At 37.0% G+C, this 144,179-nt stretch overlaps 2 long non-coding RNA genes across 4 annotated transcripts; both read right to left on the bottom strand.

The window, feature by feature from the left end:
• Nucleotides 1–83,747: 83,747 nt before the first annotated feature.
• Nucleotides 83,748–92,267, bottom strand: LOC137850203 (uncharacterized). Of its 2 annotated transcripts, XR_011092354.1 has the most exons (6): nucleotides 92,157–92,267; nucleotides 90,254–90,318; nucleotides 90,042–90,156; nucleotides 86,580–86,753; nucleotides 85,377–85,444; nucleotides 83,748–83,950 (listed from the first exon to the last, which is right to left on the bottom strand). It is a non-coding gene; the product is annotated as an uncharacterized lncRNA (long non-coding RNA). The 2 variants fall into 2 exon arrangements; XR_011092353.1 differs by lacking the exon at nucleotides 83,748–83,950 and having other exon boundaries at nucleotides 84,294–85,814.
• An 11,667-nt stretch (nucleotides 92,268–103,934) lies between these two features.
• On the bottom strand, nucleotides 103,935–128,379 carry LOC137850202 (uncharacterized). Of its 2 annotated transcripts, XR_011092351.1 has the most exons (5): nucleotides 128,280–128,372; nucleotides 109,910–109,948; nucleotides 107,296–107,364; nucleotides 107,112–107,217; nucleotides 103,935–106,333 (listed from the first exon to the last, which is right to left on the bottom strand). It is a non-coding gene; the product is annotated as an uncharacterized lncRNA (long non-coding RNA). The 2 variants fall into 2 exon arrangements; XR_011092352.1 differs by lacking the exon at nucleotides 107,296–107,364 and having other exon boundaries at nucleotides 128,280–128,379.
• Between the last annotated feature and the right edge of the window lie 15,800 nt (nucleotides 128,380–144,179).

Here is a 144,179-nt window from a genome sequence, read left to right as displayed (position 1 = left end):
TGATCTCTTCCTTACCTACATTGCAACCCCTCCCCCTTGCCCGCCTTGCCTGTCCCTCCTGAGCTGCTGACAGCTCTCCATCCTAGTACTAAAGCCATGGGGCTTGTCCCACCAAGTCTCACTAATACTAGTAATATTATAGCTCTGGGAAAGGTCCAAACCTTTCACTTCATCCTTTTCGTTCCTCATGCTGCATGTGTTGTCCAGATGTTCTCCTGAATCCACAGCTCTCCCTGGAGTGGCATAGGTGCTCCCATTAGCCTTGCCGTCCTCAAACAGTGCCACACCATCCCTTGGCACAACCTCACTGTTCCTAATGATACGCTACAACTGTTTCCAATGCCACAAGCATCAGAACTAGTGCATGAGTTCTTGAGACCTGAATTTTCCATGTTCATACAAAGAGTTACACAGTGCATAGGTATTTCTGTGTACAAAATAAATAGGCATTGAACACACTGAGAGCTTACTTATAGCTACAACTTCAAAAATTATTCAGAAGAGGTGTTTTGTCAAAATTATAATCAAAGCATAGGAACTACCTAGGAAAACCATCAGTCAAAACAACAGTAAAAAGAAAAACTTATAGCAGTGAAGGTTATCATTGTACTGATTATTGTAGCTTGTGCAGGTACTGAACATCCAGTGAGCTTTCCGACCTTGGAAACCTGATGAAATACAGGATATAATCAATGAGTGGTGCTTTTATCAAAACATCTGATGATGGAAAGTGATTTCATACAGTTACGGATGAAATATCCCATGTACCATCAACACTGAACTGCTAGCAGGTAGGCAGTATTAGGGGATTTTACTCTCAAGAGGCAGGATTCTTTCCTACCTCTTTATTCTAAGAGATTGCTAACCCATCTTTAAACAGCATCATCTTTTTCTTATTCGTTTTGAAGAGAATCAGATATACTGCTTTCCACTGACATTGAGAAGCAGGCAAGGAGAAAGAGAGTAAAATTCTCTTTTACCTTCATCAAAAAGGAACAGTTCAGTTGCAAGTTACCTAAAACGTTGTAAAGTCCCTTTACAGGCTCAGGAAAGCCCCAGATTGAAATAAAGTCACCAGGGGAGGAAAGATCAAACACGGAAGTAGTTTAATATCCACTATGTCCTCTGCTGCGTGAATGTATGCTGCCCTGGCAAGAGAATGGAATTTTATGATCTAGTAATGGGTCTTTTCCATCTCTAATTACCACCACACAGGGGCACTGTGAAGATTATTTAGTTAATGTTTGCACAGTTTCTGACCATGTAAAGTACTGTTAAAGTGTTAAGCATTACTATTATCATCCAATTATATAATCAATCCAAATTTGAGTAGCACTAAAGTAAGTTCCAGTTCCAATTATGCTAATGAAACTGAAAAGGGACTGTACATCCAGGAGTTCATAAAATATCCAATGCTGTTGTCATACCTTTGAGACCCCTCACTACAGTGACTTTTCCCTGCATCCATTAAATAAGCATTTACTTGAGGCCAGACTACAAACGTCAGGTGTGTGCTTATAGAGGGCAGTGCAGACCTATATAGCCCTGAAAGACAGATGGTGAATACAGAAACACCAGACATAAATTTACTTCCGGGTCCACAGTGCCAAAGCATACACTCGTAACAAATATTAAGTCCAGGTCAACTAACCTCTTGTTTAGACTGGTAAGCCCCTCACCCAAGACTCAGGAGAGCTTTGGGACAGAGTTCAGGTGGTGGGGCTGGCTTGCTTTTATTTTGCAATTTAAACAGTATTCAGTTCACAGACAAAGAGTTTTGAAGCTTTCCCACCTGCTTTTCACTGTTACGTGTGTAAGTTCAACAGAAAAAAAACTAGAGGGAGAAGTCAAATCTCTACTCTACAGTACAGGACTGACTCCAGCATCACCTTGAATGACAAAACTCTGAAAACAGACAAATAGAGGGGTGTACTGTTTCTAGTCCTTCATTTCTGGGCTCCAGCTTTACTCTAGGATCACCTCCTGTGCAACTGATAGCTCCTGTGTCAAGGAGTGTAAAGCACTAAAATGACTCTGCAAATACTATTTGTGAAGCTAGATCCCACTGTCTGACTGTGAAAGTAACCAGGGGTCAGGCAGGCTTGACTGCTTGTACTTGCACTCAAGCTTTGGTCTCAGAATCCACCAGAAATGATCTAACATGGGCTCTATGGAGTTGGTCCAAAGAAGTCCAGAGCAGGTACTGAAAACACTTAATGTCACTACGGCTAATGATGAACATACATATCTTCATATATCCCAAGAAAACAAAACAAAAAAGCCCCACTCACAGTATCAGTAGAAGTTTCTCTCTTCAACATGGGAGCAACAGCTTTAGGAAAAAGGAGATTTTCTACTCTCTGACATCTTTCACAGCATGGAAACCTGAGATCTTTCAAACCCCTTTCTAACTTCACTAGTGTTCATATGCTCATATAAATCATCTGCCTCATAAAGGATCAGCATAGCATACGTTAGTTTTCTACACGTTAGTTTGGAAGAGAATGATGGTGGGTGTTCACTGGATTGTTATTGCTACCCAAAAGATTACTCAACTCTACAGGGATTTGATCCATTGGATACTGAGTATTGATTTCTCCTGATGTTTTCTTTTGGTGTGTACAGTTGAAGGTTATATCCTTAACTAAGGAGTTCACATTTGCTGCAGAGTCTTCAGAAGATAAAATGCAGTAGATATTTTAGAAACTCTTCACAGGTAAGGGCCTTCTACATGATTGTGTGCAGAACAACAATTCAGGCCGGGTTGTTTTGTCCTGTGTTTGCAGTATCACTGTTAATAAGCAAGCAAACAAACTAGTGAGCTGTCTCTTCCCTCTAGCTGCTATTAACTTAACTCCTTCAGCAATCCCTTTCCATGTACAGATTCTGCTTTTCAAAACTTTTTAAGTCTTCTCCCATAACAGATACAAAAAGAAGATGGGGGAAATTATATATTCAAACCATTGCAAACTGCTTAAGTCATGAAGTGCACAATCTTCTATATACACTGTTCTGCTCTTTGGAGCTTTTAAGCACAACCCCAAATTCAGTAGCAAACTTAAATACAACAGTTCTACTTACACTCTCCCTTACAGGCAAGAGAGAAGACAAGACATGGCTGGAGCTATGATCAATAGCCTCAAAAGGGAACAGAGAATCATTCTGAAACGCAGTATTCATCCAAGGATGTACATATCTTTTTAAGGTATTTAGCTTATCCTTATAATAAAAACAGGTTCTTTGTTTATTTGTTTTTACTTCTTTCTAGTATTTTTGAATCTTTCAGAGATTTTAAAGCCTTATCTATATCTAAAGGAGTCTTAGACTGCTTAGTTCTGCAATTATCAGTATTTTTAATACACTAAAATCTCAATTTATTAAACTCATACAAGTCAAAACTGCTTTTCAAATACATAATCCAGCCATTGACAGAAGGCAGTGGAAATAAAATAGGAAAACAAATGGAAATTAAAAGGCAAAAATATAGAAAGGGGTTATTTTTTTATCATTAAAAAAAAAAAAAAAAAAAAAACAAAGAAAAACAAACAAACAAACAAACAACAACAACAACAAACTATCCAAAACAGAACCAGTTAAGAGTACAAAATACTACAACTTTTTATATAATGGCTCCAAAAAAGCAATATCTGAATCTGAACATTATCTTCAGAAATCTGTGTACAGATGTGAATATACATATATCTGGAAAATATAATAGCATATAAGGAAAGTGTTATCTTCACAAATGGGGTGCCAATCATGAGATTGCAAAACCACTGGGGCAGCTTGTCAGTGGAGTGAAACAGAGAAACCTCTAGGTACTGATCTATGTATTACATTTCTATAAATGCATTCAAAATCTCCCATAAATTTCTAGCAACCAATGTGCAGCATGGATTTTCAGAGCAAGAAGTATTATGTATAAATAACACCTCTTATTTTATTTTTGTATATATTTATTTTACAACAAAGTAAGCTTCATTTTTGCTACCAAAATACCTTTTTCAAAATTCCCTTTCCTTAACTGGAAAACAAGTTTAACCTTATGTAGCTGTTTCAAAGAAAGGCTAGTGCTCAGTGTAGTTGAAGAAGCTAGTAGAAAGTTAGCAATTATTAGAAAAGGAAAATAACAAATCCTAAAGTATTCACTGTGGTACAGTATAGATTGTATAAAAAAGAACTGGCAAAAAGAACTGCCAGTTCTACAGACCCAAAATTTACTACCTCTCAAAGGGCATGGTACAACCAGAAATGGTCCAAAAAAAGATTTAGGAGATGCTTCTATACAATAAAGAACAAAATACACTGAGATTCTGAAGTTCACAAAAGGGATGAGAAAACGTATTATGAAAACAAAATCCTGATTTGTACAGAAAAGGTAAAAAGGGAGCAATTATTCACTATTTCTTATAACACAGAGCAAGTTTAAAATTTCTTGTGGTGCAAATATGGTGCAAGCATGGTTATAGAATTATTATTACTGTTATTGTCTACACATGATAAATGCTTCTAAAAGCAAGGTTTCAACACACTGATGTGATTATCTGTCAGTACTCTGAAACACTGCTTTCAGGAGTGAAAACTGAAACATTTAGCTTTTTTTTTTTTTTAATCACTCTTACTTTTCTGATAATTACAGAATATGGAAAAACACATTTCAGTGTTTTGTAAGACATTAAAATTATTGATATATTTCAGTACATACACTTCACAAAACTTTGGTTTCAGATGTTATCTGAAACAAAAAAAATGAACATGCTTACAGAAAAAAAATCAAAATACATCATTTTAACAACTTCAAGCACAATTTCAATTAAGAAAGTAATTTAGGCAGGAACTTTCCTGTCCATAATTTCAGTTGAGATGATCTAGCTTTCTCCAGCAAGATGTATTTAATCAGATTTCTGGTAGCATGCTTGCCAATACTGTCACTTCTTTGTAAAATATTTATAACACTAAAATATTTATAGCACTAACTAGAAGGTTTGTTGAAAACATGCCTTTTCATGTAGAGGAAAAAAATATCTTTTTTGTCTCTTAAAAATCTTATCAAGTACACATTAAAAATGGGGTAATAAACTATATCCACCCTATAGTCACCCTGGTCATTTGGGATTAGAATCTAAGGTTCCAAAGTTTTATTTAAACAAGATAATTTCTCTAAGATTTCTGATTAACTGCTTTTCAAATAATCTTGTTCACCGACTGTGTGCTCCTTGATTTTTGAAAATATGTTCTACTTCCCTCTCATCACATAAAGGCATCTGGGCCTTTACTAGAAAGGTCTTATTTTTTACTTTCCACTTTCTCATCTGATCCTTCCTCTCAAAATATCCCAGTGATCCCTTCCCATGTCTGTCCTAGGTGCTCTCTTATACTTCCTCCACTGAAAGTCCCAGGGTACAGATCCTCTACCACAGACATCTATGACACCTGCACTATTTCCTTGACCTCTGACAGGACAAGCCAGGCAGTTCTCAGAAACAGCTTTTGTAAAGGACCATTGTCTTCTCACCATTTCTGGCCACTGATGATGGATTTGTAGAGGTGAAGTCTTTGCACTGAGCCATCTCAGTTATGGTTAGTCAGATGAGATACCGTAGGGATGACACGGTGAGCTGGATCTATGCTACTGAGTCTGTGTTTGACTAAGGGGAGTCTTATGTTCCCTGACATAACAAATCCAATGTCCAGCCAACACTAATGCAATTTCAACTCTTTCTTGCTCTTACAGACCCAAAACCTCAAAATAAACATTCAGAAAAGTAGAGAAATATACCCAACAGGCTCCTAAATCTCCTTCTGTGTGGTTTTGAGAGCCTGCATAAGAGAACCTTCTCAATACCCAGATTTTGTGTGTGTGAGAACAAAAACACAGTTCAGGCCAAAGTTTCTGACAAACTGCTCTTTGTCTTCCATCTCTATTTTCTTTTCCTACTTCCTGACATTACAACTATGGTTCATGGCAGGAAGCATCAGCTTGCAGTACTGGCATGCAGAGTGCTCTGAGGAAATGAAAATCATCAGAAATCCAGCTTTGCCCTGGGGCAGATGTTAGAAATAAACTGGAATGTCTGGACATGCAACAGAAAAGAGAAAAGAACATTGAAAAATTTACCATCTCTAGTATTTTAGGCCCAGGGCCATGTTTTTTGCTGTAATTTACTGTCCTCAGCTCTGTCAAATTCTGATGAAATATAATGATTTAGGGAGTGACATTTTGTCAGTTATTTCCTTTCTGAATTTAACAAAATTTTGCCTTCTGGTTTACAAATGCCTGTGATGTTTTTTAAAATCCACTAGAAAAAATATTTCTGACAAATTTTATAGATTGTTCTGCTGAAAAATGGGGCCAATTCCAAATTTGACGTTTGATCTCTTTCAAACAAATTTAAAAAGAATGGTGCTTATTAACTGAAAAGATTTCTCCATAGTCAAGTCCCAAATAATTCACACAATTTTGCCAAGACTTCCTGTTGTCATCTGGTTTTACTGTTCACAAACCTATCTTATCCTTAGATGGTCTGTCCTCTAATAAATTTTGAGACAACACAGTTTTCCCTACTCAGATAATGTCAGAACTTATTGATCATAGTAAAGTCACAAAGAATGGATTAATGGGTCTGAATAAATTCTTGTAAACAAAATGACACAGTTACTGCTTTTCACAGATTCTTTGATATATGTTTGTACATTATGGTCAATACATGAAGTTGTAAGACACCGTGTATTTAGGCTGACTGGTCTAGAGATTCAAACACCAAAGTACAAAATGGACTTTACATTTGCTGACCTTTGAGAGATCACTGGAGGCAGGATAGTGAGATTTCTTTTCAAAAGAACAAAATTAACCTTCAGGTATATACTTGAGGAGTTCTAGACAAATTCACAATTGCTATGTAGTTTTCAAACCATCTAACACTATATCTATGCAGCTTTTATATAAAACATATATATATATATATATATATGATTGCAAAACTACTGGGGCAGCTTGTCAATGGACAATTTTTATATAGTCTTTGCATAAGACTATATAAAAATTGCAATGTACGTTAAAGAGATTCATGATGGAGCCAACTATATTGACAGCAAGAACTGCAAGTTTAGACTGCAAGTTTAGATGCATGACTTCATGAAATTCTCTCTCACAGAAATCAACCAAACTGCTTTGCACAAATAGTTCAAAATCAAGTTGCATTTTGTCTATTCTGAAGTTTACCCTGCACTAGCAGTAAACCTAACTCATTTTCTTTCTGAAATAAAATTGTTTTGAATATTTTGTTTGTATGTATCTCAAAAAGCAAGAGTGTCTTTCAGTTTCCAAGCTATTACTGACCAAGGTCAAAAGCCTTTTAAAGCTTAACTGTATTTCCAGTAATGCTTGAGAGAAATCACGCAATCAGAATTTCTCAGACTATGTATTAAGTCAATAGATGGCACAAAATAGTGCCATCCATACACTTTGAGAACAAAGTGGAGCTCCTTAGCTGTTGTGGGGTACTTTTTTTTTTTTTTTTTATAATCTTCTAAGACATTACAGGTATTACTTACTTTTTTTTTTTTTTCTTAAATTTCAGAGATCTTTTGCCCCAAAACACACAAGCAAAACAAGTCTCCTCCCTAAAACTCCAACAGTTTATGTCACAAGAAATGGTGAAAAATTCTGACTTTTCTCTTTTGATACAGTTCTGAGTTGTCTATTTAAGGTGAAATGAGAAAAACTTGAAAAAAAGAAACTGAAGAAGAAAAATACTGTGTGAAGATGTGCTGCTTTTTAAGCACCTCCAATTCAGGACAGGAAGTTCTACATGCTAACACAATTCACGTTTCTGCTATACAGCCAGGAGGCCACAACCACAGTGGTGTGGTGTCAAAGCATACACTGCTTCAGGCAGTGCTTATGAGGTGGCTAATCCCTGGGCAGCATTATGCATCCAAACGGCACAACAAAATCTATGAGTCAGAGCTAGAAACTGGTTTTAGTAACTAGAAACAGAGAAGTTCACCCCATAAAAAATCTGCAAGACAGGGTGAGAAAGAGTGGTAAGAGGGTGAAAGCAGAAAACTCTTCATCTGGCATTCTGACATGAGCTTTGTTCTGACATCTCCAGCCTAGCAAAACAATAGATCTATTAAAAACATACGTAAATTTAATAGTTTCTCCTTTTTGTGAAGGACTATGGAAATACATAAGTACACAGAAATTCACAACAGTAAAGTAATGGTGATAAAAAACATTAAACCTAAGGGATTATACCGAAATTAATAAATCCTGCCTATTCATTGCAAAAAAATGAATCTAAAAAAAAATGATGGTTGCCATTTTTGCTAGAGGAAACTCCTAAGGCTTCTGTCTTCAGATGGGCTGAAGCAAAAAATACATAAACACATTGAGGTTCATTAATCTCAAAAAAAATCAATACATCATCATCTTTAAATGAATGAGTTTCAATTAAGTACTAATGATGGATTAAATTGAATATGTATTTATTTAAAGGAAGTGATTCTAAAGTGAATCTGAAAACACTACCAAATTACTGCTTTCTCCCAACTATTTTCCCTACAAAACAAAAACAAAAAACAAACAAACAAACAAAAAACATTTTGGTTATTTCTGTGCTAAAAGCTATGTATATTCCTTTTCTATTTCCATAGTCACAATTTTAAGGTGCAGATGGTGAAATCATTTATAAGAGTAGCTTACTACTCATGCCCTCTCTAGAGTTTTAAGTTCAAATTGCACCTATAAAAAGGGGTAATTAGTCCTTCCAGTTTTATTGCCGTTAGGGGAAAGGAAGCAGTTTCAGTTAACTACCAACTAGACACCACTCCAGATTAAATATCCTATATTTGGTACCTTATACTGGCTTTCAAATACCAAACTGAGAGTTCAAAGAAAGTAGGAAATGTCACCTTCCCAAACATTATGGACTATTAATTATGTCTTTGCAGTGAACTTTCTCGGTGCTATTAGTCTACATACATGAAGATCATTCTTTATAAAAGACTATGGGCTGGAACAAGGTTAATTCCAATTTAAATTGTGTTAATAAGAAGTGTGACTGTGTTCAGACAGTTGAACAATTATCTGCTAAGCAAAATACATGTAATGAAGCAGATAAAATGGACTAATTTTAAAACAAGCATGGGTATGCAACAATGTATATGTTTTTCTTTTCTACCATATGCTCTATGTTCTATGCTGCCCTTTAACTATCTAGTTCTGTATGTAGAAAGGATTCATGAACAGTCAATCATATCTGGATATAAGTAACATGAAAACTGATTTATCAGTTCACTGGCTGAGGCAGAGGGGAAAAACATTTCATTTTCAAAATAAAAACCAAATATCTGTAATTTCTAAGATCATATGTGTTCCATTTTAAGAAACAAACAAAACCAAACTAAATACAATGACTTTTTTTTTTCCAGAAAAATATACACCTGCCTTTGACACAAATCTTACAGCACCTTTGGAGTGTACACCCCTTGAAGTTACTTAATGAAACAAAGCTCCACACAAGATACCCATCCCTTCTTCTGACACCACACTACTTAATTATCAACAAACTGACTACTCTCAGAGTCAATGGGAACTCTGGGTACACATGGGAAATGTTGGCTGAAATTTCTTGTGAGTGTTTCTCTGGTGGCAAATTTTATTTAAAAGACTTCTAACTTTTTTTTTCTTTTTTTTTTTTTTTTTTCCCCAGATACCGTGTTTTCCCAGTTAGTTTGATCTACACTAGATAATACACGATAAAACTAATGCTAAGTTCTTTTGTAAAAAGTGCCACAGGGAGAACTGCACTGATTTAGCAGGAAAGGGAAGGCTGTAAAGTGAAATGCTTTTAAGCTGGTCTTGCTAGAGGTGAAAGCACACCTTACAACAGTAACGTTAAGAATAATCTAGAAGGACCCAGCCCACAATTTAATGTATTATGGAAATGTAGGACTGGGCCATTATCTTTCAGCATTTTTTAGAGAAATAAAAATGAGACTCAGTGAAATACTCAGAATTTGCTACTTTGCAAGAAACTGTACATAGTACTACTATTTATGAAGTGGAAAAAACTAGACTGTGATTTCTTTTGTTTTTATTTAAATAAAAACTTTTTTTTTTTTAATTTTAATTCCTCTTTGAATTCCTTTCCAAAGAAGCAAAAAACATACTCCCTATCCACTCTGGGATTAAAATGTGATTTCTGATAGGAATTCCAATAACCACCCTAAACTTATTGTCCACCCTCCCCTGCCAATATACATGTAAATATAATAAATATAAACATACATGTAAAAAGGAATAAATATTAAATATAATAAATATAAATATAATAATATGACTTATGACTTTACATTCCACCTTTTTGTTCCCTTTTCACCAAATTTTAACATTCCATGGGATTTTTCTTATTACAGAACTTTTAAGCTTGCCATCTTTACCTTTGAAAGCCTCTCCAAAATTCCAGCCTCTTTGCTTTCTAAACTTCAATTTCTTACCAGTTTATCTCTTCTACACAGTACAGCATAATGCTCCTTACCCAACAACTGTTATACTCTTTGCATACAAATGGCTTTTCTGATCAAAGTCAGTCAGAGGCCATAGTTAAATGAGAACTCTCCCTTTAAATATTTCTTCCAGGTTCACTATTTCCCTCCTCTCAGGAAACTAGGTGGCTGACATACTGCTAGGTAATAAAAATGAAAAATACTACTTAAACAGTCCGTAGAGTTGAACTTTTAAAATAGTGTTCACACTGACCTCTTCTAAACATTTCCCTCAGAGTGAATCACATTTTAGAGTGACTGTAGCTAAAGCTAGCTATTTTGTCTAGTGATTTCCATCCTATGTTTAATCTCATAAGGCTCATCTACTCCAGGTTTTGCTCATTTGGAATTTCAGTATTTAAAATATTCTATTTGCTTCATTTAATTTCCAGAGACAGTATGGCAATTATGGGCATGTTACTAGTAAATCTGTGAAGTAAACTGTACAGTGTAGTCACAATTAATTTGTTTCATGCAACTGAATTGAGAAATGAGCTAAACTTAAAACTGACTCAATGGCCTGAACCACAGAGATAAAGAGACTAGCATCTGTAAGTGTGCATAAAAAAATATTATTTACATGATGAAAATCAAAGGAATTTTCCTTTTTCTTGTTTCTTTTTTTTTTTTTTTTTTTTTTTTTTTTTTTTTTTTTAAGGAAAAAAAGGGAAATGCATAGCCACATTTCACAAAAAATACTGCACTTGCTTGGTGTATTTTGATCCATTTCACACATCTCAGTAAGTAGCAATCTTGTTGATTAGTCTTCCTATACATGGTTTCACTTCTAGTGAAACCCAGGCAGGAGCAACCATCAGTCTCTGCTGGCACTGATGTCTCAGTTGGCTCAAACTTTCCATCAGGTACCAGGGATTGGTGTGGTTTTCCCCCTGAAGACTGCATATGCTGCTCTCTGTGATACTTCTACTGTAATTGTTTACTCCTCTGCAGCTCCAGAGCCTCACACAAATTTTCTCACTTCCTAACTATCAGCCTTAAAAATGATTGCCTGACTACCATGGAACTACAGAAATAAACTACAGAAATGGTAAGAAATTTTGGTTTATAAATCTTATTAATGAATCTGTGAATTTCACATTCATATTAAATGATGTGTTCCTAATCCTTAATATTAATCCAATATTTTGTATAGAAGGGGAATGCTGATGCTTATAGCAAAATTTATAAGACATTCTTGTAAGACAGTCTTTTCTGGTGACTGGAAAAAGGGAAACATTACTCCCATTTTTAAAAAGGGTAGAAAAGAAGATCTGGGGAGCTACAGACTAGGAAGCCTCACCTCTGTGTCTGGGAACATCACAGAACAAATCCTCCTGGAGGCAATTTTAATGCACATGCAGGACAAGGAAGTGGTACAGTACAGACAGTGTAGCTTAACCAAGTGTAAATCATTCCTGACCAGTCTGGTGGCCTTCTCTGATGGAGTGACTGCATCAGTCAACACAGAAAGACCAACTGATGTCATCTACTTGGATTTCTACAAGGCCTTTGACACAGTCCTAAATGACATCCTGATCTCTAAAGTGGAAAGTGATGGATTTGATCTGTCTGCATCCAGAGAGTAGTGGTCAATGGTTCTATGTCCAGGTGGAGGCCAGTAATGAGTCATGTCCCTCAGGGGTCTCTCTTGGGAATGGTGCTTTTCAATATCTTCATCAATGATATAGACAATGGCACTGAGTGTACCCTCAGCAAGTTTGCAGATTACATCAAGCTGAGTGTTGCAGTTGATACAACAGAAGGAAGAGATGCCATTCAAAGGGACCCGTACAGGCTGGAGAAGTGGCCCCATGTGAACCGCATGAGGTTCAACAAGTCCAAGTGCATGGTGCTGCACCTGGGTCAAGGCAATCCCAGACATCAGTACAAGCTGGGAGAAGAACTCATTGAGAGCAGCCCTGCAGAGGGACTTGGGGGTTCTGGCAGACAAAAGGCTTGACATGAGCCAGCAGTGTGCATTTGCAGCCCAGAAGGCCAACTGCATCCTGGGCTGCATCAAGAGGTGTGACCTCTTGGTCAAGGGAGATCATTGTCCACCTCTGCTCTGCCCTTGTGAGGTCCCATCTGGAGTACTATGTACAGGTTTGGGGCCCCCAGCACAAGAAGAATAATGATCTATTAGAGCAGGTCCAGAGGAGGGACACAAAGGTGATCAGGAGGCTGTAGCACCTCTTGTATGAAGAAAGGCTGAGAGAGCTGGGGCTGTTCAGCCTGGAAAAGAGAAGGCTCCAGGAAGACCTCATTGTGACCTTTCAATACTTAAAGAGGTCTTATATAAAAGAAGGAGAAGGACTATTTATGCATGTAGATAATGACAGGACAAGGGGGAATAGTCTTAAACTAAAAGAGATTTAGACTAGACATTATAAAGAAATTCTTCACTGTATGGGTAGTGAGGCACTGGAACAGGTTGCCCAGAGAAGCTGTGGATGCCCCTCCCTGGAGACGTTCAAGACCAGGTTGGATGGGGCTTTGAACAACCTGGTCTAGTGGGAGGTGTCCCTGCCTATGGCAGGGGTGTTGGAGTTAGATGATCTTTAAGGTCTCTTCCAATACAAGTCATTCTATAATTCTATGAATGTAAAGGCATATCACAGTGGATTAATTTCCTTGTTTGATTCACACTGTCAAGGAGTAGTTTTGCTCTCTGTCAGCTAATTATTTACGAGCATAATGTCTAATTTTCAGCATGATTGACCTCCTCATTCTTCAATAGTGAGGTGGGTTAGAGAAAATTGGTAGTATTTTTATCTGTAGCAGAAATAAAGGAAAGGAACCAACAGAGTTTACACAAACAAAACACTACATTAAATGAGTATTAAACCTGAACAGCCAAACATCCCATAACAAGAGTTAGATTATTGTATTCATATCAACCTTAAATGAACTCCATCATGCATATGCAAAATAACAATTTGGTTCACTACACAATCTCTTCACTGCCTTTTCTTTGCTTTACATAATGAAGGCTTGTAAGAATTTCCCTTGCCTCCAACCCTCCTCTCCTCGAACACTGTTTGAAGCCTCAGGACAGGTGCACACTGGTCAGATCCTGCTTCAATCACTTCCCTTGTGGCACTGGACAAGTACATGCTTGTCCTGCACGAACTTTCTTTGAATCCACTCAGCAAGGCTGCAGCAGAGCTACAAATTACATTCTTGGGCACCCAGGTCTCTGCCTTTGCTCACAAGGGCAGCTCCCTGAAGAAGGTAAGTATGGCCTTTCTCATGAGGCCCTGAAAGTGTTAAGTGACAAAATTCCTCTCTTGACTGTCTTGTAACAACATTACAACAGGTAAGTGCTCCTTTTGAGGAGCTGATCTCTGTAGTCAGATTGTGTGCAGAGCACTTCTATCAGCCAGCTAAAAAGAATTTCACTGTTTTCCCTCCTGAAGTGTTTCTACTCCAGCTGAGCAAGCCAAATTGCTTTGTGTGGTCTGATTTCTATCTTCTGCACTCACAGTTGGCTTGTTTCCTCTACTGTTGCTCCAGCACCTAATGACATTCTTTTTGATATAAGTTTTGAATCCCTTTGATAAAAATTGAGCCTCATTATCACTCACTGAACACTTATAGAAGTTTCTCCGTTGTAAATAAGTGTTTAGGGCAGCTGCGACTGCTGTAGCCCTGGCAGTCAGCAGTGCATCTGCAGTATTTTGTTGTGGTGTTTACAGCACGATATGAATTCTGAACTGACCTTGTTAAAATTTATTTTTTCTGCTGCATGCCTCTAAGCAGTTACTTACTTTTCCTTGCTTCCTGTCAGTTTGTAGGAAGCTTTTATTTTCTGCACTATAATGAAAATATTTTGTCCCTGTAAAGGTAGAATTACTTGTTATTTGCAGCATTAAGAGGTGGCATTTCTGTCATTTTCAAAAAGCTTGTTAATAAATCTAGTAGGACAGTGCTTCTGTAGGTGCTGACTATCTGATAGACTCTTCTGCTTTTTGAAGTTATCATGCCCTCTCATGTTTCCCTTCTTCATGAGGTGACACTTAATTCAAGTCTCATACGTTAGCTTAGAGCTTATGTCACAGCTGATGCTCTGAAAGTATATATAGTTAGTGTCTGAGTTTCAAACTACTTCTGACATTTTATATCTTCTAAATACTCACATTTCAATAAAATTATTCTACATCACAAAAATGCGGATTTTCAGTTTTCATGTTGCACAAGAACTTGTGCTAAAACTCTATAAAATAGGATGCAAATTACACAACATCACATTATAGTCATCTTTATATTTACAAAATACATATTCTATGTCTGTTAAGAACAAACTGAAAATGGAACATATTTTTCTTCAAAAAAAAGCACAAGCTTTCTCTTCAAACCATTGGAGACACCCCCATGTATCACTTTTATATTGCTGTTGCTGCATCACTGACAGATACTCAGAAAGCAGATGGCTAACATTCTCAATGACATTATTCATGTTTTCATAATAGCATTCTAAAGATTATAATGCTGCACCTGTTCTAAGTTCTTTATTTATTATTTTTTTAAAGGGCAAAGTGCTGTCAACTTTCAAATGTGCAGCTTTATAAACATGCAGGACCCTAACTATGATTTTAATGGAACAGAAGCATTTGAGCCTGTACTAACACATTTATTTTTTAAAATGCAATTGTCAGGTCTGGAAATAGTCACTTATTGCAGCTAAAGAGTAAATTTTCTGTTTCTTCTTCTCCCAAAAACTTGTGTGGTTGTGGAACATCCTCTGACCAGCCTGAAGACTTGAGTTATTTTTCCATAGAGTAGGCCCGTGGAGCTGTTCTGTAATGTTTCTGCAATCTAAGCATGCAAAAAGACACTTATTGTTGCCCTGTAGTAACCTCATTAATTATATAGGATGGTTTCAGACCAGGATATAATCTACAAGAGAGACTGACTCACTTTAAGGGTCACAGTGAGCCACCTTGACTCCTTAGGGAAGAGTTAGGAATATGTAATTGTTGTACTGCATCAAAGTCAGGGTTCATTGAACCCTGTACCCTGTATATGATGCTGACAGTAGCTCAAGTGCTTCAGAAGTCTGTATATGACCCCCATGGGAACTATGGATTAATCTTCCATCTTAAATCTTGAAGTGCAACGATGGCCTGAAAACTGATATAAATTTCCACTTCGTTTTAGAACCTTGTAAAATTATTGGCTTCAAAACTTTAGCCTGCAACATGAGGATTCATGTTCTGCCCTCTCAGGTGATAGGTCTTGCACAGCCAAAACCAGAGGTCAAGCCACAGCTGTAGCTCCCTTGCTGTCAGGGAGAGAAGGATAAATTGGATTCAGTGGGAACAAACTGCACCCAGCTTTCTGTACAAACAACCACCAGAGGATGCCCAGCAGAGTCCATGACTCCCTCAGCTACAATGGTGTTCAAACATTTTGCTTTAAGAAAAGGCCTGACCACTTCTTAAATTTTATTTACTCTTATTTTACTCTGCAGAACATGCTTTAATTTCCAATTATTTTATTTTGTATTTTCCCCTGCTGCTGTGAAGCACTGTGGACCCAACCCACGTGGAATAACACGGAAGATTTCCTCTGCAATCTGCTTTTGGTATCCCCTGAAATATTTTTTCTCTCATTGTTTGCATGCGTGGATTCAGTCATTCAGTTCTTTCGACTCTGCCCTATAACAGTGGCAGAACAGTGGGCCTGAGGCTAAACTTAACCTTTCTACCTTAGTGAGATGTGAGTTGAAAGTTTTGATAGACTTATCTGGATGGCCTCAAAGATACTAGTAAATTTAATATTTTGCTTGGGTAGGTAAAAGAAAGATTAATCAAGGCAGATTGTAGAGATGTAGGGAAAATCGATAAAGATCAATGTCCATCGGCTACTCCAGTATTTACTATAAAATTATCTACTTTCTGTAACTTTCATGTCAACTTCTATAGGTAAAAGTCATATACTTCAAAAAAAAAAAAAAAAAAACAACAACGAAAAAAAACAGTGTATAGAAAATATAACTTATATAAGGATGAAAATAAACAAGGCAGAATGCATCTCTGAGGCTTCATAAACTGTTTGATGAGATGTTTTCCAATGACTTTTTGCTGTTAGTAATTACTGTGATAAGCACTGAAAAATCAATCTAACCAGACCATGTTTAGCAAATTCAGCCCACCTTAGAACATGTTGTGCATGATATGTTTTATATATGTATTTTATATATAATTGGAATTAGATGAACTTTAAGGTCCCTTCCAACCCAATCATTCTATAATCTGCCTATCAGGAATATGAGGCTCAGCTTTGCTACTGGAGAGACCAGGGAACTGAACTGGAGTAGGAGGAAGCTGGGCCCTAGAGACCACCACCACAGAAGTACCAGAGACAGAGGAGGAAACTTCTAGGTTCCCAAATTCATCTGATTGGGTCATTTCAACAAGCACAATGGAAAGGATGATGAGAATAACAAAACAAAACAAAAAACATGAAAACAAACAAACAAACAAACAAAAAAACAACACAGGGCATTCACTACAGGTATCTTCTCTAGACTGTAATGCATCTTACAACCTCAGCATCATATGAGATACAAAAGAGGGCATGACTAGGCCACAATGCCTACAAACAACAATTTAATCAGCAAGCTTTGTATCTATATCTAATCAACCATTGTCCATTGTCTCAATTAACTTAAAGCATGAAGTTTGAAATTAGTTTTTCTGGTTTTACTCTATACTCTATGGAGGAAACAAACCAACAAAACAAACAAACCAACCAACAAACAAACAAAAAACTATCAACAAAACAAATATCTCTAGAGACTGATTCAGCTGATCCAAAAAAAAAATAATTTTTTTTTCCTCCCTCTGAGAGTAAAATGACAAAGCAAGATGTATTTATGTAAGTTACGTCTGGGTCACAGCTCTAATAGGCCTAGTCTCTTTAAATAGTTAAAACCCTAAATTACTTTCATAATGGAATAGGTAGGGGGCAGGCTTTGGGACTACAGGGAGAACTACACTTGTAACTTTAACATAGTCTAAAAATAGCGTAAGTGTGTGGTTCTTCGTATCTCCCTGCTTGTGCCAACTGTTTTGTCCAACCTTATGGGTAGCTGCATGTGCAAACATTTGCTCTGTGACCAAAACATACAGAGTTGTAGAGTCATACTCTACTTTTCAAAGGTACATTCTCTACTGTCAAAGGACAGAGATCAAGACAGTCTCTGTCTCTACAATCTATGTTGTTCCAGTGGTAACATGAAGCACTCCTTTCAAAGGTTAGAGCATGAATCTTTGCCAACATTCCTCTTAGTAAACGAAATTCTAAAGTACATAGCTGAGCATAAGACACAGATGAGTGCACAACTGCTGATACATTTACTTACACATTTAGTGCAGTATTAGTATTTAATTTACAGCTTTATGAAGTGCTTTGTAATACTTTAAACATAAAAAGTGAGGTATCAAGGTAAAATATTCCTTATTCAATTCAAGTGATCAATTACATCTGAAGTAGGAAGGTCAGAGAATATGAATTTCAAAACTGTAAAATGAATTTTCCAGGTCCTTTGGTATCTTTGGGATCAGGATTTTTATTATTATTATTATTTTTTAATCCTGGATAAAGAGATCTTCAAAAATACCTTGTTAGTCACTTTTCTCTGTAGACACCTCTGCAATTCATCACCATGGTTCCATACCTCTCAAGGGTCACAGCATAACAGCATAAAGATATCTTTATTGATAAAATCCTAAATCACAACAGACTGCCTTGTAAAAAATAATAAAAATAAAATAAAATAAAAACACTGATCAGTTGTTCTTAAGCGCTGAACCATTGTTCTGCCCATAAAATGGCAGAATATTTAAGATTGTCTTAAAATTTAAGAGAATTAGGTCAATATCTGCAATATCCAAAGAACAAAATGAACAAACATCACATAATAGAATACAACTCATTCTAGATACTTAGCCTTGTGTTTTTAGGAAGCCAGTCAGTAAAGAACCAACAAAAACATTATTTTCATCTGATTTGAGTGAGGAAAAATACATTAATGCAACAGTCAACTTGCCACAGGAAACTACTGTAGGATTTTGTACATTTTTAAAAGAACATAATTGCAGAATCATTTAGGTTAGCAGGGAGCTCAGTTGGACCTCTATTCCAAATTTCTGTTCAAGGGAGAGCATGTAGTTGGATGGGGAGCAAAGCAAAACTGGGCTCATTAATATCGTTATGGACTAACAAGAATTCACTACGGGGAATGATTGTTTCCCTCAATCTAGCAGCCATGCTCCTGTTGATACAGCCCAGAGTCAGAGTGCACTACTAATTCCTATTCAGTTGACCATCCATTGGGACCTCCAGGTTTCAACTTTTAGATAAAGCAGCTTCTCAGAAAGTCAAGTTCTCACCTTATCCTACCCTAGCTGCAGAAATTTGCATTTGCCATGTATAGAACATACCAAGTGGAAAATATCATAATGATTATCTGTTTTATATACTGAAAAGTTGAAGAAGGACAGCTTTAAACGGTAAACCGAAGAGTTGAAAAGTTGCTAACCTAGTATACTGTGCACAGTGTTCTTGGGCAGTAGACCACAACACATCCCACTTTCTAAACTGAACATTTTTTTCCCCTTACTTTACCAGTTACAGGCTTCTGTAACTCTGATATTATGTAGACACAAAAGGAAAAACATTTTTGCTGATACATGCAACTGTCTGCAGATTGCAAGTGACATTTGACCTACAACAAAAGCAATCTTAAGAAAAAACGTTTTCTGAAACTAAGTATGTAGCTTAATAAAAGTAATAACAGATTGATAGAGTACTAATGTATGTGTATAAATAAATCTCTAATAATTTAATAACTTACATCATTGATAAAGTAAAACTCAAACTAGATTATTTAAAAACTAAAGTACTACTTGTATCGCAAACCTTTCCCAAAAGATCTAAGTAAAAACATAGGCCCATATAGAAGCTTAAGGTTAAAATACATGAAATCTAAGAGTTGACATAGTTCATATCATTCAGGTAAATTGGAAAAAAAAAATCAACTACTTTTTTTTTTGTTGTTGCAACTGACTTTCTCAGTCTTGTAGTTTTAAAGCAAATGCAAATTTCAGATGGAAGGGGAAGAGGAAGGGGAAGATGCAGAAGGAACACAGACTCCTGACTATAATGTCAAGATGCACCGATACTGGTTTTAGCTGGGCTTAGCTGACACTTCTCATTCAAGGCCTGCTATTAGGACATCTGGTACTTACTATTCTATAGCTAAACAGTCACTTGAGAGAAAAAGACAAACTCGGAAGAACTAGACTAGTCATTCTACTACAGATTGAGCATAATTTACAATAATAGCATTACAACAATTTATGCTTCAAAACCATGATAATTTGATCAAAATACACTGCTTCTGAGAAGAAAAAGAAAAAAAGAAAAAATAAACAAAGTGCTTAAAATTAACTAGGTAAATTATAACTTCTGTTAATTGCCATTTTGCCAGTTCTACACAAATGACATATCATCAGGTTTAATCAAACCGCCCCTAGATTTATACTGTGCTGAACTCTGAATCAAGCCTATCAAGACCATATACATGTCTATTTTGGCCAGTTGCTAAGACTGTATAGACAATATTCAAGGCAGAAATATTTAATAAAAATCTTTATGAAGCAGCTCATGTCTTACAGTAGTAGCTGACAAAATAAAAAATATAGATTTTTTAATTCCCTTTGGTATTAAGTTCTTGAATATCTCTAATTCGCATTAACTCTGTTGGAGAAAAAAAGAATATAACAGTAGAGTCCCTCAGTATCTCAGAACAGTTGGTTTTCTGGAATGAAGTCAGAATGATAAAATGTGTTCGCAATCAGTTTACAGAGTCTGAAAAAAATTTTCACAATCATTGCTGTGTCTGATCAGCTTTCAGTTGTATGAGATATTCTGAATGCTGTAAGCCACTCTAGAGGTAAACTCTTTTCCAACACAAGTGAGTTCTGAGCCAACTGGAATTGCTAGGGAGATATACAGAAATAAAAGCTAAAAAGATGCCTTTGGTTGAACTAGAGCTCAGTGTAACACTCTGAAGTATCTGATGCTTAGAATCAAAAAGCAAAGTTGTCATAGGGCTGTATATGGTTCATTTTAATACTTGATATAATGTAATAACTTGATGCAGGGATTTAAGGTTTCCTAGATCTGGTTTCTGTTTGCCATGCTTTGTACGGGTCAGTTATCCTTGTCTGCTTTGTGACATGACTGATTCTTATGGGGATGTGATCAGTGTTAATTACACCTGAGCCAATAAGCCAATGCTAGGTATATTTACTTTGGTTCTATGCCATGTGTTTTCACCAGCTTGAAGCATGAAAAAAGTAGTCTTGTGCTCTGCTAGCAAAGTCTATGTAAATATTTTCTAATAAAATCTTAAATGATATGTCTTAGCCTAGAAAGGAAATTTAAAATTTCACTAGGTACATGTGGACTTTTTATAGCAATTTTAAGTATAAATATATCAATCACCAAAATGTATTGCACACCTGACTAAAGTAAACTTCATACTTATTGAAATTAGAGTAATCTCAGATTCATTGTTTTAAGTTTAGAGCAAATCAATATTTAAATTTCTGTTAACCTCAGGTAATTGCATCAACTCAAGTAGAATCATTCCAGATTTATAAAGCTTCTTGAAATATCATAACCTGTCCTAAATTTTATTATTGCTATGACAGAGTGATGCACTTGCTGGCAAAAAAATAAAATAAAATATATATACATGCACACTCACATATATTTTAATGTTTAAGAAAAAAATAATACACCACCACCAAAACTAATATGCATTACAATATACTGTAGTGAATACTATTATACAATTACAATAAATCCTTGTAATGTAAACACCATGGCAAATCAGTTTTGTATAGCCCATCAAATTTCACTGATTCCTAAAGTGAGACTTTAAGAGGGAACTTTATCTGAAGAAAAAAATATTAAACATACACCCCATCATTACTATACAACTGTTTACAATTTCAATTAACCTATACAAATCAATTGTAATTCCACTGAAGTCAGATGTTATACTAGTTTTACAGAGGGCTGAAGAAACAATCACACTTACGCTGTCTAGAGAATGTGGAACGACTTACAGAGGTTTTCAATGTGTGAACTCAGCAGCTTTTGGAGATGGACTGTACGTATTTTTTTTAACCCAAAATATATATGATGTTTTCTTCCAATCTGTAGTTACTGAAGCAGAGGATACACCCTTTTCAAATTCATTCTTTAAAAGATAATAAAAGATTTTCTCACATTACAGGTCATCTCTAATGAGTAAATAAATGGGTATGGACACAATGGTCTTTTCTGTAACATTGCTGCTTGCCAATAACAATGACGAAAACATCACGACACCTTATGAGAAAAGACCTTAAAATAACCCTTGCCATTTATCTGAGCCATTTATCTGAAGAGAATAAAATTTTTTCAAGGAAATGCATTCTTATATTTCAAATTCTTTCTTGATTTCAGATATTAGAAATAAAAAAGGGGGCCACCATCCTCAGCCCAACCCCACTCACCTCTCTGGGGCTGCAGTACAGGGCTGCCTGTGGAGGGAGGTGCCATACTGCCCTGATGGCCCCAGGCCTTCTCCCCATGGCATGCTGGCAGATATTAAGGGGACATTCCTGGTGTGGTCCTTCCTGCAGTACAGTCTCTACCCTGCAAGACAGACCCCACACCCACATCCCTCACTATTAGGAAACTGCCAGGCATTTCCTCTGAATCCAGGTTACTAGTTTTGATGTGAGAGAATCCATTTAGCCCAAGCCCGGTCACTCAAGATTAGACACACTGTAGGAGTGCTGTGATGGCAGCAGAGATTTGCCATGCCTGAAACATGAAAGATTCCCTGACTTCAAACTGGGCATGAGGCATTTCTACAAAGTACTCGAATACTTTCATTTTTTTCACTCTTGTATTTTCAGCAGAAACTGTTGGTCTCTGAGGTAAACAGAAAAGTCTTATCCTGTGTACTCTGTATTGTCACAAGAGTACATCTAAACAAGATAAGACATAATTTGCAAGCCCATCATGTTTCCTACATGGCCCTGGTACCTGCTGATAGCTTATCTAAGAAGACTTTGAATAAAAGTGATGTGAGATGATAGCAGAAGGGAAAAGAGTGAAAAAATCTGCAAACCAAGGCAAGCTGCAGCTACTGTTGCCAAGTAGTAGAGCTTCAGACTATACTAGTACTTATGGAAGCAGTAGGACTAAATCATCTTGAACATGTACCAAATGACACCTGAACATAATTTTTGAAGATAAATTGCTTTCCAGTGCTGAATGAAATATCCCTTTATAGAAAGGTATTAGGTGACCTGGCATCCAGCAGTCCCTCTTTGCATTTCTATGTTATTTCTCAAACCTGGGAAAAGGACATACATGGCCAAATACATTTATCTGATGGGAAGGGTCTTGGAAAGTCACCCAGCTTTTTCCAGCAGACTATTAAGCCCATCAAGTGACCAAGCTTTGGTGGCACAAGGAGCCATTAATACCCATTTAGTGATAAATCTTGGAAAACAAATCTTGCTGTGACTCAGAAGAGCTGAAATACTTGGCTGGCTTGAACACACTTCAAATGATTCTAATTAGCTCCCCTGATGTAAGATTTCCAACCATCCCTGCTTATAGGGAAGCTACACCAATAATTCCAGTTGTATCTAGTCCAGAAAACTGAGAGGGAAGAGATGGATTCCAAGGACAAAACCAAACAAGTCACAGAGACTTGGAAAAAAAAGCGGGGGGGGGTGGGGGGGTGGGGAGAGAAGAATGTTAAGAAACATCAAACTGATAAATAGAATGCACCTAGACCCTAGATAGACTGTAACTGAGATGTATCTTTGGATTTAAATGTGCCATCTCAGCCCTTTTCAACAATACAAGACAGTATCAATATTGATATCAGCATTTTAAAGAAATTCATCAACAGTTGAAGACTTTGAAAGCACAATACACTAAACATATACACTGCTGGTTTCTGAATTGGTATTAAAGTAACAGTCAACTTGAAACACTGATGCACACACATCACTGCACAGGTGGAGTGTAAGTGCCAGACAAGCTAGAAATTCCTAGACTGAAATGGCTCGTCATGATCTTCAGCTTAGTCTCCTGTCTGGAAGTCTCAGGCAGGAAACTGAAGTCTCAGCCAGAAACTTTGGCAGCAGAGGAAAAATCATCTCTGAATTACATACAAGCGAATCTTTTCTGAAAATTTGCTTTTGAGTTTTGAGGGAAAACGTGCATGTACATAGACATATACAATTTGTTACTGCACACTTGAATAAAAAGAAATATACCCCAGTTATCGTAGTTTTAGTTGGTAACAGAAAATGTTCGAAAGTTACCGTTTCTTTCATATGATTTCTCTTCACAGAGAATGCCTTGGTTATGGTTAGCTTGTTATTAGCTCAGGTGGGAGAAATAAAATTTCAAGGACTGGCTCTAATACCAGCTCTACGTTATCAAGAATATTCTTCAGTAGACTGGAATCACATCTGAATAAAGTAAGATCAGATACTGCAGCAAACTGAATTCTTTTACCACCCCAAACATAAAATTTTACTGCTCCCTAATAAATGTTCCCAGACTACAAGCTTACACAGCAGACTTTTTCTAGACTGTTTAACATGAGTAATCCCTGGCCATACGGAACTCATCTCATAAGACACACAGGGCAACAGACCATGACAGAGGCAGAAAAGCTACTATGTGCTGAATGGGAACTCAGATTTGCATATGAGCATAGGTTTAAAACATCTACTTTTAGGATAAAATTCAGAGCTAGAAAATTCCAGATGCATCTGGGCACCTCTGCTTGCAGCATGATCAGAGAGCATATTTGTGCGTAAGTCAGATTTTAGCAAACAGCTAAAGCAACTAATTTTGCTAGGTTTTGCTTCATTTGCATAAGACTGTTATTTTTCAATGCTGAAGCTGTAAAAGATTCATGAAATGTAAAGGCAAAGTTTTGTCCTTGCTTGACAGTTTATATATAGAGTGAAAAGTATTAGACATGCAAAACATGTATGCAGCTTTGTACTACCAGTCATCCTGTGTTTCTGAACAACACAGGACTAGCCGGAGTCCCTTATCCCTGAGCTTCATATAAATTCAAGCAAAACCTTCCATTGTCTGGAAAAAGTCACAAAAAGCAAGCTCCAAACTCCTACATGAGGGAGGAGCTCCCCAAGTGGGAACTCTAGGACAGTGGGCAGCCAAGGTTGCAGCACTCAGGCATGGCAAAATCGGACCAAGCTCAGGCTTAGGACAGCCTAGCAAGGTCATCTGTAAGAGTTCAAATATATTTGTGTAATAACTGAGAATTGAGACTGCCCAGGAAACATTCTGACACTGCAGTTCCATAGCTGGTGATGTGCAGGAATCCCAGTTTAAAATTGCATTCAATACCTTCAGCCAGTGATTGCAGAACCAAACAGACTGACTTAATCAGAGTAACAGCAGCCCAAAAGTGAGAAAACTAATAGTTTAGATGTTTCTTGTAATGCTGTTAGACTTGTATTCTGATCATTATGCTGGTTAGATTTTAATGGAAACTTTGAGACCATACTCATAAACATAGTTTGTCAGAAAAAGATATGTGACTACATCAGTGACACCATTAACAGCAACTAATATATACACATGAATACAGCCAGCTATTCAGACCTTCTCTAGAAAAATGGCTTTCAAAACAATAAATAACTCAATGTAATGTAACTTGTAAGATTTTTATCTGTGGAATGCATACTTGCTGCTGTAGTACTTTAAAGTTCTCTTCACAACATTACTATTCTGATGCTGAGTTTCAACCCAACAAATAGGAGAAAAGTCAAAGTTCTAGGAAATCAGTTTTCATCTTTTGGATTTTGATTAAAGGTGTTTTAGAACAGGCTTTTCCAAAGCTGTTTCTGATCATCCATACCTGGGTCAAAGAGGAGAGCTTTTCAGCTATGCATACTTATTTCCTACTGAAGATCAATGTTACTTAATCCATATGCCAAGTCCTAACATACAAGTAATTCCTTTGGAAAATCCTGGCTGCAATGTTTTCAAAAACTCCTGTGCCTTGGATTGAGAACCACCTCCTCTGGGAATGTCTCCTGGTCTCAGGTTTGCTTCAATCATGAATCAGGACAGAAACTGAATCAGCAAGTTTTGTATAATGAAACCCCATAGTATTTCTTATCAAAAACAAATGTTTCTGTATTTGATGATCGAAGTACTACTGGCTTAGTTTCACGTCAATCCTTGTTCATCTAAACTGCCACCATCTCCCTCACAAATGGCAGTTCATGTACCTCCTCAGGCAGGTGCACTGCAGCCTGTGTTGGTTTACCTGAGCTCAACTGTGTCTGAGGCATGTCCATCAGGAACTGCTTATGATCTGATTATGAGACATAATATTAGAATAGAATTCAAATGGATTACATGATCCTGGATATGTCTTATTTATAGAGGACAACAAAGATGGTAAAGGGTCTAGGGGGGAAGACATATGAAGAGCATCTGAAGTCACTTGGGTTGTTCTGCCTGGCAAAGAGGAGACATCATCACAGTGCACAACTTCCTCATGAAGGGAGCCAAAAGGCAGGCGCTGAGCTCTGCTCTCTGGGGACAGCGACAGGGCACAAGGGAATGGCATGGAGCTGAGACAGGGTCAGGCTGGGTATCAGGAAAAGGTTCTTCCCCGAGAGGCAATGGAACAGGCTCCCCAGGGAAGCAGTCACAGCACCAAGCCTGCTGGAGATCAAAAAGTGTTTCGACAATGCTTTCAGACACATGGTCTGCTTTTGGTTTTTGGGTGGTCCCTTCAGGACCCAGGAGTTGGACTCAGTGATTCTTGTGTCTCCCTTCTAACTCAGAGATTCTATGATATAACTTTCACAATGTACCACACAGACTGAAATGGCTGGAAAAAACAGAAGAGACTCCATCCACCAATCATGAAAACAGAAATGTAATGCATTCTCTTTCTCTTTAGACAACAGAGGTGGCCTTAGAGAACTAAAATACAGAGAGAAGCCATAATACATGATTTCATTACAGACTTGTATTATTTTATTCAGAAGGTTCAGAAGAAGATATTTGCATACACTGACAAGATGTACAGTGTCTTTCTTCTCCTTCTTATGTTTCTTTCACCAGGCTGTTGTGTTTTTTTGTTTGTTTGTTTGTTTGTTTTAGTAGACCTGTTAGGCTATTACTCTCCATTTACTTGTGTTTCCATGTAACTACTAGGTTTACCCCAGAAATTTCTGAATCAAAGCTTTAATTTGAATATTGCAATTGTTTTACAACACCCCAGCATCACTTTTTTTTTTCCTCAAATAAACATCAGACCAGTGCGCCTATACTGATTGCATCAGCTGAACAAAGTAAAGCAAATATTAGAACTAACTATGGAAAGTACTCAGTAAATATCAAAAAGCATCCATATTTTATCATGTGACCAAGTAATAGTTTAAAAAAAAAAAAAGTTTCTCATGGACAGAAGTCTAGAGCAAGCATACAAAACTTGCACAGTTTTCGGCTAACTGCATGGTGCTAAAGGACTGCAGATAACTATTTATATTACGAGAGCTTATGGCCATAATGATATATTATGTTTACAACTTGTTCAGTAATAAGAAATTACTTGCTCTTCTGGTCCATATTTAACAAAAATAATTTGATTGCTTTTTTAATAACCTAACTATTACAGAAAACATGACCTAGAGACTGTTCTTAACCGTTTGAATGACGATGCATTCCCTAATGAAAAAAGAAAAATAAGCAGGTGCATTCCATCTCTGAATATTACCGACAAGCCTCTTGGAGCACTCTTTTGATTCATGAATTTCTGAATACTTCAATCAGGCATGATTCTCTTCCACTACAGAGATTTTTCCCATTCGTTTGTCCTACCCATTACCAGTATCTATTTTCTGTAGTTTTATTCCCAAAGTTCTCTATATAGACCAGGTGCTGTATTAACAATTTAAGGTAAAGATTTTCAGGTGAATGTTCTGAATATTTTAAAATAAATACTTTATTTGTTGGTATTTGTAAGAATAGATATAAAAGATTTAAGCTATTTTCTCTTAATATTCTCATTTCCCTTAAAAAACATTTGTCAGGTTGAAAAAGAGAACTAAAATTAAGGTAAAAATAGTCGTTCAGAACACAGTGGCACTTTCCCATGAAGCAATAACCAACACGAGAGTTAGGAGTTTAATTATTCTTGAATCAGTATAAATACATTTACAGGGACATGTTACAGCAAGGGAATGCCAACATTACACTACAAAGAATATTTGCCTCCAATAATTTCCTCTGGAAAGTTGAAGGATTAACAACTGAAAAGACTTTTTTTTTTTTTAAACTAGTAACTACGATTACATAATGCCTTGCTAAAGACTGCATCCCATTCTGCATAATCTTTTCTGAAGGCTCAACTTTACCGAAATATAATTCAGGTACAGACTATTGTTTGTGCCCCACATTACAAGCAGTTATGGCAAAAACACCAACTCAACTGAGGCAGGAAAACCAAAACATGCCCTTCTTCTCACTTTATGGGATATTTCACCAAATTCTATCATTCTATTCCCACTTGCCTCCTCCCTCCCTCCTCCCCCCAGGTCTATTCTGGTACTCATTTCCTCACTTGAAGACTTCAAAGTACATACACTTTCTAAGAAGACCTGTACTTTCTGCCAAAACAAGTTACTAAAAGAAACAACACTGTCCCGTAAAGATGTTTTTGAGTATCTTGTGTTTTCAAACTAGACTGAGTTCTACCTGAAATCTTCTACCACTTCATTTATACTGAAAAATAATAAATTCTAAGACTCAAGACTATGAATTCCTGAAATAAAAGCACAATTATGCAACATAAATCAGTGGACAATAACATCTTCCTCTTAAGATAAAAGTTCACAAAACTAGAGGAGGCTACTTACTGCTGTACTCATGCAAATGGAGGAGAACTAAGATGCCTTACAAGTGGGTCAAGGCTTCATTCTGAGTAGCTCACTCTTCACTGTGGAGAAGGTGAACAGCAGTGTTCCTTATTCGTTGAGTTCAAGCTTCAGAAATGGGGGGAAAATTAATAATAATAATAATAATAATAGTAATAATAAAAGGTGTTTGCAATCAAAGCTTCAAGTCTGATCCTTAAACAGGTTTCCAGTGAAGCAAAATTTAAAGCTTACTGTGCCTTTGACTTCACACAGGAATCAAAACTGTGGACCAAATGGCAATTCAGTATCAGCTTTAAACAGTCCTGGCCTTCTAAGAGCATTCTTCTGCCTTTAGTGTATGGATTTTCATAACCATTCTGGATTTTAGCAGATCTCATAAGCTATGTTTCCCCCAGAAGTTCTGCAAAACACTCAAACAATATCACAACTAGAAGAAAGAGAGGTCCTAATTCACATCCACCAGGAAGGTACTGCATACTAGATTTACACTGGTGTTCTGGCCAGCTCTTCTCTCTTACCAGGTAAAGGAGTTATCGTCCTGATGGATACTTTGAGCACAAATGTCCCCACCTGGCTTCAAATCAGAGAGGTAATTGGCTATGAGTTTCATGGGAGAAAATTATTTTATCTTTGTTCCAATTCCAGTGCCAGATAAATTCAAAGTCACTCTTACATCTGCAAGTGCACAAAAAGGAGCTTTATTTGACAAACAACACAGGTGTTTTAATTCCCTAGCTACTTACTTTTTGGAGTCTTTCCTGTTGTGTATCCTAACGAAGTTTTTATTTTTTTTAATTTTTTTTGACAATGGGTATTTTGAGAATACAGATAAAATTTTCATTGTTAAAACAAATGCCAATGTAATAGCCTATCTTTTAATTTTTCAAATTAAGGGCAGCTTGCTTAACTTGTGAAAATTTTCAGAAGTAATTATTTTGTGCTCATAACAACAGTATAAATTATTCAGCAGTTCTTGAATACCCCTATTTCATAATTATTTCTACTTTATTGCTATAATACACTTCTCACAGCTCAAACAATTGCAAGGTAGCTTCCTTCCTTGTCTCAGGAGTCAGAACACTCAGTAGAGCTGCTGTTCCCTCACACATACTCCTCATTTCTGCCAATATTTAGGTAACCTGCTCGTATTTTTGACTCCACACAACCCTTCATGAACATGTAATTAAGAACATAAACTCACCATCTGAGAGCTACAAGTGAAGCTGCATTGTACTGCTGCTCTAGTCAGCTCAGCAGAGATATTACATCTTCTCATGGCTAGAGTGAGAATAGTTAAAACACAAGTTAACCTGCAGGGCACAGGTGCCCAGGTGGTGGCATGGGTCTGGGGGTCACTGCATGAGGCGATGCCAGGGCTGCCCCATGCAGGCCCCAAAAGCCCCACTGCAGGGCACAACTGGGACCCACAGCCAAGATGGAGACGCCTCAGGGAAAATGTATATATTTCTTTTCCCCCAAGGCCATTCCCCTCACTGCCCCCTGCTGTGCTCTGTGTGTATATATACATACAGATATATTACACAGCAATGTGTACACACACATATACAAGTGTACATATAGATATGTATACACACATATATATACACACATACGTGTGTGTGTGTGTATGTGTGTATATATATGTATACACACATATATATATACACACACACACGCATATATATATATATACACACAGACACGGCAGGGGAATGGACCTACAGAGAGAATGAAGGAGTTTGAGCCATGGCAAAAAATAAACAAATAATAAAATAATAAAATCTGGTTTTGCTAGATTCAGATGGAGTAGAGCTCACAAGCATCCTGTAACATCTTTATGCCCCTTTACTAGGTGTTGGCAGGAAGTTGTCCTTAAATCTTCACAAAGCTCTGTTTCTAAAAATCACACAATTTCTATGTGAGGCGTCTTAAACAATATATATACCCACATAGCTATGTGATCTACTCCTTAAACCAGGAATACTCGAAGATACCTGTATAAATACATTCTACAATTGAATAAGAGACTTCCTCTTTCCCACTTTTTTTTTTTTTTTAATATTATTTATAAATGAAGTTTCATAAAAAAAAAAAAAAAAAGAAACACAAAAGTAAGGATTTTAACAGTTTCACCTTCTTCTTTCATGTTTGCTCAGATTTCATTTTGTTAGTACTTCTAATATGCAATTCTAGCTGTTGTTTATCTGGTCAGAAAGTTTTCAGGTATATATTGCCTCTATTTCCTGACCAAAACTTTTCTCCTCTTCCTACTAAATTGACCTGTATATTCTGCTTTTCAAACATCCTTTAAATATCACAAGAAAAAAGCAGCATGTGTTCAGTTTTCTGTTTTTCCCCATTGCTGGTCTTTACAGTTACATAGCATTTTCCTATGCTGTTTGAAATGTCAGAAGAGAATTAAAAATAATAAAAAAAATTGCAATTGAAAAAAAAAAATTGATTTAACAGAATGAAACAGATGATAAACTTTCAAAATAGACAGTCAAATAATTAAATTCCAGAAGAAAATCACAGAATTGCCACTTCTATAAATATTCAGAGGCTACACAGACTGGATATTAACATCCATCATGGATGATTTAGAAATAAGAAAACAGCTATAGACAGAAGATAATCTATGAAACAAACGTGAATATTCTCTAGTCCTTTAGTAATTTTTGTGTCATTCTCTGGAAAATAAGCAACCCATTGTAGCCTGTAGAAAATATGACCTACAAAGGTCTACTATAAACACTAAAATTAATTGTGGCACAACTAACTTGGATATTATCCTTATTAGTTTTGTCAGCAGATCCCTTTTAGACTGACTACATAATCTTTGATATACTCTTCTCTAACTCTGACATTAGAAAGGGAATAGAAGAGCCTGTGTCAACTACCATCAACATATCAAAACAATATCTCCAAATTTTATATGCAATTTTATAAACAGGTGAAAACTACATTTACAGTAGATGCATGATTTTCAGATTAAATTTCTTAGTTGTTTTTTTTTTTTTTTTTTCCAGTGTATACTGTTTTCAGCTGAGGAGAATTGGAAACTAATTTAAAACTTAATAGCACACACATTCAGCCACCATTGATTAATGTTAGGATTTAGCAAGGAAGAAATATAATCCTTTGCAAAACAAGATATCAAGACATTTCTGCAAACATAATTTAATTTTAAATTTGATCATCATTCACTCTTCATTGCAATTAGAGTTTAACTTATTAAATACCATCTGTTTTCTGAATACCAAGGAGTAGTCCGAAAAGATTTCTCTAAAGGAAGAAAAAAAAAAACACAAGAGTTTGTGTCAGCTTTTTCATCATTGCTTTCCATGTTGTTTTTTTAAACCTTTTAACAAGAAAAAAAATAGTTGACCAATAAAATAATAAGTGCATGTGCTAAAAGGATAAGAATGTGGTAATTATAAACTTTTCAGAAACACATGAGTTTCAGTATATTTGCCCCTTAAACACACTTACCTCTAAGGAAATTACAGAAAAATGCAATTTAAAATATTTTTTTAATCTTTTTTTTTTTTTTTTTTCCAATAGGTCTATTAAAAGTATTATAAAATTCTTCTTGCTGGAGTGAAGCCAAAAGCCTTATGCTGCCATTAAGTCCCAGAATAGTCAGCAGTCACAAGTGTTACTCAAGCTAAACTGATTGCATTGCCGGCACCCAGGAGAGTATAGCAGTTCATGGCAGAAGCAGATGGAGAAGTTCCCATTAAAGAAACACACACCATTTCCACATAACATTAATGGAATTTAAGGTCAGATGTGACCAGTAGGATCATACCGTCTGATATCCAGTTTATTATCACATTATGGAATCACATCTGTAGTGAACCTAATAATTTACAGTTAATTAATTAATACGTTGTGTCTGTTGAAAACTTTGCCTTCTGGAAAAGCACCCTGTTGTGATCTGGAAGTGCTGAAGAGGTGGAAAACTCACTATTTATCTTGAAAGTTTTTTTCTAAAGTTAGCTGTTGTCAATAATTTGTGTATAGGAAACTGATAACATTCTATCTCTTATGCTATAAGTCTTGTTAATGGCAGAAATTAATAATCTTATACACAACCATTAATTTCCTGTCAGTGTAATTGTGATCTTAATCTAGTCACAGAATACATCCATATTTACTGTGCAATTAGGATTACATGGAAAAAAAAGAGTAACGACCTGACATTCTGATTCTTACATGTATATATCATGACCTAAGTTGTAGCCTAGCTTGCTAAAACTGTACTGAAGCACTGAGCATATACTGATATTAGATGAAACTTCTCAACCAGAAAACTGATATACTTTTTAAATTAATTTGTCTGGAGAGTCAGATTTTCTCTACTTGCCATAGAGGTCTTAAAAGTCATATATAGACCTTAGTTTTCTCCTCTGTTCTTCTCTCATATATAACTGTAAGACACTTTCAGAACAACCTGTCTTGCACCTGGATTCACTACACCCTGTTTTCAGGCTATAGTTTTCCCCCATTTTCACTGTGTATCAAATGGAGAACATGCTCTTTTTTCCTTTTTAATTGTTTAAAAAAAAATAAAAATGAATTAATAATAGATTCATGCCATCTGATATCGAGTAAAGAAAGAAAAAAAGAAAACACATAAAAATCAGAATTAATTGGTTTCATATCAAACTGAAGTTTTTCAAATGACACTGATAAAATAACATGCATAAGAGAAACATGTAACAAAGTGGCAATTCAATAATACAAAAAAAAATCAGGTAAATAACTGATATCTTAAAGTATTTGTTATACTTCAAGTCTGTGATTTGCATAATGTCAAAGTTATAAGCAATGCTGACTTTAAAGAATTGAGTCTGAGTCATTAAATAGATGGTTGTTTGTTTTAATCAAACACCAGCCATATTATTTATTTAGCTTGTCCTATTCCCTCTTCTCTTCATTAGGTGTTTTTGGCATGAAATTCAGCAATTCTACTGGAAAAAGAGTTTTGTAAATATTTTCCATTGATGAGTTAGTGTGTAATAACCAAAAGCCACAGCTGTCAACCTGTTCTTTGCCTCCAGCATTAAAACTAGCTCAAAAGTTCTATTAATAAGAAGCAAAGTTGCTAATTTTCCAATTATTTTAGAATAGTACTGACCATATTAACAGAGAATACAATTTATACTGTATAAAATTCAGGGGAATTGCCCTGTATTTAATATCACACATTTATTTGGAATTTCCCCAACACACTCAATGAAATGATAAAATATATAATTTACCCAAACAATTAATGTATTATGTACAGAAACTCAGCATCATACCTGTATATCAGTTTAGTTATAAATTCAGATAAAAAATTGCTTTTTCTTGATATTTTCTTGTTTGTTTTCAGACAGTTACTCTTTTTAAGAGCATTCTCAACGTTCTTTCAGCAAAACAAAAGCTAAAAAATTGAAGAGTTTTTTTTTGTTTTGTGATGAAAAATATATGGAGACTACAGTGAACTTTTCTTCCCTACATTTTGTGAGCTTCCCCCCAACTCCATCTCCCTGTTTCAGTTGTTTCTAGCAGTATACAAACAGTGAAAAAATATTTACCATTTATTTTAATATCTGCAGCTAACCCTCAGTACATATGGCACTGCCGCAGATCCAGTTCTTCTGACCAGAGTCAAACAAGTAACGGAAGATTTGCTTAACAGTTTTGCTGCATGAAAAAAAAAGAAACAACACCACTTTTAATTCACTTTTTTTTTTTTTTTTTTCCTCCCTAGTTCTTCAAGATCTTTGCAGTCTTAGGAGACTAAGAAAATGATCAAGATCAAGAAAACGATAAATCTGTTTTTAAAAGGAATAACACCTTTTTGTTTGTTTGTTTGTTTGTTTGTTTGTTTTTAATCATGGGAGAATTGACTCCAATTGAACTGTATATTTAAATTAATCTTAAGAAGTACAATAGTGAAATCTTTAAATGGCTGAAACATGCAGGAAATGTGAAGATAAATCTTCTTGATTGATATCATTTGGAATATCTGTTCATATATGGCTTAAAAGCATTCAAGTATTTTGTTAGATACTCATTTGTGTTAGTATTTGTTAAATCAATAATAAAAATATAAACAATGGAGATAAAGGAGAAATAATAATAAATTTTAATGTCTTGTGGTAATTTGAGGACAAATTTTATTTTAGTCTGTCTTTATGGCTTTCAGTTATAGCCAAGTTGCAAAATGGTGTTAACATACATATTTTGTTAAGTCTGTAAGAGAGCATTCAGTGACTAATAAAGCTTTACCTTTCTTTGAGATGATGTAGATGAAATTAACGCAGACCTTCCTTGGGTCAATCCTGTATAGGTAGGTTTTACTATCGGTATCACATTGAGGACAGTTACTGAAGTATGTCACCTTGTTCTGGTGGACACAATACAAAATACATCAATAGGGTGATCATGCTTGAAAAGCAACTGTGCAAGTGCTACTTGAATTTAAAAAAACTGCCCATAGATATGTTAGCTCAGCCTATATTTAAAATACATGAGAAGTTTAATATGACTTGATCTTAGTATACAATTATTTATACTGTATTGGGTTTAAGCGAGAAGGTTTTGGTAGTGGGGGGGCTGCAAAGGTGTCCTCTGTGAGCAGAGCCCAGCAGCTGCCCCATGTCACCTCAGAGCCAGCTGCCAACACCTACAAACCTGCAGCTGGCCAGAGCTGAGCCAGGGAGCAATGCTGGTTAGGCCTCTGGGAGAACAGATTGAAGAAAGAAGAAAAAACTGCTGCACCATAGCAGCTAAGATAGATGAGTGACAAACAGCCATGCAGACACCAAGGTCAGTGAAGAATGAGGGGGAAGAGGTGCACCAGGCACTGAAGCAGAAGTTCTTCTGCAGCCTGTGGAGAGGCCCCTGATGGAGCAGGCTGTCCCTCTGCAGCCCATGGGTCCCATAGTGGAGGAGCCCACACAGGAGCATGGGATCTAGGGGGACCTGGTGCCAATGTTGGGGCAGTTTGCTCCTGATGGATAGACCAAGGAATAGATATTTTTCCTGTTAAGTTTCAAAGCCTTCTGACTTTCATGAGACTCCATAGAACAGGTTCCTGAAAAGGAGCAGGAGTTCAGGGTGGCCAGGTAACATCTCTGCTATGTAGAGCCCAGCTGGAACCCACCTCCAGTCTCAGGGCCCACACACTGCAATAATAAAAGGTGAATGTTATAGAGTGCTAGAGAAAATGGTTTGAACCTTAATTTTACCCCAAGCCCGATGTCTGATTTCCAGCAACCTTTCCCAAAGGCAGGTGGGGGGTGAATGCCCACCCCTGCAAATCCTAAAGGCCAGAGGTACCTTCCTCACCACATGCCCGCCCTATCTTTCCCCACTCACCCTCACACACTCTGCCGAAGCTGGTGCTACCCTATGTACCAGGACAGCCTTTCTCCTTGGAAGCTGGCATCCTTTAAACTCCAACAAGCTGCTGCCCTCCACCACAGCAAGGGATATGACATCTGAGAACAAATAAGAGTCTATTAAAAGTGACATCTTGCAACCTTTCATCTTCTCTGGCGCCTGTGGCCCAAGATACAAAACAGGACAGATAAGTGGGGGCAGATGAGGTAGCCAGCCCCGTCCTCAGCCACCAGCAGAAGATGTAGCTGCCTGGGAGTAGGATGCCAGACCTGGGTATGTGATATGACATGAAGTCAAGGAGGAAATGGGGGAAAATTGGCTCTGAGGTGTCCACAGAATCAAGGAAAAGCAGACCATTCCATCAGTCCTTTTGGTAAAGACTTTGTTATGCTTGTTTGAGAAAGAATAAAGGAATGAAAGAACCTCTATGCCCTAACTCCACAGCCATAGTACAAATTTAATCTTGATTAACCCTGTTTAATCTTTACTCCTTTTCTGTTTTTCCTTTTCATCTTACTCAGTTTCAAAAAGCTGTACATCGCCCTTATCCTCCCACAAGATAAACAATAAAATGGACAAAAGATAAACGACTAAAAAGAACAAATCATGCAGTGCCGGCAAAATGTTGTCCTCAGGATAAAAATCCCACTGATTGCAAGAGACGAGAGATTTAAATAAGAGCTTTGCCCGAAGAAATAACAGAGAATTAAACCCAAATAAAATAATCATATGAGTTATCACAAATGTGAGAAATAGGATTCTGCGTTAATTCTCACATGCACAGCAAAGTCTTTGTCCCACTGATGGTAACAGAAATTTTGCCATTGATTTTCAACATAGTCAAGATTTCACCTTATGGTATTTTCTCTCAAATCTTATATTTTTACTACAATATATCTCAAAATTATCTTCTAATACTTACAGCTTAATGAATAGTCATGTATTCCAAGACCAGATATCATCATCCATTGAAGGCTTGTATAAACAATAAAGTGTTATTTCCAGAGGCATTATGAGGTTTTGAGGAGAAAAAACAACATAAAATAATAAAAATAATAATAATGAATTTTGGCACTGAAATTAAAGGGAACAAAATCTGACTATCAAATCCCTTCTAAGAAAAGTAATCACTGTATATGACAAAGTTGCTGACTTTGTCATTTCCTAAGTTTTCCATTGTACTGACTTTTGAGAGACAGTAAGTGTGGTAAGAGCTAAATTCATTCTAAATAGTTTAATGCAGTATGGTATCCATCTTATGCAAGTGAAAATTATGGAGTTTTGCAATTCATCAAGTGTGCAATATTTCTGATTTTAAAAGAAACCATCACAGACTTTGAAGTTTATTATGGTTGTAACAAGGCTGTACTTCACTGCTGCATTTAAGAATACATGTTAAAAATGCTTCTATTCAGAAAGTTTAAGGTAGTAAAACAGTAAAACAATGTTTGGGGGAAAATACTGCTGGACTCTCAGAGGAAAGCAATTCCTGAATAGTTTGCACTGTATTTTGCTATACCATAGATGGCTGAAAAGCTGTTAGTAAGTTCTTATACTGTAAGTAGATAGCAACTGCAAACTTCTAGCAACAAGATAGTATGAAATATTTTAAGATCTCCAGATGTGGTCTGGGAAAGTCAGTTTCCATAACAACAATTTATGGTGCCATGATTATGAGGCTGTTTGCACCTCTTTATTTCTGTAGCCATCCTGTCTTTGTTGACAGTACAATGCTGCTACATGTATTTCGGTCTAGCACTAAATTCTTTGCTTGTACTCATACATTTGCATAGACAGAGTATTACCAGCAATTTTAAAAGAGAAAATGAAGTCACTAATGTGCACTAAAGCTTTTGTATCGTTATACCAGAAGAAGAATCCTTCTTTAATACCTCACTAGTTAATAAAGCTGGAACACTCCTGTGCACCTGAGATATTATAGCCGAATAAATATGTAGGTGCTCAAAATAACAAGCAACCACAAGTGAAATACGGAATTCAGAAAACAAAAGGTTTTCTTTTAGTGTTGTTACTCAAACTAAGCCTAAGAACTCAGCTATTGGAGGAACAACCTTGAAATACAGGAGATATATGAGGTAATATAAAACTGTAAATTGTTCTGAGCACAAAGGAAAAACCAACTCAGACCCACAGCTTTCTCTTAGCAAGACAGCTCCCAGGCAGTGCCTGTGCACATTTTCTTCACATTTTCTTTTTAAATGCCAACTCCAGCAGGCACAGACCTTGTAATCTTTAAAGCAGAAAAATCAAGGTCTTTATAACTGCTTTTTTTTTTTTTTTTTTTTTTTTTTTTTTTTTAATAGCAATACACGACCCCATATGTGTGTGATATCAGTCTTGCAGTATTGCTACTGGAACACAGTGATCCCCTTACAGCACTTCTGAAGGCAAACTATGCACTGCCTGAAGCTGATGATGTTACTTTGATTTGTAGGAGTTAATATAGTCCATCCACTCCCTTTGCCAGGCTTCTTGTTAAATTTTTTCTGGTGAAGCTACCTGACTGTCTCTCCAACTAGTTTCTCCCATTTTTCTTACATGGACTTCATGTATTATTGTTTTTTTCTTTCCTATTTTCTTATTGTTGCTCCATATTTTGGTTATGTTCCTGCTTCCCCTCTTATCAGGTCATTTTGCAAATATTTATTTCTCTGTTATTATTTCTTTTCCACTTTCATCTTAGTCATTAACCAGTTTGGCCACTTTGTCATCTTATGTTGTCTTATCCCTTTTCCTAGATCCTTGCACTCTTTAATATCTCTCTCGCTTATCAGGATAAATAAGTGAGTAAATAGCATAAATAAAAATAATAATAATTATAATAAATTTACACTAAAGACCACAGCAGAAGATTATTATTTAGGATGCATTTCCTGCAAATAGGTCTATGAGACTGAGCTGAAACATGGAACTGATCCCTGGTAGCAAAAGCTGGAGAACTGCTTGGACAGAGCTCACATTTGAAGATCCTCTGCTCAGAGGTGAATGAAATACAATCAGTTTTCGGGTCACTTGGCTGTCTGGACAAACTTAATAGTCTCAAATATTATTTTATATATATATATATATATATATATATATATATATATATTATTTTTTTTTCAAAAAGGAGCTCCCCTTGCTTTCTCCCATCTGTTAGATTAACTTCAGACTAGAACAACATACAGATATAAGTTTATATACTCGATAAAGTTGCTAGCAAGCTAAATCTCTTTTTGGGAAATACCTATTAAAATCAACCAATCAGAATTACAAAAAAAAAAAAAAAATATAGGATTTTATTAGAAAACGGCTTTTAGCAATGTTAGTCACATCATTTAATTCACTGTTGGGGGCATGTAGACACTAACATAGTGCATTTGATGCAAGACTAGAAACAAAACATGACAGAACTGAACAGAGAAAACAATTTTGCCAGCTGCAGTCTGAGTGTAATGGAAAGGAAATGAGTGCAGTAGAATAGGGAGCAGTAATGGGTGTGAAAGAGAGGTCAATTCTTCATGAAATTGTTCCATTTCTAACATGCTACTACTCTAGCAAATATTGTGCTTCTTCTTTGAGTCCACATTGAAGAGAAGATATGAACATCGGTAAATAATTAGCAAATTTCAAATAAACATCAATAGAAGCAGGTCATACAGTATTTCACATGGAAGATCATATCACACCAAGATCATCTCCTTCTGATTCTACATCCTGGGAAATATAATCTGATATATCACTGAGGTCAAAGTTATGTTTCTGAAAGGAATGAGAGGCTACTGGGCTTTATACATATTTCCTTGGCTTTGGGAGACCTGTTTTGTGTTTACATAAAAGAAGTCAAAGGTAGATAGATAGATACATATATGTATATTAAGTAAAGGTATTAGCTGAAAAAAAAATCTCATTTTATTCAAAGTTGGAAAAACATTTTAAATTCTGTGTGTTTCAACAGTTGTGAATTCAAGGCCTGACCACAGAGATATGAATGGGTGAAACAGAATAGACTTGAACAGTGTTGGTGTTCTCCAGAGCACTGTTTCCACACTTGAGGAGGTGAACCCTCTTTACATTCTCCAAAACTGGAAGAAAAAGCTTTTTAGCATTTCCAGGGATAATATCATAGAACCATTACAATTATATATATATATTTATATATATATATTTCTAATTTGTGCAGCTACATAACAACTAGATTTAAGCCAAAATTACTCTTCTTGCCTGTTTGCAGCTGGTGATCCAGAGGTAAAAGTATTACCCTTGTCAATATTTGGACGCAATAGTTCCCATTCAGATTCAATTTTAACAGACAAAAAAGCAATGAGTAATCTTTCATCGCTCATAACTCTTTATCTTAACTCTATAATCATAGCTCTTTTTTTTTTATTATTATTATTAGAAATAATTTTAAGGAACTATCACTATATAAGATGCCTTCTTATTTCTGTCCCCTATAATTGACTACAATGTGACAGGATATTATTTTAAAAATCCTTCCAAAAGTAAAACCTGCAGAAAGTACAAATTCTTTTCTACAGTGGCTCCAAAATGATGACTGTTTTTAGAAGTCCTAACTAGCAGTTTGCAAATATGCAATTAAAATTCTGGCTCTTCTCTAATTATGGAACACTTAAGTTAAATGGTTGTAATAGACATATAATGACGGCTTTATAAACCTACAGTTACTTACAATCTGAAGTAATTTTACTTCATTTTAAAAAGCATCCATTAAATGGCTAATATGATTTTTTGTGGAATTTAGCAAGACATTTACTGAATGCTTTATAAACCTAAATAACAATTATTACCAAAGACAAGTGTTCACCATATAGATTAACATTCTATTAATATGAATCATCTTTTTTTTTTTTTTTAAGATTAAATAGCGAAACTATTGGTTTATTGGTCTAAATGTAGATTAAAATTTTACATATTTGAAAGGGAAACTTCAGAGGTTCCTAAAAAGAGAAAAATGTGCTTAAAGCAATTTTTCATTAAGGTATCTATTTATTAAAACCTGATCAAATTGCATACAACTAAGAAAGCTAACTTGAATAAAAATAGTTGTCATGTTTATGAACTGTCGTCCTCAGCTCTATGAATCTTCTGGACATTCCCAGATGATTAAAGAATTGCTATGATTTCATTGCATTATATTATAATTTCTAACATTTTCAAGACTGTGTACCTAGTTCAAAGTTAGTGCAAGTGTTTGGGTAATGATCACTTTTACTATTACATATGAATCAATAGTAATTACATCAATGACCAAAGATCACAGAAATTAAAACATAGAATGGGGTACCAAGAGTTCAGTCTGGACATAGTTTCAGTGCCTAATGTTGGAGGAAAAACATCAAATCCATGTTTAAAGGACTACATTTCCATTTTCATGGAACACATGTTGAAATAGAATATTTAGACAGAAGTTTTGTTTAGGTGGTTTCACTGCATTTTGACCATTTAGTTTTTGTCTGTTTTATCTTACAGATTTTTAAAAATAATTTTAAAATAAAGATTTTGATGTTTGTTTTGATATTATACAGAAGTTGCATTCCTTCTAAAAGTTCTGAAAAATGCAACTATCTTCATTCATAACAAATTTGAAAGTGTTGAAATTTACCATGAGATGGAAATTTTATTTAACTTTGTCCTACCTCTAACACTTCTTTGTAATAATACAGTATGAGAAAAATCTGAAGCCACATAATCTTTGCTTGTACCAACAAGAACTTCTGCTTAACTAAAAACTTCAGCTTTACTAAAAAACCTGAAACTCTGAATTCTATTTCGTCCTGTGTCTTTTATTTTAAAGAAAATACTTTCTTTAGAGAAAGACCGTGATTTGTGAGCATGTAATTCATATAACACGAAGAAAGAAATATTATATGGCTGTATAATAGCCATATTACAGCTACTACTATATGGCTATATAATAGCCACATTATAGGAATTATTATAGCTATATTATATCAGCATATTATACCCAAAAGAGATGGATGATAGGATTATATTATCATAGAATTATGTAATCATTAAGGTTGGAAAAGAACTCCAAGAACATCTGGTCCAACTGTCAAACATTATCTCATGTGTTATCAGATCAAATACTATGAATCAAAATTTGTTTGATGTCACCAAAGTTATGAAAGGACTGGATCTGATGCCCTAACTTAATAAGGTTTACTTGCATTTATTTTGGAGAAACTGTGAAAACCAAGATGAAAAACAAATTATAGAGAGATTGGAGAACATGAAAGAAAAACAGAGATAGAGAAACAGGGAATGAAAAATAAAAATAATGAATGCTGAACATAAATAATGGCTTCTATAGTGGTACACTTTCTGCCTATCGGGCTTCTCTGCTAAGGAAGATTCTGACCATGATTTTTGATAGAATATAATAGAAGTGTCACAGAATCACAGAATTTCTAGGTTGGAAGAGACCTCAAGATCATCGAGTACAACCTCTGACCTAACACTAACAGTCCCCACTAAACTGTATCCCTAAGCTCTACATCTAAACGTCTTTTAAAGACTTCCAGGGATGGTGACTCCACCACCTCCCTGGGCAGCCTGTGCAAATGTCTAACAACCCTTTCGGTAAAGAAGTTCTTCCTAAGATCCAACCTAAAACTCCCCTGGTGCAACTTAAGCCCATTCCCCCTCGTCCTGTCACCAGGCTCGTGGGAGAACAGACCAACCCCCACCTCACTACAGCCTCCTTTAAGGTACCTGTAGAGAGAGATAAGGTTGCCCCTGAGCCTCCTTTTCTCCAGGCTGAACAAGCCCAGCTCCCTCAGCCGCTCCTTGTAGGACTTGTTCTCCAGGCCCCTCACCAGCTTGGTTGCCCTTCTCTGGACCCACTCAAGCACCTCGATGTCCTTCTTGTAGCGAGGGGCCCAAAACTGAACACAGTACTCGAGGTGCGGCCTCACCAGAGCCGAGTACAGGGGGACGATCACCTCCCTAGCCCTGCTGGCCACACTGTTTCTGATACAAGCCAGGATGCCGTTGGCCTTCTTGGCCACCTGAGCACACTGCTGGCTCATATTCAGCTGACTGTCCACCATCACTCCCAGGTCCTTCTCTGCCTGGCAGCTCTCCAACCACTCATCTCCCAGCCTGTAGCTCTGCTTGGGGTTATTGCACCCCAGGTGCAGGACCCGGCACTTGGCCTTGTTGAACTTCATGCAGTTGACCTCAGCCCATTGGTGCAGCCTGTCCAGATCCTCCTGCAGAGTCTTCCTACCCTCGAGCAGATCGACACATGCACCTAACTTGGTGTCATCTGCGAACTTACTGAGGGTGCACTCAATGCCCTCATCCAGATCATTGATGAAGATATTAAAGAGGACCGGCCCCAGCACCAAGCCCTGGGGGACGCCACTAGCGACTGGCCTCAAACTGGATTTGACTCCATTTACCACGACTCTTTGGGCCCGGCTATCCAGCCAGACACCCTTGGCACTAAAACACTACATCATGCTACAAGCAATGATCCCAATTAAACTGTATTATACCAGTCAACAGCATTCATATCATCATTAAACAAATAAGACTACAGAAAAAAACTGCTTCACTTAAGAAAGCATTTTTTGTATGGAGAATAAGAAAGACCAGATCATATCTGTAAAACACAGTAAGATTTCTCTCTGGTTAAGACTACATATTTGCTTATATTTTTGACTGAACGTTAAAAAAGGAATAATCATTAATTGTTTCAAGCAACCGCAGATATTATTTTGTGAACCTTCTTACTCCAGCAAAATAGCTTAGTCATAACTTAAATGAAGCTGCATCCTCTCTGACTGTTCTATTCCAACAATTAATTTGATTTTTACAACATTTTTAGCCAACATTACTATGGAGTAAATAATATATTAATATGGAGTAATTATAATATGGAGTAATTATATTAATGGAGTAATAATAAATAAATATATATATTTATTTATTTATTTAATGCTAAAACATTGAAAATGGAGGAGAAAATAATTGTCCCAGAATAAAAATTAAAAGTGCAAAAAGTCAATTGCTAAAAATCCTGCAGCCACTATAATGTTATATTATTTAGTGACTTGTTCCCTGGGTGTGAAAATATTTACATGTATAATATAGAGCTGAATAACAGTTTGCTACCTCTTATATTACAGCAATCATGAGCACAATGAGAAGTAAAAAAGTGACATAGACAGCATTCTAAGAAGCAACAGAGATTTTATCAACCTGTTTAACTTCAGATGTAAGACAAAATTTTACTTGTTCAGCCCACAAAGAAATTATTTCTTATAAGGTTCATGTCAAAACTCAAAAATAAATAAATAAAATAAATAAATAAACCAAGAAATTTTCCTTCCCAAAGCAAGAGTTCAAAAAGACTGGGACACCAGATCCAGACCAAAGAAATATCATCCCAAAGAAATGGGGGAATAAAAGAGTAAAAATGTATTCTTCAGGTAGAACTTCCCTGAAGTACTTTCTTCATCAGAAAATGCTTATACCTTATAGTGAAAAGGGCTGGTTTCAAATAAGTTAGGTTCTCTCAGTGACTCAAATCTTTACTCTCAAATTTTTTTGTCTCTCTCAAATTTTTACTCAGATCATGAGAGTTTCCCTTCCTCCACATACTCTCAGCATTGGTAGAGAAAATGAAGACAAAAACTTCTGCAGTTCTGACCTGTCTTCTGGATCACAAATTCTTCCTTTTCAACCTGTGACTAAAACATCACTGACAATGAGACTTCAGTGAAGATACCTTGCTTGGTTTAGAGGTTTTTAATGTTCTTCTACAAGGAAGTATACCATGGTTCCTTGTTTACAATTTCTCTGATAAGTAGATTATGTTTTCACATTCACGGAATCTCTCCAATTTCATCTCCTTGACACTAATGTAAGAAGTGCATCCTTTTTTAAATGAGCTAATTAAACAGACTTGATTAATGCAGAGCAATTCTTCTTGCTTTCTGGATAAATAAACGTGCCTACAGAGGTGCCTTTTTGTGAGGTAAGTGCTTTTAGTCATTTGCACTATATATTTTACAGAATCTTGAAACTGATTGGCTGCAGTATCTAAACATGAAACAATGCAAATCTTATTTTATGATGAAGTATGCCCAACAAACCCTATTAAGAAGACATTTTGTATCTTTTTACAGGAGAGAATCAACAATCTCATTTACTGCAGTTTAAAAACATAATCACCAGTTACATCTCCAGAATGGTTGACCAATGAAAAACTCTAAGCTACTTTCAAGTGAAATTGAACAGTGCCCCCAAAATAATAAACTGAATAACTATCGCTCATTTATAAATCAACATTTCTGAAGCAGCTGGCCACACCTATTAAACATTTTGATGATCAATTTCTGCTGTGACTGGGCTTCATTTAATTTCGTTACCTATAGTGTTTTGATTTTACCAGTGCCTTTTTACTACTAATGGCCCTATTTTACTATACTACCCTGTAAAAACTAGATTTTGTTGTAATCTGGTATATACTGAGAATGCCCATTGTATTTTTGAACTAAAGTACAACACAAAACTACTGAAGGAGAGATCAAGACCTCTACATCATTGATTTTAGCTAACCCAGTCTGCTAATGGCCAAACAGAAACTGCCATGACTGTTCTCTCATGGACACCTGGAGCACTTTTGCTGCCTTATCTTTGAAAGAATGTTTCTCACTCAAAAACTGGGAGGTGTTAGCAACTCTGGTAGCAAGATAAAGGGCAAAATACCAGTCCAGAATGCACCATCCTTTTATCTAGGCTTCATAACAAGGTGTAAAGGAGATTGAACATAATTCCCCATAATCTACTAGTTCTGTTGATTTTCTACTGCAAGATTTTAGACTACAGTTAAAAGTTTTGAATATTTCCACAGAAAAATTAAGATCTTTCCCACACATAATTCAAAAGAAAGTTAAGGTTTCAGTTTATTTTAAGTTAGGCTGTCTCTGCAGCACATGAAAAATGAAAAACAATAGCATTGAATTTTGAAAGTTAAGAACAACAATGGTATTCACCCAAGAGGTCTTCAATATATTGCATTGTCATCTACTAAATGTTTCAGGAACACAGACACTACTATATTGTGAGAAGAGACGTCTAAATGGAATGAATCACCATCTTCACTAGAACACAAAGGAATTTCAAACTCCTCTTCTGTGGAAAGTAACATTTCTAAAAATGTATGAATACTAAAAATTGCACTTATATAAATACATACATTGCAAGAATGCATAAAAAAAAGTCTTATGACACTGGAAAAAGTATTGACCTCAGTGAAAAAAAATAAAAATAATCTCTGTATTAAGGAGAAAAAAATAACAAAGGTCTATTTCATATCCAGGTGTTCTAGAGAGATAATTTATAGCTAAAGGAGTCGAGTACATTATATAGCAATCCTTTTGTTTTAGGTAAACAAGATAGAATTGGTTAGATCTATTGGTAGTATGATGAGTAATTAAAGATATGCTTTCTCATTTACTTTCTCTGTTTAGCTTGAGAAAGATATGTGTCTCAATTTATGTCTCAAATGCACGCATTTTATCTTTTTCATCTAGTTAAATTTGACTTGCTTCATGGAGACCATAACTAAACTACAGTTTAGATGATAGAGAAAGAGTTGTAGAATTGCAGATTTGTTCAATGAGAAATGGTAAGCTGGCACAAACAAATGCTTGTAGTATGCAAAACTACCAAGCTGTCTTAGTGATAGGAGAAAAAGAACTCCCAGTCAGTGCAATAGAAAAGAAAGTGTGGGCACCAAAACAACAACAACAACAACCAAAAAAAAAAAAAAAAAAAACCACAACCTTATGGAGTAAATTAATTGTACTCCACTATCATTTGCACGATGGTGTATTTGCACGATGGTGTAGAAACAATCAGTTTTCAAACTTTCTCTGACATCAGAATAGATTTACACTACTTACAATATCAATATTAATTAAATTATGTTTAGCATTTTTAAGCATGCCAATTTGAAAAAACCCACAAACAGTATGTTTCTGGGTCAAGAGTGACAAGATTAATTTAAAAGCATTCAAGTAACTTCTTTCATGTCAAAAGTTATAATTATGGTGGCACAGAATAATATAATTTATTACTTGAGATACACTAAATGATTCTGATCTGCATAATTTAAATATAACAGTATACAATATCTCATGCTGATAATATTATGTGATTGTAGCTGGTATTACCTATTCATATATTTTCATTAAAATCTTATCCGTAATTTATAGTTCTGTTGGCTTGGGAAAATGTTTACTGAAAGAAAAGCATATTGTGGCCCCATAGTTAACAGACTGATGACATTAGGAGACTTCAGTGGTGACTTAATAAGTATTTGTCTTAAATTACAGACTTACTAAAATGAAAGAGTGTATTTATTTATTTATTGAGTTTAGTGCACCATTATTTGTTTGTCCTCAGGAAAGTCAGCAGCAATACCGGAGCTTCAGCATTAGTCAGAAGAAAGCATGTCATTCAATTCTGCAAATCTGTGGTATTGAAAGCAAAGCCTGAAGGGAAAGAAAATAAAAGAAAAAAAAAAAAAACAGCTTCCTGAAGGAGGGGAATGTAGTACTCTTTTCACCTCTTAAGCATTCTGCTATTCCTGTCCATATAAAACAGAGGAAATGTACTGAGGACAGAACCACAACCCATATAGCAATTCAAACATTATATGAATTTTTCACAATACAGATTCTTAAAAAGCATCTTTAAAAAGCCCACATAGACATTTAATAAAGAATAGGGTTTGAACATGTTTTCCAGGACTAGTGCATGTTCCAGGTTGGCTTTCAAATACACCAATTCCAAGCAAACTGATGCTCACTTAATTTCCAGCAGCAATTAGGCTTTCCTTATTATGACAAATGACTATCCTTACATGAGAAATATAGAACAAGATATCTTCTTTGAAGACACTCATAGGCAATCATTTAACTTATTTTGAACAATAATGTTATTATTTTGAACAATAATAGCAAAACAACACGTGGATATGGTTAAGCTTTTTATTGGCAAGTTTCAAGTCTTCTCATTAAACATAAATCATTGTATTGCAAATGTCACCCCCTCAATCACTTTTTCAAATCAATATCTTTTACACCCTGCTATCCTGTCTGATAAGATGCAGTCTGCATGTGCAGTATTGACTCCAATTCTCTTAGAAGATGGTATTGCATGCCACTGAGATCCTTCAGATCTCTCCAGCACAACGAAAAATCTCAGTGTGAATGAACCACAAGGTTATTATGACAAATCAAATTGTGTGGAAAGCATATCTATACTATTTTGTGATTTCTAATTACAGTAATCACATTAAGGTAACAAAGGGAGATTTCTTCCTACTTATCCATTCCTCTGTGTAAAAGGATACTTTTGCATATATGTGAAGTACAAAAAAGTTCTTTTCAATATCTCATCTGACACTTTTAAAGCACAATTTTATTAGAGACTATATAGAGGAAATAAAGACTCAAGAGTGTTTGCCATTAAGCTTAGCAAAATACCACTTTGAGCAAGCTATTAAAAATAAACTATCACCTAGGTGCTTTATTTTCTTCTTTAAGCCTTCTAATAACAATCTAATTGCTTTCAAGAAGAGGTTTCCAGCATGAATTACCTACTATACTGAGAAAATGGTAACCATTCAATATTTGTTTTAAACATATGCAGATCACTTGTATATAATGATAAATAAAACATTTTTCCCTTTAATCATAGCTTAGTAGAATAAATAAAAACAAACAAACAAAAAACAACAGTTTAAAAACCAAGAGATCTAATCTAAGTTCATATATAGGTTTTGCTTCCATTTAGATGTTTTTAAAGCTATTAAAGTGAATGCATTTCAGTAATGAGTTGGAATTCAGTTTAGACTCAGAATTTCTTAAAAGACAAGTGTACTGAGTCTGGCTAGTACACAGTTAACTTTCCCTGCAGTGGCCCATGTTGTGGCCTGCACTTGTAGCTAGAACAGTCCTGGTATACCACCAATGTTTTGTCTATCACTGAGCAATGTTGGCACAGCACCCAGACTCTCCAACCCCCACCAAAGCCACTGGCTGAGGGTGGGCAAGAGTTATACAGAGTACAGGGTGTGAATCATCACCTTTGACCTGCTGGCCATGCTGTGCTGGGTCTGGCTGGGATGGAGTTAACTTTCTCTGCAGCAGCCCATACAGTGCTGTGCTCTGCACTTGTAGCTAGAACAGCAAAGGTATCACCTCAATGTTGTGTCTATTGCTGCAAAATACTGGCACAGCATTAGGACTCCCTTCAACCCCCCTACCCTCCCCCCACCCCCCAAAGCCAGCAGGCTGGGGGTGGGCAAGTGATGGGAAGGGGACATCACCAGGGCTGCTGACCTAAACTGACCAAAGGGATATTACACAGCATGCGGAGTCACAATCAGCAATAAAAGGTGGGAAAGAAAGGAGAGGGGAGGGGTAGGCTCTCATGAAAACATCTGTCCTTCCAAAGAAATGCTATGCTTACTGAGGTCCTGCTTCCCACGATGGAGCCAAACTTGGCTTGTTGATGGGAAGTAGAGAATAATTCCACACACACACACACCCCGCCCACTTTACTTCCACACAGCTTTTTTTTTTCCTTCCTTTTCCCCTTAATTAAATGATCCTTATCTAAACCTGTGAGACACACTTTCTTGTCTCCCCTCATCATTTAAGGAGGGGGAATGAGAGAGCAGTTGTGGTGTTTAGCTGCCCAGCAGGATAAAAAACACCACACTAAGAAAGTTCTATAGATATTTGAGAAAAAGAACTTATATAATGAACATGATAAGTACATAAATGTTTTTTTTTTTTTTTTTTTTTTTTTTTTCATATTTTTGGCTTACACTACTTCTCTTAGGCATTGAGCAAAATCCCCCTTCAAATCAACGTGTTTTTTCAGTTACAAAGCAGGCAGATTCATAGAAGTGATTAAAGACCAAATCTCCAAACACACAGCCATGGTGTTGGCTAGTGCAAGCAATATGACAGAATATATCAGTGGGAATACACAATAAAGCAGCTATTTATTATTTTCATTCCAGTAGCTTTAAGTGAGCCCCCAGCAGAAGGAGCAGGTATGATCAGATATAATAAAGATCCTCAGGACAGTAGCTACCACAAGAAAAGCAGAGACAGAAGGTACCTTCTTTCAGGGAGAAGTCATACTGATGCCCATACTCCCCCATCCATTTCTTATTTTCTATCCATTAGGGACCAGGTCAGAAGCATTCGATCTCCTGTGGTACATAAATAGAATTTAAGATCTGTTCATTCTTAGAAATTGGTTGAGGGCAGGGTGAAGCAGTTCAAATAGGAAATGCTAGGATTTTTTGAGGCTGTTGTATAGAGTGGAAACTTTTCTGCATGCTTGATTACATGGCTCTGAGTTCTGGAGAGGTATCAAAGAAATAATGAAAGAATTTGGTTGTATAGCTCCTTGAAGGTCTCCTGCCTGAATCATGCCTTGTTTCTGATTGTGAGGAAGAGCATAAAAGTCAATAAGAGCTTGCTCCCAAACTGTTGCTATCAATCCTATGCCAAGAGTCTAACCATTCATTATTACTGACAGCTCTGTATCTAACTTTCATTTTTTAAAACATCTGCCACTTTTTCCTGCAGCTTTCTCACACCATTTTTTTAAAATATTCAACAGCTTTCCCTTCCCAGCTCCTCTCCAGTGCCCTTTCACTTACACCAGTAACAAAAAAATTTAAAGATGAGAAATGCTACCAAGCCTGTAGCTGCTGAAAGCAAACAAAATTAGTACAGACAAAAAAAAAAAGGGAAAAATAAAAAAAGGTCAGAAATGCATATGTGGTCAGGTGTTAATAACATAAAATTAGTAATTTTAGATTGGCTACTTAATGTCAACTGGGCATGCTCAAAGGCTGTGCTTCATGGGAACCATAGCAAAAAAGTCAGATGCCATCATAGGAACAGACTGATTCAAGAGTCTAGAAAGCCATGAAGTGTCAAATTCTGCACTGGATCATTATCCAGTGAACTTCATGCTGTTGGAGATCACCCAGTGTTTCAATCTGTCTAGATTCCTCTGCAAGGCCTCTCATCCCTCCAGAGAGTCAACAGCACCTCCCAGTTTAGTATCATCAGCAAACTTGCTGAGGATGTGCTCCACTCTGGTACACAGATCACTGATTGGGCTGATTCTAAGGCTGGCCCTAGAATGAAGCCTGGGAGAACACCACCAGTGACTGTCCACCAGCCAGGTGTAGCCCCATTTACTACAACCCTTTGAGCTCAAACGTCAAGCCACTTCATCAATCAGCATAGCATGAACATTTTTATCTCACAGTTGGATGATTTGGGCTAAAGTATACTGAGAGGGATGGTATCAAAAGACTTAGTGAAATCCAGAAAGATTACATCTGCCACCTTCATTTGTCTACCAATAAGGTGACCTTGTAATAGAAGCAGAACAAATTACTAAGGCAGGACTTTCCCCTGATGAACCCATGTTGACTATGCTTGATAATTGCTTTGTTCTTTAAGTGCCTTTCAATAGCACACAGGACAATCTTCTCCATAGCTTTTCCCGGGAAAGAGGTTAGACTAATAGGTCTGTAGTTTACTGGATCTTCTATTATGACCTTTTTTTTTTTTTTTTTAGTTATTATTATTAACGATTGATTATAAGGCCCACAAACTTCCATTCAGTAGAAACCTGCCCAGACTCCCATAAGACGTGATCACTTGCTGAGAGGGGTCCAGCAAAAATGTCTACTAATTACTTCAGCACTCTGGGATGAATCCTGTCCAGCTGCATGGACACATGAATGTTGATTTTACAATGTGAATGTAACTGCTTCCTCCAACTCTGAGGAATGGACAGCACAAGATCTTAAATATTGAGGCATAAAAGGTATTAAATGACTCTTCCTTTTCCTCTTCCTTACTTGTCAGGAGACCCTTTTCTCCAAGTATCAGTCCAATATTTTCTTTTGACCTCCCTTTGCTGTTGACATACATGAAAAAGCCTTTTTTGTTGTTTGACACCACAGTGACCACTGTCAACTCAGGCTGGGTTTTGGCTTTTCTCATTTTCTCCCTGCAGATGCAAATTGCAGCTCTATACTCTCCCTGTAAGGCCAGAGCTTGCTACCATATTTTGCACTTCTGTCCTAGTTCCAGGCAGAGTTCCCTGTTCAGCCAGGCTGGTTTTATGCCTCTCTTGCTTGGCTTGAGACTCAGTGAGATTACCCGCTCCTGGGCTTTCAAAACTTAGCACTTGAAAAGAGAAGAGCTTTCATGGAGCCCTAAATATCCTAGATCAGATTCCCAGGGAACACTGCTAGCTAGTTCCCTGAGAAGCTTCAAGTCTGTTCTCTTCAAGGTCATGGTGGCAACTCTGCTCATTGTTATTCTCCTTACAACATTTTTGAACTCACCTAATCCATGATCACTGTGGCCAAGACAGACCCCTACTGTCATGTCTCCCACAAGACCTTCCCTATTCTCAAACAGGTCCAGGGTGGACCTCTTGTGGACAAATCTATGAGTGATGTGGACAGGTCCACATTATCAGACTCACAGATGCTTCTCAATCTACTCATCTCTTCCTGAAGCTTGTCCACCAGGCAGAGCCGTTGATCTACCTAGGCACATCTCACACAGATGTGAGATGCACTTGCCCTCACCCTCCATCTCAGGGAGTAGCACCAGGCACATGTATGATCTGAATGAGTTATGGAACAAGTTTTGTTTGTTTCAGGCAAGATTTTGGAGATGAAGGAGCATGCTTCAAATGATACTACTTAGATGTGTGATCAGCTGAAACACAGCACATCTGACTACACACCATGTTTTACACAACCTTTCAAGTAACCCATTAGAGACAGAGTTTGTAGGTATGCATTTGAAAAGCAAGAATTATTGCTTAACTTGTTATTTTATCTATTTTATTCAAATGATGTCAAATGATAGTTCTTCACACTTTTATTCTAACAAAATAAAATGGAAAGGTTATATTTTATTGCAAAAAAGCCAGTTAATTTTCTACTTTCCAAAGAAAAGCAGCAATTGAAACTAAAATACAAGTTTCAGTCTCTGGCAGCTAATATCTGTTTTTCAGATATTATCTAAGTATATAGTCCTGTTAAGCATAAAATCCATAGAAGTAGGTGTTCCTGCTGAAACTCATTTGCAACTCACTACTGCAATTTTTAATATTTTTAATGAAATAACCCAATGGCTTTTTTTTTTAAATCACACACACTCAAATCCCAAGGTGGACCAGTGTTTCTGCTGTTACCACCACTCCTTATTTCCAGTGGTAAACACTCTACAAAGATCCTACCTAAAAGCGATTTTCTTCAAGGTTTCAAGATTTACAGCTTTGGATCTTGTTCTCCCACAGTATTTAAAACTCAGCTTTATAAACATAGGATGAAAGCCTGCAAACTTTACTGCCCTGAGACCTAATTAGGTATTAACAGGTACAAAATAGATCCAGTCAATAGGACACAGAAAAAAACTGGTTTGCACCACTCAATCAATATACATGCCTGTACAACATTCACTAGTAGGGAATGCAACATTACACTGTTTGTGTTAGATGTTCTGGGTGGTTAGTCAAGTATATTATCTTGCCATTTACAGGTAAATAGTTGTCCTGGTTTCAGTTAGCACAGAATTAATTTTCTTCCTAGTAGCTGGTGGAATGCTGTGTTTTGGCTTAGGATGAGAAGAGTGCTGATAACACCCCGATGCTTTAATTGTTGCAGAGCAGTGCTTATACTAAGCCAAGGACATCTCAGCCTTTTGCTCTGTCCTGCCAACGGGCAGGCTGGGGGTGCAGTAAGAGCTGGGAGGGGACAGACCCAGGACAGGTGACCCAAACTAGCCAAAGGGGTATTCCATACCATCTGACGTCATGCTAAACAATATATAGGGGTGGCTAGCTGGGGGGAAGGGGCCGGACTGCTCGGGGTTAGGCTGGGCATCGGTCAGCGAGTGGTGAGCAATTGCATTGTGCATCACTTGTTTGTACATACTATTATTACTTTCCTATTATCACCATTGTATTATTATTGTTATTATTTTTATTATTATTTTGTTATTATTTTCCTGTCTTATTAAACTGTCTTTATCTCAACTCACGGGCTTCACTTTCCATTTCTCTCCCCCGTCCCAGAGAGGGAGGGGGGAGGGTGAGCGAACGGCTGCGTGGTGTTTAGCTGCCAGCCGGGTTAAACCACGACAGCCTTTTTGGCGCCCAACGTGGGGCTCGAAAGGTTGAGATAACGGCAGATCTGACCAGAGTGTGTTAAACTAAAATTGGTGTAAGGATTAGACCTGCTTAATAGTCACTTGTCATGATGCTGATTGCTTTAATCTCAACTCTGCTGCGCCTGTTTTCCAAATTGAGTATTATAGTACATTATTTTCCGTATTTGCTCTCTGTCGTGTTGTTTATCCTCTCCGGGCCCTGGTTTCAGATCATTATGGTGCTGTGTGTTGTAGCAATGGCTTATGAGACGATGAAATATGTGGTCATGACTCTAACTTGTTATTTGTATTCAGTAACATCGTCGACTCTGTACTTTGGAAACTGTATCTTGGAAACTATTAGCAATTATACCTATTGTTTTTTTCCATTAGGGAGTCAATCTGTGGAGGGGAAAGGGGAGGATATTTTTCCTTACTTGCTTACTCTCCCTTTCTCCTTCACCACCCCTGTATCCTCCTGGGTCACTCTGCCTTCCTCCTTCACCACCCTCTTATCCCCTGAGCTTGTCACAATAGCTCTCCAAGATATTGAATATTTCTGGAATACTCAGAATACCATAGTCTTGTTGTTCTGCCTCATGAATGCACTTCAGGTTCTGCTTAAAGTTAAACAACTACTTGAGAAGCTCTTCCGGAGATGTGCCCGGAGGCAGGATAGTTGTGGGTGGCAGGGAGTATGGGCGGATATGGGCAGGCATCTAGAGCAGTTGGCACCCCCAGTGTGTTGGAAATTCACCCCTGAACAATGGCAAAATCCTCAAAAACTGGCAGAATGCTTGAAAAAAAGGTGTCATGATTCTGGCAGTTCTAAAGTAACACAAATCATTGTAACGTGCTGGGGCCTGGCTCATGCCTATCGAGCTGCCATTGATACTGCTATCAACTTAGTGACAGATCCTGCAGCCGCTCCAGTCCCAGCTCCTGCAGCCGCTCCAGTCCCAGCTCCTGCAGCCGCTCCAGTTCCAGCTCCTGCAGCCGCTCCAGTCCCAGCTCCTGCAGCCGCTCCAGTTCCAGTTCCTGCAGCCGCTCCAGTTCCAGCTCCTGCAGCCGCTCCAGTCCCAGCTCCTGCAGCCGCTCCAGTTCCAGCTCCTGCAGCCGCTCCAGCTCCAGCTCCTGCAGCCGCTCCAGTCCCAGTTCCTGCAACTTCTCCAGTCCCAGCTCCTGAAGCTGCTCCAGTCCCAGCTCCTGCAGCCGCTCCAGCTCCTGTGGCCGTGTCAGAGAAACGAGCTGTAGCAGTGCAAGTTGACCCTGCAGAGGGTATTCCAATCCCTGTAACGGGGTCAGAGAAACGAGCTGTAGCAGTGCAAGCTGCCCCTGCAGAGGGTATTCCAACCTCTGTGGCAGACCCTGTAACAAAGTCAGAGAAACGAGCAGTAGCAGTGCAAGCTGCCCCTGTAGAGAAGGTGAAAATATGGTATAGAAATTCAAGTCGTTTAGAACGCAGAGAGTCTTCTGCCAATCCAGGTAAAGCTTCTGCCAAAACTAAGTATAGAGATGACGAAGATGATGACGACGCTGGGCCATCAAGGATTCAGGAGGAGGAAGATGAGGATGCCGAAAGAGCAACAGTAACTACCCGAAGCCTAAACGAGCGCGAGCTACGAGATGTGCGAAAAGATTTTGGTCGCTGTATAGGTGAGCAGCTTGTCACCTGGCTGCTCCGGTGCTGGGACTCTGGAGCCAATTGTGTGGAATTAGACGGCAGGGAAGCCAGACGGTTGGGATCCCTTGCTCGAGACGCCGGCATTGACAAAGCAATTGCAGATGGAGCACAACCCACCAGCCTCTGGAGGCGTCTCCTCTCAGCTGTGAGGGAAAGGTATCCCTTCAAGGAAGATATTTTATGTCTACCAGGCAAGTGGACCACTATGGAGAAGGGAATCCAGTACCTGAGGGAATTAGCCGTACGGGAAGTGATTTATGAGGATCCAGACCAGAGACAAACATCCAAAGATCCAGATGAAGTCAAGTGTACACGACCCATGTGGCGGAAGTTTGTACGGAGTGCACCATCATCATATGCCAGCTCATTGGCAGTAATGGCCTGGAAAGAGGATGAGGAACCCACAGTAGATGAAGCGGCTAAACAACTCCGGCAGTACGAAGAAAGTCTCTCCTCTTCCTTACAGGCCTGCGTCTCAGCTGTGGAGAAACTTTCTGAAAAGTTTCACCAACTTGAAGAGAATCTATTGTCCTCCCCACCTGAACCAACCAGTGCCCACCGACCAAAAGAGAACACTTGGGAGAAACTTTCTGAAAAGTTTCACCAACTTGAAGAGAGATTATTCTCCTCTGCACCTGCACAAAGCAGTGTCTCAGCTGTCAGGGGTAGGCGTTCACCCACACAAGGAAGACGATATGGTGGGTACTCACCCCGTGCCACCCTGTGGTTTTACTTACGAGACCATGGAGAGGACATGAGAAAATGGGATGGAAAATCTACCGCGACCCTAGAGGCACGGGTACGTGAGTTGCAAAAGAAAACAATCAGGAAAAAAGGATTCTCCGAAAAGTTTGCTGCTCCAACTTCCAGCAGACAATCCTTCAAACACAGAAACGAAGAAGATTCTGACCAGGATTAGGGGGGCCCTGCCTCCAGCCAGGGGGAGGAAAGGGACAATCGAGTTTATTGGACTGTGTGGATTCGATGGCCTGGCACATCATGCGCACAGAAGTATAAGGCTTTAGTAGACACCGGTGCACAATGTACTATAATGCCATCGAGCTATAAAGGACCAGAGCCCATCTATATTTGTGGAGTGACAGGAGGATCTCAGCAGTTGACTGTATTGGAGGCTGAAGTGAGTCTGACTGGGAATGAGTGGGAAAAGCACCGTATTGTGACTGGCCCGGATGCTCCATGTATCCTTGGCATAGACTATCTTAGAAGAGGATATTGCAAGGACCCAAAAGGGTTCCGGTGGGCTTTTGGTATAGCTGCCTTAGAGACAGAGGGCATTAAACAATTATCTACCTTGCCTGGTCTCTCAGAGGACCCCTCTGTTGTGGAGTTGCTGAGGGTCGAAGAACAGCAAGTGCCAATCGCTACCACAACTGTGCACCGGCGGCAATATCGCACTAACCGAGACTCCCTGATTCCCATCCATAAGCTAATTCGTCAATTGGAGAGCCAAGGAGTGATCAGTAAGACCCATTCACCTTTCAATAGCCCCATATGGCCAGTGCGAAAGTCTAATGGCGAGTGGAGACTAACAGTGGACTATCGTGGCCTGAACGAAGTCACGCCACCACTGAGTGCTGCAGTGCCGGACATGCTGGAACTTCAGTATGAACTTGAATCGAGGGCAGCCAAGTGGTACGCCACAATTGATATCGCTAATGCATTTTTCTCCATCCCTCTAGCAGCAGAGTGCAGGCCACAATTTGCCTTCACTTGGAGGGGAGTCCAATATACTTGGAATAGGCTGCCCCAGGGGTGGAAACACAGCCCTACCATTTGCCATGGGCTGATCCAGTCTGCGCTAGAGCAGGGGGAAGCTCCTGAACACCTGCAGTACATCGATGACATTATTGTGTGGGGTGACACAGCAGAGGAAGTTTTCGAGAAAGGGAAGAAAATAGTCCAAATCCTTCTGAAAGCCGGTTTTGCCATAAAACAGAATAAAGTCAAAGGACCTGCACGAGAGATCCAGTTTTTAGGAATAAAATGGCAAGATGGACGTCGTCAAATCCCAATGGATGTGATCAACAAAATAACAGCTATGTCTCCACCAACTAACAAAAAAGAAACACAGACTTTCCTAGGTGTTGTGGGGTTTTGGAGAATGCACATCCCAAATTACAGTCTGATTGTAAACCCGCTCTACCAAGTAACCCGTAAGAAGAATGAGTTTGAATGGGGCCCTGAACAACGACAAGCCTTTGAACAAATCAAGCAGGAAATAGTCCATGCAGTAGCCCTTGGGCCAGTTCGAACAGGACCAGATGTAAAGAATGTGCTCTACACTGCAGCCGGGGAGAACGGCCCCACCTGGAGCCTCTGGCAGAAAGAACCTGGGGAAACTCGAGGTCGGCCTCTGGGGTTTTGGAGTCGGGGATACAGAGGATCTGAGGCCCGCTATACTCCAACTGAAAAGGAGATATTGGCAGCATATGAAGGAGTTCGATCTGCTTTGGAGGTGGTCGGTACTGAAGCGCAGCTCCTCCTAGCACCCCGATTGCCGGTACTAGGCTGGATGTTCAAGGGAAGGGTCCCCTCTACGCATCATGCAACTGATGCTACATGGAGCAAGTGGGTTGCACTGATTACTCAGCGGGCTCGAATAGGAAACCCCAGTCGCCCAGGAATATTGGAAGTGATCATGGACTGGCCAGAAGGCAAATACTTTGGGATATCATCAGAGGAGGAGGTGGGTCGTGCTGAAGAAGCCCCACTGTACAACCAGTTGCCAGAGAATGAAAAGAAATATGCCCTGTTCACTGATGGGTCCTGTCGTATTGTGGGGAAGCATCGGAGATGGAAGGCTGCTGTATGGAGTCCTACGCGACGAGTTGCAGAAGCTGCTGAGGGAGAAGGTGAATCGAGTCAGTTTGCAGAAGTGAAAGCCATTCAGCTGGCTTTAGACATTGCTGAACGAGAAAAATGGCCAGTTCTCTATCTCTACACCGATTCATGGATGGTAGCAAATGCCCTGTGGGGATGGTTACAGCAATGGAAGCAAAACAACTGGCAGCGTAGGGGCAAACCCATCTGGGCTGCTGCATTGTGGCAAGATATTGCTGCTCGGGTAGAGAACCTGGCTGTGAAAGTACGCCACGTAGATGCTCATGTGCCCAAGAATCGGGCTACTGAAGAACATCAAAACAACCAGCAGGTGGATCAGGCTGCTAAGATTGAAGTAGCTCAGGTGGACTTGGATTGGCAGCATAAAGGTGAATTATTTATAGCCCGATGGGCCCATGACACCTCAGGCCATCAAGGTAGAGACGCAACATACAGATGGGCTCGTGATCGAGGGGTGGACTTGACCATGGACGCTATAGCACAGGTTATTCATGACTGTGAAACATGTGCTGCAATCAAGCAAGCCAAACGGTCAAAGCCTCTTTGGTATGGAGGACGATGGCTGAAATATAAATATGGAGAGGCCTGGCAGATTGATTACATCACACTCCCTCAAACTCGCAATGGCAAGCGCCACGTACTTACAATGGTGGAAGCAACCACCGGATGGCTGGAAACATATCCTGTGCCTCATGCCACCGCCCGGAACACCATCCTGGGCCTTGAAAAGCAAGTCCTATGGCGACATGGCACCCCAGAAAGAATAGAATCAGACAATGGGACTCACTTCCGAAACAACCTTATAGACACTTGGGCCAAAGAACATGGTATTGAATGGGTGTATCACATCCCCTATCATGCACCAGCCTCCGGGAAAGTTGAACGATACAATGGCCTGTTAAAGACTACCCTGAAAGCAATGGGCGCTGGGACGTTCAAAAACTGGGATACGCATTTAGCAAAGGCCACCTGGTTAGTCAATACTAGGGGATCTACCAACCGAGCTGGACCTGCCCAATCAAACCTGTTATGTACTGTAGATGGGGATAAAGTTCCTGTAGTGCATGTAAAAAATATGCTGGGTAAAACAGTCTGGGCTACTCCTGCCTCAGGAAAAGGCAAACCTATTCGTGGAATTGTTTTCGCTCAGGGACCTGGATACACTTGGTGGGTGATGCAAAAGAACGGAGAGGTCCGGTGTGTACCTCAAGGAGATTTAATACTGGGTGAGAATAGCCCATGAACTGAATTGTACCATGTTAAATAGTATATTATACTGTATGTTATCACTACCATGATTACTATAGGTGACTAATTAGAATGTATGGAAAAGAGTGTAACCTGAGCATGACATAAATGGTATGGAATAAGGGGTGGATAGATGTCCTGGTTTCAGTTAGCACAGAATTAATTTTCTTCCTAGTAGCTGGTGGAATGCTGTGTTTTGGCTTAGGATGAGAAGAGTGCTGATAACACCCCGATGCTTTAATTGTTGCAGAGCAGTGCTTATACTAAGCCAAGGACATCTCAGCCTTTTGCTCTGTCCTGCCAACGGGCAGGCTGGGGGTGCAGTAAGAGCTGGGAGGGGACAGACCCAGGACAGGTGACCCAAACTAGCCAAAGGGGTATTCCATACCATCTGACGTCATGCTAAACAATATATAGGGGTGGCTAGCTGGGGGGAAGGGGCCGGACTGCTCGGGGTTAGGCTGGGCATCGGTCAGCGAGTGGTGAGCAATTGCATTGTGCATCACTTGTTTGTACATACTATTATTACTTTCCTATTATCACCATTGTATTATTATTGTTATTATTTTTATTATTATTTTGTTATTATTTTCCTGTCTTATTAAACTGTCTTTATCTCAACTCACGGGCTTCACTTTCCATTTCTCTCCCCCGTCCCAGAGAGGGAGGGGGGAGGGTGAGCGAACGGCTGCGTGGTGTTTAGCTGCCAGCCGGGTTAAACCACGACAATAGTTCACCTTTTCCCCCTCCTGTAGCCTTCAGATCATGAATAGTTTATAGAAGTAGAAAGACAAATGTGTGGTAAGATTAATGGACAATTGCTGGATATCATGTTTAAGAGAACAGCAAATATTCAAAGGATTGAACAGTGTTCTCTTCTGAATAAATATATTTGATTATTTTATGCTGTGGTAGAGCAGCTGTATAAAACATGATGAGGTCTGATGCTCTGTTGATATACATGTATTACGGGCTGAAGGAAAGTTAATAGTAGTTAGCCTGGGCCTGCTCACTTTTCTCATTTTCTAAGCTGCAGTGTGGCACAGCCTTTAGCCAATACAGCATCTCCCAATTGAGAAAGTGAAACTGAACAGATGAATGGCAGCATTTTAAAGCAGATCTGATAACCTAGACATGCTTGTGGGTTTTAAAGAGTTCACATCAGATAAAAAGAACTACCGGACACTTGAGAGCTGATATATTCTTCTAAAAAGAGAGAATGCTACTAATTCAATTGGGTCAGAGAGAATATTCTTAGGAAAAAAATATAAATCAAAAAGGGTACATGCAGTTTTTGTTTTGCCAAAAAGTAAAAAGAAGAGAAATACAAAGTCTTTCCACTCAAGAAATACACTCAGTAGAAATAATTAATAAATACACTTACGTACATTTGTATGGTACTACTTTACACAGAAATCATTATAGTTATTTCATAATTAATAACTGCGTTTACACAGAAGTTAGAGATGCAATGGGAAATGAAGTTTCAGTCATTCTAAGTGCAATTAGTATATTACAAATTTTCGTGAAATTGAGAAAAAATAATTCAAATTTATTTTTCATATTGAATGCATGCATTTTTATCCCATGTTGAGAGTACAAGGAAAACTTACTCATTTTTTGAGAAAGTAGCAAACTAGTTACTGCTGTATTTTTGTGATATATCATGATTTCTAAGCTAAACAGAATAGTTTTGTGCTCTAGTCAGGGTGTCTGAACAATCTTTTATATAATTAATTAAAATCCTATATTTAATGAAAATAATTAAATAACAAACAAACAAACAACTAGAACTTTGCAGAACGCACATCAATTTGTTTTGCTAAGATTAAATATACTGGGAGCTATTTAAGTGTTCCCACACTAGAGAAAACAATCAAGTAGATTGCAAAAATGATATGGATCTCAGCTTAGTGTTTGAGCCAGCTGTTACAGTCACACACACATTGATCTCTTTCTTAGCTTCTCCGTAGTTGCATATTCCCAGACCCTTTTTATGACCAACACCCTAAAGGGTGGTGGTCATAAGTCTTATTCTGAAGCTCTACATTGAGGAGGGTGAACTAGAAAATACTTAATCCACAACTATTTTCTGTACCAGCAGCAGTCCAAGCTGATGCAGATAATGAGAAATCAGAGACTTCCTCTTGTCTTTCTTCAATTTTGCTACTCAGGAGTTTAGCAATTTAGATGACATTAAATTATGAGTCTTAAAACACATTTCATTATTCTTAAATGTATTTCTATCAAGCATAAAAATACTTTAGATATTGGAGGTTTAAGGGTCAGCATACTGCCATCTGATCTTAAGTATGCATCACAGAGAATAGTTCAGAGCTTATATGTAGCAGCAGAACTCAAGCTACATGTATGACTCTTCTGCAAAAACTGATGGTTTAACAGCTGTTTTGGAAGTTTGTGGGACTGGTGTTAGTATTCATTAAATTTGAGCACAGCCAGCTTGGAAATGCTGGGTTATTTTTGAAGGGTTATTATATGGTTAACACTCACAAATGCTGACAAGTCATAGTCCCCAAATGAATAAGCACTCACAAGGACTTCAGAGTCTGTAGAAGAATGCATCATTTTTAGTGCTAGTTTTTTGAGAACTTCTGCAAATAATGAATTATGGCATATGAGCCTGAAAATACGGGAGTCATTTTCTTTGAAATTTCAACTTTTTTGTTCTTTCCTGTCCGTGTTTTCTTAATTCCCTATCTGCACTATTTTATTTTATTTTTTTCTATTTTATCACAATAGCCTATCCAAAGTGATTTTAATAGACTTGCTTTATTACAATGAATTTTGTTTCTTGACATATTTTGACTTTCCCTTAAAACAGAAAGGAAACAATGCCTTCCACCCTGTAATAACAATGCATTCTATTTGCCTGTCTATTTTACTGAAGTCTTAAAGAGATACATTATTTTTGCAGATCAAATAAAAGAGGCATAGCTCAAAGAATTTTAATGACTCTAGAATCAGTTTAGTTTCTCATGATATCTGGTAACCATATATTTATATACAGTTATTTTTATCAGAAAATGTAGATAAGTTATCCTAACATTGGATGTTTAACTACCTTTTTCAAAATATGAAAATATTGGGGGTTAAAAAACATGGATCTTTTGGAACAGAAAAAAAGCCATTAACAGAAGAAAACCAACAGCTGTATTTCAATGTTCTCAAAAACTAATTTGTTTTGTACCTTATTTGGCTGAATACTCAGCTAAGAGATCTAACAGAAGAGTTATAACAGCCCACCTATTCTTGTAAAGACAAGCATAGTTATACAAGAGATGCAACGGATGTAGTGCAGTTAAAAAAAATGAATGGGCAAATTACGAAAAAAAAAAAAAGGAAACAGATCAACATCAACAACAAAAGAAATACATCCTCTTTTACAAATTCAGGCATAACTGTGTGTAACACTATAGCAAAGCAAGTCTGAAAATGTCAGTGAGATAATACATTCATTATTAACATCTTACAAGTCTTACTAGATACATTTTCTGAGAATCCAAACCAAATTGTAATTGCTTTAATTTAGTGGGTTTTTTTTGCTTGATTGGTTGTTTCAGTCCTTATAGACTTGAACATTTGTGCTTGTGTCTACATTTCTGTAAACACCATAAACACTGATACATGAAAATATCATATGTATATTCCATTTTTTAATTCCTAAACTATTGAAAAAAGTCCTTTGCCCTTCTTTTCATAGTCTTATTTTGTTCCAAGATGTAAAGAAACTGTCCTATCACTCAATTATGTTTTCAAAGACAATTTTGTAATGTAATTCAACCATGGAACTCAGGTATACAATTTTGAAATAAAACTAGTGGAGCCAGAAGTTCACATGTAAATTAAAACAGAAGTTTAAATGTAAATTAAAACAAACAAACATCAACAAAAATAAATAAATGAAAGGGAGTTTGTGCAGTTATTTTCAGATGACATAAGTGGAGACAAATAGGAAATTTGTATTTTTATGGAAAAATGCTTAATTTATAAAAACTTACTATAAAATAAATATCAGTATTATCCAAATACTTACATTCAAAGTAAAATTTTAGTCAACTACACAAAAAAGTAGTCATCCTTGTGAGAAGCATTAAAAAAACAACTTCTCATGAATAGAGTTTCAACTTCAAGATTCATTTAGGCTCTTCAGCTTCCCAAATGGACTACAGCAGTCTTTTTCCATGGCACAATTCTATGTCTAGTTTTCTAGTGGATCCTAGAAAATTAATAGGTGTGTGTGTGGGGGATCTGTTCCATTTAGTTCCATTGGTGTTCTCAAAGGAAACTGTAATACTCTAACAGATTTTTAAGCCATTAATAAAACCTAAAGAATCATGAAATTATTACTCAGGTTTGATAACAAAACATTCAGAAACAAAGATGGACCAAATTATGCTTTCTACATACATTCAAAATAGGGGAAGCATTTCTTTGTAATAATGTTACTGAATAAGCACAGGGAGACATACTTCAGTCACTTAGGTATTAAGAAAAATAGTTGCTAATTTAATTGTTGAATAAGATGATTATTATTTCCAATTTTATGCAGATTAGTTCTTCTACCCTCCAGAATTAACCTTGCAATCTAATTATCTCTCTTTATCCCCATATATCAAGTTACTTTTGGTACTGACTAGGTGAAGTTTTATTCCACTTATCCACATTCTCCAAAAAGTCACATTCCTTCGGATATGTCACACTAATATCAAACTCTGGCTCCTGCATGGAAATTTTGCCATTGAAATATCTTCTCAAAAACCCAACTGAAAGCAATCTTATTGATTGACTTATTGAAATGATGTAAAATTCCTGAATACAGAAAATACAAGTCCTGCATTATCAATTGTTGAGGTCAAAGTGAATATGATTCTTACAGACATTTTATTTTAAATGTATTCATAGGGCTGCTCAGAGGAAACCTTGGGCTATGTTTAAAGAGAATAGACATTTCAAAATCTTCAGCAGCTGTTATAGTTACATAGTTTTTCTGATCTATTGCCACATTTAGACCAGGAATGTCTATTACTCTTCATTTTTCACTGACAGATGGTATATAGCAATTTTTTGTTCCTCTCCCTTATTACACAGATCAGCTTAAATGATGCAAGTGTTGAAGAGTCAAAATTTGTCAGATGATACCACCTCTTGAGAGTGAACAATGTTGATATTACCAACAATACAATAAAATGATACAAACCACTGTTCTTTGCTGTACAAGGTAATGACAGAAACTGTGGTGTTCTTGTAATTTTTTTTTCTTTACTTGGAAAGGTATGGAAGCTACAAGCTCTTCACTTTGTTTTTCTGCACTGAGGTACTGACCTAGCAAGATAGACCCAAGTCTTACAGTAGTTAAGTTTTACAGTATATTTTCAAAGGACATAGTCAAGATGAAAATAAAAATATATATTTGCTCTTTATAGCTAAAGCCCCTCAGTAACCTAAATCAATTAAAACTGAAAAGTTTAAAAAGCTATCACTTAGAAAATGCTAATGTATGCACAGATTCTATGCAGCTAAGACAATTACTTTTTTTTTCTATTATTCCGAACAGTTTTATTTTAATGTTCTCTTCATTCCATAGAGTTAATTCACAAAGTATCTTAAATTTTAATACTCCTCTCCAGTGTTCAACAAGCATTTCTTTTATTGTCTTGTCTCCATCTTAAGGAAAACTTTTCTAAAATTTACTTAACCCTCTGCAAAAAATAAAACAACAACTACAAAAACACAAACAAACAAAACCTCACTAAACTCCAAACCTAAAAACCAACAAAAGCAAAAAAACAAGGATATGAAAGGAAAAGTACTTCTAAGCATCAAAATATTGAAATCAGGACTAAGGAACCATTTCCCATTTTCCTTATTCTTATTAATTTTTCTATCAAGAATAAATTTTGCTGTTAATTCTTGTAAATGATTAATAAAACACACAATTTTTCATTAAGAAATAATGTATCTATTGACCAAGGAAAACATTAGCATTGTGGACACAGAGACAGATGCTAGGAGAGATAATTATTATGTTTTCTATATATATATATATAAATACAAACATACAATTCACAAAGCTTTTTTGTGTTACCAACAATTGTTAAAACACTCATGGAATGAACAATGACTTTTTAGCTCCAAACATGTTTTCACTTTTACCCATAAGCCATATTAAAATTATAGTATAGTAAGCATCATTGCAAATCTGAAAATGTTCCAATACCAATTAAAACTGGTAGAGCACCCTGCCACAGCATTTGAAATGTTACATATTCATATTGGTATCAGCTTGAACAGAGTCCTCTCAGAGTCCTCTAGACTTCCACATTTTCATCTCTATTTCTCCTTCACAGTCTGCATTAAACTAGATCAGGAATTGAGTAAAACTAATAAAAACAAAGTAAACCAAACCAAACTATTCGTCAGTGTCCAGGTCACTGCCCTGATTTGTTTCTTCCACAAGTATTCAGGTTTCTCAAGTACTTGAAAACAAAGTGCTGCTTTCTGTAGAGGTACTATGAATTTTTCCCCTTTGGATTATGTACTCCTCTTTTGTAAATTGTCAAACTACAGTTAGAATAGTAATAGCAGGAAAAAAAAAAAAAAAAAAAAAGGTAGTTTGCCTTTATCTGAGCAAAGCAATGATTGAGTAATGACAAAAAAAATCACCAGAAATTATCTCCATATAACCTACTCTGATTTTCAAAGACTTTTAGAAGAAGTTAAAGGCTAGTACAACAGCATAGAAACAGAAGCTGCCAATAAGCAGTTTAAACAAATACATAAACTAATAGCATGCAATGACACATACACAGATACCAGCATAAACTGCTAATTTCATGCTAATTAGGCCAGATCAGTATAGCAACATATCTGATGTGTAAGACCCAACACTCAAACAGTTGTGGACTAAGGGCAACACTTCAGACTGATTCTAGACAGGCCCTGTTATAAATGAGGTCTCAACTCAATCTGAATTTTGTAATATTTATAAAACAAATATTTCTAAAAGGTATAAAAGGCAAGTAAACAGCACTGGGTGTGCAGGGAGTCTACGCTCCACCAACATGCACACACAAACATCAAACATTCTAAATATACAGAACGTTGCTTTACTTACTAAACATGAGTATGCCTATATATACATACAATCAGGAAAGGTAACAAACAATCCTTTAAGTTCCATGACTTAACAGTCTCCATTTTCCATTCCTTTTGAACAATATGTCTTGCTTTAAGTTGTCAAGCAACTCGGTCTTCGGGCCTTATATATCCTGTTCTTCGCCGAACGAAGAAAAGCATATCCATCTCCTTTTCAAGGCCAATGAGGCCTGGGTCAAAAGGCAAGTCCAGGTCAGCAGGGGGCGTAACAGCAAAAGCCTTTGATGGCTGTAGCAGCAGAGGGGCCAATGGCGTAGCAGTTGGATCAGTTAAGGAGCCTGCAGCTCCCTCACTGTCTGGCAAACCACGTGCTTCTGACTGTGGTCCCACAGGGCTCTTTAAGGCCTCAGAGACTGCTCACCAGGTGCCGAGTAATCCCACTGCAACCTTGCCATTTTTAGTTGCAGAGTCCCACACCTTGACATCAATTTGGTTCCATGTTTCAGGATCATAAACTGTCTGATCTTTAATAAGGAGAATAAGCTGTCTTTGTTCCTAAGGACGTATGATTCCCCATAATGCGCAACTGCTTACCAGCAAGAGGCAGTTGTGTGCACAGGTCCGCTTCTCTCCAGCTTCAGTGCGCCTGTTTCCAGCGACTTTCTGTTCAAGCTTCTCTGAGCAGTTTGCTGAGTTTGGCCGAACCTATCTTCATGAGGCGATCAATGTGCCTGTTCCCATCCTGGTCTCCATTCTGCCAGCCTGTTCCTCTTCACTTCTTTTTCCTGCTTCTTTCTTGATGTAACTACATCGTGTTGCCTTTTTTATCTTGAGGGCAGGCTCCCCTCTTATACCTTTCTCTCCACAGCAGTTCTTTTCAAAACAACTTTTCATAAGTCAAACAACTTTGCATATAACAACAACGGCAAACACCCAGAAACTTCCATGCCTTAATGGCTGGAGAACCAGAGAACCATTTGGAGAACAAGAAACGGGAGACTGCATGGAGTCTCCTGAATCACCCTTCTTTGTTCCCTCTAAACTCTTTTATATTCCTGATGGCCTCATCGTTGAGTCTAATGTTATCTCAATCACGGGGTTTTCCAACCCCCATGGCCACATTCCCAAATCTCCCCCTTCTTTATTAATATCAAACATTTTCTCGACACGAATTACCACTCCATACATAACACAGTTTACAGTGTACAAGATGTTCTACAGTTACAAAACTATTTTTTTTTCAGAATGCTTGTTATGTTCTGTTGGCATATGCACTGCAAGAAACATTTGGAGTTCAAGAATTTACTGTTAGTGCAATTAATTTTAATGAACCTAGTAGTCCAAAGTTAATAATGAATACAGAAAGGTTTCATGAATTATGTCTAAAAGTATTGTTCAAAAAGTGTTCCTATTATCTATCCCTTTATTGTAGTACTCTTATTGATCCATTAATGTTCTTGGCTCTAAAGGTGCCACACAGCCTTCCTCAGGCAAAAGCAGGGACAGGGAAGTTGAAATGAACCATTAAGCATCCAGAGCTTGTCACTAGGTGCAGAATGCTTGATGTGAGGGTGGCAGGAGAAACATGATGCTGATGCCTCTTCCATGTCGGTGTTGTGTTTTCTTGAAATTATTGTTACTTTATCCCATCACAGCCTCCTGCCCTCCCTCTGCTCCAACCCCCTTTCACCCCCCCCTCAGGCAGTGCTGAAAGCTGCCCCTGCAGCCCCTCAGTGCCCCCAGAGCTGTGTGCCCCGCAGAGACAGCCTGGGGCGGTCAACCACTTACAAGGTAAGGAGGTCTTGATACTCAGACATTGATACACTAAAATATATCTTGTATACGTATGTGTACACATATGTATTGGGGGCACTTTTTTTTTTAAAAAAAAAAAAAAAAAAGATGGTGAATTTGAATACTGTATGCATTTTCCATCCTGTATGGAGGTAGTTGCAACTCTCCGAGGATAAACTGTTAGGACAGATTTCACAGCAACAGTTCTCCTTAAATTTAGGCAGAGGAAGTACTTCATTTATCGAATACTTCCTTCTGCTAGTCCTGGTAGTATTCAAGCGCTACTATTCAAGGCCTCTGAGCTGTATCATTCTTTCTCTAATTTCTCCCTTGGGCAAAGAGGAAGAGGCTCTTATTCTTGAACTTCTCACCTATACATCTGCAGTTTATATAGTTGTTCTGAAGGCAGAACTTTTCTCTACTTTTCAGGAATGGTGGGATTAAATGACTACTAGATGCAATCAGATTCACAAAAGAATAATAGCAGAGCCATAAATAAAACTTAGAATTTGCATTTTCAGTTCTAGGTTATAATTTTCAAATGGTGCTTTGTCACAAATCTGGTCTAAAACATGTCTCTTGCCCTAACTTGAAAGGTGGTGTGGGGGAGGTAGAGAAGATGGGAAAAATTTAGATGTGTAAATCACAAATCTCTTAATTAGGAGCAACTCAGAAATCGGAAGAATGAATGCAAAGCTTTTCTTATTTGAAAGGAATAATAAATTAAAAAGTCTTTCTACAAAATGATGGTATTTTTAAGGATTAAGCAAAAATCTTGTAATTTTTCTCTATTACAATTTAGGTTGAAATCAATGGGTTATTGGATGAATAAGGACTAAACAGTCTGGAAAGCAAAATTAATAACTATTTATAAAACACATTTTATTTTTCTCTTTTAGATTTATATTAGCTGAATTCCATCACTCTTAACTCATGAATCTGCTAATGTAGGATTATTCTCATAAGGAATTATGTCTACAATAAAAGTTAATTTATATACTGTACTCAGTAAATTGCCTTAATTTAAATGAGGAAAAAAAAAAAACTCAATTGTATAATTATATTCTTCTTGAAACCTAATTAGTTGAGCTGCATTGTCTTTTACTTTTTTGATAGTAGTTATAAAATATGGTACATATAGCTGTGTGACAAGTGGAATTAAGACATGCCAAAACAGAGGCATCTAGATGCATATAAATAGGACTATAGGACCTTTTGTGTAACTCATGAAAATATTTTGGTTTCATAATAGGACTGTTTTCAGAGAATTATCTTTTCTATGCCATCTTCAAATTCAAATCAAAGACTGTTAGCTCAGCTCTCCACAAGCAGCTCAGACGGGTGACAATAGCTTCAAAGACAGTAAGATTTCCAACAATATGTCTATATTTCCATTTTATTTTGGGCTACAACCAGCAATTATTCTGTCTGCAAACAGAAACAGGTCTGGAATTGCCCCCAGATAACGTTATTGATAGTATGTAGCTTATTGGGTTGTAGGGTGTTTTTGGCAAGTTAACTACCCACTAATGCTGAGGTAATTGAGAGGCAATAGGGGATATGTACCTTTCTCATCCACCCCCCTATGGAGGCCAAACGCTGCAATCAGAAGAGAAGGATTGTTTATGGGATATGGAGGGAATCACAGAATGACAGAATTTCTACGTTGGAAGAGACCTCAAGATCATCGAGTACAACCTCTGACCTAACACTAACAGTCCCCACTAAACCATATCCCTAAGCTCTTCATCTAAAAGTCTTTTAAAGACTTCCAGGGATGGTGGCTCCACCATTTCCCTGGGCAGCCTGTTCCAATGTCTAACAACCCTTTCGGTAAAGAAGTTCTTCCTAACATCCAACCTAAAACTCCCCTGGCGCAACTTAAGCCCATTCCCCCTCGTCCTGTCACCAGGCTCGTGGGAGAACAGACCAACCCCTACCTCTCTACAGCCTCCTTTAAGGTACCTGTAGAGAGCAATAAGGTCGCCCCTGAGCCTCCTTTTCTCCAGGCTGAACAAGCCCAGCTCCCTCAGCCGCTCCTTGTAGGACTTGTTCTCCAGGCCCCTCACCAGCTTCGTCGCCCTTCTCTGGACCCACTCAAGCACCTCGATGTCCTTCTTGTAGCGAGGGGCCCAAAACTGAACACAGTACTCGAGGTGCGGCCTCACCAGAGCCGAGTACAGGGGGACGATCACCTCCCTAGCCCTGCTGGCCACACTGTTTCTGATACAAGCCAGGATGCCGTTGGCCTTCTTGGCCACCTGAGCACACTGCTGGCTCATATTCAGCCGACTGTCCACCATCACTCCCAGGTCCTTCTCTTCCTGGCAGCTCTCCAACCACTCATCTCCCAGCCTGTAGCTCTGCTTGGGGTTATTGCACCCCAGGTGCAGGACCCGGCACTTGGCCTTGTTGAACTTCATGCAGTTGACCTCAGCCCATTGGTGCAGCCTATCCAGATCCTCCTGCAGAGCCTTCCTACCCTCAAGGAGACACATGCACCTAGCTTGGTGTCATCCGCGAACTTACTGAGGGTGCACTCAATGCCCTCATCCAGATCATTCATGAAGATATTAAAGAGGACCGGCCCCAGCACTGGGCCCTGGGGAACGCCACTAGTGACTGGCCTCCAACTGGTCTTGACTCCATTTACCATGACTCTTTGGGCCCGACTATCCAGCCAGTTTCTAACCCAACAAAGCGTACGCCAGTCCAAGCCAAGAGCAGCCAGTTTCTTGAGGAGAATGCTGTGGGAAACCATGTCAAAAGCCTTGCTGAAGTCAAGGTAGACCACATCCACAGCCTTTCCCTCATCCACCCAGCATGTCACTTTGTCATAGAAGGAGATCAGGTTCATCAAGCAGGATCTGCCTTTCATAAACCCATGCTGACTGGGCCTGATCACCTGCTTACCCTACAAGTGCCGCATGATGACACTCAGGATAATCTGCTCCATGAGCTTCCCTGGCACTGAGGTCAAACTGACAGGCCTGTAGTTTCCCGGGTCAGCCCTCCGGCCCTTCTTGTAGATGGGCGTCACATTTGCTAGCCGCCAGTCAACTGGGACATCCCCCGATAGCCAGGACTGTTGATAAACGATGGTAAGTAGCTTGGCCAGCTCCTCTGCCAGTTCTCTCAGTACCCCTGGGTGGATCCCATCCGGCCCCATCGACTTGTGCACATCCAAGTGCCGTATCAGGTCACCAACCATTTCTTCGTGGATAGTGAAGGCCACATCCTGCTCCCCATCCCCTTCCAGCACAGGGTACTGGGTATCCAGAGAACAACCGGTATTGCCGCTAAAGACTGAGGCGAAGAAGGCATTAAACACCTCTGCCTTTTCCTCATCTCTTGTAACTAAGTTTCCCCCCGCATCCAGTAAAGGATGGAGATTCTCCTTGGTCCTCCTTTTTGTGTTGATGTATTTATAAAAACATTTTTTGTTATCTTTAACGGCAGTAGCCAGATTGAGCTCCAGATGAGCTTTGGCCTTTCTAATTTTGTCCCTGCACAGCCTCGCAACATCCTTATAGTCCTCCCTAGTGGCCTGTCCACTTTTCCAAAGATTATAAACCCTCTTTTTTCTCCTAAGGTCAAGTCACAATTCTCTGTTCAGCCAGGCTGGTCTTCTTCCCCGCCAGCTCGTCTTTGGGCACGTGGGGACGTGGGGACGTGCCCAAAGACGAGCTGGAGTTCCCTCCAGAAATGATGTTACATGGCATGCACCTCCTGTATATGACTGGAGAATTTATGATAGAATCCTAACATTTCATTTCAAGATTCTGCTTTCTCTGTGGTATTTGTTCTTTGTAGTCCAACAAAAGGCAGGATATTTTATTTTGTGAAAGTGGTTTGGATTTTGTATCTCACTGCTCCTAGGATATCTAAATAAATAAATAAATAAATAAATAAATAAATAAATAAATAAATAAATAATCTGGGGTCCCCTGCATTCAGTTATGTTTCAAGATAGGACCAATATCAGTTACTGAAGTTAATGGAGGAAGAATAAAGAAATTCTATACAAATTAGTACAGCCATACAAAAGGCATATAGTTCTGTAAAGTTTGCAGCTGTAATGAGAATTGAAATCATTTAAATCATTGCATTTAAATCATGTAATGAGAATTTAAAACATTAATCCACCTACATTTGTCAGCAGTCACCAAATTAGTCCTGTCCAACAGTCTGAACCATCCTGCTCTATCAGGGCAACTGTTTGAATTTTTTCTCTTCTTGTTCTAAACACTCAAACTAATATCCAAGACTTCCTTATGTTCTTGTTTCAGAACTTCTGCCTCCCTGTTTTTTGTAGATTTTGTTTTTGTTGTTGATGGTGGGTTTTGTTTGTTAGTTTGTTTTTTCCACTTTCTCTCATGTAGATCCTTATTACTTCCAACATAAAGCAGTATAAACTTTTCTTCATATCTGGTGTTCATACAACTGTTACAAACAACCTGTAGGTGCTTTTCACCTGTTGTGGATGTATAAACCCTGTTTGACCCCAGACTCCTCTGGTTACAAGTGCTTTGGTTTGTCTTGCATAGCATGCTCAGGCTGTTTGAACAGAATTATTTTCAGATTAACTAGTCGTAAAGATGCACCAAATGCATTTGAGCTACTAAAGGGCATTCAGACCATGGAGGCCTGTTACATATGGAGTGGTAATTCATGTCGAGAAAATTTTTTTGATCCGACTGCTATGCCATTGGCCCCTCTGCTGCTACAGCCATCAAAGGCTTTTGCTGTTACGCCCCCTGCTGACCTGGACTTGCCTTTTGACCCAGGCCTCATTGGCCTTGAAAAGGAGATGGATATGCTTTTCTTCGTTCGGCGAAGAACAGGATATATAAGGCCCGAAGACCGAGTTGCTTGACAACTTAAAGCAAGACATATTGTTCAAAAGGAATGGAAAATGGAGACTGTTAAGTCATGGAACTTAAAGGATTGTTTGTTACCTTTCCTGATTGTATGTATATATAGGCATACTCATGTTTAGTAAGTAAAGCAACGTTCTGTATATTTAGAATGTTTGATGTTTGTGTGTGCATGTTGGTGGAGCGTAGACTCCCTGCACACCCAGTGCTGTTTACTTGCCTTTTATACCTTTTAGAAATATTTGTTTTATAAATATTACAAAATTCAGATTGAGTTGAAACCTCGTTTATAACAACTGCAACTGTGTTACTGGGTTTAAGGATGCCAAGGTGCTTATTTGAAATGAAATGAGGCCCTATATGTAGAGCTCCAATGAAAGCTCTGAGGACTGCCTACAGCACTTAAACTTTTGGAAAAAAAGATGCTTTTTCTTTGTGTACAAGTTCTGTCTGGTCTATTAAAGTAGGCGTGAAAATTGCGGGAATTAAAAAAAAAAAAAAACAAACCCGTATTCCAGCTACAATTACAAACCTAGAGGTTTGGTTCTGAAGAAACAGGAGTAGTGTTACCACAAATCAAAGATACTTCATTAGTTGCTACTTTTATGAGGTGCTGAGGCACATTTTACAATACAGTTTTAAACATCATTAACTTTGTGACCTTCACATTAATGTGTTGATACACAATTCAGATGACATTAGTGAGCGGAGTAGCTCGTACTTTGGAAGTATATTTCCTTTCACCTTTTCCCCCAAGTCATTATAATAATACACAGAGGCAAATAAGCTTCATGCAAAACTAAGTTTACCTCTGATTTATACCAGTTTTGTAATGTTTCCTTTATACCATAAAAAAGGATACAAATTGTTTTATGCTAGCATTTCTGAAACATAACAGTGGATCTAAAAGGAAGATAATACAGCCATGGGAAATACCCCTTCATTTATGATCGTATCTTCTTAAGCATACAGGTACTACATATTCAAGTACTTTGAAGTAAAGCATTTAGTAACAATCAGGGTGCATTTTGCAGCATTCTTAGAGAAATACTTGTTTTACAGCTTAAATGATCTGCTAACAACACTGCAAGGGAAAAATAATTATAAGGAAACAATTATTATAACAATGATAAACCTGCACCTGTTATTTTACACTGCTAGCCAACTGCAGTTTCATTAAAACAAGAGTAACACTCCTGGAGAATGAACTGCAAGTAAATGTGATGTCTTGGTGACACAATGCTCAGTGATCCAAATACGGTGATAGAAGGGAATGAGTGATTCAGCTAATACATGGAGGATTTCATCATGTCATTTACAACTGCTCATATACTTTGTATAGCCATGTGTCATACAAATGTTTTCTTTCAGTCATTTTTGGCCAAGTCATAAAGCTTGCATGATTGTCTTACAATATTATGACAATCCTAGCTTCAGTTCAGCACCTTTCTGGTAAGAAGTGAATAGTAGAAAGCTGTCAAATCAAAAATGTTCTCTTCATCTTGACATGTGATTTGGAAAGTGCAGAAAAAAAATATCAAACACTGACATATGTAAACGCACAATTTTAAGTTTGCTCTTGTTATTTCAGTACAGAAATTAGGAAGAATGACATAGGCCATGTTCATGCAAATCAATTTAATTTTTAATCCTTTAGTTTCTGTTTGTTTGTTTTTCAAGGCTGAAAGCTTCCTAAAACATTGTGGGGGGACAGAGAAGGACATGACAGACCTGAGTTCACCCAAGTAGAAGCTCTTTCCATTTTGTAAGAATAAGAAAAACATAGAATCACAGAATGACAGAATTTCTACGTTGGAAGAGACCTCAAGATCATCGAGTACAACCTCTGACCTAACACTAACAGTCCCCACTAAACCATATCCCTAAGCTCTTCATCTAAACGTCTTTTAAAGACTTCCAGGGATGGTGGCTCCACCACTTCCCTGGGCAGCCTGTTCCAATGTCTAACAACCCTTTCGGTAAAGAAGTTCTTCCTAACATCCAACCTAAAACTCCCCTGGCGCAACTTAAGCCCATTCCCCCTCGTCCTGTCACCAGGCACGTGGGAGAACAGACCAACCCCTACCTCTCTACAGCCTCCTTTAAGGTACCTGTAGAGAGCAATAAGGTCGCCCCTGAGCCTCCTTTTCTCCAGGCTGAACAAGCCCAGCTCCCTCAGCCGCTCCTCGTAGGACTTGTTCTCCAGGCCCCTCACCAGCTTCGTCGCCCTTCTCTGGACCCACTCAAGCACCTCGATGTCCTTGTAGCGAGGGGCCCAAAACTGAACACAGTGCTTGAGGTGCGGCCTCACCAGAGCCGAGTACAGGGGGACGATCACCTCCCTAGCCCTGCTGGCCACACTGTTTCTGATACAAGCCAGGATGCCGTTGGCCTTCTTGGCCACCTGAGCACACTGCTGGCTCATATTCAGCCGACTGTCCACCATCACTCCCAGGTCCTTCTCTTCCTGGCAGCTCTCCAACCACTCATCTCCCAGCCTGTAGCTCTGCTTGGGGTTATTGCACCCCAGGTGCAGGACCCGGCACTTGGCCTTGTTGAACTTCATGCAGTTGACCTCAGCCCATTGGTGCAGCCTGTCCAGATCCTCCTGCAGAGTCTTCCTACCCTCGAGCAGATCGACACACGCACCTAGCTTGGTCACATTTTGATTTTTCTTCACATTAGCAATGTACTATATTTTCCCCTCATCCATGTCAGTGCATTTGAAAATTTGCTCTAGTATGAGGTTTTTGTAATTAGAACAGAAATATTTTTAAATGCTTCTGTGGCAGAAGTAATAATGCCACTGTTGATGTGAAATGTTGACAAGTTTATGTAAATCACAAATAATACCATAGAATCTACTACAGCAGATAGGATTTTCAGCTGCTTGGTAGCACTTGTGTAGCATTTTGGTGGGTTGTGGCCTTTCTTTTCCCAATATGACAACTCTCCTTAGGAATTATTTCCTCAATTAATGATATCACTAGGTAAAAAGAAGGGGATTTAATGTATATGACCAAAGATCAAACAATCACAGAATTCAAATCAAGGACTGCTAGAGTGCCCCTGTAGACCTCTCCTCCTCTCTCTCTCCCCCCCACCCTTTTTTCTTTCAAATAGATTTCAATGCACAGTAGATAAAGCTTGGTGTATCCCTAAATATGGGAAAAACAGTTAAAAATAATAGTGTAATTATTATGTTATATAATAGAGGGGAAAAAAGATAAAGATCATTGTAGAGTAAAATACTGGTCCCCATATTCCACTGTCATATGTTTTCAATCATATGTGTTCTCTACAGCCCCTCACTGGACGATCTGTGTTTAAGGAAAACTAGAAAATTTCTGGGAAATGGTTAGGTTAACAAATATAATTTGTTTTCTTTTGAAGGATCATTGTAATACGCTACCAAAATATCAATCTGAAATGACTACAAAACAAAGTGAAAACTCTACAGACAGACTTAAGAAATGGAAGATATGAAATCTTATTAGTAATCATACCTACTACTCGATTTGCTAATTTGGAACTAAGGTTTATAACCAAACATTTGACTTTTGACAGTCACCACATGAGCCTGGGGTTTTGCTTCTGGCTGAGTTCTGGCTATATTCCCCATTTTGCTTCTCTGACATCTAGCATTCTTATCACAGGGAAGTTTTCATGGCAGCCAGTGGAACGTATAATTGGGCCTTGCCTTGCCATTATACTTGATGGAGTTTTTCCTTCTTAACTTTGATCCAACACACAATATTATTTGTCAGAAAATTAACCAACAGATCAAAACCACTTTTGGCATTAGGAATAACTCCTGTATTTTAGTTGTCTTCAAAAGAAAGGAGAAAAAAAGTAAAATAGAACTTTAAAACTCCTACTTAATAATAATAATAAAGCATGAGAATATTATATTTTTGGGGGTTGAGTGTTTAAGAAAAATTTTGCTATTCCTCTCCACCTCCCTCCACAACACTTGGAAATGATAAACTTAAGTTGCTTATCAGTCTAGTTCATAGATGATTTGAGAGTGCAGATGGTGGGAATAAAAAATAACATATACATCTGAAATATAACCCTTTTGGAAAAATACTGAGAGGAAGTAGCTCCTGCTTTGTTAACAACTACCCTAAGCCCACCAAACAAAAACAACCAAATAAAAACCACCACAAAAAACAACCATCCCTCTTTACCCCCATAATGAATTAAATTCCCCAAATAAACCTCATACAAACTAATCCATCCCACAAAATCTATGCCAACCAGTCAATATTTCCTTATGGATGGAGACAGATTTGCTTAGAGTAATGAGGTACCTAATAAAAAAAGTAATTTATTTTGTGAAAGTTTTGATACCTGGATGGTTTTGTCAACTTGGGTGAGCCCATTAATTTTCAGGATGCTCTACATATCATTGGCCTAATATGATAACAGTGATAACAACCATAAATTCTTTCCCTTCTCCACAGCTGATCAGACTTTAAAAGGCAAAAGAGCTAAAAAAAAAAAAAAAAAAAGCTCCCATATCTTGATCTGAAAAACATGGCAAGGTGGAGAAGATGGACATGAAATTAATTCCATGAAAACATCACTGCTATAAAGCAGAAACTTCCATCAGAAACTTCCATCCTTGGCTGTGTGTATTTTTAGTTCCCAGCCCCATTGTAAGCAGTAAGTCTGGCCACAGATCACCCTCAATACTATTGTCCATATAAAGAGTTTTTTTATTGATAATATCAGCAATTTATTTTCTGGGATAAATACACAAAATTAAAATATAGCATATAGCTAGTGATGAGTCTTACTCTACAGGAATTGAATATAGTCAAGAAATACATTGCCCTGAAGCAATATTCAGAACTCCTATGGTATTAATGTGTACACACACAGTCCAAGCTACAAGGACTACATCGGTATTTGAGGTTTGGACAAGAGAAGAAAATTAAGCTGGCACCCTTGCCTTCAGCATTTTCCCTTGTTTGAATAACAATGAGAGCCCTCCTGGATTCTTATTATACCCTTGGCAGGACTTCCACTACCATTTACAGATGAGTAATTTCTTTTTACAGACTCAATATCATTTTGTTCAAAACACATTTATCATAACAGAATGTGATATGGTAGGAGCAAACAGCAAGTGCTTCTCATCAGCATTGTCTTTGAGAAACAACTGCATGTGAAAAACAGCTAATATGTGAACCTGAAAAATCTTGTTTTACAATGTCCTGCAGTTGCTGTGGGCTTGCCCATAAAGAACTTGCTCTCATAGAGTATTTTATGCATTGTCTTGTAAAACATGTGCTTAAAGTACAGTATGAACTAAATCTGTAACTGAGATGAAATTGTTACTAATATCTCTTTACTATGAGCAAAACAACACTCAAGTCTCTAGAGGACTTAACAGATCTTATTAACTCAAAACCAAAGTATTCTTTCATAAATGAGAACTTCTGAGGTAAACTCTAAACTATTGCTTAATTAACTATGCATGTCTGCACAAGTATGCATTTATTTATGCTTTAGCACAACTTTCTGTCAAGGCACAAGGACTGAACATGGACTCAATCATTCAACCAATCCCCTGCCACAGACGTGCACCCGTATGTTCACTGTTTATAATTTTGTTATAAAACTACAAAAACCTGTAGAAACTTAAGTGAACAGGTTAACCACATCTCTGCTGCACACTTAAACGCTCTTAGAAATCCTTTATCAGCCAGAAGAGATATGCTTATTCCTCAGATGGTTTGAGGCATGTGAAAGCTCAGTAGCTATCTTGGCTTGGCCTTGCTGTAAGGTAGCAGTCTGGCTTGGGCTACTGCCCTGCTTCCTGAGAGCAAAAGGCAGCTTTCTGCATAAACACTGCTCTGTCACCTGGGCTCGGAGCACCTGATGCACCTGGCATTTCTACAGGCTTCTTAAGCCCACAGCATGAGTCTGTCATTCAAGTGATGAACAAGAAATGAGGATTAGTTTATTGGTATTATGTCCTTACGTGCTAGCAGGATTTCTCATTCTGCTTTTGTTTCCTTATTAATTGTCAACCAAGTCGGCATACACAAAGATAGTAGGAGGGACAGAAACAGCAGAAGGAAAAAAATAAGGAAGGAAAGCAAAGGAACTACACGCACAAAGGACCTACACAGAACTTGTTCTCAGAGTACTATTATCACAAAACCTTGATTTCAGAGAAGAATACTTATTGCTGGAATTTACTTGTTTGGAACATCAGTTGACAAAGGGATTCAAAGTTTTCTAATACTTGACGTCAGCTGTCAGCAGTCATACCTATAGCTACCATTATGCATCATACCCTAAACTAGCTTCTCTCTGCAGGTAGAAGGAGCTTCCAGCAGTGAAGCACTAATCATTTCAGAATCAGTATAGCACAGAGAAATCATCTCATTCAAAACCTCTTAAAACAAAATGATGTTCCAGCAACACCCAGAATAAGTATTTTGTGTCTCAGAGGGAAAGAACTGAAGAGGCTAACATCTAGGGCAATGCCTATAGAAACCTGGGTCTTCAGGTTAGGCCCCTAACATAAACCAAAGTAGCAGAGTAGCCAGGACCCCCGTGGTTTGAAAGTTGTGACAACAGTTATGTACTCTTAGGGGAATAATGTCTGTACAAAGAAAATATTGTTAAGTTTAAATAGGTAATGTAGGAGGAAGTTGCCATCTTAGGTTAAAAGCGCTTCCAAAAAAATCCAATTATTTTGGTTTGATTTCCTCCAGATGTGTTAATCTGGAATCAAACTTCATTTAGTTTGTGGTCAATAATTTGGCTTCTTGAACAGCAGTTTTTGTAGCATCCATACATATAATCAGATCCATGCAAAAAATCTTTCAGCCATTTAAATCTGTACTGAAAGAAGGGAAGACTTATAAGAAGCAACTAAGGTTACTTGGCCTGTTCAGCCTGGAAAAGAGGAGGCTGAGGGGAGACCTCATCAAGTCTACAGCTTCCTCATGAGGGGGAGTGAAGTGGCAGGCACCGATCTATTCTCTCAGGTGACCAGTGACAGGACTTCAGGGAGTGGTGTCAAGTTGAGGCAGGGGATAGGCTGGATATCGGGAAGAGATTCTTCACCAAGAAGGTGATTGCATGCTGGAACAGGCTCCCAGGGGATGCAGTCAATGCAGCAAGCCTGCTGGACTTTAAGAAGTGGTTGGACTGTGCTCTTAGTCATACAGTCTGAATTTTTGGGTAGACCTGTGTGGTGCCAGGAGTTGGACTCAATGATCCTTGTGGGTCCCTTACAAATCGGAATATTCTATGATTCTTTGATTGCATAGAATCTTAGTCAGCCCATCACTAATGGGTGTCTACAACTAGGACTTCAACATCTAAGCAGTGTACTTCAGCACATGCTCAACTAACCAGATTCACTGTAGCAAGAAGGCTTGTAAACTGCTAATAAGACTATAAGAGAAGAATGTTATATCAAGTTTATGTTTACTGGATTCTTTGCAGTCAGAAAAGATTCAGAAAAGCAAGAAAGTTTGATAAGCAGAACACTACCATACAGATTTGGTCATCCTTGAGCATTAGGCATCTCAAAAAAAATAATGATAATACTGACTAAAGACCAAGGCCACAAGTCTTACCTCTGCAATAATCCTCCTCAAAACTGTTCAAAGGCACATAGAAAATAAACAGGTGATTGGTGACAGCCAATGTGGCTTCACTAAAGGCAAATCAAGAATGAAAAATCTGGTGGCCTTTTACAATGGGGTTACAGCATTGGTGGAGAGGGGAAGAGCAACTGATGTCATCTACCTGGAATTCTGCAAAGCATTTTACACTGTGCCACACATTATTATTGTCTCTAGGTTGGACAGACATGGATTTGATGGGTGGACTATCCAGTGGGTAAGAAATTAGCTGGATGGTTGCTGGCAGTCAAAGAGTTGCACTCAGCAGCTCACTGTCCAAGCAGAGATCAGTGATGAGCAGCATTCCTTAGAGGTCAGTACTGGGACCAATGCTGTTCAGCATCTTTGTCAGTAACAGTGGGATTGAGAGAAATCCCAGCAAGCTTGCCAATGACAACAAGCTGTGTGGTGCTGTCAACACACTGGAGGGAAAGGATGCCATCAGGACTAGGGCAAACCCAAGCATAAGTGCAGGCTGGATAGAGAACGGATTGAGAACAGCTCTAATGAGAGCCCTTGGGTGTGTCTGTTGATAAGAAGCTCAACATCAACAGCACTTACAGAAAGCCAGCCATATCCTGGGCTGTACCAAAAGAAGCACATGTGGTTTTACTTGGGTGGGCAGTTGAGTTCCACCATGGCAGCTCTCTTACTCCCCCTCCTCAAAGGGGAAGAAAATACGACTCAAAAGACTCAAGGTTTAATATAAGGATGATCTAATTAAAGGGAAAAAGAAGATGGGGAAAAACAAAACAAAACAAACAAACCAAAAAAAAACAAAAAACACAAAGGCTGCATGGAAGCACATAGAGAGAAAAAGAGATAAGCAGTTACTCTCTACTTCATGAGGGCACAGAGAGCTCATAGGTGCTGGGCATCCACAGAACCGCCTTTCAGAACAGTATGGTCTTCATCTGCTATAGTCTACTGTTGACAATATATTGAACGCATGGAACTAAGAGTGACTGCTATTCTAAATAATGAACTTATCCCTACTAAATGGGGAAAAAAAAGGGAATTTTTGTTAGACCCTATTTATTCTTTCATCCAATGACTATTATTTTCAGATAAAAGCTGAGATCTGAATATTCCAATCCAATAGTTTGAAAGCAAGTACAACCTTTAAAAATAAAATACAAATATTATAGAATGACAACTAACATTAACAATAGGACTACTATCACCAGTAAAGAAACGTGTATTCTCGCATTGGTTAAACACTTCAGTTGTTATTCTAATTTTCTCAGCAAAATTAGAAACCAAAGTACTTGGTTCCTAGTTCAGCCCACAAGCCTTAGTTTGCATAACTGTACCAGACAAAGTGAGTCACTTAGTATAGCCTAGACTGCCTGTTTCTAGGTAGCCTGCTAATAGATTGTTAAATGTAGAACTTCCAAATGGTATGAGTTTCAGTTATAACATATTTACTGATGCATTTATATATATATATTCATTATGTTAATTACCCATTAACTGCAATGAACTGCTATGCAACAAATCCCTATTTGTCTGCCCTTTAGAAAGCAATATGTTAATTGACAAAACCATCTTTGCTGGAAAGCTATAAATCTATTCCTTGTCTCAGCTATCTTGCAAAGTGATGAAGTAATTGTTTAAAGTCTAAAATTAGGTTAGTCCTTTAAGGATATATAACTGTATTCACATGAAAACATGGTTTTGAAGTTCAGATCAGTAAGAAAATGCATAGTTTTGTAACTTCTGGAATAATTTAGGACAAGAAATCTGCACAAGAATTCTTTGTATAAATTAAGACTTATCTGAGAAGTTGATGTTACAGATCCTTGGGGCTTTGGGGGTTATTCAACACCTACAACGCCTGTTACTCCCCACCCCCCCCAGTTCTTCTATTCACAGATTCTCAGCTATGGTTTTTAATTACTTGCCAAAACACTGATTTTTCAGAACTAAGACTGAGACTTCCTCCCTCACAGTCTGCAGTTCAGCATTACTAGGTAATACTGATCTCAGTTCAATAGGTATAGTTTTCTAGCAGTTACACACATTGACTTACGATTCACAGCTAGATCATACAGGAGACAAGACTAGTATCTTTATCTTTTCTGTTAAATTGATACGTTAACTCAAAGATTAATTGGAACCTCTGGAATATCCCTAATATATTCAGTCTAATAACCAGAGTACTGCACAAGAAAAAAAAAAAAAAGATGTATTATTCTAAGATAATTTAATTAAGAAAAAACAAAAAAGCGTTAGAGAGCATTTTCTCATGTTGAAGAAGCAAATTCATATAATTTGAGTGGTCAACAAAACCAGCACATACTCAAAAACATCTTGAGTTCTCAGAAGAGAAGTAGGGAAAAACCCTGTGTCATATGATTGGTCATACAATGAAATTTTAAAGTTTATTTTTGAAAAATTTATTGAAGATAAATATCTCCTACAGATACCTATTTTTCTTGGGAACATTTGCTGGAAGCCATCTTTCCATTCACACCTATAAGTAAAAGAATACTTATCAAATACTAAAACATTAGAAAGTATTCTGTGTATCTGATGGAATGAGCAACTGTTACATGCTGCTTTAATTACCCTAAAAATCACAATTCTGAACTGCAACATTACTTTATGATCAGCTAAATTAAGTAACTTAGAAATTATAGACAAATATATTGAGCCATTTACTCAATTAAGTTTTGTTACCAAAATGTTTGCACTTTTATGAGCTAATGACATCCTGCAAGTAGTATGTTAGGTTTTAACCAGAATTAACATATTTTACCACAGCAATTATGTAACTGCTCTTAACTTTAAGTAGTTACCAGTGAAATCACCCTCTGTGATATCTATTTTTTTAATATATTACACAAAAGGGAAGACAAATAAGATTTGTTGGAAAAACGGTATGTCATTTCCCAACTATTCTATTATTACAGAAAAAAGGAGAAATCATCAAGTGGGTCACTAAGTAAAATAACTGAACAGAGCTGTGCGAGTTTACCAGCTCTTTCCTTTATCCTTCTTATGGTTATCTGTTCACAGAAATATATTTTTAGAACACGCCACAAAACTAAGTATGTAAAAAAACCTCTAATAAATGATCATTTACAAGTCCTAGTTGACTTCTGGAATAAGTTTAAGAAATGCTGCAGAATAACTGATGTATTTAGTCTTCAAGAAACTGAAGATTTTATATTCCAGTGGAGTTAAAACAGATTATTAAACCCATCCTTATGCTGAGTTTTTATTCTGTGTTCAAACACAGCCATAGAACACATACAATATCATTTTCACACTTCTAGAATCTAGTCAATGATTTCCACAACTAAAATAAATTGCAGCATTTCTTCTGTGATCTTTTCAGTGTGACATTTAGAAAATGTGTTGCATATAAGCAAGATAAGTCATAAATAGGAATGCAATTTATATGGCACACCAAATCATCTTTTTGTTCAACTATATTCCAGGAACCACGTATTTATTTCATCTTTTGTTGAAAGGTTATCACTACCAGGTGTTGTTAATATCAGATTAACAACAACATTAGCAGTAAATATACATATAGCTTTTTAATGAGAGAAACATTCTGATCATATGGCATTCTGATGGCATTAGTTTGAATTGCAGAAGTGTTGCTTTCAAGTACAAGCTTGCCGAGACAAAGTTCTAGTCTATATCCTTCATAAATAACTACAGTGATGTCCATGTTTGATAAAAGTAAAGCAAGTCTGCTATGACTCTTAAGATAATGCATTTAATTAACCCTAACAAATAAAATCAGGTCAGAGCCACTTAGTGTTAAGTTTAATTCTGAATACACTTTCAGTTTATCATGCTATCATCTGTGCTAGTATTTTAATGTCCTTACTGGGTTCTACTAATAGCTCTAATGTAATCAGAGATGTAGCTTTTTGTGGACTTACTTCCCCTCCCCTTCTCGGCAGAAGCAGGGATACTTCCCTCCCTCACACAGGTGCTAGAAATTACATATCTGAAAAAACATAATTGGAACCACACAGTCAGTCACCTTAGACAGCTTAAGTGCCTAAGCATATATACTATCCTCTCTGTACCAAAAGAGTGATGTAGTTTGCATATGTTGAGGACATAAGGTTCATGAAATAAAAATTAATCAAACAGCCTTGAACACTACTTTCAACGTACTAACCAGAAATACTAAATGAATAGTCATTCTAAAACTACAGCATAAATAGTGAAATTGTATGCTGTCTTAATATGATCATGTTCCATGATTAAGTCATACAGCAAACACCTAAGATTCCAGGTATGCAAATTTAAAAAGCACAGATCAGCGGAAGATCCAGAGGAATCCATTTTCTTCCAATTAGACTTTGTGACCACTGAGGGGAAAACAAATAAACACAACAAAACAACCTAAGACAATAAGGAAAATGGCTACAGATGCATTTAAAGCAGTAAATATCAGATTGTGGAAGGTCTACCCATGGAACATCACAGGGACTTCATACGTTGGGAGTGAGATAGCTTATTTAGATAGCTTATTTTGCTGATATTAAAGTGAGCTAGACATAGATTCCAAAACTTTAGTGAGTTGTGTGAGTTTATTGAGTTATGTCATACTCTTATGTGAGAGATTTCTCTTGTGAGAGATTTAGCAAGTGACAGGAATTGTAGACAAGCTTCCTTTATTAAAAGCTACTATTGTATCAGTACCTGAGTGAACTCTCTTGTATCATGCACTATAAGTAAGCTTTCTTAAAAAGAGAACTTCATAAAAAAAGTCCAAAGTCTCTAGAAAAATGCCTATCCATTTCCTTTAGTTTATACATTTTTTGGAAAAAAAAAAAAAAAAAGAGAAAGACTAGCACTGACTCAAAGGTAGCCTTTAAGAGTGCCTATTACTACATGAAAATGTTTAGTAACAATTCTGTAAGAATATTAATGCATTTTAAAATAAATTGTTTGTATTTGGCTCTTTTCTACAGCAATGGCTAAAAGAGCTCAGATTAATTCAGATCAAAGACAGAATTAATGTAAGTAAATACCAATCACTTCAGACATACAGCTACCAGGTTTCTTTATTATTCTTCATTGGAAACTAAGTCCCAACAAAACAGCTGGGAATGGCCCTTGTACTTACTTACCTAAGCAGTGGTGAATAAAGGTCATTGAGAGCTAGTTCCACCGATGTTGCAGCTAATGAAGTCAGCTGTAACATTCCCAAAGTCTTGCCACAGGCCTATTTAGGCTAACACAGGATTGCACCATAGCATGAATTCACATATAGGCTTCATCACCACCAGGTATCACATTCATAGCTGCAGATGTGGAAATTTTTTGCTTACACACATTTTATATATTACAGAAGAAGTTCTTATTCAAATACACTATCATTTTGTTTGTTTGTTTTTTAAATGCCACAAATCAGCTTTTGTTGTAATACCTCTGAATTAGGGGGTAAAAATATCCTTCCAGCTTTTTACCCTATCAGGGACAGCGTTTGGTTTTCCTTCCCAATCTGTGTTCTGTACTTTCATGCAGTTTTTCCATCTCTCAGCTTTATAAAAGTATGTTGACCAAGCCTATTGCTACTACCATAGTTAAAAAAAAAAAAAAAAACAAATCAGAGTATAATGGCATTATGCAACCTGATGTTCAGGTCTTGATGTTCTGATTTCCAAAAAAAAAAAAAAAAAAAAAAAAAAAGAGAGATCTAGTGGAGGGAAGTAGACATGGAATGGACAAGTTTGGTATGTTTGTAGTAAGCCAAGAATGAGCTCTAGATCAAAGCAGAAAGTCATTTAACCAGTTACATAAGCCCTGAAGCCTCAGTCACTTAGGAAGAAAGCTTTCATGCCAATAAAGGAAGAGGAGTTATTATGGCCAAGCCTGATTATATCCTGAAAGCAAAAATGTGATTTTATTTTTTTCCCCAGCAGTAGCAGCTCAAACAGTTGATTTAACTTTTCTCCTTAACTAGATGCAACTCCTTTCTCTGGTACTTTGTAACATTAACTACCATTTTCTATCAACCATACATCTCCCCTAAATTAATCACAATTGAAGGGGTGGTTGGAAAGCAACATTGACAAATCCAAAGAAGGAACCCAGAAATGAACACTGAAGACAGAATGCTTTTGCTTCAAAATGCCTGAGAGAAGAAACTGCATGCAGTAGGAAATCCTAATATCACATAGTTGACTGATATCATCATCTTCAGAAACAGCTGAGGAAAAATCATCCAGAAAGAAAAAGATATACTTAAAAGAATTTACAGCTTCAGTATATAAGAGCAACAATCCTTTTATACTCCTGAGGTGGCAGACAGAACTGATGCCATCTTTTACTTGCTGGAATCTGAACTGTTTCTCACAGATTAAACATAATCCTGTTGGACAACTGGAAATGCAGTTTGTGGGAGAAGAGAAATCTGAGTGCAAATAGGCAGGGCAAAGGACTCTAGCAAGAGTTAAAATACCTTTCCAAGTGTGTCAACAGCTGGAAGTCTGAAACAAGAAACATTGGACAAAGGGGAAAAGAAACATCAAGCCACAGAACTATGTGATGTACCACAAAGAAATATATATATATTTTTTTTCCCAATTTGAAGGATTATTTCAACTATCACAGAATGACCTGAGTGACCAATTGAAAACAGTACTCTTACAATGAGAAAAGGCATAACATCATTGCTCATCTGAGTTACTAAAGCCATCCTTATTTATCCACACAAAAAAAGCAAGAAACAAAAAAAAGGTTATATAGAGCTTGGGAAAAATAAAAGTTCACCTGCATCTGTGCATTAAATCACATTTTAGTGAGCAACAGAATGCTATTGCTGGCAGCAGGTGCTCAGTATCAAATAGTTGTCAGTCTTTCGATCAAACATTTAAAGAGCTTGAGGAAAAAAAGTCAGCTTTCAGAAACAAATGGTAGTGGTATCACTATGGCAACCAAATCTTTCATGCATGATGCTGAGCAATGTGTTTCTGACTATCACTTGAAGGCTGCTGTCACTATATTAGATCACAGTTTTGGTCTTTATTTCTCAAACAATAACGTGCATCAGGAATGTTTGCTGAATAGTAAAATAAGTCTTGTATTTAATATACTTTTAGAAGAATGGAACATAAATAAAAGTTTCAAGAGCTGATCTTTATAACGTTACTCCCTTAGCTATTGGACTGACAACACTGAACAGTAGTTGCTAGCATCAGCACAGTGGGGTCATTTCTTAATTGGAAGTGTTAACAAGTCAGTACTTCTGTAACTAATGCTGCCCCATAACATTAGATAAGTTAGTAGGCAATGCAGCATACCTGACAGCAGCAAACCTTTAAATACAAGGGAGAGGAAGCAGAAGAATGAAGAGAAGAAAAAAAGTATTTCCAATCACACTGCTTACTGGGATCATATTATTACAGGCATTTTAAAGACCATCTTTTACTTCCTGTGAGATCTATCCAATAAGATTGCAACAGAAGACAAGTACTCTTTGACATGTACTGTCCCTAAGTATCCAATAACCAGGCAGGTTGCAAACAGAAACAGTGAGAAGTATCTGCTTGCAACAGAGACTCCTTGCTTAGCTGCTGACTTTCAGCAGTCCATAGGTTCAAGTATTAAAAGTTATAATTACCTTAAGGGAAATTATACTAGCAGTAGAAAGTAGTGGAAAGAAATGTATTATCAGGAGCAAGTTGTTGCACTTACACCAAAACTTCTAATTAATTTACACTGGGAAAGAAATATAAACGAGTCAGAGTCATACCACAGAGACAAAAAGAATATTTATTTCTGTGAATGTACTTTGTGTATCTAAATATATATTTACTGAGAAAGGCTGGAAGGTCAGTTTTCAGCTATCATCACACTGTTTAGACACCTCAAAGAGAGCTGAATCACTGATTTTCAATGGGTTAGTGATATTTGGTCCAAGCTGGGATATCACCAATACCCTATAATCAACTAGAATTTTGAGTCCTTTAAAAAAAATCCAGCATAATAGCATTTATTTAACGAATTTAACGAGGCAAATATGAAATAGGTTAGGTGAAACGTTAGGTGAAATAGGTTGTCACATGGATAATTCTGACCTTGGATAGCTCAAATCTCTTTAAGTATACAGTACTTCCACAAGCCACTCCCATACCCCTCACCCAAACAGGGAGAAAAAAAAAAAAAAAAAAAAAAACAAACAAAAAAACCCCACACAAATCCTTTCAGTTCATTTGTCAGATTAGACAAATAAAATAAAAATGAAACGCCAGGCTTCTCAGAGGCTAAATTAGCTCATGCTGTTGCATTAATTAGGTTACAGACTTCAAATGCTTCTCCAGTTCTGAGTGACTTGGAAACATAGGCAGCCTTGCAGGCAGATATTCCACCAGTTATCTCACTTTCTCACCATGTCAGTATCTTCTCTATCACACAAATTCTCCTTTTCCTCTCTGCACTAGATTAAAACTTATCTCTGTTGAACAATGTTGCAAAATCATTGGTGTTTCTTCTCATCCCCTCCCACAGCCACAAATACAGAAAAAAACATTTGCTGCTACAGCCATAAAAGGAATGGTTAGAGATTTAGCTGATCATAGTTTACTTACCCAGAAAATGAATGTGAAATCTGGGGTCTGAACAAAAACAAACAAACAAAAAAACACAAGTCTGTAACGTAGCTAACACCATGGACTTCTTTTAGAGATGGGGGAGACACCAAACCTGGGACAAAAGAGAAAGTACTTTGCTTCACAGCTCCATCATGAGAGAGCTTCACATCAGAATCTCTAAATACATACCTGTTTTGAACAATACTTACAGAATTTGAAATAAATCATGTTTCCCTCATACTTACCTTCCAAGGTAATCAGACCTGCTTTCCCACTATTTTGGGATTAAAAAAAATATATAATAATAATAAAAAAGGAGTTATTTCTTAAAGACAACTTCATTCTTTTTCACAGCAGTTTAATCTTCATGAGTCTCGACACGAATTACCACTCCATATATAACAGTATGGGTGACAAATATTAGTTTGTAAGCTTAGAGGTTTCATGACTTGCTTTTAAAGAAGAGAAAATATATAACCTTGTTATATAAGGAGTGGTAATTCATGTTGAGAAAATGGTTGATATTAATAAAGAAGGGGGAGATTTGAGAGTATGTCCATGGGGGTTGGAAAGCCGTGGTTGAGATAACATTAGACTCTTAATGACGAGGCCATCAGGAATATAAAATTTTAGAGGGAACAAAAAAAAAAAAAATGTGATTCAGGAGACTCCATGCAGTCTTGGGTTGCTTGTTCTCCAGCCATTAAGGCATGGAAGTTTCTGGGTGTTTGCTGTTGTTGTTATATTCAGAGTTGTTTGACCAATGAAAAGTTGTTATGAAAAGAACTGCTGTGGGAAGAAGGGTATAAGAGGGGAGCCTGCCCTCAAGGAAAAAAAAAAAAAAAAAAAAAAAAAGCAACACGAAGTGATGAAGCTATGTCAGCAATAAAGAAGTAGAAAGAAGGAATGAAAAGGAACAGGCTGGCAGAATGGAGACCAGGATGGGAACAGGCACATTGATCGCCTCATGAAGATAGGTTCGGCCAAACTCAGCAAACTGCTCAGAGAAGCTTGAACAGAAAGTCGCTGGAAACAGGCGCACCGGAGCTGGGAAGAAGCTCGAGCTGAGAGAAGCAGACCTGCACACACTGCCCCTCGCTGGTAAGCAGTTGCGCATTATGGGGAATATAGGATTTTGAATATAGGAATTTGTTCCGTCCTTAGGAACAAAGACTGTCTTGGTAACCTTACAGCTTATTCTCCTTAACAATCGGACAGTTTATGATCCTGAAACATGGAACCAAGTTGAGGTCAAGGTGTGGGACTCTACAACAGTACTTTTCCACTAACTATTTGTTGGTCTACAACTTTGCCCGGCAACAGCAAACACCCAGCAACTTCACTCTTAAGGGCTGGAGAGCAAGCAATCTGAGACTCCTGAATCACCCTTTGTTCCCTCTAAACTCTTTACATTCCTGATGGTCTCATCGTTAGGAGTCTGATGTTATCACCAACGATGGGGCTTGTCGACCCCAGTGGCCACACTTCTACGCTCTCTCATCCTCATAAGGTGACTGTTTTATATAATAAAGAGGCATAAAACTTGCATTTTTTTTTCCTTATGCACTTTAATAGAAGAGTTTCAAGTCACATATGGTCTAAGATAAAACAGAAGCCTTCTCATATCAGGGTCATTTTAAGACTGACATGAAAAGAAGCCTATAATTATTCTCAGTTTCCCATAGAGACACAAAGATTTACCTGTTATCTTTGCTTTCATAAAATGAAGTATCATTTCTTAACTTAGAACCCATCAGAGGGAATCCTACTGCTCAGCTACAATTAGAGCATCTCCTATGAGCAGATTCTTTAAGTTCTTTTTCACTACTTACTTTATCATGATACTGGTTATGGAGAAGCAATAGGCAGAGACTTAATTCCACTGAACCAGAGATAAACACATACTCTTAAACCCTCTTCATTACAAGAGCTCCTTAAAGGATAGAGACAGTATTAATAACTACATTTAATAATAAAGTATAACTCCAAATCAAAATGTTTTCACTCTAAAAGCTAAACTAAAACTAGGATTAGCAAGCAAAGCTAAAAATCTAGTTTCTTGCATGTAGAAGGATAATGACAAAGTCACCTAGGGCTTAACATCCCCCATACCTGCATACTGCTCATATTTCAGTCTTTCCCCAGTCACGCTACAAGCCAAAGCTGTAAGAAGGCAGCAGGTGCTTCAAAGACTCTGCCTTCGAGGACAGAGTCTTATTAACACACCAGGGGTACTTAACCCTCCCTCCCCCCCATTCCTCTGCACAGGGAGACAGACACTCGACTGCAGTTCCAGTCAGGGTAGGCTAATGAGCTGAACCTGCCAGAGCCGTCAGTATGAATCAATTAACATCTGCCTCTAGATTTGCAGCACCTGCTAGCAGGGCGGATTACTGGAGAAAGCCAGCTATGCTCTCCCAGGGTACTCAGAAGCGTACATACAGAGTACATTGGAGTTAGTGGAAGTAGGTTGTTTAGTCACTGTTGGTTAGTGTGTGGGAATGTATATTATTTTCTGTAACAAAATATCATACCATAAGTAAAAGGAGCTAATTAATGTCCTTTTTTTTTTTTTTTTTTTTTTTTTTTTCTTTTTTTTTCACCCAACTGCAAGATATCTGGCTTTGTGGCTCTTAACTCTCTCTGCCTATAAGCTTTTAGATGCTCTTTGAAATCTGAACTATCTTCTGAGGCTTTACAAAGCCAGTAAGGGGCAGTGGACTTCCTCCTTGATTTCTGCAAATGTATATGTGTTAGCACAGGTGCTAAAAACACAGTGGCTTCTGTTCAGTTGTTGGTCAACCTAAAAGTCATTCTCATAAAGTAGACTGCTTTGACAGACTTCTTATCACCTGGAGCAGGATGAAGCTGGCACATACACAATGAAATGGGCATAGCAGATGTGCTGTAGATTATCATGAAGATCAAATAGTCTAGAAGATGATGCGTTGTAGGACAAAAACATTTCTTTCTAAGGTTGTTACATCTTTCTGTAAAATACAGATCCAGATCATTCAACAGATGCATAGAAAATATTATTCTATGTCAATTACTTCCTTAGCAATTTATTATTAAAAAGAACATGCTTGTGCAGTCTTGCTTTCTTCAAAGTTCTCCCTTTATTTTCAAGATTCAATTTTTTCCCCTTTTTCATATCCAAATTTCATGTAGCTGGTATTCTGATGTGAGAAAAATGATCAGTCTTGTGTAATTCTAATAAATTCTATCAAGTTTTCTTCTAGTTAACAATGAAGTGTTACAAAACCTCTCCTGTAGTCACCCACATCCCAAAAACTCAGGCACAAACTTAAATCCTATCTAAGACAAATCGGTTGCAAATTTCTGAGGCTTAACTCCAGGTAATACTTTTGTTGAGACTGCTATGATACACAATGAGAGAGAAAATAGCTTCAAATTGCTTGGTATATTATGCAAGGTAAAATATTCATGTTGAATTAATTGAACATATAAAAGTCTTCTGATTTGCAATGGTCTTGCTTTGTCAATTTCATCAGGAATCATAAACCCTTCTGCACTGATGTCCGTGGACAGCTATATTCCCTCAGACAAATCCTCTTTGCCTGTTTTACCTTAATTTATCTTTGTGCAACATGAGAGCTATGAGAACAGATAAAATGAATTCTATTTGTTTAAGAGATCCATTCTCAGTCTCATGTTTAGTTGGTGTTGCTTCTGAATTATACAGTCATGATAACAGTTTTCCTGTCACTGAAATATATCTCTTCAAAGAAGACACATAAGAATTCAGAGGAAGAAAAAAATGGCTTAAAGCCATTAAGTCAGTTATGGAAAGTGTTTCTGTAACAGTAAATTTACGAATTTATTAGGAAGGAGAAGGGTATAAATCTAAGTTAGTTTTGTTTCTTTATTTGGATGTTGCTTTTTAAAAGATTATATGAGATATTATATCCTCAAAGGAAAGCTTTGCCTCAAAGAAAAGCTTCAGCCTGTACATTAGGAAAAAAATATTTCCCGTGAGGGTGGTCAAACACTGGAACAGGCTTCCTAGAGAGGTGGTCGATGTCCCATGCCTGTCAGTGTTCAAGAGGCACTTGGACAATGCCCTCAATAATATTCTTTAAATTTTGGTTAGCTCTGAAATGGTCAGGCAGTCAAACTCTATGATCTTTGTAGGTCCCTTCCAATTCAACTTTTCAATTCTATTCTATTCAAACTCTATTCTATTCTAACAGAAACTTCTATTCCATTCCATTCCATTCTATAGCCATGGTTAAGAATTTACAACCAATGTCACTAGGTTCTCAACTGCAAGGTGAATATACCTGCTCTCACCTTTACTGACTTTCCCTATCAATGGGAAAACCTTGATGCAGCTTCCTCAGCTGTGGGATTTATAATTTTGCTGCCACGTTTATAGATGACACATTGCCTTTTACTGCAAATCATGAAGTGTCTTATCAACTACACAGTAAATAAATGGGGTATTTGTGCTCGAAAGTGCACTATAGGGCCAGCTGCTGCATAGACCTTACCTGGAAGCCCAGCGGGAGGAGTGGAAATCTTGTACCTGTGGGAGTGCAGAGAATATCCCTTCTGGACACACATTTGCTTTTCCCCTGTAGTTGTCTGTGGGATTTTTCATCTACTGGGGCTAGTAACCTACATTGCACGAATGGATGTGACAGTATGCATACTTACCCTGCTTTCTGAGACATAGTTTTAAATTATTTTTTTAATGATTTTGGCTTTCTCTAATCCTAAAGGAAATGAATGGGATGAATAGTTAATAAGGTTGCATTTTTTCTAACAAATCTAGGTTTTTCATTCAGAAGTAATGAACCATTGAAATTATTCTGGGTGTCAAAACTACCAGTAATGAATCATTTATATGAATCCCAAATAAATTGAAGTACTACACTGAAAGCAAATATAGATAATAAATACATTAAATGCCTTACTTAAAGAAGTTAATAACAGACATTTTTTCAAAACAAATTTAATGACACTGTTTAAAAATAACTCATTTTAAATTAATATTGAAACTGTGCTTTCCAAATTCTGTCCATTACTGTTTTATTCAAACAGAAATCCAGTTATCATGTAAGTGTACACCTACAGGCACACAGAGTGGAGAGGTGAGCTTCTGACAATGTTTTTTCCCATTTATATATTGAAGTCATCCATATGGAAAAGATAACATGGCTGCAAAACCTGTTTCTAGATATATATGCTTAAGGAAACAGAGGTTGAGAAAAAAAATGCCAACAGCAGTGAATAAAACATGTGAAAATATGATACTACCATGATTTTTTCGGACAGAGGTTTTCCAGACTCTCTCAATTCTTATTACTGTCTTTTAATTCATTACCTTCTTATTCCCTTCTTTCATTCAAGTCTTCATTGAATCTCTCTCTCTCCCTCTACCTTTTTTTTTTTTTTTTTTTTTTTTTAAGCAGTTTTGGTTACCTTTGAGACTGTCGCTATATGTTCTGGATAATATTGTTGCTAAAGTTGCAAGGATTATATATGCCTTGGACTTTATACCTTTGGCTAGCTGTTGCCACACCTCTTTTGTCTCATGGTAGTACTGCTATTCTGGTGTCAGAGTGTAAACGTAACTCTTCAATAAATCTCACTAAGAGCCATGCTAGGCTTTCCAAGCTTGGAAAAAGGCTCCGTAGATAGAAAGACCTCATCCATAGTTTACTGAATTCAAAGGGATTTTTGCAATATTAGTTATTGCAGTACTGGATTAGTTATTGAGTACTGGATGTAGGGTGGCTGAAATGCACTAGTCTGTCAGGTCAGTCATATTTGTTTTTGTTTTTGTTTTTTTACAGAAAAGTAAAGTAATTCCAGATCAACACTGCTAAATGTTAGCAACATTTGATTATACATTTCCCCTACACATGAAAATCAAAAGTTTTATTTTTGTTTCTGAAGATCTGTTCATATTCAAGACTTTTGGTTTTAATCAGTGTTTTGCCAAATGTTCTAGGCTGCTTTCCTTCCAGGGTTTCTCTCCTATGACTTAGAATGTGTTAATAAAGGGGGACTTGAATCTTACATTACTTGTGTCTTGTATCTTACATTCTCAGGAATGCTGCATAAAAAGGATCCTTCATCCCTTATCAGCTAGGTTTTGGACTTAGCAGAGCTACCATTCTTCCTATTCAGCCTACACATATATTTTCTTCCTCAAATGGCTGATCAAATGGCTGAACTGGACATTACCTGGATCTTCTCTCTCTACGGACTTGGAAGCATATCCTTGGATCCAAACATTTGACACAATTCATGGATCTGGTAGCAGAAAATTGACTTTTATTCTTTTTTCTTTTTTTTTTTTTTTAATTCACATTTTGGTGCAGATCATAAGTGCTAGCAGTTGCAGAACTTAGTGGATCTGTACCAAGTTCTTCAATCACTACTGTTCTTTTCCCCTGCAATAGAAAAGTTTTACTGCAGTAGAACAAACAGCATCCCTCTGTGCAGAAGATGTCCAGTAGGCTGCAAGGCTGTAGTAGAGTGGTCTTTTCTCGTATTAAAATCAGCTGAGGTCAAGATGGGAGAAGCAGAGCTACTGACAAAGTCATTGTGGCTTTTTGTTTTTGTGCAATTTAGAAGCAACTTTTTGTGTCCAAGTTCTGCTTGTTAGAAGTGAGTTTGCAACCCTCCCTCCCTACAGGCACTGCAGTCGCCTATATACATTTACAGCCCTTGATTGCTCAGACAAAGAATCCATTCTTTGGCTGAAAATACTTCAACTCTGATATGAAGCCAGCCAAGAAAATGAATGCCTAACTGAATCAATCGCTCAGCTGCAAAATGAAAAGCATACTAGATTAGAATAGAAAATAAGAGTAGAGGTGACTTTAGAGCCATGATTTTATTTTTTTTTCTGCTTTTGTCAGTGGAAAACTATAATTTTTCTTTATGTTCTCCAATGACAAAACATGATTTATAGCCAATTTTTTTAAAGTGTATTTATAGTTGTGCTCATGAAAGGTGCCACACTGACAGCTTGCTAGGCTCTGCTATTCTGTTAAAATACAGTTAGGGCAGAGGCAATGGTGAGAGGCCTTTTTTTTTTTTTATATATTTTCTTTTTCTTTTTTTCTTTTTTCCTGTTCTTCAGCTCTCTCCCATCCAACGTGAACAACTTCATACTCCAGGCCTGATGGATACTTAATAAGAGTCAATGGATTCAGGGTATTAGGCTCAGGAAGAGGCTATAATTCTTTTCTTGAGGCCACTGCAAATTTTCTCTCTATAGATGTTCATGCTTTAAGATATAACCATATTATCAACAGAGTAGAGGCAGTGGTCTCTCATGAAAAATAACTAACTAACTAAATAAATAAATAAATAAGCAAGGTTAGCTGTAGTTCTGGGAGAAACAGGTAATAGTTCTATTCTACAGCATTTACCACTGTAAAGATTTGGTAATTCTATATCAAAAAATTTGAAAGCATTAAACACTAAAATCATCTGGTTTTAGAGAAAAGAGAAATAAAGCTCATAGCTTATTTGAATGGGTTGCAAGCTAAAATCCTAGGGTCCTATTTGTGGTTATTTGACTTCAGTCATGTGAAACACATAGTAAGTGGCACACAGTTTTCAGAAGAATGAATTCGTGTCAGGAATGTTATATATAATGAACATTGATATGACTCATGAATTAGAGTTCCCATGTGAGAAGACTGCAGGTGTGAAAAACAGAAATGCGCTACATTGTCAGTTAGAAAGTGTACTTCTCATCCGTTTTTCCCCAGCTGGAATCTTTATCCAGTTTTCTTTTATCTGAAAAAAAAAAAAAAAAAAGAGAGAGAGAAAAAAAAACAACAAATCAAGCTGATAGAATTTTTCTGATACTGTACAACCCAATGTTTAGAGGAAAAAAATCTAACCCACAGGAGATTATAAGTAAATTCACTTTTTTTTTTTTTTTTCCTGTGCTGTGTAAAACACATATTTGACAGTCTTAGCTAGTATGCTGTGAGTAACAGATTGTTCCCCAAACCTGTACTCATAAACACGTAGAGTCATTATTTCTGAAAGCCTGATACCCACAGTGCAAAATGCTGCAAAGATTTGAGGAGCTCTGCCTCTGCAGAGCACACAGTGAAATATGTACACAGATTCTTTACCTTCTGCTACTCTAAGAGCAGAAGAGACAGTAAAGCTGTGCCTGAAGGAATTTGGCTCTGTTTAACAACATGTGGTTATAATAGCTGTTAAATGCAACTGTTCCCAAAGTTTTTGTATAATATAATATGCTGAAAACATTTCTGAAATGTTCTATATCAAAAGTGATATACTTAATGAAAGTATTGGAGTGGTTTAATGTCATAGGTAATCAATCAAAAAAGACAGAGAGCAATTTTATAAAATTTTAATTACTGCAGATGGATGAAAGTGTAAGATATTTATATATGTAGCTGATTTTTAATATTAATGATGGTAGTAGAAAAGAAGGATATCTTTGTAGCATTTGAGAGGAATGAGAAAATTATTTTTTAAGCAAGACTTCCTAAACTAAAGAAATATCATTTTGCCTTTAAGAAATAAAATGTTAGTAACACATTAAGCTAATCATGTAGCAATTATTTGGAAAATAATTGTAATCAATATATTTGCCACTTTCTTGATAATAAGATTAAAGAGCATAATAAACAGGAATAAGTGTAGTTATATAGAGATCATGTATATATCACTGAAGTTCCCATGAAGAGAAAGAGTAACTTAATTGAAACCTGTTCTTCTGTGGAACGCCGATACTGATCTTACAATGCTGTGTTAATTTGGCAGAATTTAGCTCAGTGACCCTTAAAGAATGAAAGCTGAGCTATCAGAACATTTTCCCCATGTCACGATATCATATCATGTGAACTTGTAGAGAACACGTCTAATTAAATATGTTAAAATCTTTGTAGTTAGATTAATGGCAGGGATATAGCCCAATATAGAAGAAATACCCTGATTGGCATATAAAGGCTATTATTTTTTGGACAGTACTAGCCATTTGTATGCCCTCCAGGGGATATCACTGTAGATGTCCATTTGGTGGAAAGCCATAAGAAGTCTTGGGGTCTGTCTAGCTTTTATTGTCACCCAGAAGACCACACAAAAGCAAGAAATATGTGAAGCTACTGAAACCAATTATTCTTAAAACTGACTTACAGCTGACTCATAGTTATATCTTATCCACAGATGAAGAACTTATGGTACATTAGGTGCAGGAAAAGAATCAGCTGGAACTTTCAGTTTCTTTGGATTTAATAGAATCCAAATAGCATCAGATGTGACATGGTAAAGTTAACAGAAGGAATAATATGCTACCTGCATGTTAGTGTCTGTGCTCATTATAGTTAATCTTTTGGCCCACCTGCAACATGCTATAAAAATATGTAGAAAAAAAAATAGCCCATGAAAAATATCCTTTATTGTACAATCATATTGTCCCTATTTTACCACCTAAAATTAGCAGACCCACATGAAGCTGTAAGGGCAAAAGTAATATTAACAAAACATTCTAGAAAGAAGTATGTAGTCTGATAGCTATTAGGCTTTGCTAAAGGTATTTTTTCCTGATTATGAATTTGTGTAGTGATCCTATTGAGCAATTCACAAATAATTCAATTTTTCAGATGGATTTCTTCATTTTCAACATAAAAAATAAGTACATCTTTGTTTATAGAGAGCTTCATGATACTAGAATAGTCAAAATTATTTATCTTATGCTTTGTCAGAGCTTAGTTAGTAAAAATTCAAGAGGATTTATTCTTTTCTAAGGACTATAGCAAATACTGAAGTAAAATTTCATTATCTGAAACAAAATGATCTAATGCAATCTGTATGGCAATATCTTTCAAATACTTTTTCTTTTATTTTGCACTCAAAAGGGAAGTCTTCTGCCATAAACTGAGGGTCTGACTCACATCACATAATTAATAATTATGTGATTTTTAACCATCAGTACTTTCACATGGTCAAAAGACCATTCAAACACTGCAACTATTCAAGCAATGACACCACTGCAAACAAATTTTGACCCTTATTTAAGCTTTCCAGAAGATTTAGAAGAGTGTAGATAATTAAACTAACAGTATAACTGGAAAAAAATATCTCTGGACTCTCATGATTGCCTTTTATCCATCTTCATTATGAGTGTCTTTTATGAAGATGCACCTGTGTTCAAACTTACAATTAACAGAAAAATTAAAATGATAACAAACATAGGTAAAGAAAATGAATGTTAAAAAATAACCTGGAAAAAAGATTTGGGTAGACCGTGGTCAATAAAAATAAAGATAGTACCAATGACTGTATTGTTGTTTTATTCAAAAAAGGAGAACATAACTGCTCTATAATTAAGTAGCCCAGTCATCTGTATGAAACAGAATGTATATTCTCACTTCAAGGTTCTAATGACACTGTTAGTAATATAATTAAGCACCGTATTTGCTGAAAATAAAATTTTGAAGTAAGAAGCCTAAAAGGCAAATAGCCGTGAGTGCATGATAAATTGTCCAAAACATTAAAGAATTTGAGAATGCCTTCCATGAATGATTTGTTAGAACAGCTTAGGGAAGAAAAAAAAAAAAAAAAGAGTTATATTTGTTAAGGCTTTTTTTCCAGATGTTTTTTGTGTTAAGAGATTGTATTAATCTCTGGTATACTTTACAAGTGATTGATCAGGATTCCTAGAGATTTAAAGACTGAAAAGGCCAGAAGGCAATACCTTGGAACATTCTAGTCCAACCTGCTGTGTGATAGTGAAAGTAGAACTTGTCTAAGTTTGTATATTCTAAATCATGTTTCTTCATTTCAAATTATAACCCTAAATGTAAAGAGAATATGACTGGAGTCTATGGGCTGGTGAAATAAATGAACATGGCATCATAGTAAAAGTTTTCTTAATCTTCTTCACAGCAGAAGATGAAAGTTTTGTTTAACTCATAGACCAGAACAATCTTATCCCTTGATGAGATGCAGAAATATTCTCTTTCATAACAAGTAAAATATTCTTCCCCCCTAAAATAAGTCTTCCCACAACAGTGTGAACTCTGGTAAATACTTATTTTTAAATTGTTCAGGATTGTTCTGTTGGTCACTATAGAGATTGATTTTTTATTATTTTTTGAGTGATTTTTTCTCTATGTTAGAATTGCTGGCTTTGGAAGGCATTTGTGGTTTTGTTTTGTTTTGTTTTTCAAAGACATTTCAATGCATTCAACAGTACATCAACACTACAGAAAAAGTTGTGTTATTTTACATTTCAGGGAAATATCTACATGAAGACTTGGACCATTCTCAAGGCGGCATTCTCAGAAATGCTTTCACATTGGAAATAGATTTGGTAAATTATTTTTGTAATTTTCTTTTTGGTCCTCATGGTAGCCTGAAATGGGCTATTTTTTGCCAGAAAATAACCACAGTCTTCTGTTGTTAGTTCCCAATATCAAATATACACACTTTGGCTTATTTACTCATAAAAATAAAGTGAATGAATGCCTGTAATTACTAATGCGGTCCCTGATGGAAATACTATTTCTGAAAAAAAGTTCCTTGCATGAACTGAATGTAATCGACCTGTATTAAGTTTAGCTGTATGATGATGTTCACATTCTAACAAGAGTAGTTCATTAAGAATTAATAATTGTGTCTAACCAATCAATAGTCAGAAAAAATATACTGCAAATGATCACATATTCCCTAAAGAAATCTTGTAAGATTGATTAGATGGAACCTTTTTGTGCTCTAGCTGGAAAAGTATATCTCTTTCAATAAGGTCACCAATGTGAATGCATGTGAAAACAACTTTTAATTTATATTTACCAATAGTTTCAAATTGAGCTTTCTTGTGTTATATCATTCAAAATTCTAGTTCATGAAAATGTATACAACATAAGTGTTGATCACAGTAAATGCAACACTTGAATACAAATTGGCAAATTATTTTGCTAAATGTGCAGGTAGGAACACAAATTTATGCTTAAATTATCCTTAACATAAGAAACAACATAAACACTTAGTATGAAAAAACCTGCAATTAAAATTTTAAAGTGAATATATTATTATGACTTTTATTAATTATTTTTACATTCTAAATGTATAATCATAGAGTGAACTCTAAGAAGAGATTGGACAGTGCACTTAGTCACATGGTCTGAACTTTTGGGTAGACCTGTGTGGTGCCAAGAGTTGGACTTGATGATCCTTAAGGGTCCCTTCCAACTCAGGATATTCTATGATTCTATGATTCTATGATTCTAACTATTCTCAATGTGCTGTATTATATATTTACAGTGCCACTTACATTTCTAGGAATATATGTGATTTAATTTTTTTTTTGCTTTGTTTTTTAAAGAAGAAGAAAACAAAAATTAGTAGTTCAGTTGTTTATTATGGCCCAATTGAGAAATTTGTACTTAGAGATGGGATAGCAAAACTATTAAATCAAAAAGTGACATTCTAGCAAAAGCCAAGAATAATCAAAGTCTCTTTTCTTTAGGTTAATAAGAACTTGTATAAAAAGGACTAAGGTAGACTGATGTTTCAAATTATATATGCATAAAATCATATATAAATATTCATATAAATATAAATATAATGAATATGCAAATATTATATATAAATATATATTATATAAATATATATAAATTCATATATAAAATTCATATGAATAAAATTCAGCCACTAAGAGCACTGTACATGTCCTACTGGTTTTCATTGTAGGAAGAGTTGTCAATATTACATTTAAGACCTGTAATACCTCTTTCATTTGCAAAAATATAAAATGATTTACAACAGAAATCAAAGCACTGTATTATCTTCTAATAAGAATTGAAAATAGCTTGCAATCCTCAGTGCAAAATGTCCTCTATTAATGATAATCCTTATGATTATTTAGCTTCCCTAAAGTAAACAAACATACAGTGGAACTGCTTTCAAATTAGTTATCCTCACAGCAAATGCCCTGTGGTACATCAGCAACAATTTATTTTGCAAAGAGAGTAAAGAAATAAAATAAGAGGAAATGTTTAACCACTTATGCAAATTTAATATGCTGCCCTGATAAGATATTCTAAGGGTGCAGTGTATTTGGGGATTTAGATTTTGATACTTTACTTTGAGAAATCAAATATTGATGAACTTGGGAAAGAGAGAAGAGCTTGTATATAAGCTACACATGACATATGCACTGAAAATAACAAAGGCTGGATACAGACCTATTTATTTATTTGTCTATTTATTTATTTATTTTAAGCTCTTTAGCTCTGCAGTGATAAAAGAAATAAGGACATAAGCAACGTCCTAGGGCAGATCATTCTGTCCATCATTCTGCCCATCCCCTCTCTGACAGTGGCAGAAGAGGTTATTTCAGGAGATCACAATAGCCTGGCCATTTTTTTCCCCTCATACTCCTCCATGTCTGCAATATGGAATTAAGGATGTTAGTTGGCATATCCCTACCAAGACTTGTTAGTTTACACGTGTTAGTGTCAAGCTGCTGCCTATGAATGTGCCCATGTTATTCCCAACCCTGCTGTTACAGCTCCCTCTGCAGCTTCCTGTATCAGCAAGTTTACTACCTGCTGCATAAGGTACTTCCTTTTATAAAAGGCAATTGCTTTAATGTAGGTAGTGTCCCTACAACACAGGAGTCTATCATGTTAGTGAAGTCCTTTTTTTTACAGACATCAGCCAAAAGCAATATAAAAATGGAAAAAGATCTTGATGTTCCCTGGAGGTAGACAAAAAGCTGGGAAAATTCCAAGACACATCAGATAAGCACATGCTTATCTGCAACTGCACTAGGGCTCCTGATTCTAGGGGACACATTTTTCTCAGAATTTGCTTTTTGTTCTCTGCAATAGGAGGACATTAAAGATAATGGTAAAGCCTTAGTAAACACCAACAAACCTAAGGTTGCAGACAATAGAGGATACTAATTTTCACCTCAGCTAGTAGATCTCAGATTTGTGGGGAGCCATACAGAAATATTACCTTGTGTCCCAGGACAAAATAGCTGCATTAGCACAGATGTACTACATACGTTTACCTCACAACAGGACATCAAGCACAACACTACTGTACTTGACACAGATATCCCCCCTTTTGTTCCAGAGCTATCCTCGCTGCTGCTAGAGCTCAGCCAAGCTCTCACTATTTCACATACAGCCCTACCAATTTCAGAGGGGCCAAGACTTCACTAGGCTGACCATGAAGCGCAGATCATTGCACTATTTACACTGGCAGCCTGACTCTCAGTGGATAAGTACATACAGAGGCTTTGAATCAAGTTTGCGTGGAGCATGACATACTGACCTGTTCATAGCAAGAAAAGATTATACAACTTGCTGAGACATCTGAGTGATAATGACACTCAACTGCTTACATGTATAAAATGCTTACATAAATAAAATCATCCAATTTATATTGTCTTACAATATACAAGTGTGAATGCTGCTCTGAAATCATCTGTTGTAGCACAGAAAGGATTTACAAATTTCCTGGCATGGAAATTACGACATTCAATTGTATTTATTCCAGCTATGTAATAGTTTTTTGGGGGGTTATTTTTTTTTGTGTTTGTTTGTTTGTTTTAAATTTAGTTCAGCATCTCTCTTATTAACTACTTATTTTTCCCTAGATGTTTGCTGATTTTTATTCCCTTTCTGTCCCTCTTTTCTTCACAGTTTGTTTTGTTTTGTTTTGTGTTTTTTTTTTTTTTTTTTTTTTTTTTTTTTTTTTTTTTTTTCCCCTAGCATAAGATTTATCCAAAGCCATTTCATTTTCCTGTTATTGCTGCCATTTCCAGAACATCCACTACCTACTGATGAGACAGACAACAGAACACAGAGACAGAGGCAGGTTGCAAGGCTAATGCAGAAGCAGGGAACAGTGCGTATGGTGAACAGGCAGACAGAAAGATGGACACCAAAGAAAACTAAAGTTTATAATTCTGGGAGTGATCAGAGGGATTGTGACTGGGGTTTTTAATGGCAAAGTTCTGACCCTTGGCCATGTGTTGTTCTGAAATCTGTCTGTCTCTCATTTAATTTAGAAATTTCCAGATTTATGGTAACATTACTGACCAAAAATTAGCTGAAACTCTCAGAGAACATTTCAAGTTTTGTTGAACTTTCATCATGAAAATTGCTAGTCAAAAATTTATCTGCAGCTTGACTGCAAATGTGCAAGTTGCTGCACTCCATGTTTGATAAAGAATGTAGCAAATTATTTAGGTGAAGGGAAGGAGGACAAAAAGGTTAATGACAGACTCACTTTTGAAGATGAACTATGAATTAATGGATTCAGTTCAGATACTGTTGGTTATGGTCCAGTGGTAATTCATTTATAAAGACAGTTATCTCATCATCAGTTTTAAACATGAGAATATTGGGAAATGGCTTGTTTAAATTAAAACTTGGGAGCACTGTATTCAGATTAAATTATTGTTTAAAAGGCATCATAAGCTTAACAAAAGTATGACAGAAGACACTGTAATTTATGCAAATGCAGATAATCACAAGCAAAAAAAATTCTCATGCTTTCTGATGCTTTTAGTTTTTGCTTTCTGTGTTAGTCACAGAAGCCATTTTTACATCATGTTGTTCAAGAAGGCTAATCACAGAGGGGGAAAAGAACAGCTTATCAACAGTAGATGAAGATAAATAAATATATAAATCTAATTAGCAGGCTTGCACTATATTTGGCTTTCCGAGGTTAGCATGTTGAATGTTGATGAACTACTCCTCACAGTAGGTTTCCCATCCATATGGGAACTTTATTGGATTGTGGTAAAAAATCAATGAAAAGGAAGAGAGAGAAAGCAAGAAAAAAGGTAGGAAGAAAAAAAGGACAGACTCCATAAAAGAAACTGAACATCAAAAGCAAATATGGTAATTATTTTCCAAAGTTGATGGTGATGAACGATCTTGCATAGGAAGGAAATAAAATAAAATAAAAAATCAGCGAACAGAATCTGCAATGCTTTTTTTTTTTTTTTTTTTTTTTCCCTTTTTGTTTTGGTCTTTTTAGCACTAAGAAACTGCAGATGTTCCCATGATGAGATGTGCCCTCTGTGTATCACAGTTGCGATGCCATAGCCCTGACCTAATGTCCTTGAGAAGAAGGACATTTGCTGTTCCAGTACAGTCCCTGATGAGAGGTTATTTCCAGTCTCTCCTCCTTCACCCCCCCAGGTATAGCAGTGGCTTATAAAATTATCTTCAAGCACAGGCTCCTTGTGCTCAGCTGCAGTGCCTGAGATGCTGCACATTCTTCATCTGGGCCTTCTACATAGATAACACGTTCACCAAGAAAGACATAAATTTGGCAGAAATAATAAAACAAAATCAAAAACAAAAAGACAAAAAACCAACAACAACAAACAAACAAATGAAAAACACCTGTGACCATCTAATTAAAATGCATGTACTAAGGCTTACCCAGGAAATTCAGCTTTTTAAAAATTGTGCATACTAGACTTTGTAAATGAAATAATGGTCTTTTCACTTGACATTCTGTAATTTGATTTACAGATCTAATTATTGTAATGTATCAGGTTTGTTATCTTGGGGAATAAGGGAAAGGAAACATTGCGCTGTGAAGGCCAGCAGCCTTGTGGGCTGGGGCCTCCCTCGGGGCAGCCTGGTAGGGCCTGGCAGTCAGGTCCTGTCCCATCACCCCAGCCTGCAGCAGGGAGGCTGGGAGCACTGGGGCAGCCCCAAGCACCTTCCTGGGGGCAGAGCTGGGCAGAGGCCAGGCTGTAGGCCCAGCAGGGTGACAGCCATGGTGGTGCAGGGCAGGGCTGTGGGGAGCTGGAGTCTGGCCCTGCTGAGGCCTCAGTGGGGCTGACAACTCCAGGGCTGGTGTGGAAGCCTAGGCTGGGGGAGGTGGGGGAGCCCTGGACATGGGCAGGGATGAGCAGGGCTGTGGGTGCATCATTGTCCATACAAATTGGACAAGTATGTCCAAAAATGTAGTTTACAAGTAGCAAGTGATAATATGTTCAATGTTTCTTTTTTTTTTTTTTTCTCTTTTTTTCTCCATTTCTTACTCCATTCTACATACCATAATAAAAAGGCAAAAGCATGTCTTCCCCTGGCTTTCAGCAGAGCAGCAACTTGATAATCTCAAATTTTTCCTTGTGATGGCAATCTGGTCTTCATGGCCTCACCTATTACATAGGACACCATAGTTTTCATCAAGAACGAAAGTGGCTAACTGGAATAGTGGCAGGATGCAGGAAACACACCAGGACAAGAGGGAGGAGGCAGCACTTCTGTAGCTGGAGGGCCAAGCACCCAGTGCATATCAACTGAGACTGCAAATAATGAAGATGTCACTGGAAGAATGGTTTTGCCAAAGAAAAGGTTACAGAAGTCTTTCATAATACAAGCTGATAGGTAATTTGCCAACAATATCTGTCAATTACACTGACAGGCAACAAGTTTTACTTCATCCTTTTACTGACATCAGCATCAGGGACAGGGCTGTGCTAACTGCAGGAGTCTGTTCTTTTTTATTTCACTGCAGAGTTATGGGTGCATATTTTCTCTCTTAAAAATCTCAGTAAAGTGAGCTTTGACAAGTTTTTCATTATAGGGTATGTGTAAAAATAGCAGCAAAAGGAAGCATTTTTGAATTTGCAAAGTCCCTCAGAAACAGTCAAGTTTCATATTTTCATGAAGAATTTTCAGCTAAACAATTTTCAGTAGCCCATGTATGAGATATTTCCTTAAAATATTAAAAGCATAGGTAGTCTTCTACAACATTTTATGTAATGTACATTAATCTTGAAACATACTGAGTACCTAATATTTAAACACCAAAAATTAAGATTCAATTTAGGTGATATTATCATAGAATCATTAAGGTTCATTAAGAATCATTAAGACCTCCAAGGTCATCTGGTCCAGCCATCACCCTACCACCAATATCACCCACTAAACCATGTCCTTAAGCATCACATCATCCTTTCCTTAAACACCCCCAGGGATGGACACTCTACCACCTCCCGGGGTAACCTGTTCCAATGCCTGACTGCTCTTTCTGAGAAGAAATGTCTCCTCATTTCCAACCTAAACCTCCCCTGGTGCAGCTTGAGGCCATTCTCTCTAGTCCTATTGCTAGATATCTGTGAGAAAAGGCTGACTCCCAGCTCCTCACACCTTCCTTTCAGGTAGTTTTAGAGAGCAATAATGTTGTCCCTGAGCCTCTTCTTCTCCAGGCTAAACAACCCCAGTCCCTTCAGCCTTTCCTGATAGGACTTGTGTTCCAGGGGCTTCACCAGCTTTAGCCCTTCTCTGTACATGCTCCAGGGCCTTAATGTCCTTCTTGTAGTGATGGCCCAAAACTGAACATGGTACTCAAGGTAAGGCCTCAGCAGGCTAAAGTACAAGGGGATGATCACCTCCCTGGTCCTGCTGGCTACACTATTTCTGATACAAGCCAGGATGCTGCTCAAGAATAAAGGTTTATTATGTGACATGACTTAAACAGCATACTATAAGTAAGAGAACCAAATTAAATAAAGTCTTCTATTGACAGAGGTGCAAAACCTGTCCAGAGCCTGTGATAAACACTTAGAGGCAAACTCCAATTTGCCTCTTAGGGAAAATGCACAAGCAATAAAACTAGATTCAAATGTAAGTTGTCATAACTATATAGTATGGTGGCCACATTTTATATATGGTAAAATTTTGATTTTAATGGTGTGCTTACAGTTACTAAAGTTGCAGTAATTCATACTGCTTTCACTAACCAAGAATTGCAGTTAAAAACATAAATTAATAAAAACAAGGAGGTTTAGACTTTCTTAAAGTAGAAGTGGAAACAAATGAAAATGATGGTCATTTAGAACTTTCCAGAATATCAGTATAGAGCTGGGGCACATACGAAAGAGTGATAATCTTGTGTCTTAGAGACCCCATAAAATGCTCACAAATGGCAGTAATTCTACGTTAGCACAGAAACTAGTGGCAACACTCTACTTAAGTATGCTTAAGTATGGCACTAATTGTACCTTATCAGATATTAAATACCAGAGGAAAAATTTTAAAAGTAAGAAAAAATAAACAAACGTACCAATCAGGATTTTTCACTTCAGCATTAGAAATTGGACTAATTTGACCCAATATAAACAATGACATTACAGTCATCTACAAACTGATTTAGAAACATTTCTGTTGCTGAAGCATAGGTGTTTAAGATCTTGGGCACTGTGGGGAACCCAGTTTGGCATTCAATCCATTACCCTATACTTGCTTTAGTAAAGATGTTTCCCTTTAGAAGGAAATGCACCTTGTAAAACAAGTCGGATTTTGTATCTTCCTGCTTCTTACCAAGGTACTTCATAAGGTACTCAGGGCATACTAAGCACTTATATTTAAATAACTGAACTGTGTCTTATATATTTAAAACTGAACTGTGCCTTAGCATCATATCTCCTGAGTCAATCAGGAAGAATAAACATTTCTGTGTAATGATTGATCTTACCCAGCAGTGAACATCAAAATAACCCTACACCTTAGAAATTCCTGTTTTCCTGCATTGTTTATAGAGATACTAAAACAGATGCCTTGCAGAACTACACAGTAAAAATAGTATAGATTTCAGGTAATAATATAAATTTCACTTTAGACATCTAGCCAAAATTTTCTGGTTACTGTGATTCCCTGCATTGACCTTGAACAAGACCCAAGTTTTATGGGAAAAACTGCAAGATATTTTCCTATACAGAACTCAGCAAATTAACAGCTAAGCAAACAAATACAGACAGTCCAAGTCAGGGTGTTGGTCTTCTTCCTCATTTGTCATCGATTAAAAAATAAAACAAACAAACACAAAGAAACAGCAGAGACACTCACCTAAATGAAGACTCCCTTGAAGGACATAGTTGAATCTGTCTGCAAAGCATAGAGACTTGTCAGTGTTTGCTCATCCTCACAGTTGTGGTTTAGTTACATAACAGAGGAGTCACATGGCAGGAGAGCAGGCTTTCCCGGCGTGGACAAAGGAGGAAACCATAACACATGATATCCATGACCACCAGACTGTGTAGGAGCTACACATCTAGCACCATCACAACCTATGCATCACAGCTGGTGGTTGGAAGCTTGTTGCCTGTGCCCCGGTTAAGAACCCTGAGGTATAAAATAGCCAAGCCATGAGATCTAGTACTCCACACATGTGAGAGCTACAGTGGCAAAATCACAGAACACTCCAACTAATAGCACAAACTTAGCTTTTTCATGACAGACACAGCATTCATAAGAGCAATAATAATAATAATAATAATAATAATGGTTTTATAGTTTCTAAGTACTTCAATCTCTTAAAATGTACTGAGGTATGATTGAGGTACTGAAACAAGGAAGTAATTAAAAATGTAAGTATCCAGTTGGTTGTTGTTGCTGTTTGCTTATTTATTTATTTATTTATTTATTTATTTATTTATTTATTTATTTTTAGGTAATATAAGTGGCAAACCAATTTTTTTTACGATTGGTGGTAAAATAAAATACCAAATTTCTGACAACAGCTCCCTGGTTGAAATTTCATTTTTATAACATTTTCTGAGACATTCAGTTCTCTTGCCACCGCATCTTAACTGTATCCCCAAACAGATTAACATCATGGTGGGATAGCACGTTATGTAATGATTTTAATAACATTTATTCATGAGTTTGTTACTCCTCTCAGCTTCAGCCTCAGGGTCTGCTAAAACACCATGTAGTTCATTAGCAGACACACAGGGAAGGCAATGAGGCAGATACAATGCGTAGGTGAAAAAAAAATCATCAGGTTTAACTCTTCTCTAACCTTTTAAAAGGCTTATCGCCTTATTTAATACTAAATTTCAATAATGAGCATAATGTTTCAAATAATAGATAATTAGGAACAATGAAATACAAACAAATTGTGTATTTTGAGGTAATTATGCTACTGGGACACCCGACAAAGACAATAACAAGCAAACAAACAACAAAACAAAACAAAAAAAACACAACTGAAAACAAAAGCAGATAAAAAGGATGAAGATATCAGATGAATTTCTATAGAAAAGTTCTTAAAACATTTCCTAGTATTTGTGTGAATATTAATGTATAAATGTAAACTAGATATTTATCCAGAATCATTATGTCATATTTTAAATGATATATTGAAGTATATATTTTCTTAAAAGGTAACTCATAGAAAAAAAAAAAAAAAAGAAAAAAGATGAAGACTGTAATCTCTACTTCAGCCATGAATAATCCAAATTTGTCTATAGGAATGATCTTTTGTGTAATAAATTTTACAAACACAACTAACCTGTCGCATCCATACCAAAATATGTAGTGGTGTAAGAAAATAAATTCCAACAATAGAATTATGTGCCATTTTGAAGAATTAAATGTCTTAAACTGTCAGTATACCCTCTATATCAAGGCTTTTGTCCATATTCTAAATTTTAAGATTTATTTATTTTTATTAATTCTGGAACAGACTTAAAAACAAACAAACAAACAACAAAAAAAAAAACTAATGCATATATTGTCATGATTATCATTATTTTAGTGATTAGCTTATTTTCCAAACTAAAAAGCAAGAAACTATCTCCAAGAAAAGGTCCAAACGTAGATGACCACTTGACTACATCTTCATGACAAAACTCTCTGGTGGTAACGTCATTGTTCTATATTAGTGTGTTTGATCTGCCGGTCAAGGAATAATTTGGCTAGGAGGCATGCATGAAGCCTTTCATACACTTACGAACATACCGTTCAGTATTTACCTCTTGGGAAAACTGATCTTGTTGCATGATCAGTTTTCTGCATCAGAACTCAGAAATAAAACAAACAAAACTCCTCACTTTTCTGTCAACAGTTCCTTCGTCCAGCATGAGACAAATTAACTGTCTTGCTTTTTAAAAGATCGCTTGACCAGGTTTTCTGTTTCACAAGGTTATGTGAAACAAAGTTATGTGCTCTTTCTGTAGAAGGTTATACAGTTGTTCATAGGACTCTAATTTTTTTTCCATCTTTTTTCATAAGAATTATTTCCATGAACATACTTTCCTTTTTCCTTGACTTAGATCAGGTTACACTTAATTTTCAGAAATCAGAAACAAAGGCTTCCAGTGTTTCTGTTCATGAGAATATAAAAGGGATATGCTTCTGGTGTCCTCTAATGAGCAAAGGTCTGATCCACCACCTCAATTGGGGTAGTTCATGGAAGGTAATTCCGGACGAATTCTAGACGAATTCACTTCTAGATGGTGAAGACTCAAATACTCCCACCCTGAAGATGGAAAAGTCTGCTAGGAAATATTTGGATGTGGGATATGCAAGCTGCTGCCACCTGCTTTTATATAATGCTACCTAATCTATTTGAATGAAGAGTGCCATATGGCCATACAAGCAATTCTGTGAACAAGACTGGTGTCAAATACAAAACAAGCATAGTAGTTGCTACCCTCAGCCAGGTTAGATTTAAGTAATGTCAATAAAATCTAGAAATGAGAATAAACCAAGCCAACATTGGATGAAGCTTTAGTTTCAAAGCTCTCAATCACAAATACCAAAAGCTGAATTAAATTGAGTCTGAAAACAATAATAAGAATGAAATCACCTAACATTTGGCAAATAGGATTTAGGTTTTGAGTTTGAATAGAAAGCAGAAGCAAAACACAAACAGAAAATAAAGGGTGAAGCAGAGCTAGTGTGGCATCTGCCAAAGTATCACATTGATCTCTTATAGTTGGCATCCTCCACTGACTGTGTCTTAGTGGAAACTAACCTGAATACTTTGGACAGCAAGGTAGTAGTAGAAATGGGTAACCAAACATATGTCAGTATTTGTGACTTGCCTTGCCATGACTTGAACGTAATGTTACATACCCAGTCAGGGTATGCTCTGTCTTTCCTTTAGCTGAAAAGAAATGGAAATCATCCTGATCTCCCAAATACTCCTATGAAAATAGCTCCCTCCTCCCTCTCCCTCCCCCCCCCCCCAAAGAAAAAAAAAATAAATCAGTAAAATATGTAAAACATATTTGTCCTAAGTTTCTCCAGGTGATAAAAACTGGATGGAAGATCTACATTTCTTATATCCCTTTTTCTTTTCTCACCATGAATACAATCCCACATTTTTCTGTACATTAATGGCAATTAAAAAAAAAAAAAAAAAAAAAAGAGAGAAAAAGGAAAAAAAAAAAAAAACTTCTCCAAATATTTTCCAATTAATATGAGAGCAAACTATTTTAAAGGCAGTGAATCAAGTAAGCACTGATGTGTACAGTGTCAGATTTTTGTTTCTGTTTTTTTTTTTTTTTTTTTTGCATTTGTACTGAAAAAATACAAAGCCCCCGTATCTCTTCATATAGATGTCACAATCTAAAATGCACAATGGGAGGAAGAAAAAAGTATTATTATCATGTGTTAGCCTATGCAGGTTAGATGCAGTCATTGGCAACAGTAAGAGCTGCTCTTCCTGAGCTCAGCAATAAATAAAGCCTTCCCTCCCCTCCCCCCCTTTTATTACATTGAATTCAACAAGAGAAATGAAGAGCCAAAGTAAACAGGATCCATAAAAACTTCAGGCTTTTCATCACAGAAAATTTCAGAACTGAAGTCTGTTTCTGAGAAACCAACCACAAACTTTCCTTTCCACTTTCTACAAAGCCAGATGATGACTGTAAAAACTGCCTCCTACCCATCTGTTCATTCAGCTGGTATGTGGCATTCTTCCCCCCATTTTTTTGATCTTTTTACATAAAATGTAAATTTTCAGGCCAGGAAACTTCAATATTTAGAATAAAAAACCTTAGCCTTGAAAAAAAAGTATGGACTCTCAGCAAAGAAGTGTTCTTCATGTAAGTGTCCAAGGATATAAGCATAGTAAGTTAATATGCTGAATGATGAATCACTGAAAACATCAGCAAAGAGAGATTACTCCATGTCTGGTCTTAATTTCACTTTGAGTTAGAAATATGATACCTTATGTAAGCTACCTCAGGGAACATATGCCATTAAAGAACAATGAAAATTGTTGAATATTCTGTGGATAGAATTCACTGCTATAGCAGCTTCCCAAGGGAGAAGACAAGTTTTCAAGCACTTTCTGAACATTAAAAACTTGGCAGTATTTTCAAATCTAACCATGAGAATGCTTATCTTGCCCATCATTTGCTTAACATCATGTTAGATTGCAGTTCCCATCTTCAGTCAATGGGGAAATCTGGCTTCAATTTTTGGACTGAAATAAGCATTCTTTTATTGTGAATCCTGCATATTGTACAGAGGGATATTTCTTTAACTGAGCCATTAAAAACCTACTTAAAAGATTCATAACTACAGCAAAACATGCAGCAGAGAATGCAATAAAAATATGCAGTTTTCTCAAGTCTTTAAGAGGGTTGTTTTGGGAAATGTCTGGCTATGGAACTAATGTATGAAATAAGACATTCCTTCAAATTAGTAGTACTTGTGAGCTCTGTAATTTTTCATATACTTTTTTTTTTTTTTCCCTGCACAAGATGCATTTTTAACATTGCTAGGCACCTTTCGCTATTGTGATTTTGAGAGATAATAAGAAAGAAAGTGGATAGACTTTTGAGTTGGCCTTGACAGTCTGAGTAATCAAGCCTTGATACTTTTTGAAAACCTTTAATTTTTCAATAAAAAAGACCCCAGATTTATCTTTTAGGAACAGATGTTTGGCCAAAGGCTGCAATGATTTTGAAATATTCGGCATTCAGCACTTCCCAATGTAACATAAACTGTGGCTACAAATTAAAGATAAATACACCCTGTATTCTCTCTTGCAATGCTACTTCCTTTTTTTTTTCCAAAAATATCACTGGAAAAACATAAAAACATGTAATTTTTCTTTTCATAAAATAATTCATCTTTCTAGATCTTCTCTAGACTAAAACTGAAATAAATAAATAAATAATAAATCAGAACACAATAAAGTGTGCAGTGTTGTGAGGGCTGGCTCTGCACTCTGATGTTGGCAAGTTGTAGCTGATGCATCTGGTGCTTCAGTTCAAAGGCATATCTGGTCGTGGTCTGTGTGCTGGGTAATTGCATGCTGTGTTGTACATAATAATGTTTTTTAATTGGGCATACTCCAGCTTGTATAACAGATTCAATTATATAGTAATTTCTACCTCTGTAAGTTAGTATATTTTATTTTCTAGTTGTCTTAGGAGCAAATTTCATACAAATTGTTCAGGAGTTTGAGTATCAATTTCTCTCTTGCCTATTACTCAGACATCTAGAATATCTGCTTTTCTTATAACCTACAGCAAAGAGGCCAAAACACTGAAGTTTGCCATAGAGACTTCCCTTCCCTTCCTAAGTGGAAGTAGATATTGAATTGGTCACCATTTACCATTTCTAATGAAAAGATTTCCTGTTCTGAAAGACCACATTTCTTTCTTTTTTTTTTTTTTTATTTTTTTTTTAATTTTATTTTTTTCTCCTGTTGTTACACTTCCATAGAAACTGGAAGAATCTAAGCAGGTAAGTAGCATTATTTCTAAGACATTTTAAAATTTTTATATATTTTTAATTAGGAGCTTCTAGAAAAGATTTCTACTTAGTGTACTGCATAACTAACAGTTGTTCCCTAACAATCATGTGCTGTCTCCTACAAAACCTCTGTGCATTTATTATGCCATTAACTCACCATTTTGTATTAGTCTCCAGACTTTGATGCCATATTTCTAGTAGAATACAGATGAAGGACACTGAGAGTTTAGTGAAATCTCTGTTGACAATCCAAAAGACATTTTTCTCTTATTTTAAAAACCCATTCAAAGAAAGAAGAACCTTTTTGTTCCCAAAAGATATAACACAGACATCTATATCCTTAGAAATGTCAATTTAGCATTCTGATGGTAGACTGTACTAACACTGTGCCTCAAAGTATGAATGTATTGATCAAGCATCTATTGATTACAGCATTCAAGAGTTATCTGATTTCCTTGAAAAAGAAGAATGTTCATGTGACTTAAATTATGGAGGAAAAGGAGTCCAGCCAAATTAGCGAAGGATGATTGAATAAAATATCAATAGCAGTAAATCTTCTGTCACTAGTGTTTTCTACATTTCCTACATTTTTCCTACAAAATATTTATTAATCCATTAAGTCTGTATAACCATTTTTGTACAGCCTAGGAAATGGAAGAACAAGCCTATTGTTCAGGAAAAAAATTTCTTGCTGAACATATAATTTAAAAATAAATCCTTTACCCCTTTTAATCATATTGGAGATAAATACAGTTCCTATAGAACAGACCTTGGCAATCAAGATGAATGTTTTACTTAGTACAAACATGTTCCACCTGTTCTAGGAAAATGAATCAAGATGAAATTAAATAGAGTTTTTTTTTCTTATTTAAAAGGGTGAAATTAAAAGATGTCACTGAAAATCGTCATGCTTAAACATATTAAGTAGGAAGCATTTCAAACATTAAAATTTACAAGGGGACATGAATATATTGAAATAAACAGAACATACGCCACATAGAAATCCTATTGCTGCCATTTATATTTGAAAGTTCAGCATTTGAAGCTGCTCAAGCGGGAAATATCTGAAAGGTTAAAAAGAACAGTCCTGGAAGAAAAGAAAAATCAAACAAATCATTTAATAACAAATGCTATTACTAAAAGAATCTATCAGGAAAGAAAATGTCATGACAGACAGCCCATTTCATATATATAAAATATTCAGGGTTTGTGTTAAAAGTCTAAATTCAAGATCAAATAACTCAGGAGGAAAAACTTATATTCACCATGAAAATAAAATATAATCTATTCAGATATCATGTCTATGCTTTTAACTTAAAAAGAGGTTGACTTAATGGGATTTGGCAAATTAAACCGATTTAATAAGATGGAGCTCTCTATGGCTAGGTTGTGCAGGTTAATTAGAAAATACTGAGCTGAAAAACCCACTTGTAGATGAAACATTCCCCAAAGATCTGATTACATATAGCGATTTTTAAAACCATTGTCTGGTGCTTACTGAGGCTGGCTGTTAGCAGGACTAAAATCTGATAGACGATCAACCAGAGATCTTTGAAGATTCTGAGATACATTAGGAACAAAATATAACTGCATCATCAAAAGACTTTCAGTTCATTGGAACTGAATCTGGCCAGGGATGTCAAAGGCAACAATAAGGGCTTCTACAAGTACATCAGGGACAAAAGGAAGGTCAAGGAAAATGTAGGCCTGAATGAAATGAGTTTACACAAGACAGTTAAAAGGCCAAGGTGCTAATGCAGTCTTTACCAGCAAGACTGGATTTGAGGATTCCCAGGTCTCAGAGACTAGAGTGGAAGCTTGGAGCAAGGAAGAACCCTTGATGTGAAGAGGATCAAGTCAAGGAGTATTTGAGCAGACTGGGTATTCACAAGTCCATGGATCCTCATGGGATGGACTGTGAGTGCTCAGGGAGCTGGCAGATGTGATTGCAAGGCCAATGTCTATAATCTTTTCTTGATCATAGCATCTGTAAGAACTGATCAAAGACTGGAAGAAAACACATGTCACTCCTATCTTCCAAAAGGGGACCTATAGACTGATCAGCTTCTCCTTGATCCCTGGGAAAGTAATGGGACAGATAATCCAGGAAACCATTTCTAGGCATATGAAGTAGAAGAGAACCATTGGGATTAGCCAGCATGTATTCACCATGGGGAAATCATGCCTGTCCAACCTGATAAACTTCTATGATGAAATGACCAGATTGATGGATGAGGGAAGAGCAGTGGGCATTGTCTTCCTGCACTTCAGTAAGGCCTTTGACAATGTCCCCCATAAGATCCTCCTAAAGAAGCTGTTGAAATGAGCAGACAGTGAGGTGGATCAAAAATTGGCTGAACAGCTGGGCACAGAGGGCAGTGGTCAGTGACACAAAGTCTAATTGGAGGCCAGTAACGAGGAATACCCCAGTGGTCAATACTGGATCCAGTCCCATTTAATATCTTCATTAACAATATGGGCAATGGGTTATAATGTACTTAGTAAATTCACAGATGAATGAACCTGGGGGGGGCGGTGGACTCACCAGAGGGTCATGGACTCACCAGAGGGCCATGCAGCCATTCAGAGGGACCTCAACAGGCTGGTGAGGTGGGCTAAGTCTTATGAAGTTCAACAAGAAGTGCAAAGTCCTATGCCTGGGGAGAAACAACCACACGCACTAGAAAATGCTGGGGGCCATCCAGCTGAAAAGCAGCTTTGCAGAAAAGGTTCTGGTGGACACCATGTTGAATGTGATCCAGCAACGTGCCCTTGCAACAAAGAAGGATAACCATGTCTTTCCTGGGCTGCACAGGGAAGACTACACTAGGTCTAAAGAGGTGATTCTTCCCCTCTCTTCAGTGCTGGTGAAGCCACACCTGGATTACTATATCCAGTTCTGAGCCCCCCAGTACAAGAGAAACCTGGACATACTGGAAGGAGACTAACATAGGAGCACACCAAGATGATCAAGGAAACAGAGAATACCTCTCTTGGGAGAAGAGGCTGAGAGACCTGGAACTGTTAACCCTGGAGAAGAGGAGGCTCAAGGGGGGATCTTATCAATGTCTACAAATACTTGTAGGGAGGGTGCAAGGAGGGCAGAGCCAGGCTCTTTTCAGTGGTTTCCAGTGCCAGAACGAGAGGCAACTATCACAAACATGAACTCAAGAGATTCCGTCTAAACACCAAGAAGTGCTTCTTTCCTCTGCAGATAATGGAGCACTGGCACAGATTGCCCGCAGAGGTTATGGAGTCCTCTTCCTTGATGATCTTCAAAAACTGTCTGGACACGGTCCATGCAACCTGCTCTAGGTGTCCAGCTTAGGCAGGAGGGTTGGACTAGATGACCTCTAGAGGTCCCTTACAACCTCAACCGTTCTGTGATTCTGACTTCACCACACAGATTGTAAAGTAGACTTTTACTTTCAAGAATGTCCGACAGCTCTTACAGTAATCTCTAAATCCTTCTAAGACCATAAAGATATACAGAGTACTTTCACTCAGTAACATAGATTAGCTTTCTATGCCAACTTCACATACAACATACTATGATGATATGCTGCAGCCTCTCATTGGTCAAGTAACTAGTAAAAGACAGGATTTCCTCCTCTGAGATGCGCTGGATATGTAATGCACCTCTTCAGAGAGAATACATTAATATTTAATTATCAGTATAACCAATACTAAAAAGTTATTCAGATCATAAATTTTAGGTAAATTGTACAGCCATCTTAATCAAAAAAAAAAGAAAGTTCCACTGTATTTGGGAAAAAAAAAAAAAAAAAAAAAAGCCATTTAAGATGAAACAAAGCTTAGAAAAGCAGTACCAGTGCAGGATACCAACTGACCTTTTTGGTATTTTGTACTGAACACTTATGGTGCAGCTGTCCAATACCTCACTTAAAATGTCCAGCTGCACTTAAAATGTTCAGACAAAAGTGATAACTTGTGGTGGTTTTAACCTGCTGGACAACTTTCTGTGATTCTAAGAGCAAGTGTGGGATTCTGCACCTGGGAAAGGGCAACAGACTGGGGGATGATATGCTGGAGACCAACCCTGCAGAAAAGGATCTGTGTGTTTTAATCAACAGCAAGCTGAACGTGAGCCAGCTTTCTGGCCTTGGCAGCCAGAAAGGCCAACCATACCCTGGGGTACATCAGGCACAGCACTGCTAGCAGTCAAGGGAAGTGACTGTCCTGCCCTGCCCTGCATTGGTGGGGCGTCACCTCCGCTTCTGTGTGTGGTTTTCAGTGCCACAGCATAAGAAAGATATAAACCCGTCAGAGAGTGTGCAAAGGAGGGTTATGAAGATGGTGAAAGGGCTGGAGGACATGATGTATGAGGAGCAGCTGGGGTCCCTTGGTTTGTTCAGCCCAGAGCAGAACAGGCTGAGGGGAGGCCTCATGGCAACATGCAGCTCCCTCATGAGGGGAGTGGAGGGGCAGGCACTGAGCTCTGCTCTCTGGGGACAGCGACAGGACCCGAGGGAATGGCATAGAGCTGGGACAGGGGAGGGTCAAGCTGGGTGTTAGGGAAAGGTTCTTCACCCAGAGAGTGGTCGGGCACTGAGACAGGCTCCCCAGGGCAGACAGGCTCCCCATAGTCACAGCACTGAGCCTGCCAGAGTTCAAGAAGCGTTTGCACAACACTCTCAGACACATGGTCTGATTTTTGGGTGGTCCTTTGGAGACCCAGGAGCAGGACTCAATGATCCCTGTGGGACCCTTCCAACTCAGGATATTCTGTGATTCACTCCACCACAATCACTTTCTCACTTCCCCTCACAGGAAAAGGGGTAAATACACGATCAAAAGGTCTCAGGCGTCAAGGACAAGGAGATCACTCACCAATACTTGTCACAGGCAAAACAGACTCGGCATAGGGAGATTAATGTAATTTATTTCCAATCATTAGCAAACTAGGACAGTGAGAAACTAAAAGCCAACTGAAATCACCTTCCACTCATCCACCATCATCTATGCTCTCCTTGCGAGCAGTACAGAGGAATAAGGAATAGGAGTTGTGGTCAGTCCTTAACAATTCATCTAAAAATTGATTTAGGAGAGAGAAAAAGTGACTTAATTTTATTATCTGTTTATTGGAGTGCTGTAGTAATATTCATGTCAGAGACTTGCATATGTATTTTTTGCTTTATGAAATGAAAGTGAGGTAGATATTCTCTGATTTCTGGCAGGTGGGGCTGTGGCAGAGACAGACCATGGGTTACACACTAAGTAAAGATGGAGATTACATTTTAATAAATACATACTTTTTTAACCTGCTGAAAGTAAGAATGTATGTAAGACATGTTGGAAGTTACTCATACATAAATTTATTCAGTGGGAAATGAAATAAAACATGAAAGAAATAATTAAATACTTGTTTATAATAATAATACTTATTTATACTTATTATTTATAATAATTAATAGTTGTTAAATACTTCCTATAAGCGTATAGTTTTTCTACAGTGGAAATACCAATAATGAAGTCTGGATTTTTTCCCACATACAATCCTTTTCCCTCCAAACTGAGGTGGAGATGAATAACTATATAACATAGGCACAGAAAGAGAAAAAGTGATGTCTCTTCCTTCCCTCCCTTGTTATACATTTCCAACCAGAGCTTGCAAGATGATCTATATTTACATGATGGCAGAAAGAATTCAAATGAAGCAATTATTAGACAAAAATACTTGATAAATGGTAGCAATATGTTCAGTAAAATATACCACAGACAGAGTTATTTCTAGACAACCACCTGAAGAGTCTTCAAAATTTATTGCTATTAGAGCTTAAGAGACAACAATGCCTTCATTTTAGACAAAGAAGAATAAAGAGACAAATATTTTCTTAAATGCTCAACAGCAGATATTTCACTGGAGACAGACATGGGTTAGGTACTCAGCTGAGTATCTGTGCTCCCCTTCAAATTATTTATGTCACCTGAAGACATGGATCTGCATTTTCATCCATACTCTTACAAATATAATTGTTAGAAGACACATACATGGCTTGAAATACTGTGTTACAGTTTAATTAATAATAATACCAGTAACATTGCAGTACCTGTGACCTGTTCATGAATCAGGGCCCCTCTTTATAAGCTGGGCAATTCTGCTGCCATCAGAGCAGTACCAACAGTGAATAAATAAATAAATAAAAAATAATCAGACATTCAAACAGCAGACAGGAAATCCAACAAATTAGTTTTCATTGATTTCCCAGTGGCAAATCTGTGGTCTACGTGGATGTGTGCTCATGCCTCCTGCTATTCTTGGAAGCACACCTTCACTTCCACCCCAGTCAAAGAAACAGATTCCAACATTTTCACTAGTCATGAAAAACACCCGTGTTAGATGACTTGTTGTAAATCCTTACCCATTATTATCTACCAAATGGAGGTAATAACTAGAAAAGTTTCTTGATTCCATAGAACCTTTTTCAGTCTCACCATCTACAAAAAAAATAACTATTTAAATCTTTGTTAACCTTGGTGGTGGTTCCTTAAAGATGTTGAAGAGATATTATGTCATAAATCTAAAGTAGAAGGGGAAGAGGGGAGGACAAAGAAAAATAACAAACAATGGGAGATATCAATAAAATACGTGTCTGAATGTCACCCCTAACAAGAGTGAGTCCACTTCTGACAAATAAAACCCTATCTATAAAAGCCTATCTACAACAGTGTTATTATTATATCCTCTCTCAGTAATGGTATCAGGCAGAAGAGATGAGACAGTATGCCAGCTTTGAGAATTTAGTTTCTTCCGGCAAGACAGTGACACAAAACTAGAGACTAAAGGGCAGAATCAATTTCGCACAATCCTAATGGTGAAAATGATGGTGGATAATGAATGGTAATTTCACCTTCTCAAAGGAACATCAGTCTTAATGCCAGAGAGGAGATGCAGCCTGGGAAAATGTGTACTAGGGTTGGGAATAACTGCCAAAATAAATGACACTGACAAATAAATGACAATGCATGAAGTTCCTCTTTGACAGAGATATGAGGATAAACAACAGTTAGTCAACATTTACATTTTAAAGTGCCCAGTAGTATCAGAGCCTTTTACTGACCATGGACTTTTGGTTAACATTAGGAGAACTGAACAATTATTTTGATTTGTACGGTACAATCCTTGATCATAGTCCCATTCAGTGTTTCTATTAGCACTTTGCATCACTGTTGCTTTCTTTGACCTTAGCACTAAATCTTGATATATGCATTCTTTTGTGTTAAAAATAGTAAATTTGATGGAAAATGAAGTTTGGGTCATTCCAAATGCATTAGGAATTTCAGAAAAAGGTCAAATAGTTTAGCTGATAAAGAAAAGAAACGGGAACAGAAGGTTGTGACATCCTGCTTCTATCAACTATCTAAATATTACAATATATAGATAGGTTATATATTTCATAGGTTCCTGCTTGAGGAAATCATCCTGCACTTTCCATTTCCTAAGAAAGGGATCCACCAGTGGTTTTCATGTTTAGAACATAAAATAACATATAACATATACACATGTAACATATCATTCTAAAGAAAAAGAGGGGATTGCTCAGGCTCTCTACTGAAGCCAATCCAATTTTTAATTGGTTTGATCCCAAGTATTTTCCTAGTTCAGCTGCCAAACAAACAAATGCAAAGATTAACACAGACCTAATTAGCACAATGCTTTCCAAAAGAGGATGCAGAATATTTAAGTTCTCTATGAGAAAGACTATCCATTATTCTTATAGATGGCAGAATATTTTCCATCTTTTATTTTATTTTTTGAAGTGAAGTCTGCAGTATCATGCCAACATTTCTTGCTTCTGTCCAGACAAGTCACTTATTCTTTAATTTTTCAGATGCAGCTGGCACAGTGCCTCTACCCATAACCACACAGAGCACAGGAAAGAAATGTGGCAAGCCACTTTTCCCAGAGGCAGAATTAATAAAACTATGAAGCCAATGAGCATTGTGCCATCTGCCCCTTTTACAGGGACAGCATTAATCACAGCAGACCTCCCAGCTGAGTCCATCTTCTATCCATAACCAGATTCATGAATCTACCGGGGCAAGAAAACATTAGACAGCACCAATGGCAGAAGTTTAAATCTGCTCTCCCAGCACCCAGTCTTGTTCCCTGGCTCAGCTCTAGCCAGCAGCAGGTAGGTCCCCTTTGGAGCTGGCTCTTGTCTGACACGGGGCAGCTGCTGGGCTCTGCTCACAGAGACCACCTTGCAGCCCCTCCCTGCTACTAAAATCTTGCACATAAACCCAAAATACCTAGTAATTCATGTGATGCTTTCTGGCTCTCCCTTTCCCCTTAAAATCTATGAAAGCCTGAGGAAAGACAATCTGTTTTGCAAATCAAAGAAGGAAATATGTTTTCTACTGAAATATCATTCAGTAAACCACACTTCCTTCAGTTCCTTCTATGTAGGAATCACACAACTCTATCCCTTGGAAGTCTGTGTGCTGCAAATTCAGACTGCAGAAAAAAAAATAAAATCATGCAATAGGACTGATCAGATAATTCGTATGTTAAAGCAGGAAATTCATAAATAATACTGCTGACAAAAATCAAAGCAATTTAATGTTTCACTCCGATAAAGTTTGCTCTGAGGAATAAAAATACTTAATTTTAACTTTATTATCACTTTGTTAGTCTTTTAGATCCCATCAAAATGATTTATAGGCTGGACTTCAAACCTCTGTTCTTGATTATGAACATCATGATACTTGGATCTCTTATTTTCCTTGGTTTATGACCTATTCGTGTCAAACTGATCTCTCTCTTCTATCTGAAAGTCTTTTAATATGAATAACTAAAGTTTTGAGAATAACATTTTAGATTTTTAAATGAGAGTTTTAAAAGTTGTTGAATTATAACATAAGTTTTATTTATAACAACCTTGAAATTATTAGCTAAGTGTGCACTAAGGTACAGAAAATAGATGCTTAACATCACAGAAATTTTGCCTTATGTTTATTTGCAAAGAAAAATAGACATACAGGGAATTTCCTTTCCCTTTCTTCCTGACCACAGCTGATGATCGTTGCATTATCACATGCACTATGGGAGTCAATAACATCTAATATTTTTCTGCATATTCTTTTTTATTACCTATCCAGTTCTCATTCATATGCAGTCTATAAAGCTTTTCATATTCTTGCTCGTCTTAGCTATTTGCATTGCTAATATTTAACAGTAAATTTCATAGTCTAATTATTTATTACATTAAAAAACATTTATTTTTATTGATTTTAAAGTGTTTGCCTGATAATTTTAACAAATGCCCTTGTGCTTATTTTATGAGCTAGGCTGATTTGCATTCTCTAGAACAATAATTTTAATTATTTTCTTTTTCCCTTAAGACAGAAAGAACAAAACAAAACAAAACAGTCTGAAACTCCTGATTTAGTCTCTATTCATCCTACTAGCTTAGGGTAGGGTAAGCAGATGTCTGACTTCAGCAGGGCCCAGCCACATGGCTGCATCTGCAAGATCACAGTCAGAGCAAATGATAGCTATCACTTCTACCACAAAGGTTTTGTACTTGCAACTGCAGTCTGAGCACAATCAGCTGGTAAGAAGGAGGCTTCTGCTTCTAAAACCTTTGCCCATAGGATTCAGCTGACAGTCCTTTTTTTCAAGATTACATTGAGTTCCCACATACTATTTTTCACATAACCAAATATTGATTTTTGTTTATTTTATTAACAAGTATTTTTTAACTGAAAAACTAATTAGGTAAAAACCTACTCCCTTCCATCCCCCCCTCCCCATTTCATATTGCAATCAAAATAGAAATAAACTTCTGCTATTTGAAGTCACTTGATAAAATATTTTTTTAATGCTTTGCAAAAGTTGTACTGATGTTGTCCAGCACCCATTTTGCTCATGTGCAAGGCCCTGTGGGGCCTGAGTCAGAGGCAGATCTCTACCCAGTGTTACAGTGGCTGGCACCAAATTCCACAGACTAGCTGGAACAGGGCTGCAGAAAGCCTAGCCCTACCAGCTGGTGTTAAGTAGATGATTTTTGTAGCCTAGCACAGCCTAGAACACAAGTGTTCAAACTGTCTCCATCTTTATTTTGGGAAAGTTTTATTGATATAAAGATAAGCGAGATAAATTAAGATCCTTCTGCTTTCCTCCATGCAATTTCAGAATTTACTGAAGCAATGCACAAGTCGTAACTCTCAAGGGAATAACACAACTACATCATGTAAAATGCTATGGCAGCAGCTTGCTTCCTGAATCTCTTTCAGCCTTTCTCCTTTCTTTTTAAAGTGCAGTCTACGTCTGTGTTTTATTATCTCTAAGCAATATGAAGAGGTGACTGAATTTATTAAGATCAGTTGGTTGTTTGGGGTCACTAATTTAACAGATCAATTACACTTATTAAGTAAATATTATTTTTCTGTATAATAAGGAGAAGAATACAATACAAGAATACAATAGTAGACAAGTAGGAAGAACATAAGGATGCCACTACATCAATCCCAGAGAGCTTTCAAGCATAGATCAAATATAATAAAATACCTGCATGCTAGTACAAGAAGCATGAAGGACAAACAAGGAGAAACTGTAAGGTGTGACTAACACAGAAAAATGATATAGGAGAGTTGACAGAAACATGGTGGAACAGATACCTTGCTAGTTAGTAAACATGGTGAGTTAAAGCTCAGCAATGATGGCTGAGGATGAAATAAAAATGTATATGTTTGTACTGTCAAGGAAATTAGACTTGTGATATGATAGACAACTAAAACAGAATTCCAGAAGGCATGTAGGAATCCACCCTAAAATCCTTATGTTTATTATAAGCAATGATGAATCACAGCACTCCTGTTGAAAAACATTATTCAATAATAATTCTTTGTACAATTTGTAAAGGACTAAATGAGAAGGGAGAAAATTATAATAAGTGGATAAGAATGGATAGATGACCAAACAAATGTGATCAACAACCTTCAATGATCACTGAAGTTCAAAGAGGAGGAGAAAAACAACTGCAACTTAAGTTACGTGGCATTAAAATTTTGCGAGAATACTTTATCAGTAAATACTCCACAGGAGTAAATCAATGACATGGCTTGCCTATGGAAAACTGCCACCTAACTATCCTATTAAGTGCCTTCTGTCTGTACCAAAACATTTGTATGTGCTCTATTCTTGTACAGCATCAGGTGAGAAGAGACGTAACCAATCAAAACATATAAAAGAGATGCCAAAACCCCTAACTGAATTTGAGCACTATAAATAACAGTATAAAGTATAGTAGATATACCCAGTGCTATGACATATTCATGATATTTTGATCATGTTTTTCTGCAGTGAAATCAACAAACAAGAGTTTCAAAAACAGAAGTAGGGAATAAAGCAGGTAATTAATACTTTTTTTTTTTTTTTTGCCAGATAATTTTAACAGAAAAAACTCTATAATGGAAAATCATTATCATGCATTCAAATTTAGAACCAGATGTCTACAGAGCAAACATATTAATAAAAGCAGAGAAACATTTAATAGAACAACTTGCATATCACCTTCAACATAACTATAATAATATAAAAAAGATCTCAACTTGCTTTTCTGCGGTTTTAATATCTTGTGTTTTAATTTTGACTTCATATGTTGTAATATAATTTCATTTTGTGGCCTAGCTGCACTTACTGTGCTATAAACAAGTTATGAAACTGAAAAGAAAAGGCAAAAAGGAAAGAAAACCAACAACATAATGTAAAATATTTAGGAACTTGAAAAAGAAAAGGTAAATATAAAGAGTTTTAAAGAGTAAATTTAAAAGAGTTTTATTTGTCAAGTAACAGGAAGAAAGATAAAAGTGAAGACACAAAGTGAAAGTTAAAAAAAAGAATATAACAAAATGAGTAACTTTTTCTCCCAAAATGTCCATGAATTAAATATATACATACATGTAAAATTTTAAAGATTGTCATGAAAATATACATTATTAGAAGATCTGAGTGTATTTCATAAGATTTTTTCTACAGGGGAAGTTTTCAAAATAGGAAAATTTTGAAATCAATCTGTTCTCTATACGTCCTTCAAGCTACTAAGAAACTACATTATGCTAATACTGGAACACAAACATTTATCATTGCATTATTGAACTACATGTCACAGGACAACTAAAATAAATCTATGTTATGATCATTCAGAACAAATAATAAAAACTTCTATATTTGTTAAAAATATAAAGCCATGAATGATTGACATCTATATGTTCATTCTAAATATTTGGGTCAGGTACGTTTGATATCATGCACGTTAGAATAAAACATACAATCCAATGGGAAAAAATGATGAACAGAGACAATGAATTTTGAATTAACAGGACAAATACAAGTGATTATATCTTATCAGATCAAGCCACATTTGCATATCTAAGTGGAAAAATAAAAAGCTTATTATAATTAAAAAAAAATAGCCACACTATCTTCTGCATAAGGTGATGATAAACATTCAGGGATAATACTCAATCTGTCTGGATTGCCTGAAAGTCTTAAGAAGAGGACTGCCTATAGAAGCTAGCCATTCTGCACCACAGGGGAAGGATGGTATAGTTTACAGTGCAGACTCAGTGCACAGGACCTTTCCCTGCAAGGGGAAAAAACAGTAATGACTAATTAGAGTGACAGCAAGTCGCTGAGATAACAAGACACATTTTTCTTATTTAACTAGGTAAGTCATACACAAAAGCTAACCTGCCCCAGCTCACAAGAAGGATCTTTCTCTCTTCCTCCTCCTTTCTACTGCCTCCATGGTGCTTACAAGGAAGGTGATTCAGGCAATGAGCCATTTCACCTGTGCAGCCAGACAGGAAGCCAATTTTGCAAGAATAGGGAAAGTAAAAGCAGCAGGAACTACTCTTACATGTACTGCAACTGGTCCTGTGGAGCCTGTATCAACACTTAGGCTCTCCCAGTTGCACTACCTGTGACTCAAAGTAGTTATGGATAAGCAGATGCAGTTTGTTACATCCTTTTGCTTAGTAAATTAACTTTTTTTTTTTTTTTTTTTTTTTTTATACTGTTTACATTTCTGGTGTTAAGAGCATGACACATCATCAGACTGCATTGCAAATTCAAGTACACCTTACACCTTCATTAGTGATAGTTACTTTTAACACATTTGACTAACAAAAAAGTGAAAAAATAAAACCAAACATGCCACCAGGGACCCTTCAAGAAAAATACTAGTCACAGACCTGTCTGGTGTAAATGAATTAATTCTGGCTAATTCACAACAGTAAGAAAGAACAATTACTGAAGCAGAAGAACAAGTAGTAACAAGCTATAACTGAAACTACAAACCAAATGAACATGGGGATAGCACCTGAACAAAAGACAAACAGTGTAAGAAAACAAAAAGTTTAAAAACACCTGGTTAATAGTGCCTTTCAGCTAACCATATCCAAGCAAATTCACTCAGTTTGGCCCTGGTGGGGGCTAAGAAAGAATCACACAGAATCACAGAATCGTCTAGGTTGGAAGAGACCTCCAAGATCACCTAGTCCAACCTCTGACCTAACATTAACCAATCCTCCACTAAACCATATCACTAAGCTCTACATCTAAACCTGTTTTAAAGACCTCCAGGAATGGTGACTCAACCACTTCCCTGGGCAGCACACTCCAATGTCTAACAACCCTTTCACTAATGAAGTTCTTCCTAATATCCAACCAAAATCTCCCCTGGTGCAACTTTAGCCCATTCCCCCTCATCCTGTCACCAGGCACGTGGGAGAACAGACCAACCCCCACCTCGCTACAGCCTCCTTTAAGGTACCTGTAGAGAGCGATAAGGTTGCCCCTGAGCCTCCTTTTCTCCAGGCTGAACAACCCCAGCTCTCTCAGACGCTCCTCATAAAACTTGTTCTCCAGACCCCTCACCAGCTTCGTCACCCTTCTCTGGACTTGCTTGAGCACCTCGATGTCCTTCTTGTAGCAAGAGGCCCAAAACTGAACACAGTACTTGGAGTGAGGCCTCACCAGAGCTGAGTACAGGGGGACGATCACCTCCCTAGCCCTGCTGGCCACACTGTTTCTGATACAAGCCAGGATGCCGTTGGCCTTCTTGGCCACCTGAGCACACTGCTGGCTCATATTCAGCCGACTATCAACCATCACTCCCAGGTCCTTCTCTGCCTGGCAGCTTTCCAACCACTCATCTCCCAGCCTGTAGCTCTGCTTGGGGTTATTGCACCCCAGGTGGAGGACCCGGCACTTGGCCTTGTTGAACTTCATGCAGTTGACCTCAGCCCATTGGTGCAGCCTATCCAGATCCTCCTGCAGAGCCTTCCTACCCTCAAGCAGATCAAGGCACACACCTAACTTGGTGTCGTCTGTGAACTTACTGAGGGTGCACTCGATCCCCTCATCCAGATCATTGATAAAGATACTAAAGGGGATTGGCCCCAGTACTGAGTCCTGAGGGATGCCACTAGTGACCGGCCTCCAGATGGATTTGATTTCATTCACCACAACTCTTTGGGCCCGGCTATCCAGCCAGTTTTTAACCCAACGAAGCGTGAGTGAAATAAAGACACTGAGTGAAATAAAAATATTCCATGAAAACCTATGTCTTTCATTCATTGGTTTGAAATATTACCTGCTCCATTTTCATAAGTGTTTTTTGGAATGAAGCAGATCTCATTTTTCTCAATACTTTGCATGTGTAAATAGGTCCAAAATTACAGGCATCATATTATGTTATTCCAAAAAAGGATTTCATGGAGGACTGCAATAGTACAGAACTTTTTTATTCACTTCATTAAGAAAACTGATCTTGAAAAAGCATAAGATAAGCAACTGGAGATCCAGGGCAGGTTGCCTTGTAACCTGCTTTTTTATCAAGCACCTACAGTTTTCATGCAAACAGCATCTAGACCTGGAAAATGCTCAATACTAGTCCAACTAGTAAAAACTAGAGCAGTGATTTAACAGAAAATTGATAAGTCTTTGTGCTATGATAGGAACTTCAGGAAAAATAAATAAATATCTCATCCTACCTTCACATAAGTGCTTTTCTTGAGAAAATTCCCTTGCAAAAGGTATTTATTTATTTATTTTTAATTATGTTAAACACTATATGTTTAACTAGGAAAATTTCTGATATAGCATTGAATATTGGGTTTACTTAGGACCCATGTTGGAGCAGTTTCCTCCTGATGGATGGACCCTGTGGTATGAACCCATATTGGAGCAGATCTTGAAGAACTGCTGCCTGTGTAAAGCCCACGCAAGATCAGTTTAGGAATGAAGTCATCCTGTGGGAGGGACCCTAGGGACCCTACCCTGGAGCAGGGACAGAGAATGATGATGAAGGAGTGGCAGAAATGAAGTGTCAGGGACTGACAGCAGCCTCCATTCCCTATTCCCCTGCACCGCTGGGGGGGCGGGAGGAGAAAGAATGTAGATGAGGGTGGATGTGGGGAGTGTTTTTAGTTGGCCTTTAGTTTCTTGCTTTTCTATTCTTCTAATCTCCCTATGCTGAGCCGGTTTTCCCTGTGAGTGCAAAATCACTCTAATTGGTGAGTGATTTCCCTGTCCTTACCTCAACCCTTGAGCCCTTTCCATTGTGTTTTCTCCCCTTTTCCTTTTAGAAGGGGGAGTAAGAAAGTGCCTGTGGTGAAGTTTACCTGCCAATCAGGGTAAAACCACCACACATTTTTAGGTGAATAATAATTAAAAGGTAAACAATATTGTACTTGAATTAACAAGTAAGATTATATATTGCCTGTGACTAAACCTTATGTTTTAGAAAAATAACCTTTATCTCACTTTTCACAGCTGCATTCTGCTTTTAATGCATATAATTATGTGTCCCGGTTATTTGTCAAATGCCACATTAAAAAAAAAAAATAGAAAAAGTGGATTTCCATACTGAAACACAAAATACTTTCCTAAGTTTTCCTAATAAGGGCTTATAAAAAAATAATAGATGTTTTATACAATCTTTCCATTCTCTAATATACTTTTTTTTTTTTTTCTTAAGTGGCTTTTATAGTAGGAAAACAAAAATCAACAAATGTATATCTGATAGCAGTTAATACATTTATTCAGATAAAATAATATTCAGATATATTATCTACTTCAATGTATTAGGCTGTGGAATTCAGGATGTACAACGACTTGTGGCAAAAAGGCTCCTGAAGTCAGGGAACATGAGGAATCATTCTAAAATAAGGATACATTGAACTTATTTATCATTTAATAGGAATTATGGAAACAATTCTCGTAAGTTATCAAGTAAGCCTTTTCAATAGTCTTTCAGAACCATCTGTTTCTACACAAACATTGCAGAAAAACATTAAGAGTATGGGAATGAATACTCTAAAAAGATATATAACCAAATAAAATTTCTGTTTCAATATATTACAATGATCCTCTCCCTTAGAGAGGATTGAACATGGCTATGTACTTTTTTTTTCTTTTCTTTCCGCCTTTGGCCAGTAGGAGCATTGCTGGCAAAATGACATCAGCTATTTTCCTTCCTTGGGTAAATTACACTAGCTATATTAAGGGTGTTTTTGTTGTTGTTATTGTTGCATGGCCAATGAAAAGCAATAAAAATACCAAAAGCAACTACACATAATAACAAGTTGAAAGAACAGTGCTCTTTAATGCTTTTTTTTTTTTCTCATGTAAATGAGGAGTGTTTTACATCAGTTACATCTCATGTAAAACATTTGACTGACACCAACATATGACAGATAATTTATTTTTCTACATAACTACATAGTGAACTAAAGAAGCAGTAGTCCAGATAGACAATAGAATTGAAAAAACGGAGGCTATCAAATGCCTAAATTAAAGTACATAACAATACACCACCACAAGGAAACCTGATTTTTTAAATTCATAGAATGAATTTAATTGGAAGGAACCATAAATATCCTTGCCATAGGCCTGGACAACAGTAGACCTGGTTGCTCAAAGCCCCATCTGGTCTTGAACAGCTCCAGGAATGGGGCATCCATAGCTACTCTGGGCAACCTCTTTTCCAGTGCCTCACAACCTTCTGAGTAAAGAATTTCTTCCTTATATCTCTTTTAGTTTAAAGCCACTACCCTATCACCGCACTCTCTGACAAAGGGTCCCCACTTATCTTTCCTGTAGGCCCTCTTTAAATATTGGAAGTTGTCCTGGTTTCAGTTAGGACAGAGTTAATTTTCCTCCTAGTAGCTGGTAGGATGCTATGTTCTGGATTAGGATGAGAAGAGTGCTGATAGCATGCTGATGTTTTAATTGTTGCAGAGCAGTGCTTACACCAAGCCAAGGACTTTTCAGCTTCTCTCTCTGTCCTGCCAGCGGGCAGGCTGGGGGTGCAGCAAGAGCTGGGAGGGGACAGACCCAGGACAGCTGACCCAAACTAGCCAAAGGGGTATTCCATATCATATGGCATCATGCTGAACAATGTATAGGGGTGGCTAGCCAGGGTGGGGGAGCCAGCTGCTTAGGGTTAGGCTGGGCATCGGTCAGTGGGTGGTGAGCAACTGCATTGTGCATCACTTGTTTTGTACACGTTATTAGTAGTAGTACTATTAGTAGTAGTACTAATCATTATTGTTATCATTATTATTGTTATTATTATTTTCCTGTCTTAATAAACTGTCTTTATCTCAATTCACAGGATTCACCTTCCCGTTTCTCTCCCCCATCCCAGAGAGGGAGCAGGGAGGGTGAGCGAACGGCTGTGTGGTGTTTAGCTGCCAGCCAGATAACCACAACAGAAGTATAAGGAGCTGTCTCTTGCCTAGGCTGAACAACCCCAACTCTCTTAGACTGTCTTCATAGGAGGTACTTCAGCCTAGAACTTCTTCAGCCAAGTTTTCTTCAAAGGATTTGTATCCATCTGCTGACAGCACCTGTTTTGTGAAATCGCAGTGGGGATGAACCTGCAGGCAATTACTCTATAAGTTACTATTTGTCTCTGCTTTTTCAGTGACTGTTAACCTTCTGCCTAAGACTTTTAATGAGCTAGCAAAGTCTAGCAGCATAAACAAAGGAAGCCAAGGGCAATGAGAAAAGGACAAAAACAGTTACAATATACAGGAATGATGGTTTTGTGGGCTGGGTCTTTTCTGACAGTTAATGAGCAGCTCAGTTGGGATCCATATAGCCTACCTGGCCTCCAACTCCTTCCTAGAAATAATTGTACCTACCTTTTCTATGCGTCACCGATTATGTTACATTTTGAAAATATTTTCTAAATATTGTCACATCTAAAACACAATAAATTTCATAATAAAGGTGCTTTATGTCAGATTTTTTCTTGCCAGTTTTATTCTTGAATCTTTCATTTCAAAACAAACAAAAAAAAGTGACTGAACTTTTTGTCTTATTTTTAAAGAACTGGAAGAGCAAAACACATTTTCCATTCCATTGGAATAAACTTTAGTTTATATTCACCAGAAGAAAGCAAGAGAGAATTAATATAAGATGTTGGTTTTCTTGTTTTCTTTCCTATGTCTTGCTGATATGGTGTTTTGCTTTTGGTTTCTGATTTTTGGTTTTTGATTTTGCCTATGTATTATCATTGAATCACCACCATTTAATGTTTGGCTACCTGTTTCTGCTAATTATCATAACCTTTATGTTTTCTGCTTACGTGTTATTTAGCACTTCCTTTCTCAAAAGTTCTGTTATTCTCACCATACTTTTGGATCTTCTCTACTGGGGTGTATCTCTTCAGTTTGTGAAATAATGAATTAATCTTCTTACATTTTCCATGACAGAATAAAACTATGCAATATGTTTTTGATTGATAGCATTCATAAGTGTGCTTATATGTAAAAAAAAAAATAGTTTAAAAAAATAAAAAATAAAAAATTAATTGATTAAAAATTAATTATCTTGAAATTGAAAGATAAGAGCCCAAAAGGAAAGCAAAACAAAGAGAAGGTAATAGAAATGAGTAGCATGAAGATATAGGTAAACATGTGCTAGTGGTTTTTCATGCTCATATACTCATGGTCACAAATCTTACTTGTTGAGATTACAACAGCAGTTAGTTTTAACTACTTTTTACTGTTGTGCTTCTAGACTTACATTCTCTATTTTTTTCTGTGCACTCAGCTCAGACACATTGTTATATTTTATATTGTTATTTTAAATTCCCTGCAATTATTTTAAATTATCTATTTGCATTAACACTTATTAATTGATACATATGCATCGCAGATCATCTTTGTAATTTTCAAGTATAGAATAGTTATGAATATTGGGGGTAATGAAGCTTTTAAGTGAGATAGATATTACGTATGAAAGAAAAGCTTTCACTTAATAGTAAAAAATGGGGAAAAGGAAGTTCAGATGTACATGGAAAGCAAACTCTACAGTATACAAGAGAAATAATTCTTCATTTCTCCTACTTAAAGTTTCATATTTATGTGGAAAAGTCCTGCAGATTTGTGCACACAAGAAAACTAATTTTGATTTGTTCTCAGATGCAATACTGGAAAAGATATCTTACTGGAATAAGTCATATGTCAATGAAAGAAACATTTTAAGCTCTGATTTTTCTTCTTAGTAAACTCTGAGATCTTGACTGTAAACTCAGCAGTAACACATCTGTATATTGCTGCTGACTTATTTTTTGGTAAGCAAAGACAGGAAATTGATAGTCTAAATCAACTTATGTCTTATTTTTTAAGAAGTGGAAAAGCAAAATCCTTTTGTCATTTCATTGGAATAAACTTTAGTTTATATTAGTCAGAAGAAAGCAAGAGGACTATTATTCATTTTTATTTTTATTTTTATTTTTTCTGTTTTAGAAAGTGTTTCTTTACTCGTTGGAAAACCAGCAAACAAAACAAAATGAGACGTTTAGATGTAGAGCTTAGGGATATGGTTTAGTGGGGACTGTTAGTGTTAGGTTAGAGGTTGGACTCGATGATCTTGAGGTCTCTTCCAACCTAGAAATTCTGTGATTCTGTGATTCTGTGAAAACAAAACAAAACAAAAGGTGCAGAAATACTGCATATTAAACATGTTTTTTGCAATCAGATTGTAGACTCTTGTTTCCACTCTCTCTCCTCTCCCAAAATACTACAATCCTAAACAAACCCAAACAACAATAAAAGTTGAGGTACCCTAAAACAATAACAAAAAAAGATCTGAAAAGATGCAAATATACTAAACTTAGATGTTTAAGAATCACAACCATGTTAACAGAAAAAAGGAGAACAATTGCTTTTGAGAGTTAAAAGGTGCTCTTTGAATGATGTTGCATTGATTTTTTTTGTTTGTTTGTTTACTAAATAATAATAATTAAAAACAAACACACACAAAAAAAAAGGAAAAAAAAAAGAAAGAAAAAACCTTTTGTGGAAAAAAAACAAACAAACAACTTTTCTTGGTGTGTGTGAGAAAACAGCTTTTAAGAACCTGTTTGAGAGGAATTCCTTCTTTTCCTTCAGACAGCAACAATAACTTAAGAAACCTGAAAACAAATATTTACTTGATTTGGTGCTCCTTGATTTAATTCAACTCAATGAGTGTACAAACATTACTGAAAAGTGTCAAATGTTTTGAAAAAATCTTGCTTAGTGACATTGTTCTGTAGCAATGCTAACAGCTTAAAAAAAAAAAAAAGGCAATAAAAAATGCAAACTAATCAAACAAAAACTAGACCTGAAATAATTTTAATTTAAAAAATAAGTTATTTACACAGTAACTTATACATGCACATATAACAATTTACATATACAGGTGCTCATGCCTCTCAAAACCTAGAGTGAAGAAACAGCAAGAGCATTGAAAGTACACATGAAACACTTTAATGAGAACCGGTATGTGTTTCCCTGGACAAACTGTAGAATCTGCTTTAGTTTTAATATTCCTATGACATATGAAGATTCTTTGCCATGAAAAGGTCAAGTATATAATTTATCAAGCAGAATATACTTGGGAGACAATAGAGTTGTAAAAGCTGAAAGGAGTAAATTGGCTGTGCCTTCTAGATGATGATTGCCCTGCAAAGCGTGGGAGGAGATCCACACTGTTCTCATAGTACATCTTAAGAGAAGAATTTAATTTTGCATCTAACATCCCTTTTCCAAGACAAATATACATAGCCCTTAGGAGCCTGGAATCAAATCTCACAGTTCAAGTCACTTAGTGTTGTGTTTTGTCAGACTATCTGTTTGTGACAAAAAGAGTCTTAGAAGCTCCATCTCCTGCTCAGCTGCTGCTCTTACATAGAAAAATAGGCAGAACTCCACTTTAAGTTGCCTTTTCCCGTAAATAATTATCAGAGTTATTGTAATAACGATTCTAATAATCATGATTATATATGAGTATACAAGTTATAAGAATCAAAATTTGAGTATATATGTAGCCTAGCCTTGTAATGGTTTAATTTGAGCAGACACTGATGAGTTCTTCAGCCATGTGTCTATTTGCTGACTGAGACAAAAACAAGTAGCATTTGGTTGCCTGATTTTGTATTTCACAAAATCTTCCTAATTTATTTCCTCATCTCCAAGGGCAATCTCTGTTTTAATATTTGCTTAATCATATGAATGAAAATTAAACCTAGTCCACACACTGTAAGGAATAAGATGAGTTCAATGGGAAGAATGAGTGTTTATTAAGGAATGGAAAACCATAATATTCCTACTGTTATCAGAGTTCCTTTCCTGTGGGCTTAGCCATCAAGCATATCACCATCTCAGCAAGAATGGCACTGGTTTATCTTTTTTTTTTTTTTTTTTTTTTCCCTTTGGTTTCCAACCATTGTTCCCATGATTAAATCCTTTATATATTTAAACGACTCCTTGTCTCCTTGTCCATTCACCAATATCTTCCACTTCCCACTTTAAAGTCTGACCTCAGCTGCTTCTGATTGTTTGCTTCTGCTTTTCTTTCACATTTAAAAAGGCTGTCATGCCTAATCTTGCTAGAGTTAGACAGTTTTTCAATTTATCTGCAAGAAGAATCAGGTCCTAAAGTACATATTATGTCAACGCTAAAAATGGTACAGTTCTCAAACCTTATGCAACTCCATACCTCTTGGGGCAGTATTCATTCTATGCAAACCATGTGCAAAGAATTGATGAGCCATCAGAAGAAGCAAAACATGACAGTGGAAAACATTTCTGACAATTTCTTTACTAACAGTTATCTTGAAGCCTCACATTTTCAGAGCTCAGATTTTATTTTATTTTATTTTATTTTATTTTATTTTATTTTATTTTATTTTATTTTATTTTATTTTATTTTATTTTATTTTATTTTTTATGACCAGACCTTCTGGATACATGCCTGGTTTTGTTTTTCATACTACAAAGCAATGCCTGGAGTATTGCCTGTTTTACACTCAAAATTTGACTCTACATTGGAGCATCTAAAAAAGAGGATTTCTCTGTCAGAACTTCAAAGCTATTAAAATTCATTGCCCCTCTACATTAAAATAGTGAAGATTTCTCTCCAAAATCCTCAGGATGCAGCAAGAAATACTGATGGTACTGTTTTGCTGTTTCTTACTGTTTCTGTTATATATGGAGTGGTAATTCGTGTCAGAAAAACGGTTGATATTAATAAAGAAGGGGGAGATTTGGGAATGTGGCAATGGGGGTCGGAAAGCCTCGTGGTTGGTGATAACATCAAACTCTTTAACGATGAGGTCATCGGGAATGTAAAGAGTTTAGAGGAAATAAAGAAGGGTGATTGAGGCGACGCCCTGCCGTCTGGGATTGCTTGTTTTCCCCTCTGTTAAGGAACGGAAGTTGCTGGGGGGGTTGCTGGTTAACATTTATTGTTTAGTGTGGTTTCAAGTGTTAACGAAATCACGTTTTGTTGCTTTCGGGAACCTTGTGGTGGGCAGAGCATGTGCAGAAGATGAGGGAGACAGTCGAAGCTGCTCCTGCATTCTGGAACAAAAGGTTGCTAATGGTGATGGGGAAACCGTGAGCCTTTCACCCACAACGACCACCACAGAGAATTATAATATGAAGCGGGGATAGGATATCCATATGTATAGGCGTACTCGTGTTTCTTGTAAATATGTAACAGCAATGTCCTATATATATTTGGAAAGTTCGACGAGTGCGTGTGAGTGTTGGTAGAGCATAGACTCCCCACGCACCCAGCGCTGTTTACTTGGCTTTTATAAATATTCTTTTACGTTACTAAATTCAGAGTTGAGACTTCATTTATATCATTTCCTTTTCTAAAATTTTTTAGTTTTACTTCTTGAAGGTGCTGTCCTGTGTGCTATGCTGTTAGCAGGAAATCATGCTAGTGGAGAAAGGCAGAAATGTCTGCTCAGGGCTTGATCACCATCTTTACTGACAGAAAAATCTAGCATTTTCTCTGTCACACACATGTAGGAATTACCTCCTACAGGTAATTGTAGCTTTTTTTGTAAATTGTAAATGCAGCTGTAGCAATTACCTCCCCTTTAAAGGAATACATGATTCCTTATAATAATAACAATGAATTATTGCCAAAATCTATGTGGTATTAGAATTACAAAAATTTCAGTTACTTCACTTTTTTTTCCTTTTTTTTTTTTTTTAGAATACAGAATATTTTCTATAAAAATGGTAAAATAAGGATAATTTAAGCTAATAATTGATTCACTGATTTGAAGACTATTCAGAAGATAACACAATCATTTCATTGACTGCTGATCTGTGGCAGTATTGCTATTTATGAAGCACTGGCAAGAGCTGAAAACAAAAATTGTGTCACTTTTTTCTTGGGTACTAGTCACTTTATTGGCATGTCTGAATTTGATACATTATCTCGCACAGACCACAGAAAATAGAGCTTCTGTAAATACACAACTTATTACGAAAGAATACTGTTTGCAAAGTGTCTGTTGTGTAGGAGAAAAGTAATTATTAACCATGGACACAACTTCTCAAAATTCAAAAATTAAAATTACCTATAAATTTGTATTGCCTCTGTGCAATTTCAGTAGCTTCTTCTGTGATTAACGCAGAATGGCTTGTAATTGGACATCTCTTTAAGGTCCAATCTAAAGTATTGAATTTTATGGAAACTGAAATTCTATTTATTATTATTATTGTGTGTGTGTGTGTGTGCATGTGTGTGATCAAAAACCACAGGTACACCATTGTTTGATAATAATGGCTTTCTAATTGTGACATATTTTATGACCACACTGGGAAGGGTTTTCTTTTTCATTAATGGTATTGACCTGTACACACAAGAGACCACAGATATTCTCAAGGGTTGAATGCTTTGCTTTCATCTCTAATTTTCAGGACTGTTTCACTTCTAATCCTGTATTTGACAGTCTTTTTTGTGTTTGTGTGTGTGGCCTTGAGCAACTACTCATACTTTTAAATTTCATTTTTCTATACCATGAAGTGTTGAAAACATTTTTTTTTCCTATGAATTAAATTTACTAGTGTATTTGCAAATGGAAGGAAACTATAAACAGAAAGTATGCGTGTTTTTATTTCCTTTTTTTTTTTTTTTTGTATTTTCTTTTTGTTTGCTTCTTAAATTTCAGACAATGAAATTACTAGACAAGTGAGTATAAGAAGTTATTTTTTCAAACATAAAAGCCTAAAGTTGTTAAAAAGCCAAATCACTCTCTTTCCTCTAAAGAAACAACAAAGATATATCTTAAGCTCCTTAGGTTTTCATCATTGCTGAAAACAGATATTTAACAGAGTTTGGTGAAAGCTCAGTAGAGAAAGATCTTTCCCTATGCCAGAGGAGGTGAGGATAGACTGATCCAATGCCTACTGCTTTCCTGCATGTCCTTCTGTTCATGCTAAAGAGACTGCTGGAATTTCTTTTCAGCAGCTGCTCCTTCCATTCAGCAAAGGTCTCCACTCTGTGCCCCAGTCCTCTCCTTGTTGCTTAACAACTCATTGTCCTTCTCCTTCCCAGTAGCCAAAAATAAAGATAAAACAAGATTATTAAGGAATGTGTGAGTAGAAAAATAGAGAGGGCTATTCACTGTATTCTGAGCTGATAAGACTGGGCTGCATCAGAAAAGGGAGGTTTTTGGCTCTTGGGCCTCTGGGAATGGGGAAGGAGGAGAGCAAGATGTCAAGATTCACTCCTATCCCACTTTCAGGCAGGATGCTTCAAATCATGCTATTCCAGCTAAGTACCATTCACCCATGCAGAATTCTCCAAGTCTGCAGGTCTTGACTCCTGAAAGCCAGCAGGTTGCTTCGTCCAATCTCACACAGAACAGAGTTTTCCTCCTGCTCCTCGTCCCAGCTAGCCACAGAACATGTCCTTTGGTGATCACAGGTGTCATTCTTCTTACACAATAGAGCTGGCTGTAATACCTTCTGATTCAAAAAAATAAATTGATCGATTATTTTGGAACAAACAGATTTGTATCTCTAGATAGTTATAGTATTGTTTATTAAAAGAACACTTTTTAAACAAAATTTCGAAGTGTCAGAATGAGAAAGATACTAGGACTGCAGCTAACTGTTTTTATCTGTGTGATATATGATTTTACCAAGTGTTTACTCTTTCTAAATCTGCAAGAGAGCTGTTGATAAGAAATTCTAAGCCAACATATGCTGATTACCACAATCTTTATCTCTGTAAATATCTTCTGTAACCATCTAGAAAAAAGAATGCAACCAACTTGTTAAAATATTTACAAGATGTTTGCATTCCCCATAAACTACTCTTGACCTCTTTATCCTGTTGAAGACTGTTCCTGCTTGCTGAAAAAGCCCGAGGTAGACTGTGCGCAATGCCAATTAGGGATTTACACATTGCCTCTACCAAAGAGTTGGGCCCAATATAAACACTTAAATAGCTATTCCAATTAGAACATCAAACTTCATGCAAACTTCATTCATGAAACACTTCATCAGATTTTTCTGTTGTTGTACAGAAAAAAAACACTAACCTTATTCTTTGAAAATGTCAGTAACTTAAACTATGTTATTGATGATCTTATTTTTTTCCTTTAGGGAGAAAAAAGTTATAAATGAGATTTTTTTTTTTTTTATAATATTTCAAGACCATTCATTAACTATAATTTTGGTGCAAAGGACTGAGGCCAGATGAAATAAGGTAATTACTATCTGTCTGTCTTTCTTGTCCTTTCTGTTTCATATTTATCTTTTTCTATGATGTTACTCATATATGCTTGGACAAGGATTTTACAATCCAATCTCAGAAAGGGTTAATGAACCCCTTGTAGTTTTCTAACCTGTTCTAGTCCTGTAAAGTGGAGCAATTTAATGTTTTGTGTTAAAGGAATTAAAAACACACAGTCTGAACACCCGAAAGGATAAATTAGTTTGTAAAGGTCTGATCATTTTCTGCTCTACTGTAAACCCATTGTCATTAATTCTTTCTTAGTATAGTGTAAAATTATATCCCCATAGTTAACATAAACATATTTTAAATGGGTAGATATATCTATATATGTTTAACTACATGCATACCTCAGTTTAAAGATTGCTATAATTAGTTCAACTTACTTAACCTAAAAAAAAAAAAAAAAAAAAGCAACTAGCTGTTAGATTATACATAAAAATAACATTCAATCTGTTCCATTCACCCAAAAACTATTGATTGTAAAGATCACCATTTCTCTGATAGATGAAATTCAGCCTCCATGTTAAAACAATCCAGAAGCTCTTCAGAGCACACTCAGACCGATAATTGTGCTAAAGTACATACAGTAAATGATGCTATTTTGCTTTACTGAAGACTAAATGGGGTTTAACTCTCCCCTCAGATAGATAGCTTCTGGTCCTTTATTATGTGTTAAAATCTATTTACATATATTTTAGTAATTTTATTGCAAAGGTGAAAATAAAGTAATTTTTTATCTGTTTAAAAAGGTATGAACAAACCACATCCTATATATCTAAATGACAGTAGGAGACATGTCACAGAATCTCAGCAGAAACACAAGAGTCTGGAAATCTTGGGTACAGCTGAGCCAGAAATGATATTCTCACCCTTTGCAGTTTTTGAAAAAAGAAAGTGAGATGATTTCAAAATGGAGGGGTAGGCATTCACAACAAAAGCCAGACACCAGAGTGAAAGCCAATTTCTCTTCCTGCTCTTGAACCCTCATGAACCCAGGGGTCACATCAGATAATTGCCCAGCTTATAGTCATTCTGATATGGACCTTTTCCAGTCTCTTGTCTTGAAGTTATTTTCTTTGTATTTCTTTACACAAGAGTTGTACTCCAGTCTGCTTTTGCTCAGGAGAATTACTGAAATACTGAACTTAAGGACAAAGAAACTCTCTATCCTTTTGTCCTAACCTAGTTTCTTGGAAGGGAACAGCTTTAAAAGATGAGATGGAAAGAAAGGCGTCTATGTTGTAGCCAAACAGGTACTCAGAATGGCACTGTATTTGGTCTCTTACCAGCTGCTGACCACCACAGTGCCTGTCTGTTCACATGTTGTTCTGCTCTGGGACTCATACACTGTGCTGAAAATGATTGATAACATATTTCCATCTGCATGGCAAGGGCTGACTTACGGACCACCTTCTGGTACTATCCCGAGGTGATGTCCTCCACTGTGAGCATGGTCTCAGGATGCTGTTTCTGGTATCATGCTGGGAGATAGACTCAGCTGGTACCTCTCCTGCTGCTTTCCGTCATTTATTTTGTGCTGGCTCTAGCACTCAATCAGATGTTGAACTCCTTTTAATCAATAAATGGCAGAAAATTAAGTTGGGGAAAAAAAAAAGTATTTGCTGCCATGCTCATGATACATTACATGCATTCTTGCCATGTATCTAATTCAGCAAACTAAATTAGATTACAAAAAAAAAAAAAAAAAAAAAAAGAGAGAGAGAGAGAGAGAGAAAAGGGAAGCGAACCTTTCCTGTTCCCCCTGGTTATAAGTTTTTTTTGTTTTGAGTTGTAGTTTGATTCAGACATAACATAAAATGTCACAGTTCAGTTTTTCCATCTGTACCATTAGGCTGCTTTCCACAAAAGAAATTTGGAAGGATTGAAGTTTCCAAAATTCACTTCCATTTTGGGCAAAGAGTGATTCACCATAAATTTATTATGTGGATATTTTGCAAATATAACTATTAACAAAGCTGAAGTTTCAGACAAAATATGAATCTACAATGCACTGCTTGATATTTAAAGAGGTTTAAAGAGCTTCTGCATAAATTTATGACCAAATCCTGCATAATAATTTAATCAATGGTGTCCAAAATCAGTAATCCTTAACACAAGTTCATGCATCAGTTTATTCCTGAGAATTTTGTATTTAAACACAAACCTAATTTGATTTTTCTCATCTCTCTTTATAAGTCCTACCTTGCTGCTACACCAGAATTAGTTGCAAAAAACAATAGCCTTGTAAAAAACAGCAGCAGCAACAACAATAACAAATGGATTAACATTTGAAAAAATAATGTATTTCCAGCAAAGTTGTAACAGAAGTGCATGGCTACTTCAAAATCAGAGACTGCATTTGCTTTACTATTCACAAGTGCAATCAAACACTATCACTTAAGATTTGCAGCAACAGATTACTGAAGGAATTTTATCCTTCGTTCTTTGAAGAGGAGATTAAAAACTGTGTTTTTCTGTTTGTCTATATCACTGTCAGCACCCAGATAGGAGGTATATCAACCATAGATGAAATAATAAACA

This window comes from Anas acuta, chromosome 1, assembly GCF_963932015.1.
Source record: "Anas acuta chromosome 1, bAnaAcu1.1, whole genome shotgun sequence".
NCBI classification, from domain to species: domain Eukaryota; kingdom Metazoa; phylum Chordata; class Aves; order Anseriformes; family Anatidae; genus Anas; species Anas acuta.
This window is presented reverse-complemented; position numbering and strand designations above follow the sequence as displayed.